Raw genomic sequence first — 113,515 nt, 5'->3', positions numbered from 1 at the left:
GCGAATATTATTTTTCTTCTGACTCGCTAAACGAAATAGTAATATTAAATTACTTACATAGAAATGTTTTATTCTATTGTAAAACATAATTTACCGTAATTTTTTTTCTTGCATTTACGTAAATCTCTTCATTTCATAAAGTAAAATCACGAAAAAAATCGCCATTTCACTTTATGAATCCTTCAAGAAATCCATCGAATTTCTTTATTTCATAAAAGAACATACTAAAAACTGTTAATGTTACCTATGGTTCCAAAATGGCGGCTCGTCTCTGATTCCAGCAAATAGAAGAAAGGAAACAGTGGGGACGCACGTTCTAACCTAACCTATTCTAATAAATTACCATAATTATTACCAACAAAATTATAAGAATAGGTTAGGTTAGAACGTGCGCTCCCACTGTTTCCTTTCTTCTATTTGCTGGAATTAGAGACGAGCCGCCATTTTGGAACCATAGGTAACATTAACTCTAAAAACATACATTTTTTAATTGTTTAAAAAATTTAAATTAATATTATAAAATATTCTGTTAACAAAATTATTATTATTATTATTTTCATTTTCATAAAGTTTTTTTTTAATATTAAACACGAATATTTAATAATGTCAACTCTGTGAAATCGTATTTATTTTCCAGTTGAATTATATTTTTTCGTTTTAATCTAACAATTACGTTAATCTTTTACGATTTTATCTTAAAGCTTTTACGATAAAAATCTATTTCCAGTAGAAAAATGAAATAACGAGAAAACCATCAAACTCCCATTTTTCATTTTAAAGGTTACGCCGAATTGTTTGACCGTAACTACAGTCACACGATCCACTTTCCAGTCGAAATGCACGCAATTTCCATCCAATTTGATACAAGAATATAACAATAAATTATATTATGGCAGCCAATCCATATTAATAGCAACAGCAATGATAATAATAATAATAATAAATGCTATATTTTGCTATATAATACTATACATACTATATAGAAGTAAAAAGACAATTGGACAATTTTAAATTTAACTGCTTCGGGACTCATCTCACTTCTCGATTCTAAGTTTTCAGAGTAAACGTCTTTATTATTATTATTGTTTAATATTATAATGTAATTAGAAATATTTAGTTTGTGTCATTTAATTACATTTCTCGTCATAGTTTCTTTTTTTAATTTTTTCCGTTCCATTAACATTAAAAGGGTCCCTTTTTTTAGCAGGTTCGACTAGGCCCACAATGAAGGAGCCGGGTGATGAGAGACGGGCTTACCTGGCTTCTGGAACACATACCCCCTCTTTGCGCCTCTAAATAGAATAACACTACTCTATTAGAAATTATTCATATAAATGTAAACATTTTTAAAGTAAATATATTATTTTTAATTAAAATTTCAATTAAAATAAACAGAAAATTCTCTAATGTTTAGCTGCGTGTCATAATACAATAGTAAAGAAATTTGATAACGTTGCGCCATCTGTGGATCAAGATATTAATTATTGTAGCTTAAATTAAATATACATTTATTTTTAAAATATTTGTTCAATCATTTTATAAAATATAATAAATTTATACGAGGAAAAATACTCGATTTTAAATTAATTTGATTTGTTTTTAATTTATTCACACGTTAATGTTTTTATTAATGTAATAAAGATAATAGTTATCATTCACTTCGTAAAGTTGATTTAGCATAAAATTTTTTAACATTATAATTGATAATCCTTGCACAAAATGTTAATAATTATTAATTAGTAATACTGTAATAATTACAACAGTTATTTAAAAATAAGAATGCCAGTAAAGTTTACGAAAGAGGGCCCTCACTGGTCTTCTTTTTTATTTTATAGGCTTTTATTGGCTCAAGCCTCAAAAACATTTATTACAAGTTATTCGTTTCAATTTAATTTTCTGTACGTTAAAAAAAGCTTTAATTTATTCAAATATTACTATTTAAAAATACAAACATTTTAACTGCTGCTTGGTTTTTTTTAAAATTAATATAATGGGCCTCAATAAGGTAAGTGGCTCCTCTTGACCTCTAGAGGCTCTAATTGTAATATTGTAGCACGTTATAAGTATGTGAGATGCACTCTAGAATTCTCGAAAAACTTTTTATTCTGAATCATTTATGTTACCAGTTAAAAAATTTACCAAAAAAACCTACAGAATAAAGTTGTTTATCTATATTATTAAATTTTGTGTAAACGTTTTAACCCAAAATGTACTATTTTTCACATAAAAAAATACCTTTTAAAGTTATAATATTTATTCCAAAACAGTTTTTCAACGAGAAAACCCTTAAGCTCTTGATGTTTTTTTCCCTTTGACCGACTTTTTCTTTGCCATTCATTTCGATACCTTTAACGAGATTCTCTCATCCCACTTAACTTTAATAACAGTCTTCAATTAAAACTAATTACTCTGTAATTAACTAGATAATTCGGTTGATAAAACTATCCGCAGAGTCTAATTTTTAATACAATAATCGTGTTATTTTAAATTAATAAAAATTGTATTTAAATATATATATATATATATATATATTAAAAAAAGTCATTTTGACATTTTCATTATCAAGAAGAATACAAAATGCCAGGAGCGTTATTTTTCTTTTAAAATCCTAATTTTCAATATCAAAATTCCACTTAAACCTGTTTTAAGTAAAGGAAAATAATTGTTTTTTCCCCTTAAATAATCAATTAATCATACAATAGAATTCTTGTTAGAACTACCGAATATCCTCAATTTTATTATATAATTTCTTTCTGAAATTTAACCCGTGAAAAAATTGGAAATAATAACAATAATAATAATATTTAAAAAAAACAGTATTTATCTACCCGGTATTTAAAAACCAGATTGTGTAACAATGAATTAGAGCAAAGCCTGGAAGAATATATTTCGACTTTTCTTTTTATGCTTATCAAAAATTTTAGTTTTTGATAAAATATCAGAAATTATTTGTAAACTTCCATAATAAATTTATACATAAAAAGTTTGATAAAACATTACTACGAACAGATAAAATTTCCTTTTATAAAATTAGTCATGATCTAAATAGAGAAAATATAACTGACCTATGCTGATAGATATTGATATACACGTTTTTTTTATTGAAAATTTGAATAATAAGTTTAAAGAAATATAAAATGACTCATTTATAGAGTAAAGTTTGATTTTTTTTCTTTTTTTTTTTTTAAAGAAAAACAAAATATTAAAGCAGCGAGGTAAAGCGATAACTTATCTTCTTTGTTTGATAATCGGAGGGGGGTTAGAAAAAGAAGTTATTTTCATCTTCCTTGTTCAAAATGGTACAGATTCCAAATCACCCTGTGGCATTTTGCTTATAAAGAAATCTATTCAATTGGTTCCTTGTTAATTTTTTTCTACTTTTAGATAATATAAAAGTTATTTATTCATAGAAAAAGTAGGACTCTCTGAAATTATCACAATGAAAACAAGTAACCTTTATGATTGAATGATGCTATTCTTTCATTTTAAATTAGGAGAAAATTTATCTTCTAAAAAAAAAGATAATATATATATATATATATATATATATATGCATGTATTTACAGAATTAGAAAATGTAAATACTTGTTTATTTATTATTTTAATGAGAGTAGAGACTATCTCAAGGTCTAGGATATATTTAGATATGCAAAAATAAAGACACAGTAAAGGTAAGAATAGCGAGACTCTGCAGGTATAAGAAATATTGATTTTTACAGAATTAGGACGCAAATATATACTTTATAATAATAATAATAATAACTATTTTTATCACATTTTTGTATTCCTTTATCGTTTATATATTTGCGATTGCAGTAAGCACGGTTTATATCTTATCTAAACACCGCGCGGATTTATTTAACCGCGATAACAAATGACAATTTAAGAAACTTTTAAGAAAAAATTATTAACCGTAGGTTAATAAATATTCATTTCGAGATCTTTGTAAGAATATGTAAAAGAACTAGAGTCGAAAAATACATAAATTATAAAAGAATAAACTCGCTCGATTGTTTCGGCACGTCTTACGAGATCAACCTAAATGTTTTCGATAAAACATAAAATAAAACTCCAAAAAAACAAATATAAAATGGGACTTATACATTATACTTTTCATTATGTTTGCCTAAGAGAGAGATTAAAAAAACGAGGAAAACAATCTTTATCAGATTTCAGCAGTAAACGTTACCTGAAATCGTTATAATTGTGGGATATATGGATACCACGATATCCTTTCTATTGTTTTTACGAAAATCTTCTATTCAATATAATTTAATCAATCTCGTCAAGAGGGGGAAAAATCTGTTACATAATTATAAACGCCAGGTTAAGAGAATTTTCTTGCATTCAGGCATCTTCCTGTGTCCTCGTTTCGCTAGACAGTTGAGTAATTTTAATGAACTTTTAAAAGTCGAAGAAAAAAACATTGGTTTAGCTTTGTTTTATTACCGATGCATGTTTAATCTGTTGTTAATTTTTATCAGCCGTGCCTTAAACGTAGTTGTAAAACACCTACATCTATTATCTAAAAGAAATCGAGTCGTGTTTAGTCAGCAATAAATTCTTTTCATAATAAAATGAATAGAAGAGTTATGAAAACAATTGAAAATAATCATACAACACACGAATAAAATTAGTTTTACGAGTTATAAAACTGTTTTAAATAGTTTTATAGCTTGCAGTTAGGAAAGAAACGTTAAATAATAATTGCGGAAATTACTACAATAATTATTACGTTATTTATAAATTAAATAACCATTCGTATCGTATAAGATCGATGATTATTCTATTACCGAGTGGAGATTTCGTTCGAAACTACGTTTAAGAAAGAGGAAAAGTGAACAAAATCAGTAAGAACCGCCGTTATATATATAGAACGTGAGAATATCCTTTGGGGGATGGCTACGTAGACTACCAACAATACTCCATATTTACATATAGTATAGAGAGAACATCTTTTAATTCAAACCGTTTTAAAAAATTAGATCAGGCCTGGGGATGTTAAAAACTTGAAAAATATAGGTCAGCCTATGTCGTTCTCTCTTTTAAACTTTTTCGATAATAAATAATATAATAGACATTGCGGAAAAATTAAAAACACTTCATCAGATAGCGATATTAAAAATAAGAGATTAGATTTAGGTCTGAATACGTGGAACAAGTTTATAACTTTTACAGATTAAAATGCACGAAAAAAATCGATTGTAATGCAATATTATGAGAATTGTATTGAATTTTGTTATTAAAGGAACGTTATTTTATTCGTTTGTTCATTAATTTTTGTAATGTAAAGAAGTCAAACAATAAATTTTAAGAAAAGTGTATTGTAAATCTTAATTATAACAAAGAGCTGAGAATAAAAATAGAAAAATTGTTATTGTCTTGTTAACGATATTTTGTCCATTGTTTTTAATAAAATATTTAAAAAGAAAAAAAAATTGTTATCATTGTCGTGTTTATTAATTGTGTTTTTAAGCTATTTTCACTTTAAAAGTACAAATTATCAAATACAATAAACAAATCTATTGCGCCAACAACTAAAGACGCCCGCTCACAATAACAAAATTACAACGTAGCGTAACGTTACAATGACGAAAAAGTAAATAAATTATTCCGTTAATCTCGAACAATTTTGATATTATTAAACTTTTATTAAACATAAAAAGATTTATAATAACAAAATAAATAAATATCTTCGTTAAAGATTCAAACAGGAAGTAATATATTTACCTTCGGGCAATTGAACTTCACCGGAAATGACACAATTCGGTTCCGCAATTTATTTAAATAATAATAATAATAATAATAAAGCGTTAATAGGTAATGTAATGATTAATGGATTTTTTTAAAATATGGGTTTATTTAATATTAAAATATTTGGCATATAAATTTCCGTAATGTCATCCCGGACAAATAAACAAAGATGACGTCGGCTCGATAGTTTTAGTTACGTAACGTTTCGGTAATTACTTTTCTTACAATCGACTTTTGTTTCGAAAATATATTTATAAAAGTCTGCCATATTTTTTTAATTTTTTTATTTTAAATATTTTAATAATGGAAACTACTCCGTTCGAGCGAGAAAAGTTTAAAATATCTTATTAACGAGGAGAAAAAAAACACGAGGGAGATAGGAAAAAAAGAATAAATAAATAATCGAGGACGGATAATTAAACGGCGCGTAATAACGGGTGTTCGTCGTGGGACACTTTTTTAACCGTGTCACCATCACTCGACGTAACGGGACCATCCGAAACGTGACCATCGCGATAGGTCAAGTGGTTATGTCGTGTAGAAAGACATTTTCTCTTTCCTAAACGTAACGGTAAAAGTCTTGTTAGCATCGTAAACATCCCGCGATCTCGTGGGATTTCCATCTTCCCCTTCTTCACATCAATCGCGTCGCGACAATTTTTCACCTAGCGGCGGCGTAAAAGATGCGGGATTTTTCTTAAAAATCGAACTAAACGGTAATTCGATAACTATAACGATTATTTTATCTCTTAAAAATTCTTTATACGAATCTAAAAAGTGTCCTTATCAATTCTTGTTTTTATTAATATTGCGTGTGTCTTTTTAAACGTGCTAATTTTCGTAAAATAAATTAAGGATAAATAAAATGCTGTAGGCCTACAAATTTTTTAAATTAAAATTATTGTTTTGCAGAGTTCACAACGCATTGTTTGACATTAATTAATATAAACTATTGTCTTTACATTTAAAATATATATAAGAGAATTCGAAAGTATTTAATTAATCTTATCTCTTTAGATAATCTTATATTACGTTGCCTTTATTATGAATGCAAATTTAAGATTTCGAAATTTTATGCCAAAATGAATGAGGTGTGACCTTTTACCTCCCGAGTAAAGTGTTTCGATGAGGTTAAATACGAGAGAAAAGTAAGTTTACGTCTTTAAATATTTGTACTTTTTGTTAAATTGGCAAAAAATGGAAAGGTTAGTTTTTTGTTCGTATCCAAAAGCTTTTAACGGGAATAAAAATGGAGCCATTCTAGTTCACTTTTCACGTTTTGAAACTAGAAAAAGTGCCGATAAATAACTGTGTTTGGGCCAATTTTGAGATTATAAGAGAGTATTGATTATGATGATTGCAACCTTTGACCCGAGAAATGAAACTTTACCCGGATTATATTCCGCATCATAAGACAAACTAAACACTTCGACCGCTTTCCGACTCTCACTATCCAAACGGAAGTGGGACAAATGGAACAAATTTCTATTTTTTTTTTATTGTATAGCCTAAGTCATGGATCGGTATCACTGTAATCATAATTCGTTCTAAAAACCAAGACGAAAAAACTAAACCAACGGTTAAATAATGCTTCCTATGGTTCCTAGTTAATTTATTTTCCTTTTTCTGCCGTTAATAATTTGAAACGTTCTTTTTTTCCTCCCCATCCAGATAAGCTTTTGTGAAGAATTTTGAATACAAAGTGTGTTTCAATAAACGTATAAACGATCAGGAAAACTATTATGAATTTATATCGTGCAATAACAGGGTAAAACGATGTAAAGTATATCGAACACAAATGTTTCCACTCGGTAGAATTCGATGGTTGAATGCATCCCAATGAGTTAGCAAAGTTCGAATTCCAACGAGTTGCTATATTTATAACGCCTTCGTGAACATTAAAGAGAATCGACTATTAAAATTAAGAGTAGCGCATCTGCGGCATCTCATGCGTAAATTATTATTTCTATTTCCAAAATTACCATTAAGATTCATTAAAAAAACGGTTCTAAACATCTCGATCTTCTCTATAAACTCCTATTTTTCATAACGTCTAGGCGTTTATTTGCCGTGTGTTTAAATATTATTTTATAATTAAGACTTTCCCGTTCGTATATTTATTTATTTATTTTTTGTAAATATGTAATCGAGCGATCGGTTACGGCTGACGATCGTTAAATATGCATTGTAACATCTTTTTAAATAGAAGGCCAGTTATATATATATATATAAATGGATATTGGATGAAAGGATTAAGCGTAACGAACACCGTATTCTATTTTGGTACAACCCTACTTTCGTTTTGACTGACATAAGGGTCAAAATTCGCTCATCTCCAATTCTGGGTGAAATGTTATTGTCCAGGGCAGTGCCCTCCTTGTGTATATACAGAATATAGGGCTGCATTTACAGTTTTCCGTTTGTAAAAGGATATGGCACATATTTTTCTATCTTTTTTTCTTTTTTCGGAACAGAAATACCATTGTTCATTATTTATCGAATTTATTGATTGTCTGCGGTGTAGTAAATGTTTCCGACGATTATTTCGTGTAAATTATCATAAATTTCACTTCTTTTTTTGAATGAAAGTACACGAGTCTGTGTTGTAAAGGCCTATTTTGTCAAACCTGTTTTCGTCACTTTTATTCGTTAAGAGCCTTCTTTTGTAACGTCCTTATTAACGTTTAATTAAGAAAATATAATTTAAATTAAAATCCCGTTAATTGTATTGATAAATCACTAGATTAATTCAGTACGAAATACAGATTAATGGAATGCTAAACAGTATTTTAACGTTAAAATAGTTCGACTTGTTTGGTTAATTACAATGGATACACATGAATTAGTTAATTAGTTATTTATTATTTTTTTAACACAAGAGTCTATTAAGCCGAACTGCATCAGGTGTCCGTAAAAAGGTAAATAAACAAAGACAAGACACGATAATAAAATGAACGGGTTAATGACGTATAAGATACATATACATGCGAGTGTATGAGGTAAAGAGTGTACTGATCACATACAACTTCCGCAGATGTAAAAAGTAGTTTTAATTACAATAGCTTTTAATAATTAGTAGAATTTATAAGTTATTCAAATTTTATACACGAATTTTATACACAAATTTGAAGGAGAAAATGACATTTTATCAATGGGCATTCTAATAAATTTTGGGTATAAAATAATTATTATTTTATTTTATTTTCTATGCAAATTTTGCTTTTAAAATATAATAAATATGCGAGAAACTGTCCTAATGTAAACTCCAAAAATTGATCTTATTTGATTATTATTTTTCAATTTAGAAATACAGGAAATATTTAAGGAAAATAACGCGTTATCTACTTCGTATAGGATTTAAAAAAGACATTAAAATGAGTAAAAAAGTTATATTAAAAAATAATTGTTTAACTACAGTTTCCGAGAGCTGAAAATACGATTTTTCGGTTGAAATTTTTAAAGATTAACGTTGTCCATGAATAAATTCGATGCATATTACCTTGGTGTTTCTCTACGTAAATATATAAAAGAATCTATTTCAAAATAATTCTTCGGGGAGTTTTATATAAAACTAATTGTGAAATTCGCCATATCTTAAAAAATATTTTTCCGAATTACTTTATTTCACTTAATATTTAATTATAAAGGAATTAAATGTAAATTAAAGAAAATTTGACGGTAAAAGTGCTGTTTTGTAATGAACTTGCTCATTATCTAACATTCGTAATCTATAAGAACTGACAAACAGAATGGGCTCGTCTCCCGGTTGTTAAATGCCTTTGGAGGATGCTTTACATTATGACTTTGTAAAGCTTTACCGGTAATGAAGATAGTTAAGATTTTCGTCTCCCCTGGTCTATTGCAACGTTTCGAGGCATAGGGAAATGCGTGCCATTTCGAGGAAACAACAGCCATCGGCAGACTTTCCAATCGAGCGCCAGCCACGCTATTGGTGGGTCCGGTGGGAGCACGTGACATGGTCGGACAAGTCATGTGATCGACAGCTGTCTGCCAGTCTGAGCAGCGATGTGGGACAAGTCGGACCATACTTCGACCGGCGGAGTGTCCGTAATCGTCAACGGATCTTCTGTGCGATTAGAGGAAGAGACTAACGCTTCAGTGAATTGGAGCAATAATACGTTACCGTCGAACAAAAGCAGACAGTCGGAAGAAACGGTCGACGACGGGTCGCTGTTTCGAGTGATCCGAGTCTTCGGCGGTGGTTCCATGGAACGACAAAAACCCGTCAAGACCACGATTAACGTTACTTTCGGAGGACAGACGGCAACAAATGGAAAGACCGACGAGGAAAGAAGTAGCAGCGGTGCCAGTAGCGGTCCAGCTAGCGATTGCGAGGACGATTACGTTAAACCCAACGTTGTAGTCAAACCCAACGTGTGTCAATTAGTTATATCGCCCTACGGCCAAAAAGAAGAAAAGTCCCAAGACGACGTCTGCAAAGAAAAATGGCAGATGAAATTTCACATTAAAGAACTCGATTCGAACCGAAACGATGCGGAGGAAGTCGACACGAGAGCCGAAGCCATCGTTTCGGGTCAGGGGAGTGTCAGAGGATTGAAGAATCGAGTTCGAGCCAGCATCGTCTCCCTTCTAGAGCATCAGGGCAGCAAAGTAAGTAATATCTTCTGTCTAGAATTATAGAAAGAATTCCGAGCCCGGGGGAAAAGCGGTACGCGCCGTAGTGGGGAAGTAGGCCTCTTCCTCGGGCGCTACATCGCCCTTTATTCTACTCTTGCCGAGACAAGTCGAGACGTAGCTGACCCTATTTAATGTACAGGTTGCCCCGAAGTTAGGTGCAGAACTGGGAGGCTTCCTTCTTTTCCCAATGCACTTTATAATTATACGATAAGAGAAATTTCGAAACGACTAGAAAATCCATTTTCCTAAGCTTACACCGTAGGAATTACTCGCGAAATTTTGTTACATTCGCGTTAGAAAGTCGAATAAATTCCTTCAATTTTCCAACTTACATAAAAGTATTATTTGCCGGTTTGGATTGGTGTAACCAGGTCATAACAAGTTTATTGTGAAATAACTTTAAATAGCGTTTTAACAAGTGAATGAAAGGCAACGAGTTAAGCAGATTTCGTTTTCAAAAATTGAAATTTCACAGACAAACAATAGACTTAAGCCTATAATATATAGGCCTAAACACGCGAAATCTACAAGTTTACTTGCCCGAATATATGTAGATTACACAAGAAAACACTACTGTCGTAAGAATTTTTTATAGTATAATCATCGTATATATGTCGTAATTGTATGGCATAAATTATAAATTACGAGTAGTTCATATTTTATGAGGATCACGCCAATTATAAGAGGAACTCTACTTTTTTTTTTTTTTTCTATAAAAATAGAAATATGTTTTTCTAAATACAAAATAATGTGATGACACGACGGTGCCGAAGGCGAAGGTTTGGTTATCATAACCATCTTCGGGTCAACAAGTAGAAATTAGCACGATACGTAGGATTTTCCAGTTTAAGTGTAATAAAGGTTGTTTTTTCCGGAAAATATTGCCCAAGTATCTCTTAGAATAAGTTTTGTTCGAGATAATATTAATACTGCGATTGTTCTGTCTTGGTAGACCATGATGCTGCGTATTCGTCTCGGCTATTTGGGTCGTGATGATAATATAAAAAGGATGATTTATAATTTTGATAATTTTTCCGGCAATAAAACTTATACAAAATGAAAAGAATTAACAATACTAAGCTATAAATTGATTTATGAAGGAAAGATTAAGGTATTTATCTGGTTTGTATTCGCGAGGCGTTTGTTATTTTCGGGGAATTTTTCGTTTTAAGACGCGTAGGAATGATAACTTATTCGACCTTTTTTTTTTCTTTTAAAAATGCTGTCGTCCTCGGCCTTGCAAATTGTTATCCCCAACCAACGAGTCGATCTGCCCATGACATCATTAACTCACTATCCTCATCTCGCATCCACCTCCGAAAGCCATTGCAAATTGTCGGGTGGGTAGCAGCTTCGACGTGGATCGAATGATATTAAAACCCCTCGATATTCATTCCCGCTTACCAAATTTTACGGAAGAATCGCTTGGATGATTATTCGCCATTTTTCCGAAAATGGTCGCGTACCGGGAATGTACAGTTTATGATATAACCTTTGTGAAAGCGCGCTCCGTCATAAAAAGAAAAAAAAGAAAAAAAGGTCTAGAAAATAGCGATTGGTGAAGCCGAAAACGATCGCTGCTTAAGTCTACAGACCTCCTATTTACTTCCTGGTCTTCCGTCATGCATTATGCACGATTGACTTCGAGTCGATTGTGAAAGATGCATAGCTGAAGGTCCGAATTAGCCAAGTTCTTTGACTCGGTGTAATTATGACCCGCCTATATGCGGGAACCATTCGGCCTTCGGGGTTCCGAGAAATCGACAATCTGTACTTATCTATATGAATAAAGGTTGTTCATTAAGCCGCGAGTAGTCGACTTTCTTTCTTAAATCTGAGGTAACGTATTGTGTAGACCTGTTCTCAAATGGAACAAAAATGAAAATGGCGATAAAAAGAGGAGCCTCTAGTAAAGTTGCTTACGTCGAATGTTTGGATCGTAAAAGATCACCCACGTCGTTTGTTTTTTCGTTTTTTTTTTTTTTTTGATGGAATAATGAAGTTTTTATCTATGGAAAATCGCGAGTCGTAACGTTGTTAGATGATACCATTTACGATAATAAGACAGAGACTCGTATCTTCTGTGTACGAAGAAAAACAAGCTGTTGCAAATGAGGTGGAAAACCATTAATTGCAGATATTACGTACCGGAGTTCAGACATTTCCTTAACCTTTCGGTATTGCACTGTCAACGATTCATTCATTAACGTTAAGTTTAATGTATTACCATCCTGGACTTTCATCGGATGAAATATCTAAGAGGATACGTAACGTATTTGTCAAGAATGAAAAATTAAAGAACATTTTTCACTTCATGCGTTTCTAGGAAGTAATAAAAACAGCTTTTATTTAGGGTATTGCTGTCCAAATGGCTTTTGTTATATAAAAATTCACAAGTTGTACCGTCGCCATTAGCGAATAAAATGGAATTCGCTTCTTTCTAGGTGACGGCTCTAATCGCAACTTTAAAAGACTCTATGACTCATATCTTCCATAGTTATTATAATAAAAAGTAAAAATCCTGACTTAAAAAAAAAAAAAAGGATTCTCGACAATCGGGACCATCAAAAGTGCCGCAATATCTGGAACTAGTCGTTATTTTGAACTTGTTTGGAGTTAGTAAAACGTTTGCAGAACTTGATCTGCAACTCCATCAGAACTTGTTTTCCTTATACAGTACGATTCTTCTGTATTTTACAAGCTTCATCTGACAAATCTAAAATTTAAAGCGCGCATTTTTAAAGAAGCGATAGTCATCTACCTTGAAGTATATATTAACCGTATGTCAAGGTAAAAATGATGATGAATGTTATCGAATGGAGTGTTGTCGACTAGTTTTGCACCGAGGATGTTTATCTTTTAGTTAACAATTTTATTGCTAAATGCGTGAATTATTTTTTTGAATCGGGACATAAATTAGTCTCGCTTCATCTATTCTAATCGTTTTGGAATTTTTTAAATATTTTACATACGGTTAATTTTTTGGTATTAGTCACAAATTAGGTAAACGGTCGAAGAACTTATTAGTTTAGTTAAATAAATTCACAAATATTTAACGAGTAGTTTCAAAAATAACTTCCTTTAAAGTGTTTTTTTTTTAAACATATCCAGTAATTTCCTAGCAGAATCAGGCAGTCGAATATAATTGTCATTACATTTCCTTTGACTTTTCCTGTTATTCCATACCTGGAATCCTTCAACCTCTAGAAATTCGAGTTTCGTGTATAAAGAAAGTTTAATTCGATTTAGTTTATTTTAAAATAAAAACCGGTTTTAGTACAAGTCGGTAAAATTCGGTACTGGTCTTTTTCACGATAGACTTTATATTCTCATAATATATTCTACCCGAGGCCATTTATTTCCCTTTTTTTTTTCGGTGGGACTTTTCACCCTTTGTAAATATAGATAATCGTACAAGCGTCCATTAAACAGTGGGATAATTCGGAAGCTATTCCCTTAATATGCCATTATTTCCGCCAGTCTTCTCTCCTTTGACCATTCATCATTCTATTAAGCTGCTACAAGGTAATTGATTTAAATAAAATGCTCTCTTGCCAACTGGTCTCCTTTGTCATTAACCTCATTTGTTATTTCTTAATTGGTGATCGAAAATAGGGAAATTGCTTTCGTATCTCTTCCGGATTTAGTAAATGTATAACTCCTTTTTAAAATTATAATATGGAGAAAGGGACTCGAATCGAAATTAAATTTCTTTATACGTTGGCCACCGGCAAAAGTCGATATTCCTTCTTGTAAATATGAATTTTTTTTTTTTTAAATAACACGATTTAGACTTGAAAAATCGTGAACTACCCACGCAATTTGTATTATTTTTAGACGATGACGAGTAAAGAAAGAAGACAACAAATGCTAACACATAAAATGCATATATCCGAAGTGTAGATGGAAGCCGATCTCTTTAGTAAGAGACTCGACGACTCTCGAAATCAAAATCTCCAGTGTAAAACCTATTGTTCGATTGAGTGATTGGAGAAGACTAGAGACGGAAGCGAAGGCTTTTCTACGAATTGGTTTAAGTGTAGGCGACGTGCCAAATATTTACAGGGTGAGGTCTCGAATACCTGACGTAAGCACGTGATGTTGGCATAACTACTCGTATCGAGTCGCACCTAATGTCCCGGAGGACATTCCTTCGATGTAACAAAGATTTAATTGTAAACAATGCAATTAATTTAAAGTCGTTAAATTAAATATTTCCGCCGGATGTCCTAAAACACTGGAAGATACGAATGTTTTTCGACGAATAAGTAGTTTTACTGTCGAGAACGACACCTATTACATTGCAATCGGCAAGAATCTGTAAAAGACCTATTTGAGCCGGAGGCTATTCATCCGAGTTCCACTTGGCGAATTGAAGTAAGATAGTTATTGTAGCCTCCCGGTAGGGAGGGGGAAAATGACTTAGAGAAAGCTAGGCAGGTCGCCACACTTGGTGAGGTAGAAAGCAACCGAGAGGTCGTTGGATGCTTGAGATAATTGGGAAGGGCAAAGACATATTCATTCTCCGACCTTAGTAAAACGACGACGGTGGAATCGAGAGTGCAGCGATCAAGGTCGTCTTTACATATTCAAATACAACCGAGCATTCCATTTCGAGTCATTATCGAATATAATCGAGGAAGAGATCCGATTCTATCGCTTATCCGTAAACTTTATATTTAATGAATTCTGTTTAAAGTAGTGTTTCCCGTAAGGAAGGAGGCGTGATTTAAGTATCCATCTCCGAAACACGAACAACTCCCATTAGGATGTTTCTCATTGTTAGCCGAGGAAAAAATTTCATTCAAGGCCGAAATTACCACAGCTGTAGATTTAATATCGTTTCAAAACAGAATTATTCTCTTTTAGTTTGCCGACCACGTTTTGATTACGACTTTTCCGTACCTTAAGAGGTAACTAGTTCGATGACGACATAAATCATTTAATTGTCTCGAAATAATTAAAGCGGTATCTGCGTGCCGCTCTCAAACGTGTCATTGTAACATTCCGTACGTATCCTGTCCCGTATTTTTGTTTTCCTTTTATTTTTCTGCTCTGGCCACACCCGCATAATTTTACGATGGGATCTAGCACGGTTCCCTTTTCTCATTTAGACTGCTATTCTGGACATTTATGTCTTAAGTCGGGTTCTTAATAACGTTATCGTCTTGTGACTACGCCACGTCTGAATATAATCTTTAACAATACCATTAAAACAATGCGATAGTCTGAGCTCTTTCAGTCAAAAGGTCACGAACCATTGACCTTGTGTCCGATTCATTGTTCCACTTCTCAATCGATCCTTCAAACACAAACAAATCCAGAGGTCTTTGACCATTTCCGGCGATTTCACGCTATTGATTAGATTTACACGAGAGTCGCCGTCTGCAATTGTTGCTTTTCCTTGACTGGTAATCGAGTTTGCCCATTTTCAATTTGTCCTGGCTTAATATTAATTCTTCGTTTGGATACTTTCGTTGTTTCCGAAGACTTTCAGAAACAATAATAACCCGTAGTTTTAAAATTATAATGCATAAGTTGGGCGGAATGTATTTTACTTCCAAATTGGGCGCAATGGCACATCGTCATCGAGTGTGACGCACCGTAAAAATTAAAGCGACGCCCAGACTGTTTTCTTTTATTTTTTTTCTGTTTATTTATTAATGGTAAACGAGATTTTCCACATTAGCAACCGGCCCATGATTATTCTTAATAATAAAAAAAGAGGAAAGAAAATGCCAATGATCTATAGACTCTATAATTTCGTGATAAATGTGGTAGAGCTGGAGGCAAGACAGATCCAAACTCGAACATAAAAATCCAATCGGACTACAATCTGGAGTGATTTAATTAAAGGAACAAAAGATAAGGTACCACGCAATTGGAAATTAAATGATTTCTTGTAACTTCGAGTATCCTAAATCAAATGACCGTGAGAAAGTGAAAAATAATTACATGCTACACTAATGTCCCGTATCGGATACTTGTTTGCAACCAAGTGAGAATCTTTTCTCAATTTCACGCTTTTGGTGACAAAGGGCACTACTACGATCCAACTGCAATCTCCAATATATTTTCTAAGTATTAATAATATTATACAAATTCCGGAAATCGTAGAAAAACCGCCATTTTACCGGCTCCTGGCCGTCCCGTATTGTACAGTACAACTCTGGGATTTTCAAATATTAATTCATTTTTTTTTTATATGAAATAAAAATAGGTTAAGTTAGCGCCTTATCCTACGTTAATCGATTCTTTTAAGATTAAATATATTTAACAGAAGACGAAGAGGGGGAGGGGGAAACTGGTTTTCGGAGAAGTTGCTGTCATTTAACGGTTTCGGGCCGACGCCAACTCACTGGAAAAATGAGTAGAAAGCAAATAAGTAAACTTGAACCCGGTTCAGACATCTTTTCAATAAAAGTGAGATGTGGGCAGTAGGGCGTTGCCAGTCGCATTCGGGTCACGAAGCGATTTTGGTGACGTTGACTCCGGCCGTCGTCTACTATAATAGCCACCATTAATTAATGGTTAGTTTACCATCTTTAGACATTTTCTGGGTTAAACCGCATTAAAATATTTCGGAATTACAAACAATTTCCGTCGACCGTCAGAGGGAAGTACGGACAACAACGAGTATACGTGGCAGGTACTCGTTGATGTAATTACAGATAGTCGAGTCTCTAAAACACAACACCTGTACAAACAGAATGGATTTTTGACTTTGGGCAAGGTTGCCGATGATATATTTAACTGTTTATTTACCGAAATGAATTTTTTCTATCGATTCTTTCAAAGCAAGAAATCTCGACAGAGCAACAACGTCAAAATCGTACGTAAATTGTGAAATGTTTTAGTCGCTTAGCGAAAATTTATCATCGGACTTCACACCCACGTTTAATGTGGAATGTGAAGGAAATATCGATAACGATACACCTAAGTATTGATAAAAAAATTTTTGTAGTAAATGAATAGAGGAATTTAAGTTATAAGTAACATCTATATACATATATCCCTATTTGTAAATTATGCAATGGCTTACAGATGGACATTTATGCGTTGTGAAAATATAATCCTGGATTGTTTGATAACTTTTTAACTGTATGTAGATATCTGTGTAACTTTCGTATGTAGCCCACAATTGATTTTTTTTAATTGGAGAAACAGCTGCAGATCTGCTAAGGGGAGAACTTTCTACGAGGAATTTGATATTTAGATATATTTAGATATAATTACAAATATGAAAAAAGAACAGAGAACTCCACGTGCCCGACCCGTTGACCAGGTGCGAATCCGTGACTAACTAGCAGTGTTCGATGGTTTTATCCATTCGACCATTAATGAGCTATTGTCTTTTTGATTTTGTGTGAATTATCACTACATATCCAGAAAGATTATCTTTTCAACGCAATTTTTTAAATAAATTTAGTACGAATACTTTGTTTTTTTTTCTATTTTACCGCTTGTGAAACAAAGAAACACTCCATCTTGAAAATTTTCCTGCATCCCATCGTATGAGAATTTTGCGGCCAAGTATTTTCTGGCTTCTCGAAATAATAATAATAATCTATAATTTAGAACGTGTATTAAAATTTGTACATAAATACCAGCAATTAATTAAGATTTACGTGCAGCAATTATATAATTTATAACTCTGTTTTAAATGACTTTATCATTTTCTTGTATTGGATCATTTGATAGGAATGTATTAAATTGACAGAAGAAATTTATATCAAGAATTGTATGTAATTTAATGAGAGAAGAATAAATTTGGATTGTATTTCGTGCTCTTCGAAAATTGATGTTCCCGGTTGTATGGGATTGATGTTTCCAGTCCTTTGAGATCGGCGTGCCAGGACCAAATTTATAATGTTACTGTTCAAGCTTTTGTGCTATTATAATTGATGGCTTTGGGAACCGAGCAGTCATTTTTGTATTAAATGCTCCCGATATGGCTTTTCCCCCTATAAATTTAGTCATTTCTGTTTTAAATGTAATTATAATACTACATAGAGTAGACCTACTATACCAGATTGTACTGTCAAAACCGGTAGAGTAATTAAATTTCAATCCTTGTATATAGTTATGTTTATTTATTTGTTTTTGTTGTAATTACTTTTGAAATGAATTTTTATGGAAAAAAGTTAAGAAGAAAATATTAAAAACGTGCTGTTTTGTCGATTGTTTACAGAGGAATTATGACAAAGAGGAAGAAGGAAGAATAGTGTTTTACACGACAACAATGGGTATAGTGCGACAAACGTACGAACAGTGCCGACGAGTGAAAAAAATACTGGAAACTCTTTTGATTCGATTCGAAGAAAGAGACGTGTTCATGAACAGAGATTTCCAATTTGAATTAAAAGAAAGACTCGGTATCAATCACGTTCTTGTGCCTCACGTGTTTATGGAAGGAAGACTGCTCGGGGTAAGTATTCCTCCTCTTCCTGTTTCCCTACGCCATAATGTATTACCTAAACTATTAATGATGAGAAAATATCATTCTGGCACGTATACGTGGCCAAAAAAACCGGTACGTTTCGTGTGGTGGTTACTTTTTACATTTTCTTCGATTCTTTGTCGATTGGCCCTCACACGGTCCAAAGAAAACCATCTTCGACATGTCGGAATTTCTAGCTCAGGGCCACTTCGTATTCCGTTTTACATTTATAAAAAAGAGGGTTAAAATTGTGAGGCACAACGAATACAAACGACGTCCTTAATTCATGCTTAATAAATTGTAATATCGGATGTTTAATTAGCATATTTGTAAGAGTATTCGTATTTGGAATAGAATAATTTGTTTCGATCGAGTTGACGGCTTAAGGGGAGACGACCTTTAACTCGCGTATTTAGGCAATTAATAGAGCATTTCTAGCAAACCTTGAGTTTTTTCGAGTCACGACTGAATCGTATCGCTTATAAACATCATTTTCTTTAATGAAGATCATTTTAATAACCTATTTAAGTATTCATTACAATTAACTCTCCACTAAACGTTTTGAAACGCTTCACGGGAGTTTTAGAATGATCGTAAACTCGCACCATCGACATTTTTCTTTATACTTTTTAAACTAATGTAAGAATATAAACAATTGATAATTATTTTCTTTCTTTCTTCGTAATGATATAATGATATATTTTCTTCTATTATTATTTATTAATAAGTATTTTAAATTCCTAGAATTCGACTTCTCTCTCATCTCGAATCGTAATGTAAATCGGAAATCTTTCTGGATCCAGCTGTAAAAAGTGTCGTTATTTCACATTTATAATCTCAAAAACTGTGTAAAAACGGATCTACAATAAGATTTTAGTTGATTATTTCAAAATTATCTTAAATTTTTACTGTAAACCCCGTTCGTTTCCAATATTCAAATTCCGGAATTAGCGGGGGAAACGAAAATATCTAAATGTTTTGCAACAGTTTACAATGGGAACAATGAAATTCGTAGGATATACACCTTAACGAATTTCATTTACGAATAATAATTGGCAAAACTAAATAAAATAATGCTAAAATGTTCGTTTCTTCAGATTGTCATCGAAGTAGATTAAACCGAGTGAATGTTGTTAAGATCAGATTATGCTTCTGACAGTTATCTGACCTTATTTTACTATCTGATCGTTTATTGTTGACAATATCAAAGGTTCGATCATCGAATTGACGACTACAGAACCGAAAAACGGGAAGTACTCATTTCTTTCTGATGATTTCTCCACTCGAACGTCGAAAAAACCAACCAGAAATCGCTAAAATATTGTTCCTATTCATTATTTTCGAGATTAAATGCTTATTCTTATCCATTATTAATACGGATTGTCAATGGGGCGAATGCTTTGTAGCTACGATGGCCGAAATTTTACGAAATAAGTTAAAGCTTAGACGAAAAATATATAACCGAATAAAAACTAATCATTTTAATATTAAAATAATCAAGTTCTTTCTACTTAATTATACTTTTTTCCCCTCGAACTTTATTCGGGCTTATTTCGAATACGTATAGTGGTCCCTCCGGTTACGAAGGTTGTTTAACCACAACGTACGGTATAATATATGTGAGGGTGCATATAATTAAATATTAAACACCGGACGTCATTAAAAACGGATTAGAAAAATTATTAAAATGAATATTTATTGTTTGAAAATTCGCTAAAATAATTAAATTATCAAAATGATACAAAACACCTTTTTAATTTTCATTGTGTAGATTTTGCTACTCCCCATAGATAATAAAGTCTGGTGGACTTAAACCTGCGAGAGCGAGGGCCACACACGTCTTTCGAAATAATGCGAAAATATGATTAGAAAAGGGCACAGTGACTTTTTAATAAGCTACGGCGTAGGGCCTAGCACATTTAAATTTCTTTGGGAGAAGAGAAAGGCCACGTATATATATTATAGCTAAGGCCACAGATCTAAATCCGGAAACCGCGCGGGTTAACTTAAAGAGAACCCTCAAAAATTTGCTACACCAGACGTTATTATTGACAGGTCTAGATCTAAACTAACAATCGAAAAGAAAGAAAAAAAAAATTGTATGTAAATTACCGCATAATTTAGATATTATCTTTTCAAAAGTATTGAAAGTTGTTTTTCGACTTTAATTTCAGTTTCTCGACCGATTCAATAGTAATTATGAATTATTCATCCCGCCGTTCACATTTATAAATTAAATTGGATCATTGATAATTACAGTTTTTTTTTTATTTCTATTATATTATTTATATTTCATTCCTGCCATTCGGAATGTAAGAAATTAGCTATTTACTATCGATACCGCGCCTCAATTAAACAAACAATGAGGAAATGTTAAAAGGATGCGGTTCTTATCTACACGTAAGATAAGGAAATGCATTGTTGTTGAATCATACGTTTTCTTAACATTTTCAAATGGTTAATAGATATAAAATAACATAATTTGACCTAATAAAATGTATATATATATATTTTTTTTTAAAATTTTGAATAATTTATAAAGAAATCGAGTTTATATTTTACAATATAAACGCCATTTTTAACATTATACGTGTTTTTAAAAGGTAGAAGAAAAAAATAAGTAAATACAACGTGTCCTTTTCTTAATTTAAGATTTTTTGGTATTTAATACCAAAAATTTTAAAATAGGTCAATAAATTTCGAAAGTTAATTGAGAACAAATTGCAGTTAACTCGTTCAAAATAATATAATTTTTTTTTTTTGTTTTTTCTTCTGTTTCAACGGGAATTAAACAATTATAAATAGTACAGTACTTTAATTACTTATAATACCAGACTTTTTTTTGCGAAAATAAAATATTTATCGACGTCGACTCCATTAAATGTATAATTATTCGTACATACGTGTAAAAAAAACATTCGGAAAATCCGAAAGATAAACGGAAGAATTTCGTACGACTTCCATTGAACAGAACGTGTACACCATCCACTTCTATATAATTGTATTACGGGCCTCGGGGTTTGTGCTCTTTTTTTTTCTAACAAAGCACAATTAAATTGAATAGAAAAACGCAACCAAGAATGTTTATAACATATTTACCGACTAAACAGAATTTCTATAATCTATTCATTACGCATTTCATACCATTTTTTTCTGTTACATAACTGGGATAAAAACCCGACGTTACTTCATTTCTCGTTCCGGAATTTTTTTTTAATTCACATTTACACAACTCGAGTAAGTAGTTATTAATGATAATTATAACAAAATTTCAAAAGTGACCCGACTTTCTAGGCATTATCGCCTGCCTCGACCTACAAGAACGAGTTACTTACTAGGCCAAATTTTTCTACGTTATTATATTTATATTATACCGGGAACAAATTCTTTTAAATATATATGTATATATAAAGTATATTTTTATTATTATTTTATTCCAAAAAATTGCAATTTATCCCTTCCTGTTTATACTTCCGTAAGTATGGTGCACACTTATTAACGTATTTATATAAATATTAGGTCTAAAAAAAAGTACGGCAAACTCCCGATTATCCGGGCTAATGGTGGGGAGAGGTGGCACGGATAATCGGGAGTTTACTGTATTTAATTTTAAAGTATTCTTAGGAAGAAGAAAAAAAAAAAAACAAATCGGAATCGTAAACGAAATTGAAATTTGCAAAAGAATTCGGCAGTTCTGTCTAGAATTTTTAAATGCGGTTTTTAATCGGAATTCAATTTTTCTAGATTCTTTTCTCGAACGGTGTGTGGTTGGATCGACCTTACAAAATTTAAGGGGGGAAAAAAATATCAAACCAGTTAGACCAGAAAAGACGAGATATGTGCTTTGTGCTTGTCTTGAATTGGGACGCTTGTCGGAGGACGATTTGCATATTAAACTCGTTTCGATTTAAAAAAGAAAAAAAATTGGCACAAAAAAAACTTGGTTTGTGGGGAGAAAAACTATGCCAATTCTTTTAACTTTTGGATGGCAGAAATTACCGATACGTGCTCGGATTTATTTTGAATCCGGCAGAACCGAGATGGTACGAATCGTTGGAGCGGAAATTTCTACACGCAGATGTCATCCATTTGTCTATTTATAGACGACGAAAACGGAGACAATTAACACAATTCGTGACGAAACGTAAAAGCCGAATTTGACAATTTAGTCTTGAGACCATTTGACAGTTTTTTCATTACGCTCGTTCTCCCCCGAAGTGTTGGCGAATGGTGCCACTAAGCCACGATGTGGTTTTTACGACCGTATCAATTTAACAATCTTTTTTTATATATTATATATATATATATAAAAAATCATAAAATTTACTTAAATTTTTTTAAAAAACGCATATTTTTATTATATATAATTACAATTTGAAACTATATTTCGTACACCTGCCTTGCACTCTAGAGGACCTGTCGTCCTCTTCGAATCACATGATTGACCTGTTTTAGTGTTGCGACCTTGAGCGGTAATGACGTCTTCGACTCGTCGAACCAGTTCCAATATGGCGCCGGATTTTTGGAAATAAATATTTTTTCCTAATCGTCATCGGAATAAATAGACTCGAATTTTAAATCCTTAAGACACGCGCGCTTTCGTTAGGTCATTTACGTGGCATCGTATAAAGTTTTAAAGTTAAATTTATTGTCTACTATTTTAAAACCAGCCATTCAAATGTGGAGTGGAATACTTTCAAATGATTATTATTTCTTGATAACGTGCATACGAATTTATAATACAATTCACTTAAGATTCTATTTACGAAAGATATTGTTTTAAATAGTCCTTACGCCGGAGGCCCTCTTATTTCTATTCCAATGGGATTACGTGCCAAGTCACTCCCATTCCTGTGTTCTAGAATTGTAATACCAGAGGTGAATGCCCTGCTTTCTAACTTATAGTATATACTGTATATGGAAGAATATCAAACTAACATAATATCGGAATCTAAAAAATAATTGAATTAAAATAAAGAAAAACATTTTTTTTTTAAATAAAATATTTTAATTAACTTTTATTTATTTTCACAGAATGCAGATGTCCTTGAACAATTAAACGAAACAGGTGAATTGAGACAAATTTTAAGGCCTTACAAGGTACTTTGATTTCTTTATTTTTAGAACACTCGGTACTGTTAAACTCGAACATAAAAAGCTTAATTTCTTTTTAAAAATATGAATTAGAAATAATTTCTATTTTTTATTTTGAATTTTCAGAGAACAAGTTTCACTGGGACATGTACAAAATGTGGAGGATATAAATATCTGTTGTGCCCATATTGCGGAGGAAGTAAAAAGTCGTGTAATCATCGCCACCATTTCCCAACCGATCAGATATCTTTGAGATGCACGAGCTGTGACGAGAGTGGTCTCATACGTTGCGATCAGTGCATCAACGGAGAAGGATGATGATGGCATCTCGAATAAACTCTAAATAATCTATCTCGAAACATGGAAGATTACGAATGCAACTTGAAAAAAAACAATAAGAAACAAAAATATTTTCCACGTTATAAGTTACCGGCACTTTGCAATAATGTGCACCAAGAACATACGGGTTGCCATAAAGAACGATGGAAGACGACGGAAAAACCAAGTAAATACTAAGTCAAAAATCAGAAAATTGACTCCTGGTGAAACAGCGTGTAGGTACTAATGTGCAATATAATGAATGGGCTTAATCAACTTCCAATTTTCTCAAATTGAGATAAAATTGACTTGATATAGGTGCCAAGAGGCTGAAACTAATAAATTTGATTATTATTACTTCGAAGAAAGTTAGAATCCAGTGATATTTCCAACAAATTGTATTGCTGTTACTAACTATTGCTTTCAAAAGTCAATGATGTATATAGTTCTCCACATCTGTAATTATAAAATGGCTTAAGTGGTAATTGTAACTAAGTTCACTTTATTCAGGAAGTTTTGTGTTACCAAATGTTTTTCATTATTATTATTATTATTATTGAGCTTAGCAATAATTTGTAATAAAATTTTAAAAACGTTTATTTTGGCCAAACTTGAAAAATTAATTATTAAGATAGTTGTGTAGAAGTTTGTTTCAATAACTTTGATTACTTATCTACTAATAAAATTTTATTTATATAAATAAGATTGTGATTTTATTTTAATTGCAGTTAAACTTTATCACGAATTTTGATTACAAATGCGGTAATTATAAACATTTTTGTCGGCCCGTAGCAATTTGTGCACTTTTGATTTATCGGGTATTTACAAAGCCGTTAAATGACGATCTTTATTTATATTATTAACTGTAAAAAGGCATTTCTACACATATTAATCTTTATGAAAAAATTATGGTATGAAATTAGTATAATTTCAATTACAAAAACAATAAACTTATCAGAAAACAGACTAATCTATAAAAACATATGCAAAATTATATTGTAAATGATGTAAGAAATTAAATGTGATATATTTAATTAGAACATTTACACAGTTTTAAATTTACATTTTTCAAAAATAATTAATTAGTTTTACAAGAAAAAAAAATTATTATAAGCAAATAATTGTAACTATTCTGGAAATTCGATATCAAGTTTGAAATCATCTCATTGATTTTCTCTATTTCGTAATCAGATAGCTGTAAATATATGTGAAAATAATATAACTCGAAGTTTCAAAATTCAAAATAAATTTAATCCGTAGTTAAAGCATAATCTAAATTTACGAAACTTTAAATTAAAAATATTCATATAATTATTAAACAAAATTGTGAAATGTTCAATTTTCCATACTGACCAAACATTAATTTTTACGTTTATGTCAGAATTAAAGTTTATAGTCTAATTAGAAAAAGAAAGAAAAGCACAAAAACAAAGTACAAGTCAAAATATTCTAGATAATGAACAATGTTTAATAACAAATAAGATAATTCAAACAGAAGTGGAAAAACAATATCTTGTTAGGTGAATGAATCAATAGATAAACATAAGGGGACACAAAATACACATAGTAGACTAATCTTTTGTTAAATAATATTTCAAAATTAAGATGTAAATTATAAATATGAAGTATATTTCTTTAATATTCACAATAATCTCTGTACAAAGCAAATTATTGCAATCAATCACAATTTCGTTGAAAAGATGATTTTCAATAAAGAACAAGACAAACAACTACATTTAACAGAGAACAAAAAGCGAACCAGTTGATCTGGTATTTAACATTATATATATATATATACTACAGTTAACACACAACATAAATTTTCACAACCACAGTTCATCCCACTACCGTAACGGGTAATGGTTTGTCATAATAAAACACATTTTAGAGATAGTGAAGCTCGTAAACTTAATCTAAGATGCACGAGTGAATTTAGTGATTGTAACTATTAAACATACTATGTACGATATAATAAAAATTTACTTTCACATAACATGTAATTTTATACATAATCAATGTACTTCTGGACAAACAAATTTTATCATAGATATAACAAGGTTTTAGTAGTAAAATAACAAAATTTTTCTTCATTAATAAAATATGTAATATATATATATATATATTATACATACACACATTTATGCACAAGTATTTTTTTGTGTGTACATACAGGATATTTTTATTTTAAAAATGACATACGTACTTCTTAAAGAAGTTTCATCGATGTTTAAGTGATGTGCCATACTGGCATTTAAAAAGCTGCATATTGTCATTTTCCAAATATAAACTACTACAGCAATTTTTTTTTATTTAAAACTTTCAAGTAATAATTAATTTAAAAGTTAACACTTAACTGTTTTAATAATATTAACATTTTTAGAATAAATTTTAAATTAATTTATTCATAACAAACATTAAATTGGGTATATTTGCAATGAGATTTCTTATATCACACTTGTGACCAATTAATCAAGGTATTTTATACAAAAATCTTAAGAAAAATTCTTTCTAATATCCAAAGAAACTGTTACAACAACAAATTATTTAACATTTGTTCATTAATTATAACTTATACAGAACATCACACAAAATATGGCACATCCTAACTAGAAAATTATTTTCAATAGAAATTACAAATAAAATAATGGACAAAATACAAAAAAGTAGAATGAAATTATTATTGAAACAATCCCCAATTTTGACAAGAAATTATGAAAATCTGGAATGTACGAAAATGACTGGTCCAGAAATAAAGAAAAGTTTAAAGTATTTATAATCTCGTGACATTAATGTATCATACATTTAAAATCAATATATTAGCAATGCAATATTTCTAATCAACAATAACTAAGAATTGTCATACACATTATTCACAAACATTTCAGATATATTGGCTGAGATCAAAATTTGCATTATACATTTTATAAAATCATTGTTTGCAGTGCTGGGCAATCATGAGTAGATAATTATCATCTCCTATTGGAGCTTGCCTGAAAATTAAAATGTGTGTGTTATTAACTATAGACGTTTAAATCAAAATGTCAAGCATTAATATATTCCACTTACTCAGATCCGTATTTCGTTTGGCGACAAAAATTCCTGAAATATTGTTTGTGATCCTGCTCCAATCTAATAACGCACGTTTGAATTTCATTTAATGTTTCCCATAATGTTTGAGTGTCTTCTATCACAAAGCCTGCCGGGCAAAGAGAACACTGTTCTCCCGTATACACTGCTTGATTTTTACAGGCTTCTAAATAAATAAATTAATAAAAAAAAAATCAGATTTTCATTTATTTGGTATCTTATCATTTCAAATATATAACATTCAAATAAATTAAGAGTCACTGACTAAGAAAAGATCTTTTAAATTAATATGCACTTAAACCATATATTAGATTCTGAATTCTAAAGACATGGAGTAAAATATTAAAAAAAAAACACTTTCTAACTTAAGAAAATTCTAAAAACTAAATATGAAATTTAACAAAATTCCCTGTTATCTTTTTAAAGTCTAAAAGGATTAATAATTTAATTTTAAAATCATAATAATTATGTTTTGAGTTCAAAAAGAAAAAGATTAGAGGCCATACAGATCCAAAATGCATTTTGCTATTAAAAATGTAAACAAAAAGAAAAGAGGTCAATAAAAAAAATGTTTTAATCTCAACATTTGTGACTAGTTTATAAATTTGTTTGTTGTCTAGTTGTTGTTAAGAAAAAAATATGAGAACAAAGTGTCCAATAAATAAGAAATATGGAAAAGATAAGATCTATAGTTTTTTATTGAGCAAATTACAGTATACTTGCCATATAAATACCCAAATATGAATGAATGTGCAAATTTAAATCGCATACTCAAATACTGCTGCTCAGAATGAAAATTATCACAATTTTTTCTTATGTAATGAAAATTTAATTTTAATTTAGCTGTAAGAAATAAACAAAAAATTCACTAGGCAGTCAATACAAACGTGGTGTAATGAGTGAGTGAAAAAGAAACTACAGCAAGCGGGGCAAGCAACAAACTTTTTACTTTAAAGTTGAAAGACAAAAATTACTAGTTGTCAGAGACAGTTATATCTGGAAAATCCATTATCATGGATCATTTGTTTCTGTTTTTTGACATTAATCATCTTATATGAAAATTTTGTTCATTCATGTCTGCATAGCTTTAGCCTTACAGTGGTAGCCTCCATAATTTTAATATGGTTTTAATAAAAAGTTAGTTTAACTTGTATAAATATTTGTTTACAAGTACACTCTAGAATGGAACCCAAGTAAATTATAAACAGTCTTTAGAGAGAGATGTGTAGTTTTGCTTTATTTCATATTTGCATCTTCAGATTGAATACAAAATAGAATAGAACAGGTTTGAAATAAAGATGGTGAAAAACTTTAAATTATCTTTTGTATTCAATCTAAAGGCTCTGAAATGAAATAAAACCAAAGTACTTATTAAAATTAATTCATTGTTGTTGTTGTTGTTGTTAACAACAACAATAACAACAACAACAACAACAACAACAACATTTTATTTAAATTTACATATCATCAATGCTGTCTGCTTTCTTAAACTAAAGGCAGGTTTTAATTCTGATTTACATAAATCATGACTGCATTTCACATTTTTTACACATTTCAATTTATATAAAAATCTCAAGAAATTGCATTCTTAACTAAATTATTGCGTGAATAAAAGGTAATTCCGACTTTTTAGTGTGTTACCTTTTATTCATATCAATTTTAAAAAATATACGAAATTTATTATTATAAAAAATTTTACCTAATAATTTTTCCAGTGCATCCCTATGGTTGAAAAAAATGGTATGTATACGTTCTACTTCTCTGTCTGAATCTATCTGGACACAAATATCTGCCGGAACACTAGCTGTAACGGGACAACATCCAGCTGCAGTTTCACTATTTGCTTTGCAGCTATAATAATAATAATAATAATAAACATTTTTGAACTCTTAAGAAAAATTTATTAATATGTGTAAATAAAATATGTACTTAACTGAATTCCAAAAGCACTATAATAATTTTTCAATAAATATTTGAATGAAATGTTTTATTAAAATAACAACTTTCATTTCTCTGTTCTATAATTTTTATCAAATCTAACATAATTTTGTTAAGTTTAGAATATTTATACTCATCCTGTATATAAATATACAAAAAATTTCAACAGATAGATTATTATATTATAAAAGCTGTATGTAACAGTACACATCCATAATAAATTTAATCAAATTGTGATTTTTTTTTGAGTGAATTATAATCTGACACAATTTATATGAGGAAAAATGTTTAAAGTAGATACCAATAGCATGTCACATCAAGAAAGACTATAACTGAAATAGTAATTCTGGTATTTGATGTTATACAGCTTTATACTGAAACAATATGTACAGAACTACACAATAAATTTTAATTATTTTTATATCTGTCATCATCAGGCTAAAATGTTCAAAAATCCAAGTAATTTTTTAAAATACTGTTTGATTTTTAAACATTTCACCTGAAGAAGACAGAAATGAAAGCTATTAAAAGTTCTTATATAATTTTGTATATATATATAATATTGAGAGTCAGAGTTATTCTTTCAATTAAAGAAAAAACGTTGATTTGTTCTTTACCAAGTTTTCAAGTTCTCTCATTCTACAGTTGTTATTTTACATTAATTTGAACACCTTCAAATTTCATTTTGTAGCCAACACACTGGAGAATTAAATTTAATAGGTTTAGATAAATGGAAAGAAAATATTAAATGATATCAAATAAACATTGTTGACTAATAACATTAACCACTCAGCAGTGAGGGGCGTATATATGTGTCGGGCGTATATATCCACTAAACTCTTTTGGGGGTATCGCCAAAAAACACCGTGAAAAAAAATTTACACAAAAAATGAATTATGTAACAATAAAAAAAGACTTTTCTTTACTAGACATAACTGTTTACAAAATCTTTTCCCGAAACGGTAATGAGGAAAAAAAGTGTCAAAAAATACTTGAAAAATTTCCCATGTTCATTCTCCACTACCTTGGAGTAGCACCATACCTGACTATCCCACAGTTGAAAGGTTAAATATTAAAATATAACTTTTCATATATTATAAGAAAAATTATTAAAGTTTGAATATGTAATTGGAAGTATTTTTCATTGAAGATACAGAGCTGCCTGTGTGATAATGAAATTCTTTGACATTAAACATAAGTGTACCAGACAAAAAATTAGTCACCCCTGTAAGTACATATCTAATAATTAATGAGTTGCAAGAGATTTGATGATTTTCAGTCGACTGCACCACTGTTTCTATACCTGCTGGACAGTATGCTCCGACACACCAACAAATTGGACAATGTCACTTTGTATCAATGAGCACAGCTACACACGACTCCTTTTTGCCACTCAGTAATATCTATTGTACAATCTATATTGCAGACTCAATTCAACACACAGGTTGCTCTTTGTCACTTCAAGAGACAGAAATGACCCTGTAGACCACATCCATGCTATTTATCTCCAAATGGTAACCAGTAACAACCTACTGTCATTTCTATTAGAGATGACTAATTTTTTGTCTGATGTGCTTATATCAAATTATAAATTCAGCGTTAAAATTTATAAATATTAGTAACTTATTTACAAGCTTAAGTATATTTCATTTTAAAAAGTTGGAATTCAGATAGCAAACTTAATAAAAATATAAATCAATTCTTTTTTTATTACATATGAATTTGAAAAATGTGCAATAAAAATTATTTGAATACAGCAAAACAAAAAACCAAATAAAAAAATGAAATTAAAAAGAAGATGAACTAATTTTTTAGCAATAGACAAAAGTGGAAAATAACTAATATTTAGAGAAATATTTTTGTACGCTTTTAAGCTAAAGCCAATTAATAATCAGAATACCCAATTTCTAGTTTTTTTTTTTTAAATACACTTTTGACTCTGTTCTGGAAACTAAGAAAGCCTTTTTTCCAGGCTCACAATAAATATAACTGGTTGATGAGAAATGGAGCTCAACATATATCGGACACATTGGCCATGAAAAATTCCTGAAAAGGTTCACCCAGATTCAATCCTGGGCTTCACAAACTGATGCCTTTACTGTCCCAGTCATTCGATCAGCAAATTTCTAGATTAATAATCAAATAGTTTATTAATAATTAAATAAGTAGTTTTTAAATTAAACTATTATAAAATATTTATCTTAATTTGTTGAACCAATTATTGAAGAGAGAACCAAGTATAATTATATTATAACATTCAAATGCATGTAAGTGTTCTAAAATTCTTAGTTTAAAAATATATTTGTTTGTTTACAAATAAAAAGTTTTAACTGTAATTAAATTTTATGTTGAAAACTATTGTCAACTATTAAAACAATCTAAACAAACTAAGTGATAATAAATAAAAAAACTAAATATCACCACTTTTATTACAATAAAATTTTAATGAAAACAACTATTTTCATTAGAATACAGTAGAGCGTCGATAAGTGGAACGTCGGTAAGTGGAACGATTTTCAGTCGGACTGTGTCGTGCTGAATCGAATGTTTTTGATACTAAATTTACTTCTAAAGTATAATTTTCATGTTTTTTATATTCTTTAATATATTTATTTTGTTTGTACAAAATGCAGAAATAATTTTTAACGATACGATAGCCTCGATGATTATTATAAAAATTTTCGTTAGGCTTAAGATCGACGAAAATTCAACACGAAGCGACACGCAACGGAGAAAAATTCAACAGGAAGCGATACGCAACGGAGAAAAATTTGAACATCGGACAGGTTAATGTATTTTTTCGTACAAAGTCGGAAACTGGAACAGATCATTAACTGGAAGGACCCCAGTCCCCAATTGGTTCCACTTTTCGACGCTCTACTGTATTATATAATCCTGACAAAAAATGATTCCATACATACTATTTTGTTTGTTACCTGAGGGTAACTAATGTCAAGTCTACAACTTCTCACAAAATAAACGCCTTCTACTATTAACACTGTAGTGAGTAATCTCATGTAATTTAAAATAACTTTTAATGTTCAAGAATTAAAATATCTACACTATTATTGCATTCCATTAATATTAAAAATTAAGAAACAATGCAATGCAAAATTTAAAAAAAAATTTATTATATTATCTTTCTTTCATTTGTAACATCATTTTGAAATAAACTGGAATGTATCCAACATAATACAAGAAGTTAGTGACCTCCAAAAATGCAAGATATTTTCATTTTATCAAATTAAAAAAAAAAAACAAAGGATATTGTCTCAATTAATGAATGTTTATATTGTCTCAATGCCAACGTGAAAATTCTTTTATTAATATTTGATTAATGTATATATACATTAAAATTAAGTAATACATTAATTTGTTTCTTCATTTTATTTAGACTGAACTATTAAAAACACATATATAATACATCCATATTTTTATAAATTATAATTTTTAACTTTATACATTTTTTTTCTTACATGATATTATTATTATTCAGATATTTCTTTAAATTGTTTCAAGATCACTATAAAAACAACTAAAATAATTTTTCAATAAAATTTTTCTGAAATAAAATGCCAGTTTGTATATATCATCTTTTCAATAAATCTAATGAGTTTCTGTGAAGATATAGTTGTATTTATGAAGCTTCCTAAACAACTTAATATATTACATTTTTTAATTTATTTAATTGACTGGTTTAAATTCAGGAATAAATTGATCACATTAAAGTATTGCATGATGAATGCAATACTTTAACGTGATCATTTTACTCCTGAATTTAAACCAGTCAATTAAATAATTTTTGAAAAATTGAAGAACTCTATGAATAACTTATTTTCTCTCCTGAAAGCAACAGAATATTCTATTTTTTGGGAAAACAAATTCTCTAACATAAGCTGAGTCATTCAGCCTGTAAAATAACTAATGATTAATCATTAGTTATTTTACAGGCTGAATGACTCAGTTTATGTTAGAGAATTTGTTTAACATATATACATACATATATATTGTAAAAAGATTGTTTTAAACATAATACTTAACAAAAAATAATTTTATTTTTAAGAAAACTCTGCCCAAAGAGTAATAATCAATCTATTGAACTTATATACTCTACAGAAGAAATATAAGAATTTCTAATTCAAATAGACAACTGTATTGAAATTGATATCATCATCATAATCAGATAATTTTGGGCTGCAATTTCAAAAAATTGTAGACCTATACATTCCCACTGTCGTCCGTCCGTCCTTCCTTAATCTAAAGAATGGAGTTAGATAGATGATTCTAATGCTAACAGGAAAAGCAGGATGTACGGGCACAAGACACTACTAATTTGAGGTGAAGATTAAATAAATTAAAAATATGATTAAAAATTGCAACCTGGCATTGTGATGTCACAATAAAATAATTGCTCATCAGAATTAAAATAATTTGCTGTTACAGAAAATATTACTGGAAAAAACTGAATTCAACATAATGTAGCTGATAATTTAGTTTATCATAAAACTGCATTAGTCATTTCAATTGACATTCAAAATTTCAACTAGGAAATAGAGGAGCTTACTGTTAATGTCTGCTAATAATGATCAATTTCAATAGATGATAACTAAAATAGCAACAACTTCAACATTTTATAAAAGAAAGAATAATGGATTATCCTCAAAGAATGTACTATTTGAAAAATAACAATAGTGAACTAAAATACAGTAGGGTGTTGTTTTACTCATGTAAAACAACCGATATACATGAATTCATTTTCACAGATGGCAACTTACTGCTTTGCCTGTATTAATTAAAAATAAAACACTATTGAGGTTAAACATACTGTATATTACTTGATTTGAATCATATTGAATCATTTTTGAAAATTTTTTGTGATAAATAGAATTTCCATTGATCTATGTTCAAAATATGATCCTTTTCAACTCTTTTCTGAAATCTTTAAAGATATGCACTTAGAATATGAAAGGAAAAAAAATTTATATAGTCAAAATTTAATCATTCTTCAAATAACTTAATTTATAAATCTTGATATTTAAACAAAAAATCCATTAAATAAAAATTTATAAAGTATTTAACCAAAATATTAAAAGACTAACACTTATTCATTCATATTCTATTGGCTTAACAATGCTAACTTTTAATTAAATTGATTTATATTTAAAAAGATCTTTTCTAAAAAAATTTTATGTTGTTCAGTAATTAATGAAAAAAATTATAACTGGTTATATTTTCTAATTAATGTCAAGCAATAAAATAAGTTAATTTTCTCACATATATTTACATATATAAAGCAATATGAAATTTAAAAGCATTGTTTTCTTTACATAAAATTCTGTAAATCACAGATCTTTTACTTACATATTTAATTTATATTTTTTATATGTATTATTCATCTACAATAACTTAATACAACTGATAGTTCGTTTATATAAATTTCTGTTCACAAATTTCTTTCTAATACCTAACAAAGGATAAATGTTTGAAAATGTTTTGTACTTCAGAAATCCTAAAATAGTAATATTATAAAATGTTTAGTGCATGCAGAAGGTTAATGTGCTAAAATTTTCCTTCAATGACCTTGAAAAGTTATTTATAAGCAACCCATGATAGCCACTTTATTGTTACAGATATAAATCTTTCCTTTAGGAACTAATGCTCTAATATTTTTTTCACTGATGAATTTTTAAAATGCTTTATAAAATATAATTTATGTTTTATGAATGAAGTTGATTGATCATATAAATTATTTTAATGAAAAATAATTTTTATGATCAATCAACTTAATTTTCATTTAAATTTCTTCATTAGTGTAAAAAACAGATAGATATTTCAAACAAACTGTACAAAACTAAAGTTTACGGAAACAACATTTTATCTTTATCCTTATTATTTGCAAAAAAGAACAAATATAAGTAACACACCCATTTACCTGTACAACCCTTGACCTGTATAACATTGAAATAAAACCATTTGCATCAGGTTTGCTTATTAAAAGGAGAATGTTTATTGTTTGTTTTTAATCTTTAATAATTTTTACCTATGTATTATGATTATAATGCATTATTTTATTAAAAGTAATTATTAGAAAGTAGATGTTTTTTCTATAAATGCACAAATTACAAAAATACATGCGTTAATTTTAAAAGTTTTGATTTTAATAATTTTATTTTATTATTTTATATGTAGTAAAGTATCTTCAAGTAATGTTGTATTAGTTCTTTCAATCTATATTGATTGGAAGAACTAATATAGTAAATTATTTCAATTATTGATTTCCAAAGAATAAATTTTTTCAATTTCTTTAAAATTTCTTAGGAAAGTGTAAATATATTTTTTGAAGTGTATTTAGAATTTAATTTTTAGAGAAGCAAAATATATAGGGTATCTATAAAGTAAGTAAGTCCCACTTTCAGTTACTTGTAAGTCACTATGTCGGAGATATACCCAGATGCATCAGCTGTCACATGTAAGACCACACCATCTGGTTTTCTTCAGTGTAGTTACTCCTGTTATGGTTAATGTTGGCCAACAGAAGCATTGTATGTAAAACATGGCATTTTCTGCAGTTGATGAAGCTCTTTGCAATTTGACAGAAATTGATGTGCTAATCCAGATGCAATGCTCTTTTTGCACTGAACACAGAACCCATCAGGAGGTCTACTATGAAATGGGATAATCAATTTATCACAACAGATTGTTTATGTTCACAGAAGACGATCAGTCATCCAGTTTGCAACAAACATATTGAATGTGTACATGAGGCATATAAATATAACCCTAAGAAGTCATTACACAGAGCCTCTTGTGATATGGAAATGCTGCACTAGACAGTGCGGAAGATGTTAAAAAACAGTTGTAAATGCAGCCATACAAATTGCAAGTGTACCAAAAACTCACAGTCATGACAGACAATTACTTTAGCCTCACGTGTGGTTTACAGAAGGACAGGTTTATGGAGTGTCTAGTGTTCAGCAGTAAGGAAACTTTTCACAAGTGAAAAATGAATCGACACAATTGCCGAGTTTGGGGACTGAGAACTCATATGTCATAGTTTAACACCAGTGTGATTCATCCAAGTTGAATATGTTGTGCACCATTTCAGAATGTAAGATATACAATCCTTTCTTTAAGTTGGAGGATATGGTAAATGGAATATCCTATATTAACATGCTCCAGAACTAGTTAATGCTGCAAGTGAATGATGATTCTGATGATTACCTGTATCAGCAAGACAGAATACCACCCTGCCATCACCAGTTCATGTATATCTCAATCATACACTTCCAGCATATTGGATAGGAGCATGAAAAAAATGACAATATGTCATAGCATGACCTTAAGATCCCAATTTATCATTATATGATTTTTCTTGTGGAGTCACATCAAGGACAAAGTGTTCATGTCACATCTGCCATGTAACCCGAGAGAACCACAAATGAGGATTAAAGAAGCTGCAGCCACAGTGACATTTAATATGTTATGCAAAGTCTGGCAGAAGTTGAACTACTGCATCAATGTTTGTCATGTCACATACAGCATTCACATTGAGTCTCTATAATGTCAAGATTGTGAAACCTAAAAATGTGCATCAAATGAGTCATAAAACATCATCTAATGAACCACGGTACTTGCATAATTAATTTTTTAAAATGGGAGTTAATTTTATACACACACTGTATACCATTCTTTATTTCAAAAATAGTCTTATTTCAAATTTACTAATAAATTTATTTATAAATACACTTTATCCAGATAAAGAAAAAAAGAAAGAAAGAAAGAGAGAAATACTTTTTAATTAAAATCCATAAACTTATAAGTAAAATTTACAATAAGGTTACATTAAAATCATAAAAAATATTGGCTATTTTATTAACGAATAGCTAAATGATACCATCAAAAATAACTAAATTATTTGCTCAATTTTAATAATTTAAAAAATGAGTTTTAACTTATAAAATAAACATTTTATTTCAAGTGAAATTATTTCTGATGTAACTGATGAAATAAATTATTTATTTCACAGAACACCTCAGATTTTTTCCCAAGTAAATAATTACTTCAATTTTCAATAGAGAATATTTTCATTTCAAAATATTCCAATTATAAAAGTCATCAGCCTGATAGATTATATTTTACTATTATTACTGAAATAACAACATATATTTAGAGTCAAATATTGCTAATATTTATGTTTTTATCAAATGTCACATTTCTCATTCAATTCAAGAGCAGAACTCACAAGTTAAATGACTTAGCTATACAATTATATATTTATAGTAAAATATGTATGCTATTTATACTATACTGAAACTTATTAAAGAACTGTTCAATTAATTACAAAGAATATATATATATATATATATATGAAGCATGCAATGCTTTATATATATATATATATATACATACTTTGTAATTAATTGTAAATGCCATTTTCTCTAAATATGTTTTATTCAAGAATTGAATTCTAAATGTAATGCTTTCTGTTGCAAAAAATATTGTGATAATAGTGGTTTATTAAGTTAATAGTGGTATATTACAATAAAACTAACAAGCTTTAATTGATCTTATTTTTTACAGTTCCAAATTTACACTTTTATTCTAATTAAAATTAAAATATAAAAATTAATTTTATATATTTTCAGAGATATATATACTTATATTTACTATTAATATATGGACAGAATAATGGTCTGGGGATATATTTTACAGATTTATCTTGAAAAGAAATTATTTTGAGAACTATCAGCATCTAAAACTTGGACTTGCTAATCCAGAGCCCACATTTCTCTTAATCTCATTGAGAACCTTTTGGATAAATTGGACTATTAAAGTCATAAAAGGAGAGACTGACCAAAAACAAAACTGAGATAACCAGTGCTATAAAAAAATGAATGATAAAAAATATTAAAAGGACAAATGATCTTTATCAATTTTTCATATTAAGAGGAAAATCCCAAAAGTAGTCTCATATTTTTTTTTTTTTAAATACAAAGAAATGTTTATTTTTAATAATGTTCATATCATTTTAAAGCTTGAACATTTATTTATTTTTCTACATAATCGCCATTTCGGGCAATGCATTTTTATAGGTGCTGTGGCAGTTTTTGTATGCCCATGTCATACCTGCTCGCCACCACATTGTGGAACCCATCTTGCGCACACTTTCCGATATTGCAACTTTTCTGTTAAAATTCTACGAATGGTGCTTCGGGAAACCCCAAGAACCAAAATGCAGAGATCATCCACAGTGATTCACCAATCTTCACGCATGGTTTGCTCAACCTTCACAACTGTCTCATCGAAAATTGATGGTCTCCCACTTCTTTCTTCATCGTGAATATCAGTACGATCAGCTAGAAACTCCCTACACCACTTGAGGACATTTTCAACATCTATGCATCTATGCATGACTCGCCATACACTTCCGATCAATTGGCAATGAATTTCAATTGGTTTAACACGACATGGCGGCGAGCCGATATGATATGGGCATACAAAAATTGCCAGCTACAAAAATGACCAAAATGGCAATTATGTAGAAAAATAGATAAATGTTTAAGCTTTAAAATGATATGAACATTATTGAAAATAAACATTTCTTTGTATTTAAAAAAAATAGGAGACCTTACTTTTGGGATTACCCCCATACAAACACTAAAGGCTGTAATACAGATTAACAATTTTACCATTCATTACTAATTTCCAACAAATAAAAATCTCTTTGTAAATAAATTGTTTTTATAGCATATTTATAAACTACATTAAAATGAATTATTCAAACAGCATAAATATATAGATTACATTATGTACTGTATATTGATAACAACAAATATAAAACTAGTAAATGCTTCATATAATATTGCACATTAGAAATTTTATATTACAAATACAAAAATATAAAATCCTGTATTTTTAAATTTAATTTGTAGTCATGAATAATTGATTAATATAAAATTGACATTTTCACAGTTTAAACTTAAATGGCTTTTCAAATTTAAATAAAATTAGTACAGTATCCCCTCTTAATGCATTTTTGCTTAACATGGGATTTGATTAATGAACAAAATTAATTGCAGCAATCACTTTATATATGTGGCAGAAGTTTTAATTAACACAGCTTTACCAGATGTCTTTACTTAACATAGATACCGTATTTGATTAATGTGATTTTGATATACGTGGTAGCATTGAGGGATTAATTAACTGTGGTTATCAAGGAACACCTATACATTTAAAACAGATTATCTATTTTTATTTTACCTTACATATCATTACATATACATATTTAAATGTTTTAAATTTAAGTTTTGATCATCATTATGAAATATTAATTTTAACATATCTTAAAATTAAAATAATTTATATTTAAATATATAAAAAGTTTAATTTACTAAACATACCATAACCAATGTCCATTTATAAAAGCAGCTGGATGATATTCTGTCAGCCTATTTAAATTACTTTGGCAAATTTTAGTCAAGATATCTATCCATTCTTTTTCTTCAACACAATTATTAGCTTGTATATACAACACTCTTCTATTTGGCTGAATAACTTGGAACATCTATTTAATAAAAATAGATGCAAATATATGAAAATATTTAAGAAAGAAAAAAAAAAACTATATTAAGATACAAGAAATTAATTCCTGTAATATCAATATATTTATAATCATTGTTTACATAACAAATAACCAATATAAGTTCATAGCTAGCATTAAGAAAATTTAAAAAAAGTTTTTTCCTCATGAACTTAGTATGCAAATATATAGATTCTAATTATCACATGGGTCATACTCACTTTTGCAATGTAAAAAAATATGAAACACAGGCAATTTCTAATAGAAAATAGAGTTTTATAGAAATTTTTTAAGATGGGAGTTAGATGCATTTTTAAATTTTTATTTTGTAGCAATATCCTACCACTCTATTGTAATTTTTCTAGAGAGTGGAAAAATTACAAGAGCTATTCACAATAATTTAAAATACTAAAAGTAATTAACCTCATTCAATGTTAAAATAAATCTAAATACATATCAAGTGAATTAAACAATAAAAATATAAGAAAAAAAAATAGAGTAAATGAAAGAACTTCAATGAATTATTAATTTTAATAAAAAAATAAACAGTATATTAATTTAATTTTTGTTCATTATTAATGGATTTCTTTTATTAGAAATAAATACCAACAAAGAGTTTTCGAAATTCATTTCAGTCGGGTTAGTAGTCTTAAAGAAAAATCTGTCTGGCATTAATGCTAAATTTTTAATTTAAATTATAAGTTGGTAACTGAAATTCTTTATAAACATTTAAAATATAAATTAATGTATAAGCCCCATGTCTATGCGAAAAATGAATAATGATTCATACGAAAAAAATTTGGTAGGCACTGAGTAGAATTTAACATTTGTTATTAGTATACTGAATGTTGTAATTAGCTAACAACTACCAAAGTATATTTGTTTTCTAACGAAACTAAAAAGCAGAGACTAATTTAATCTCAGAAACACTTATTTTTAAACATATTATAAATTTATGTAACAGTGTTTATAGAATTTAATTTAATAAATACTGTTTCTAACAACTAATTAGGTTATGAATGTTTTTAGGAAGATGCTTATATTGCCTTAGGTAATAAATAAATAAAAATAAAATCTCTTTTCACTTACATTTTTCATTTTAAAAGATTCTTCTTGTAATCTTTCAACTCCTAAAATTTCATCTATTCTAATTCTGTACAGTGGTGTATCACCTATATGACAACAATATTAATAAAGAAGTTAAAAAAGTTATTTATTTCAAAATAAGACATTTTTTACATCAATAATTTGTGTACTTGTTATATCCAAATTTTTATTTTTAATTCATCAATTACTATTCAAATTAATCTGACTCATAACAAATATAAGAAATTGAAATTATACATGGTAGCAGGAAGATATTTTTTTTATCCTTGAAGAACATTTAATAAAAGTTTACATAAATATCTCATGTTTATTTTATTAAATATATGTAGTATATACCAGTATATTGTATATAAATTGAATCAAAAATAGCAAATTTTAAAACTGAATAAAAAAATTAACACAAATTTAATTCTTTTAAAATAGTGACACTATTAAATAATTATTTTAATATTTAAAAAAAAACCCTATCTATAAAGCTATCTACCAGAAATCTATTAACATCATCAAAAATTATAATTACAGAGCAGTGATCTGTTAGAAGCTAAAAAATTCATAACTCCATCATTATTTAAAATATGGTAAAATGCTATATATCTAGCCATTATTCAACATTTTTCAACGTGCAGGAGCAAAATGGACAGAATTTTAAGATTCATCCATCTAAGTATATGTATCTAAAAATTTATCATTTTGCAATTTTAGAAAAATTGTAATCAGTATCTAACAATTACATCAATTGACAATCAACCAGAAATGTGACGACCTATTTCATAACCAATCACATCAGAAATGTAGACAATTGTCTTTTGTTACTTAGCAACAAATGTATTTTACAGATTTTTGTATTTTCTTTAGTATCATAGTAGAAAGAAAGCAGTTTTTAAGAAAGACATTTGTCATTTTGCTTTCTAGTATTCTTGCTTCATTTTTTCTAATAGCTGCTTAAATATAATTGATGTCAGAAATGTAAAGAAATTCTGTCTGATATTTAGATCTATTTTCAATACTTTTAACTTATATGCAATAATTTTAATCTTGATTTCATCCTTAAAATAGTTATATAAAGGATTATTCATTAAGGATTAAAATAGTTATATAAATTATTTATCAAAGAATTAAAAATTTTAATACAGTTCCAAAATCCACAAATAAAACTAAATATATTAGTATTCATGCATTACTTAAAAAAATATTAACATTATTCAAAAATATTCAGAATTTTATCTGATTATATGCAAATGAAGGCATATCTCATTTGAAAAACTTTACAGAATAAAATAAACTAGAATGTTTTTATAATTGTACAATAGGAAATGTGTAATTTAATTATCAAAACCATACGATTTGGAACAGAAATTTATTTCTCATTTTCTTAAGCAAAAAATAAGCACTTTACATATAAATAATTTACAATAATGTATATATTTTTAAAAATTTATATTTAGTAATGCAAATTAAATCATTAAACATTAGAGCTCAAAAACAGTTTTTTTTAAAATAAAATCTCATTTATGCTGATGTATTTGATATATTCAAATTTGTACATTTCCAGATAAAAGAAAGAAATAAGAATATACACAGGCCATCAGTTAAACAGAGTTGATACAGAGAAGTGTATTACAATTTTTTTACAGATGTATTTTATTTATTATAAATTTCTCAGGAAAATTTAATGATCTTATGCTCTTATTTGATTACTGAAATCAAATTCTGTATTTTTATTTATATAATTTATCATATTTATTAATTGAAAATGAAATCAATTAAATTAGATTATTCAAAAATAGGTTAATAACATATTCTCTTTTTATTATATGAAACTATTTAATAGAACTTCTGCATGTAGAACAATACTTAACAACCCAATTACAAATAACAATACTTAACATTTCTAATTCAGTATAGAGGCTACACATATCTTTTTATATCATCAAATTCTTAAAAATCTTAATAAAATCATAATCCAATAATTTTAATTAAGTTTTTTTAGTATTTAGAATTTAGTGAAACAACTAATTAACAATATAAACTTTTTAAACAATAATATATTATATTTATTGATGATACATACAATATAATTGAGAAACAAAAGAGAAAAGCATATCAAAGTTATATAGCATTACACAATTTTCATTTGTTATTACATGATAACTTGCAGAGAAAAAATTTAATATTTCAAATAAAAGTTATCAAAATTTGTTACTACTTTAAAGAGAATTCACCTTCTAAACAATCCTTAATTAAAGACTTAACAATTATTAATTTGTGATCTGAAAATAAATTTTTTTCTTGAATATAATAGTAGTAATAACTTATTTTCATCACCTATCTTTCTGCAATTCAAATATCATTGAAAAATTCAGAATAAAAATATATTTAATTTAATGTTCTAAATTAAAAATTTAGAATATAGGAACCAACTAAATTAATGTAGCTTTTGAATAACTATTGCATTTTTAACTGTATAAATAATTTTAATAATTCAAAGAAATTATGTTTAATACGCTACTTTTTGCTACTGTTTTTCAATACCACTGTTAATTCAATTTATTATAATTTTATTATTTATAGACTAAATTATTTTTGATGAAGTTTATTTATATTATTAAATAAAAAAACAAAAATATATAAGTAAATTCTTTCTTTTATATTATTGACTACTTTTGTCCAAATATAGATGAATTTCTGTTGTTTAAAATAAAAAATAACTTTTTCTACTAATCCATGTTTGAATTTATTACATTTTTTACATTATTATATTTTAAAATAAAATTTTTTTAGATTATGGTGGTTATTAGCATAGCCATAAAATAAAAAAGATCAGTAAATTGAAAGTACTTGTGAATTAAAATAATTTTTCTGTCGGCTTAAAAGTTGTTGTTTTTTTTTTTTTTTAAATCATCATTCAATATCAATTTGGACTTTGCTAAATTTGGAATATATACAAATTTTCTGTATTATTCTATAACTTTACATTTTCAGTAAATTCTCAATTTATAAAAATATATGTATATATAAAAACAATGTCAACTGATTGCCTAGATAATCGAGCTATAATTCTGCTATTATTTAGGCAATCGTTTGGTGATGTTTCTATATACTTACCAGGCTATGTGTTGTTTATTATACATATGTATATATGATGTATGAATATTTCTTACTATCAACATGATGAAAATAATAGCTACGTAAACTTTTTAAATAATTTACTAACTTAAAAATTCAAAAACTTACCTTTTACTTTTGAATAAAATAATTCCTGAGTTGTTATACAAAAGTAGCGTTTTTTGAAATTCTTGATTCCAAATTTTTTTCTTCCTTGCGCACGTTTAATCATAATGCTAGGAGAAAAAACAGAATTAAAATTGCTTATTAATAACAACAACTAAATTAAATTTCAATATTTTTTCAAAATAATTTAAAATATGCAATAGAAAAGTGCACTATTTTTTTATTTGGTAAAAAAATTAAAGAATTATTATAATTTATTAGAAAATCATATGCAGTTAAATTCTAATAAGAAAAATCTTTTATTCTTTATGTATAATTCTTTTAAGATTTATTTACATATAATAAATTTTTGTATGAATAAATATATTTCTATAACAGTAAACAGGAAGTTTTTTTTCATATCTTAAAAAATTTTAAGCAATGCCAGAAAGACTATCTTCTATTAGATGTAATCATCATAAAATCTCAATTTATTTGATGCTATTAATACTGTTAAAATCATCTTAAAATAAATATTCTTGTTCTAACTATAAATTTTGTAAGAAGAAAATTTCATTGTTATCAAATACCATAACCTCATAACTTTATTTTATTCCTTTAAAACATATATAATGAATTTAAAAAAATAATAAAATATTAATCAAACTGGATTTTTTCTCAAAAGGCATCAATATTCTATAAACTCTATACATAAGTATAGTTTTGTTCCTTATGGATGGCTCAAACTTTCAATGACCATTATGATTTTTTTTTGACTCTGTCCTTTGGGCACTTAAAAGGACATTTTTTTCAGGCCCACAATGGAGCAGCTAGATTGTTGAGAGATGGATTCCGACATATTTGGGACATCCTTAAAAAATTTCTGGATCCCAAATCCCCACAATAATAATTTGATGCCTGCCTCAGCCATCCAGCCAGCCATTATGATTGCAAAGTGATACCAGTCTGAAAAATCCATTAAAATTTGCTAATATCCACATCAATCCCAGATTACTTATGACAGGAAGGGAAAAATTTCAAAATAACAATAATAGAATTCCTATATCACTATTATTTAGATATTATAAACATTTTACAAATTAGATTAAAAATATAATACTTATAAAATAAGTTATATACAATTTATGACAAAATTATATATATTATCTTACATAAATTATAAAAACATTATAGAGAGCAGCAGAATGATATATTTCTACAAATATTATTGCAACTTGATGATTCGTTATGCATTATTTTCTATGTATTAAGACAAATTAAAAATATAATTTTCTGCAACAAAAAAATATACAATCATATTACATCAAATAAAAATTTAACTGTGGTTATGGCCACTTTATCCTCAGACTATGAAATATAATTATTATTTATTACAGTACATGATATGGCAGATGCCATCCTATTCATAAGCACATTGACAAAACAATATAATATAAGAATTTATTGTACAGTAAACCCCTGCTAACTCTTGCAAAATTTTTGACAATAAAAAAATTACAATTAGTGTTTTTGATAAGTTATTAAAGGCTGCATGTTACTGTATACTGTACGTCATAAAATTTTTGAGCTCATTTCCTGTAATAACAAATTCAGCAGTATATTTATCTTATTAAAGTACAGTAAAACTTATACATAAAGCTGAATGTAATAAATTACTGTACTATGTACCCACCTTCTCATTTTCCACAACCAAGAAAATACCCCACTAAATCATAACTTTCACCCTCTATGGGGTTCAAGTTAGCAGGAGTTTACTGTTTATTAGTTGAAATAACTAAAACAGGACAATTAAAGCAAAAAATTTATTAAACATGGTATATTTCCATTCTGTGTAATAAATTTTGAAGTAAATAAAATAATTCTAAAAAATTATTGTTATATTACAAAATATTTTAGCTGTATTTGTCAACAAGTTATATATAAATTATTTTATTTATTAATTAAAATTAATTTTGATATCAACTGAATTAGCTAATTATAATTCTATTATATGTATTATTATTATTATTATTATTATTATTAAATAACAAAACTTTCCCCAATACTATAAATGATTCCTATGTAAGTTCAATAAAAATAAATTTTTTACTATATTAAAAATTAATGCTTACCATATCTAATTTCCTTTGAAAGCTTGGAAAACACATTATAGTTAAAATAATTTTGAGTTTAAATTAATTATAATATTTTATTACTAATTTAGCTAATTTTAGATTTAAATAAAATCTAAAAATACTAAAATGCTGTTAATTAATTACAATATTTAATACAGAGGGGTTCTAGAGTCCATGTGCAGTATTATAATTTAATAACTATAAATATACAAATGTTGAAACTTAGGTTCTTAAACATTATGTCAAACTTTTATAATTCTTTTTTATGTAAACAGGTCATTTAATTTAAATATTGGATAGTGTATTTAAAATTTAAACTGAAAAAACACATTTATCATACTAGAGGTATTTATAACACATTAATTTTTGTCTGTAAATTCTACTGTACTTCAAAATGTTTTAGGGAATCTAGTATGTTATGAAATTATATTGAAATCAATATTAAATTAAGTATATATAAATTTTCAAATCTCATCAAAAATTGGCTGAATTTATTAAAATATAATAATAAAACTTACCCTTCTTTCAATATAATTGGGGTATCATATGGGCGAGGATAGCAACCCCTTGATGATGATGATATTAATTCTAAAAACTGTCAAAATTAAGTTCTAATGTAAAATATTTAGATTTGAATTTATTATATAAAGGCAAAGATAATAAATCTTAATTTCTTTAGAAATTTATTAATTTAATATTTTATTTAAAAAACATTCATTCATCTTCAAATTATGATGATATACTTATCCAAATATTAATGCCAAAATATTAACTTGAAAGTTAAGATTTAACATTATTTTGGTAACAGCAACTAAATTTTAATGATTATTACAGATAAATTTTAAAAGAATAACATTTAATATATTGAAGTAATGTTTTTGAACATTATAAAATATTTATAAATTTGTTTTTCAATTTATAATTTTTATTTATTCTCTATCAGTGCTAATTCTTTTGCAGTTTTTTTATGTTAATTTTAAACTGAATCTAATTAAGCAAGAAATGTTTAAGAATGTTCTCGTAAGAGAGGATTTAATTTCCTATAGAGTTTTTAATTTATGTAATACCATAAATTTCTATAAATAACTTACATCTGTTTAATGAAATTATATAAACAGAATGAAATTTTGTTTAATAAAATTTAAAAAATAAATAAATTATTAACTTTTAATGATTTTTCATATTTAGTGTTGCTAAGTAATACTAAAAAATATTGTAATGTTGGTGTATTATTCTGTTTTATATACAGTCCTTCCAACAATAATAGAACATACAGTGATTGCCTTGAAACTCTTTATTATTTTCAGGTAACTTTGACAAAATTTTCTAGTATATTTGATAGCAAAATATCAACAATTATTGCATATCGAATATACTATAAAATGTCATCAAAGTTACATGAAAATAATAGTGTTTCTAGGCAATCACTGTATGTTCTATTATTGTTGAAAGGACCGTACTTAAAAATTTTTTCATAAAAAATGTACTTTTTAAGACATTTTAAAATTATAATATTCAACCAGATCTTTCTCAATAACAAGTTATTTTTGTTTTTTGTTTAAAAATATTAGTTTTTTTGTTTTTAAAAGTATGAAAAAGGGGTTAATGTTACCTTAGGCATTGAGATGGCGGTGCTTCCGCTAATCTCGACAGCATGCGTGTTTAGAAATGAATTATAGATGGCACTTATCATACTGACAGTTTCATATGCAAAATTTCGTCAGAAATTTCCATTCGGAAAATTTGAGGAATAATGCGAATTTTGAGTTTGGTTATGGTGTAGACAGACGGTGCATGTTGTTATCTTTTCGAATGGTGTTGGTGTTTTTTTAAATATTGTACAATTTTCTTTTTTTTTTTTTAAAGTTAACGAGTAGGAAAATTTGGTCAATGGTTTTTACTATTTATCTGTCATCCGGAAAAATGTCAGAAGACGAAGTTATTTGGCAATTATCAGCATTCCACGCCGTTCTAGTTTTTCAGTAAATGGCTCTTGACTGTTCGTGCTCCTGACGGATCTCCCGGAGGTTAGTGATTCATCCTTTACTGTTCATTACCTAAGTGATGTTATATAGTAATTTCGAGGCTGCGCGACGAGGTGGGTGAGCACCACCGAGGAGTCACTGCCTCTCGCAGCTGAAGCGGCAAGCAAAGCGAGCCGTGAGGCTGCAGTTTCCCCCTAGGCGTAAACTTATACTTAAATTCCAGGCAAATCTTGTTTGAACAACTGATGTATTCAATCTCGTAATTCACTACGTCCAGTTATCGAGGATTTTCAGGTATTTTAGTGACTTATTTATTTTTTGCCTCCAGTCCAAAAGTAGGAAACAAAATGAACAGCATGGGAAAAAGTAAGTAGAAAATTTACGTTTTAATAATGTTTTAGTTTAAATAATTTTTTAAATATAGGCATGTTTCGGTTATTGTCGACCTTGATACCTAGGGTAACATTAACTGAAAAAGGCAATAAAAAAAAAGCTATGTGTATGTTGTCTGAGTGAAAAAAATCTCTAACAAATCATCAACTGTTTAAAAAGTTATAAAACTTACCACTCGAACTGCTTCTATATGTTGGTCAGTAATAAAATCTCTATATAAATTAACCATGTAATCTTCTTTAAATATTTGTTGAGGCTAAAAAAGTAAATAATTCACTTGAATAAATATGGATTAAAATTTTAAAAATTTATGTCTTAATCTGATTATTACATTTAAAATTTTTAAATAAAAACAATACTCACTGATTTTGAACTAACAAGATTACCTAGGCTTTGAATTGTTTTAGAGATTAATGTTAATGTCCTATTTGTTTGAGCATCCTAAGAATATCAAAAAATAAATCAATGCATAAAATTAATTTTGAAATATAGTTTCATTATAAATTACTTACAACTGGTTCCGTCACTAAGTCAAATAATTTTGGTCCTAAAATTGCAGGTGCAAAAAACCGCAAGAAAACAAACCCTGAGATGACAGAATATCTAACTTCCCTACTACTAGAAAAATATTGTGTGGCTGAATCTTTCAAAACAGAAAAAACTTCACACATTATAGGAGGACAAACCAATGCAGAACTTGTAATAGCACAAAAAGTTTTTTCAACATATTCTTTTAGATTTAACTATAAAAGAATAAATATAAAAGTCAATTAGAATCTAATAAAATATAATTTAATATATAAATATAATTTTAAAATATTTTCTGTAAGTATTTACATATTAATGTCAATAATAATGTTTAAATTTAACAAAATATTTAATTATTCATAACAGTTCATATTCAGTTAATAATAATAAGAAACTGACTGATTCAGTTTATTATTATTATGTAAATATCAGTTAGTCACACTTTACACTGTAATCTGCCACCAATCAGAATTAATGTATGTTCCCCAATAAAAGAATCATTTATATAATTATTAAACTGATTTATATTATTACTAAATGGTTAGGAAGTCAAGAATAAAATATTTATTAATAAAAGATTAAACACCTAAAAGAAGCATAAGAGATTGCATCATGTATATTAATTTCAAACAAGGTAAGAACAAAATGTATTCAGATAAAATATTTATGTATCTTAAATTATAGCAATTTTAAATTAATCTAGGATTAAAATCAGACAAACAATTTAATATTTTATTCTTCTTTATATGAAACTATGTCAATTTTCTTATTTGATTATTTCTCACAATGAAGTGTAATATAAATAATGTAAGGCTTTCTTTACATATTTTATTACAATATTTTATTCTAAAACTTCATCTAAAAGTATACAAAAATAAATTTCTTAACATTAACAACTGTTTCAGTTTGTAATTATCCAATAAATGCTAAAGTTCTATTTCATCCAAATTGCTTCTCTGAGCAAAATTTTCAAAACCCTTCAAAAACTATTACTTTCAGGTATATCCATGCTCAAGTGTCAATTAGTGAAATAAAGATAAGTTAAAAGTTAAAATCTATGACCAATATTCTAGTGTGAAATTTAAAAAAAAAAAAAACTAAGAAAAACAAAAGAATATTTTCTTGACTACTTTCATAGTCACATAGATAGAAAAGTTAACATATGTTTGTGCTGTCCCCTCTACTGGCTCAGGAAGCTCCAATTACAGAGAAAATGATACTCAAGATATGTTGAACAAGAATTTCTTTAATTTTTTTATACAAAGTCTAAATAATATGTTAACAAAGATAGGACTGTGCTGGCTACATGATCAATCGCATCCTTGTCCACTTGGAAGATCCAAAAGTGATATTGCCAGCTCTTTATCCATTCTTTTATCTTCTCTTTTTGGTCAGTGTTGCCACTCCTATCAGCCACATGTTAATATACAAATATTTATTACACAAAACATTTTGAAGGGATCCAAACAAATATGAGGAGGAAAAGTAGTAATAAAAGCAAATAACAACAAATTTATTTTAGTTTATTTATTGTTATTTACTCTTATTACTGTTTTGAGACCTAAACAAAATTCCTTACTATTTTTAGAACTAAAATAGAATCAGAATCTCCTAATCATATTAAACTTAATACTATTTACTAATCAGGTCATATAAATAATACTCCCATTTCTTTTTCCTTTTCAGATTATTATTAACTGAAAAATTATATCAGCCAATAATAAACTATTAAAAAATAAAGTAAGTTAAAAGATGATTACTCATATCCACAAATCTAAAACTTTTCTTCTTGTATTTATATTTATCAAAATTATATATTTCTTGCTTACTAATTATCCTTAGATTTTCTACAATTCTTAGCATGGAATTAAGATTTTTGCCTCAAATTATTGTGTCATAATTTCATTATATTTTGATCACATAAATAAAGGTTTAGATTGAAAAGATTATGACAGATATATACTCTGAAAGTTTATATATTAAACAAAAAAAACCTTTATGCTTCCTGTTATTTATCTACAAACTTAACAATTTAAAGCTTGTAACATCTTAGAATGCTTTATTATTATAGCCTAAAATAAAATACAGTAGAGAGTCGTTAATCCAAACCCCGGTAATCCGAATCGCCGGTTATCTGAACGATTCAGTCGGACTGTGTCGTACTGAATCGAACATTTTTGATACTAGATTTACTTCTAAAGTATAATTTTCATGTTTTTATATTCTTCAATATATTTATTTTGTTTGTACAAAATAAAGAAATAATTTTTAACGATACAATAGCCTCGATTATTATTATAAAAATTTTCGTTGGGCTTAAAATTGACGAAAATTCAACACAAAGCGACACGCAACAAAGAAAAATTCAACACGAAGCGACACGCAATGGAGAAAAATTTGAACATCAGACAGGTTAATATATTTTTTCGTACATATTTTTTCGTCGGTTATCTGAACAAATCACTAATCCGAACAACCCCAGTCCCCAACTGATTCGGATTAATGACTCTCTACTGTAATTTTATTCTTATTATATCTTGATATTTAGTTGAAATGCTTTTCTTTTAATACAAATGTAATTTAATTTTAAAAAATAATCATTATATGATAAAACGTGAATAATCTAGCAATACAAGATTATAAGATTTAAACTAACATATTATTGTAATATTATGTAATATATACCATATTGGTTTCAAGAGATTCACCTTCCTTTAATTTAGATGGATCAATCTCACATGGTTTATGTTCAGCAAAAATCTAAAAATGAAAAAACAAAAACAAAAAAAATCGGAAAAATTAATTATCATAAAATTGAAACATCTTAATTACTGAAATTAGTACTAAGCAAGTACATTTGCTGAATTTTTTAAAAATATAAATACATTTATAACTTTATTTTAAGTTAAAATAGTTTATTACTTACTGTATCGATTGAACTTCTTAATGTTTCATGTAAGTAATGCATTCCAGCTAATTTCATGAATTCATCCATACACTTTGACATTAAAGTATTCCCTCTAAATATTGTATTTTGATCTCTAAATTATATAAATCAAAAAAGTGTTATTATATACAACGAATATATTTTAAAAATGCATAAGATAGTATATGAACACAGCATACATTGTAACAATTTGAAAAATTATTACGTAAAAAAAAATTCACATTTTGTGGAAAATTATATAATTAAATGGCTAAAACTAAAAGCCACAAAATACTCTAATTTAAGATTTATATTACAAATATGATAGTTAAATAAATAGATAATGTAAAGTGCTTCTACATTATTCACAAAAATTTTAAATTTTGATTTTATATATATTGAAATGTATAGGTTATGAATTAAAGTTCTTTAAAAATATAACTTTTAAATTTTATATCTTTGAAAACTTAAAGCATATTGTTTAACTATAAAAATTAATGAAGTACCATACATATGTCTTATTTAAAAATTGTCAAAATGATTCTCAAACTTTATATTTAAATTTGCATCTTTCATTTTTTTTAAATGTATAATTTAATTTAATTTTCAAAATAAATAATAATAAAATCTTACGTGACTTTGGATATTTCCCATTCTGCAAGTGCTTTAAGGAATGAAACTATTTTTCTGTGATGTAAAAATACTTTAACAAGTGGTTGTGCAGCTTCCACTTTATTTGTGACAATTTCACCCAAAATATAAGCAGCACTAGAAGTAATTGGCTATAAAAATAATATATTTAAAAAAAAATGTTTATTTTTACAGATAATTTATATATTATAAATTTTAAGTTACCTCAACACTTGGAGATTTCAATAATAAATTCCTTAAAGGATCGTAAAACTGACTAGAAAATACATGGTCTGATGTATAATAAAGCTTTAATCGTAATGAACCAAGATCAACTTTATGAGGTTTTGAATCATCTCTTGGTTGCAGGAAATACCTATTAATTTTAAATAAAACATTATGATACTTTTATTTATAATATATTAATTTATCAAATAATTAAATTAATTTAATTTACAAAATATGAAAAATTAATTTATGTAAAGTTAGATTATGAAAAATTAGTCTCTATAACATAGCAACAGGGACATTAATAATATCAATCTTTAATAACCACAAACTAAAGACTGTATATGTTATCCCAACTTTAATGAAATAAATATTTCATATAGGCCTACTTGTTTTATTTGTTAATCTTAAGTCTGTATTAATTGTTTTTTATCTAGATATATTTCTGTGGGTCATGGAAAGCTAAAAAGTACGCATTATATTTTAATCTTGTATTACCATATATGTGAAGTAAAAATTATTAAGCTAATAAAATCATGCAAATAGTTTTGCTTAATATGCAAAACTAATTATACTACATCAATTAATTTAATTTAACCAAACAACAAATACTATATGATGGACTATACGATTACTATAAGAAAAATGCATAATTTAAAAAGCTAGGTACAGTAAAATGCCACGTAACAAACTTTCGTATAATAAAATTATCAATATAATAAATTTATTTTCAATTATACCAATTTGCTATGCACCTCAATGTAAGAATGTTTTAGTTTAAGGAATATCACTGTAATGAAAATTTCAGTTTAATGTAATAAAAATTCAATCTTTTACAATCAAAAGTGATCACTAATAAAATCTGCAAATATATAAATTAGTCATATTTCATTGTAAATGGATGCTGTTTATCTAACAACAAAATTTTAGTAACAATTGTCAATTCAGTTTCTAGCATCATTACTGTGTAATTATTCAAAATAATAAAATTGACTTCAAATACATGAAGATAAAGTTGAGATTACCATTGCAGATGCAGTCAATATGATAAAAAGCCTGTTTCATTTTCTGATAAAATGAAAAAGTTATGGAAAACAGTATATTGGAATGCTGTGACAAAGCCCACAAATTTATGGAAAAGGTTTTGATTACACAATGTACCAGTACAATCAAAACTTAAAAACTTCTTTCAGCAATAAACAGCTATTCTAAACGGACGTATTTGATTATTAGTGCTGTCACTATTTTGTGCATCAGCCACTTGTCAAACAGTGCTGATAAACTTTTTCATTACACACAAAGCTAGCCAGATAGCCAAGGCAATAAAGACCAGAATGCCACTCTGAAGAAATCAGGTTTGAGTTAGGATTTTTCAAGAATAGTTCGATCTGAATATGTCAGACTCATGTATCACTCCACTTAAGGACTAGTCAAACCCAAACCCACAATGGGCATATTAAAAATGTTCTCTTAGTGTCCACATGATGGGGAAAAAAAAAAAAAATTACAGGCATAAATTGTTAACCAAGTAAAATTTCACACTTTTTAGAACATTTATAAAAAACTCATTAAAAATTCCTTGTCCTCAAAGTATAAGAAACTTCATTTTTTAAAAATAATCTTTTAGACATTCTGACATTTTGACTATATTTCAGTGTAATGAAATTTCAGTATAACAAATGCATTTGTTGATCTCCATAATTTCATTATACCAACATTTTACTTAATTTTTATAATAATTTAAAATTTTCTATTTTGAATGCTAAAAATATTGTAAATTCAACTTTACTGAAATTCTTTTTAGTGAGCAAATCATAAGTTTCAGTATACCTTAAAATTCAATGAAATCTAGCAAGAAAAACTATGTATATGGAATAACTTTCAATTATATTTAAATAAACTTACCATGCATTACGATCAGAAACACAATTTAAGTCTAACAATTGTATTTTTACTTCACCAAGAAATACACTCCCAAAAACTCCATTTGAATCATGCATTAATGCAATCCTAAAATTCAAAAAGTATTACTTTTAAAACATTATTTCAGAAATGATTAAATTTTAAAACTTTTATTAAATTAATTTAAATTAAAAATTACATTGTTAGGTAAATTTTAATTGTTAATTAATTCATAAAACTTTTAATCAGATAAAAAATAAATTTCCAATGAAATTAATTAGTTTTATTGAAGAATGCAATAAGACTAATATCATTCATCAATATTAAAGTATAAATACATTCATCAATATTAAAGTATAAGAAGTTAATTTTTAAAAATCTTTTATTGTCAAACATTTAATTAAATTTTTATATAAATTAGAAAAAAGTACTTTTATAGCATAATGTATAAAATGTTTGTTTTTGATACTCTGTAAAAAACCCTTTATTTCATAAAGGCTTTTTTTAGTGTCTGTTGATAATTTTATAAATGTTATGACTGCAGGTAGGCTGCAATGGAATGATTTAATAGTAAGAGAAGAGTCATGAAGTATATAGGCTGGATATCACCCATAAAAAAAATGTAAGAATGATGAATATGTAAATGAGTTTATAGAAAAAAGCAACTACATTGATCAATTAACATGAAATTGTATTTTTTACACCTTACAATGAACTCAATCTAAAAATTTAGTTGTAAAAATTTCAATATATTCTTGAATAGAACATATCAAAATCAGTTCATATAAAAAATTAAAAAATAATGGTACATAGTCATGTATCAAAACTGGAAAACAGAATATCATCATCATTATATAAATAAAGCAACAAATATTTTTCCAGTTATAAAATCTATTGTATATTTGATTGAAAATACTTATTTATTTGTAAAGCTTTTACAAATGTAGACATTATCAATACAGCATCAAATGCCACTCATACATCCTAAAAGATTAAAAAGATCCTTTTGCCTTATCAAAAAACTATTCCAATTAAATTGAAGTAGTTTAAACTTTATAACACAAATTATAAAATATAAGAAAACATTGATTATTAATTTATGTTATTGTTACTAAAAAAGTTTTTGAAAATATTTTGATAATAATTAATTCTTATATAAATTAATGAAAATATCTAATTCTTAATATATGCTAAATTAATATCAAAAATATAAAAAAGCTGGCAAGGATTCTTGCATGACTTTCCCACCACTCATAATTTACAGTTAAAGTCATGCATGGCACCATTTGATGGAGGTCATATGACACATGATTCCCTCCATCCCTTTTGACTCCTCCCTCCCCACCCCTTTTGACTGTTATAGGAAATAGATAACTTTTGGTAGATATCTACCAAAATTTAATACAGTCAAACCTGTTTTTATGCAGTCTTTTTTTTGCGCGATTTTTTATTTGTGTGAATTTTTTATGCAATTTTTTATTTGCACGGTTTTTTTGTGCGATTTTCTATTTGTGCGGTATAGTTGGCAATTAGTCTCGTGCGTTTTGTCATGTCTCATGTTGACTTACTATAGCTAAATAAACTTATTATAGCATAAATGAACTTATTATAGTAATATTATTGCATGAATATGCAAAAAATGAAATAATTTATTTTTTAAATCAACAAAACACCACCTGGACAAAAATATGTAAAACAGATAGACAAGACGATGCAGTCAAGTGCTGACATCTGTTGTCAATAAATTTTACGTGTGTTTTAATTACATTAATTAAACCTTCAAAGTGCTTTCACATTCCTGGACCATTAAGATAAGATTCATTTCAAAGCGTAAATTGAAGGTAAATGTACTGTATTATTTTTTCTATTTAGATATAAAATTTTAGGATTTTTATTTTATGTTTAGATATAATCCCTGAAAATGAATAAGGGCAAAAACAAAGCGAAGAGGAAGGTAATTTCCTTAGAAACTAAGACTACGATTTTAAAATGGGTTATTTTCTATGTGAGACTTTTTTTATGCGGTCCCTATTCACCACATAAAAAAAAATATTTTTTTTTAATTGTGCTGCGAAAACTATTTTTTATAGCCACTCGTGAAGTTTCGTGCAATTTTTTTTAATGTGTTTTTTTATGCAGTCCCTATCCACCACATAAAAACAGGTTTGACTGTAGTATCAATCCCATATACAGAAAAAAACCTGCAAAGTTCCAAAATCTTGATCCATTCAATCCTGTGATTTTATGCAAAATTGTGTCAATACACACAAATACATAAACACAAAATTTTGTTAGGGATTTTTTTTCACATGTTTGAGCTCCTAGTATCAAAATGTCAATAAAGGCAAAACACACTAGGAAGTCAAAATTTGATCGATCACCATACTTTCTCTAAGTTATATTCTATAACAGCCAGGAAAGTAAAAAAGAAAATTATTTTAACATTACCTTATTTCAGCATTGTTTGCATCATCATCATGGAATCTATTCCTGTCATGATTCTGTCCTTTAATTGGTAACTGAAAAATGTATTAAATTTTGTATTAATACAAATAATAAATAATAATTATTTATATATGTTAATATTCTCTTTAGATACTATTTAAAATTTAAAATTTCTAAAATAAAAAATTTACTTTATGAATCTAATCATAAAATATTTTAATTCATTTTGTAAATTTTTATTCAAATTTTGTATTATTTTCAAAATATAATACTCTCATAAAAATTTATCTCAAATTTAATTTGTAATAACATTTAAAAACTTTATTTGTATTATATTAGATATATGCTAAAATATTAAACTAAATTAACGATTTTGATACATAAGATGCTTTTTATTGACATTTTAGTGAATTATATTATATAATTAATAATTACTTGCTTTTTATTTTTTCTTTGAATTTTTAAAATCTGTTATAACTTAATTTTCATTTTGTGCTAATTATAAAATTCTTGATACTAATTTCATTGAAATGGTTTTAAAACAGAATTGCATAAAAATAATAAGAAGAAAATGATATAAAAAGTTTCAAAGACTAAGATAATTGAAAAATACTGTTTTATTCACTAATATTATTTGTTAAAACTTAAAATAAAGCACCTTGTTATAGAAATCGAATTACTGATCATACAATATATGAAATAATATGCTATTTTGAAGCTGCAATAAATTATTGATGATAAAATCTCTTCAATATGTTATTTTTCAGGAAAAATTTGTATCATACAAGTTCCTGAAAGTAAGGTATTAATGTGATAAATATTGTGACATAATATAAATTAGCTGTTCTAATATCATATTGTAAACAATTCTCTTTCCTAATTTGTGATTTGCTTAATGATTATAAAGTATTTGATCTACATATGGCTACATTATTGTTTATAGTTCAAGTTCTAAATTATTAAACACAAAAAATTTATATAAAAAATTAAAAAATAATGGTACAGTCATGTATCAAAACTGGAAAACAGAATATCATCATTATATAAATAAAACAACAAATATTTTTTCAGTTATAAAATCAGTTTGTGTTTATGTGCAATAAACCAAATGCAACAGTAAATTTTAATGATTTTTACAAATTTAAGTCACAAAAAGTTTACAAGAGCTTAATTACTCTTTTGTCATAAATACATATCATCATCTATAATTTGAATGAATTGTGTACTAAAACAGACTAATAGCATTATAATTTATACATTGATGTAAAATTAATATACACCTGGAAAGACTCAACATACTTTCATGTTACATTAGTGTTCAGGTTAAAATCTGTTCCAAGCTTTTTTTTTCAAATATTTCTGAATTTAATTACATTATTCTAATATCATTTTATGGTATCTTTAACAATTAGGTTATAAGTCTAATTATAATGTCAAATTATCTGAATAATCAAATTCAACTTTAGTGTTCAATTTGAAATTAAAAAGCTGTATTTTAAATCATTACTATTTAACAGAAAAATAAAAACTCGCAAATTATTAAAATGGTTTGTGTTTAACTTATCAAATAATGATCAAAAACAGTTCTCATGTAAATGATCAGTAAAATTGGATTTATAAAGTTTACACACACACACACACACTAAAAATACATTAAATTAATATTAAAATTATTTATTTGATTATTTGACATATCAAACATTAAACTAATTAAATACATAAATACCAAAGTATAATACTAACCTCAAATACAAATATCTCTTCAAATTGAGGACATATAGTTTTTTTTCTTACTTTTGTCTTCTTTGTTTCTTGATGATTTCCATAACAAAGAGTGACTACAGCATAAGGATCACAAGCTCCATTGATAATTGTAAGATCATTACATTCAATCACTCTACAAATGAAAAATATCATTAAGATGTATTTTATTAAATTATACATATTAAGTTACTATAATTTATTATCTAATATTTAATATTTAGCAATTATATCTCAGGTTCATCTTAAACAGATATAAAAATATGTTTGATCACAAGATAATATGTTTTCAATTTTCAAAGTTCTACTGGTATGAATAAAGTTGTCTGACAAAAATCTAAATTTTGGAAATACTGTATTCACAAAAAAAAAAAAAAAAAATAAATTAAATTAAATGAAATTTAGTATTTTTAGCTACTGAAAATATTCTTAATGTTATGTATGTATGTATGTTTGTATATGTGTGTGTGTGTATATATAAGGTTTAATGCAGGACATGTTATGTATACATAAAAGTTGTGCAATATCCTCTCACATCTTCCAAAGAAAAATAAAAAAAGTTTTAATGCAAATGAATGTAAACAATTTAGAAAAAAATAAACTATACATTCATTTCCAAGAATAAAAACAACTGCTGTTACTTACAGAATTATGTCATTCAAACTTTAAACAAATGAAAAATAATAATGTATTTGAAGAATTCACTAAGGGGAAATTGTCTTAAATTGCTATCAAAGACTCAAGGAATGCACAACTAATCATCCACACAAATTTTTGCACATGCAAAAAATATGAAAGAAGTTGATTCTAAAGAATTTCCCAAAATGGATGAAATTTTTACATTTAAATAGCAAATAAAAATTAACAGAATCATTTATCTCTTTACCAAAATAAAAATTTATAAACCACAAAATAAACCATAAGATATTATGGATAGTCTACATTTGAATTTAAAATTATCTATTATTGTCTATATTGACAATAAATTTATAGCATTTTCATTTAAAATATTTTTTAATATTCTAAAAGTGGGTTATACCTACTTATAATTTTTATAGTTAAGTTATTACTTTAATAAAATAACAACAAATTACTTTATAAACTGTATAAAGTTATTATAATGATTTCATAACAACATATACAAACAACCCAATAATTAAAATATACAATACCGGGATAAAAGATTAAGTTGGCTATGAGCTGTGGATGCTAAAGCTGTCCCTGAGTGACCAGTATAATGATATTTAAATTAATTAATTAATTGGTCTGGAAGTGAAGACAAGATAAAGGTCTGTATAGCATAACTGGCAATGCATCTGCATGGTAAGCAGGAGTTTGGGTCTGTGTTCCACTCTGGGAAATATTTTCTTCCGAAATATTCTAAATTAAATTTAATATGAGATGACAACTTAACTGCCTACCTCTAGCCAAATTTCTTAATTTCTTAACACTTAATTAGCCTTAAAGAATCCCACAGTTCATTTGTAATTTCATAATATAAAACTGTTTCATAACTGTATAAAACCAATCTGATGGTAACTACCTTCTTTCAATTTTTTATTCATAAAAAAATTAAGATTTAACATAAATCTCAATCAAAACAATAGTTTAAAGTATCTGAAGAATAAAACCACTCTCTCTAAAATTAAATAAATTCCTCAAACTAAATATAAAAATAAAATAATTAAATTCATTTTTATTTCTGACAATAATTTAAATTAATATCTAAAGCATATAATGTATTATAACAACATTTCATTCTAGAAATACTGTTGACACTGAATTACTGTTAAATTATGGACAATTTAAAATTCTGCAATAATTTTTAAACCATCAATTACAAAAACACATTCAGCTTAAATTTATTTTTTTCTATATAATCAGTCAAACTTCAATATAGCACCACTGTCAAAGACTGCCAATAAATATTTGTAAATAATCTTCCTCATAAATATTACATAGAAAATGTTTTATTATCTCTGTATTACTGAATGTAGGATTTTGCATTGCATCTCTCAAACATCAAACTTGTATGCAAACCTCATTATTTTATATAATTCTTATTGTTCAAATCTTTCAGTTAAGTGTCACATTCAATTTAGTGTTAAGTTTCAAAAGCAAAGAAATGATATTGTATATATATTGTCAAACCTTGATATATGAGGGTGGATTGAAAGTTTCCAGAATGACAATGAAAACAAAATAAACAAAATGATTTTCAAGTTTATTGTGAAATCATTAAATTTCCATGCTTTATTTTTCAACATAAACTCCTTAAATCTTAATACTCTTGATCCAACATTTCTCCAGCTTTTCAATTCTCTCCTGGAAGTGATTTTCTCCAAGGCCCCCAAATAACTGTTTACAGCCTCAATCATCTCTTCATTGGACCAAAATCTCTTTCCAGCTAGGAATGTTTTGAGTTTCAGGAACAGGTACAAGACTAAGGAAGTTAAATCTGGCAAATATAGGGGATGCAAAAAAATTTCGAACTTAATTGCCATCAGTTTTTGCTAAACAATTGCACTTAAATGAGCAGGCACATTGTCATGATAAAACAGAAATTTTTCTCTCATATCCAGGCACTTTTTCTGGATTGTTGCTTTGAGCTTATCCAAAAGTGTTACACAGTATTGGCCAATTACAGTTTTTCCTTTTTCAAGCGAGTCAATTAACAAAATTTCTTTAGTGTCCCAAAAATTGATGCCATAACCTTGCCTTCTTTGGAATCTGCTCACTCTCCAAACCACTGTTTTGATTGAATTTTTGTTTATGACGTGTAATTGTGAATCCAGGTCTCATCCATTGTTACAAATTGTCACTTGAAATCTGTTGGGTTTCTCTTAAACAACTCCAAACCCTTGGCAGAAATTCAAGCTCAAATGCATTTTTGTTCCAGACTGAGCAAATGTGGTGCTGATCTTGCCGACTTCTTTAAATCCAATTCATTAACTTGTGGGCATCTTCTATAAATGAATAGTTTAATACCATGTCATGGATTTTATCCATAATTTCTGTAGTGGTAGCAGTTTTTGAACATCCTGAACATGGTTCATCACATGTGTGTATGTGCAGCCATGCTTGAATTCAGAAATCCAAAAACTTATTGTGGAAAATGAAGGTGATGAATTGCCAAGAATATTGTCCAACTTGGATTTCATTTCCATTGCAGTTTTTCCTTCCAAATGGAAAGCTTTGATAACAACTCAAATTTCATTTTTCTCAATGTTCTGTACCGACAGGCACACAGGGTATCTAACTTCAATGCTTGTAAAAACCTAACTATTGGCCAGATCAATGTGAAATTTGAAGTCAATACATACAAAAGATTTGCTGATGAAGCATAAGAAAAATGTTTCCAAACAAAACACTCCCTAGTGGTGATTCCAAAAAATTTTCAATCTGCCCTCATACAGTACATCAAATTATTCTTCAAGAATATTATAATAGTTACACACCCAGTCACAAATTAAAAATATAACTTCAAAAATTAAATTAATGCATGAGAAATACAAATATGTAGCTATGAACTATTCTGTAACAAAAAATAAACTTTAAAATAAATACCTAACAGTAAGACGTTGCATGTAAGTTCCACTTCCAGAAGATTTTGGAAAAAAATCTGATTTTATTTCTATATGAGCTTTACCCTAAAAAATGAAAAATTAAAAAAAAAAAAAATGTAATATATAAAAATATATTTTTCATTTGTAAATTATTTAAAAATACAAATAACAACTTAATTATAACAAAGTATATGCTAATAATAATATATGCCAATACTTTAGAATCTGAAATTCTTTAATGTTTTCCTAACAGAACAATTGTATTTTTTATTCTTATAATATAAACTTTAATATCTTTTTGAAAAGAAAAAAATGATAAAAGTATGAAGAACAAGTGATACAATTTTAATATATATATATAAATAAATCAATATTTATATCAATTGATTTATATGTTTCAATACAATTTTATTAATTGTTTTAATCAAATTCTTAAGAATTTGTTGATTATTCTATAAATTTAATATCATATAATTTATAAAAGTATTGAATATTATTTTTTATAATAATAATAATTATTGTCATCATTATCTGCGTAGCATGATGTTATTGATGACAAAAAAAAAAAAAATTCATAAACTAGTGAGGTTGTGGCCAAAGTCTTCACCTCTAAAATGTGAATGTCGAGCGCCACCATCTTGCGAGCAACGCTTGACATTCGACATTCACGTTTTAGAGATGAAAACTTTGGCCACAACCTTGCTACTGTTTACTCTTAAAAACATAGTGTCACCTTAAAAATATCTTACAATCTGTTGTGTAAATCTACATCATTGTAATTTGTTTTTCTAAAAAAACTTCATTAACAGTAATCTAGCAGCTACTGTATCTTTTTTTTTTTTCTATTTTGTAAACTAATGATATTTCTATATATAAATAACATTAAAAATTTGAAATGTTTTTTTTTTTTTTCGAGTCATCATAAATGATGATAAACTTTAAAAACTAATTGCATTTCCTTGATTCCAAAATTCATATTTTTTAAAATCCATTTTTACTTGTCCAAAATAACAATCATTAAGTGATTGTGGTATACTATGCACCAATAATAAATGTTTTTGGTTTTACTATTTAACACTCAAATCAATTTGGATGAGCTTTGCTGATAACAAGTGCTTAATTTAAACTCCTTTTCAACATTTAAAATAACTTCAAGACAACATTATGAACCAGCATTAAAATGAATAGCTGTTGTATATACAAGAAAACAGAAATAATGCATATTACATATTTCATAGTGTTTGCAAAAAAGTAGAAAACCTAATTTGTTGTTAATTAATAAAAGTAAAATTCACTATTTAAAACTTTCTCTCTGTGCATAACAATCTTGAAAGTTAATTTCAAATTATAGTCTATCTTAAAACTGATAGCATCTTATAATAAAAGAAATAAGCTATTTATATTCTTTATATTCAAATTAAAAAAAACCCACTAATCTCAATTAAAAGCAAACATATTTACTGCACATTTTTCATTTTTTTTTTGTATTATAGAAAGCAATTATGTATACATACATAATTGCATACAAACTTTTCCAGAGAAACAATTCCTGTTGATAGGAATTGCTGCTATTGTTTTACTTTGACTTTGTGTATATTTTTTTTTCAAAAAATGCTGCAAATTTCATTCAAGTTTTTACTTTTCTTTCTACAGTTTTTACTGTAACTGACCAATTTAAATTTTTTATACATATAAAATAGATTTGAAAATTTGTTAAATTTAAAATCTATGCAAATTTCTTCTCTATTATATCATTAAAATTTCTATCTACATTAAACCTACCTGAACTTCAGAATTTGCATCAACAGGTAAGATTGGAAACCAATGATCTTTTCCATGATATTTATGTAATTCTTCTCTTTTAATAGCTACTTTTCCCAAAACTTTATCTTTGTTTACTGCCCTTTCACGATCATAGACATACAAAGAAAGATTCCGAAATTTTCTTGGCACTTCAAACTGAAATTCCTCTCCGAAAAATGGGCTAAAATGAATAGTTATTAATATTAATTAATACCCTAGTTTAAATAAATTTTAAAAATAAAATAATGATTTATGTCAACCAGAGGAAGACCCTCGCATTCCCTAGATAGTTGGCATGTGAGGAACCAACTGAAGGCTCAAACTTATGTCCATTCCTCACCTCTGTGAGACAACCTGGTAGTAGATAGTCAATTAAACCTAGCTATCAAAGCAAACAACGATGGGCTGCTGTTATGAAGTTAACAGACCATAATGTTTCTCTTTATCAGTTAAAACTTTTAAGCATGATGGATCAAATCAACAAAGTCATACCAGCTGGGACATTGTCCAAGCCAGCAAGGTCCCCATTGTGTTGGTCAGAGAACCAGGACACACAGTGCTAAATGTACTACTGGAACACCAATCAGGGTTGGTACCATCAATGTTAGAAGTCTGAATGGAAAGGAAGTATAGCTAACCAAAGAGATAAAAAATATATAATGTACAAATGGCAGGTATTACTGAAACTAACAAAATTAAAGTTGGAGAGATAAGCCTAAACAATAAATATAAGCTAATTTATTCTGGGAATGATGCTCAATGCAAGGAGGATGTAGACATAGCATTTACATCTGCTATGGGCAGAGCCGGATTTAACAATCAGAGGCCTGTGGGCACAAGTACAGTGGGGTCCCCCCTTTAAGAGTAGGCAAATTTGATGATTTAGAAAATTTACACAAAATATGGTACTTTCAACTACATCTCAACTAGGAAGTTGTAAATTTCATTTAAAAATAAGGTTATTGTAAACATACATATATTTTATTGTGTAAAACTAATTATTTTAATTTAATTGAAAAATACCTATGTAAAATTTTTTCCCCGAAATTTTCTGATATGTTTCATAGGTTTTTCCCAGGTTTGGTTTTCTCTGCCTGTGGCCCTCATGATTAGGCCACACTAGGCTGTTGTATGTAAACATAGTTTTGTGGGGAGCCCTGGGCACCGGCCCCAAATGCCCTTATGTAAATCTGGCCCTGGCTATGGGAGATAATCTTATAGAATGGGAAGCACTCTCTAGCAGAGTCATTTGGCAAAATTTAAAATAGGAAATTGGATAATGAGATTCATCTGTGCCCATGGACATACTGAAGGCTCAAAGAACAAAGACATAGAAGAATTTTATGATGTTCTGGTATCAGCAATAGAGACAAATACTAATGAAAAGATAGTTCTAGCAGGAGATCTTAATAGTAGAGTGGAAAACTACATCTATGGCAACATTTTAGGTAAGTTTGGCGAAAAAGAAACACCCAACAGCAATGGCAAAAGAATGCCAGAGTTTTGTGATTGTCACTCACTAGTGCTTACTAATACAATATTCCAACACAAAGAGGGTCCAGAAGGTTTATTATTAAATAAATTTATTCCAGAAGGTTCTAGATTTATTTAATAATTTATTTAAATTATAATTATTAATTTAGTTAAGAGATGGCACCTAACATCTATCTCTAATGTCAAATTACTTTATATCAATCATTTAATTAGCCAGTTTTTAGCCTGATATTTAAGGCAATCATTGGTTATTTCACAAAGAGAGTCATAAAAATTCACATGGAGAGAACACACTAGAAATCTGAAATACATAATTGACTATATTATTGTAGACAAAGACATTATACAAGAGTCTATAGAGATTTCAAAGTTGATAGTGATTATCATCTTGTACTGAGCAAATTAAAAATAGTTATCAATATTAGGAGTAGGAGTTGCAAAAACGTGCTGAAACAGATTATATATATATATATAAGAAAAATTATTAATCTTCCAAATGCCATTAAATATATAAATATGGTTAATATCACAACTAATAACATCATCATTACTGAAATAGATTTGGAGGAAAAATAGCAAAAATTCAAGGAAATGTTAGTAGAATCAAGAGAAGAAAGCAGCTTATTTCTAGCAAATAAGGCCACAAACAACAATTACAAAGTTAAATATACAATAGCCAAACTATGTGTAAAGACTACTAAACAAAGATGGGAAGATTTCAGAACAGAAATAGAAAACAAGTATAAAGAGGGTGCAAAATGTTCTGGAAATTAGCAAAGAATCTCAGAACTAGTGGGAAAATTATAGCTAGAGAAATAAAAAATGATAAAGATAAAATTATTACAGAAGAAAAAGATATTCTAAAGATATAGAGCAAATATTTATTTTCTGTTCAGGTAAGTTGTCATTTTGTCAAAAGACCATTTTAGACAGGTTTTACTGCAGTCCAGATTTTTTTTTTTGTGATATATTTTTATTTTAACTCTTATCAAATAAATATTTAAATAAATTTTAAGAAGTACTAAACCATACCTAAGTGTTTTTTCTATTGTGCTTGTACGAAATATTTCTTCTTGATCAAGACTAATGGTGCAAAAAGTATCTCTTAAACCAATTGAGCCATGACTCCTAGGAGGCAGATTTTTTGCTTCACCTGCAAAAATCAAATGTTATAAGGATTTTTAATTGGTTAATCATAAATTATCCCTTTTAAATTGCATTATATCAAGTTAATAAAATTTCTTTTAAAAAAGTAAATTTTATTTATTAATCTTATTTTTGAAATAAGTTTTATAAATTACTACATTATGAAAATGTTATGTAAAATATTGCTGAACACATTTTTAGAGTTGAAGTTTCTGCAATGCAATGAAAAAACATCAAAAATTACATTAAAAAATTTTTTTTATATTTGTTTCTTCTCTCTTTTAATTTGACAACAACTTATATTTTCTTTAATATCAGATTTAGTTTCTTTTTGTCAATTTCATTCTACTAAATACACAATTCTCTTTTTCTTTTCATAATACAAGGTATTCCTGAAGTAACCATTTATTTTGCTGAAATAGATTAAATTTGAAGAAAATGTCTTAGTAATTGATTCTATGTATATTTTTTTTTTATACAAAAATGTAAAGATTAAATTTATATTTAAATTGTTTTTAACTTTCTAATCAACTTTATTTTTAGACCCCATATTTATGATAAATATTCAACGTGTTATGATCTCAAAATAATAAAATGTAATGACAATAGTGAGATTTGTAAGATCTGTAAAATTACAAGAGAAACAGTTCAGAATATAATCTCTAAAATGTTTATAAATATATTCTACAATGAATTAACCAATCATTAATTAAATTGAGCAGTATATTTTCATTCTGATCTAACAGTGGCATTTTGTAAAGAAGTGTACATATAAATATGTCATTAAGACATCTCTTTCAAATTTAGCAACTTTGGAACACTCTGTATTTACAAATTATACAGGATGACCCAGACCACTCATAAACCCCCCTTTTAAAATGAATGGAAGCTAGTTTCATTAAAAATCCTATATATATAGTGTACAAGCATTTGCTTTGAAAAATAAGTTTCTAAAATATATAATAGGTAATAAAGAAGCATCACAGATTATTTACTGATTACAAATTTCTATTTTAAATAATACTAAAAATAAAGAATAATATATAGATAAAATACTGAATTAAATAAAACAATGAACAAATAATAGACATTATCAAAATATTTTAGTTAAAAGTTATAGAAAAATAAATTTGGAATAAAAGAATTAAGAATAAATATTCTCTCTCTTAAATGATACTGAATTGATAAATTATTTAATTAGATTTTTTTAAAGAGAATTTTTTAATTCTTTATTTTTAATATCATTTTATTTGTTATTCAATATGATTAAAATTTCAATATTTTTGAAGCATTATACTTGATTTTAGATTTTTTTGAACCATTAAAAATGACAAATACATTGTACATCAAAATTTTGTTATTGATAATTGCTATTTTAAATAAAATTTGATACAAAATGAAATTAAGTTATTTATAAAAATATAAAACTATATCTGAAGACTTAAAATCAGAAATTTCTTTACAGCAAGAGATTATTTATTATTTGTTGGGCTGCAATTTGAAAAAATTGTAGACCTATAAATTCCTATCATTGTCTATCCATCTGTCTGTTCTTCCTTAATCTTGAGAACAATGTTAGATATATGAAAGTTGAGACCAGATATGTAAAGCTTAAGGGAAGGAAGCCTCAATTAACTGTATACAAACTTACAGTTTGCACTGAAAGTCACATTATTTCAATTCAGAAGTTTCTCCTGAAAGGAGTTAGATAGATGATCGGCACAACTCTATTGCAACAGGTAAAATATGATGTACAGGGGCAATCACTACTAATCTGATGCGAAGAGCATTTTATTTTAAATTAAGTAAATTAAAAATATGATTAAAAATTGCAGCCTGGCATTGTGACAATGTCACAATAAATAATAATATTATATTTTAACAACTTTAAACCAGTTTCATTATAATTCATAACTAATAAAACAGCAAATAATGAAAATGATTTAGAAATTATTTTATCATTAATTTAATTTATAAAACAGAATTTTACAAAATATGTTATATATATATATATATATATATATATATATAACATATTTTGTGAAATTCAATGTTGCAATATATTTTAATTTAACTTCCACTATTTACAAACATATATATATATATTTCAATGAAAATACAGATATGTTTGTAAATAGTGGAAGTTAAATTAAAATATATTGTAACATTACTGACATTCAAAATTTGCAATTTTTTTTCCTGTACATACAACTGAAAATACAGACTAATATTTTATAAATGAAGAATATATAAGAAATCTTAAAAAACAAAAAATAATGTACACTGAAAGTTACATTAGAAAATTACCACAATTTCATGTAAATAAATGATGTATAGTGTTCATTAGTGTGTATCTACAAAACACTGCTAGAACAAAAATAAAACTTTCATGCAATATGAACTACCATAATGACAGTTTACTGGTATATTTTCCTTATTTCTTTCATTTTGTGTTACTAGTTTATTGTAGACATAATTATAAAATAAGTAAAATGGAACAAATAATATTTGAGACAAAAACCACCTAAATTGAATTAGGTATCAAAAATACAAAACAGCTACCAAATAACAAAATGTTTGTTTTTGTGGTTTGTTTCATTTCTGTTTTATTTATAAATTAAATATATACTATACTATACTACTACTACTACTGCTAATAATAATAATAACTCTCCCGTGGTCACCACCTGGTTGTGATGGGAGAGCCCAGTAATTTTACTGATCCATAGGGCAATGCAGGCTGGAAAACAAGCTCCTGGTAGGGACACCCATGCCAGTAAGGTCTATGGGGAGAAATAAAGCTAAGAGTGACCACACCCACACTCTGTGGTGATATTTATTATGGTAATAACTAGATCAAAGTGTGATACCGGCTCGGACGTCGCCCGGGTTAACAAGGTCCGCGTTCGTGGGTTAGGCAGAGGCTCACGTTCGAAAAATAGGCCACAGTCTCCCTTGGTTACCAGTGGCGAAAGCAGCACCAGCCCAAGCATGGCTACTGCAATGCCCTCAACAGATGTGAGGAACCAACCCAGCCTTGGTGTTTCTGTGGCAATGCATCCACAGACCACAAAGGCTGGAAAACCATGCCAACAGATGAAATGGACAGTAGAAATGAACGAGTTTATCATCCGTACTTACTGCACCATCACAAAACTCGAAACAAACATGACAGCATACAGACAACAACTACACCATAGATTCACACAACAGTATCCTCATCTCACTGTCACTGAACAAAGGGTTGTTGATCAAAAAAGAACAATTATACACAACAACCTTCAACAACCTTATTTTACAAACAACACTTGAACTTATCAAACAACAGGTTGCTGATCAAATACATCAACAGACAGAAACATTTAACATTAATGAAGATCACGTAACCTGTCAGGATAATCCAGCAACAAGCATTGATAATAACACACATACAACAATTACCACTGATGATACTACAGACAACTCTTGACTAGAAATCAAAAGAGTGGTCAGGCAGGTTCTTGGCTAAAAATTAAAACCATTCAGTCATATCACATGCACCTTCTGTTTTCACATACAACAAGGTATATTGGTATGCACAATTTAATTCTATCCAGTTTTACTTAAATTAATTGATTTTATTCACTTTCAAAAAATTTTAGCACAATATTAAACAATACAAATGCCAATTATCTTAGTAACAGTCAATGAGGTCATTAAACTGTATTTGCATGTTGTACTGATTGTATGTGAACTGTATTTTCTTTAAGATGCAGTAGACAACAACAAAACTATTGTAATGATATTGTACATTTTATATTAAATATTACTGAATAAGGTCAGAACACTTAAAGTAAACTAAGTACCTACTGAAATAAACTGTTAAAAATACTCATTGTGCACTAAAATTTTATAGTAAAAATCACTAAATTGCACAACTGCAGTAGAACACAGATGCATTATCACTAAACCAAAGAAAACTATGCACTGGTCACTCCTCCATTACTTCTTATGTCCTTACTTCCCATTTTTCCTAATGCAACTTTTTCATAAATATATTTTAAATAAATTTACAATACTGGGATTACCAGTATTTAGTCTGGGTATTACAGATCATCATTTGTAGCAGGAATTTGGACAGGAAGTTTGACTATTGATGTATGCAGCAATAAGCTATGAAAACTTGAATTATGCATTATTTACCTTTCACTAATGTACATAAAATAAAACTGAAATTTAACAAAAATGGTATGTTAAAACATTTACTGATGCATTATTGTAAAAACTATGAAAACAGAAATTTAAGTGAATTAAAAATATAACTGAAAATTATTATTAAAAAAAAAATAAGATTCAAATGCACATAAAAGCACCCTCTCTCCATTCTTCCTGACTATCCTCCTGGCCTGATCCTATATGATTTAGCCAACATACAAAAGACTGTTAAAAGGGTCTTTCTATTCTCCATGAGAGAAAAGCTGCTGGATGAACCATTCAGTTACAGCTGCTCAAACTTCGACTGGAATCTGTGACCATGTGAAAATTTGATATGGAAGTCACAAGATGACATATTGGATTGTAACATGGATCCTGTAGAACTTTCCATCCAAAGCAATCACTTTTTATGCAGAGAATATACACAAACTTATACCATGTTGAGATGTGTCTGAAAGCAGGAGGCAATTTCCTATAGCAGATAACATAACTTTTGCAACTGTGCTGTGTATACTGTAATTTTCCTTTAGTGACTAGTATTATGTATCATATGATATATGATCCAGTCTAGATTTCATTTAAATTACCCTTTAATTGAAATTATTGATTTCTTTTAAAAAATGGCCGAGGAATTTACACGTTAAAAAATATGTTAAAATAAATATTACAAAATATTTACATTTATTAGCAAAAATTAAAATATTCAAATAATTTGTACTTAAAAAATAATAGCTATTACATCTAACTGACTTAATTACTTAAATATTATTATAAGGCAATGTTTCTAGGACAATAGAAGCTTTCCCTTTTGACACTAAAAACAATACCCATTAAAATATAAACAACAGTTAAGAAGTCTACTATATATAATTTTGAGCTCAAATAAGTAATAGGAAATAATTCAAATACAGACTAAATACTTTTGGACCTCTTTGGTCCATTTTCAGTGTCTTTGTGAACATACAAATACATAAAATTTTGTACCAAATTCCAGAAACAAAACTTTGTTTCTAAAAATAATTCAATTTTTTCAAACAGTTATTTGTATTTCTCAAAATAAAATAATTGTATTTCACTTCAAAATTTGTTTTCATCACATGAATAAACTGTCAAGGTAACTTCCTCTGAATTTGACAGGAAATTATTGAGGAAGGATGACATGACAGGATGCAGACAAAATAATGAGAGCAGTAGTTATGAAGTTACATTACCTGGAATTCAGTTTTTAACAGATACTTTATTCCAAATCATGCATTTGATTTTGTATAAATTAAATTATTAGTTTGTTTCTAAAAGAATCCTTTAGTAGACATAAAACACAAATATATATGATATTATATATATATACATATACATAGCTTAAAAGATCATAGTTAAACAATGAAAAATATTTTATATAATTTTCATATAGATAAACACACTGACTATTTGTAATAAGCCTGATCATTATAAAAAAGAATGTTTATCATTTTTATCAAAAAATAATTTCTTCATACTTCAAGTGTCACAATTATCAATTTACATTTGCAATATAATAAATTATATAAAATCAAAATAAGTTATATAATAAAAGTTATGAATGCAATTACTTTGAAATACTCATTCTGTGCATATAAGAAAAATAACTCATTTTATAATTACATATAAACCAAGTGGGCTTAGTTTACATGTAATTATAATATATAGTATTATAATAAACAAATAATACTGCCAGATTTTAATTAAGCTATAATATAATTATAAATGTATTATAAAATATTTTAAATTTATTTAGTTAGTATGAAAAAGAACAAAAGTTATTTAAAATAAGAAAAAACAAACTGCTTTTCTGGAGTTCACCTTTATTTACAAATTATTCTCAACACTCAGGCAACAAAGTCCGCACGCAAGAAATGTACAGAAAAATTTGTCATCTCCTGGCATTTATAAATAGTTAGCTGTATTATAGCCCAATTAAAATCCAGCAGTATTGTTCTTTATAACTCATTTTACTAAATATTCTTTACTTGTCTTTAATTTTATAAAAAAAGTTTTAGATTTAAATTAAAATAAATACTTTACTATTACAATTATTCATTCATTACTTTGATTCCTTAATAAATTTTTAAGAAAAGTAATAAATAGCAACTTATTTTCAAAAAGTCAGTTAATTTTTTTGTTAAAACACCACTTATTGGGCTGGGATGGTGAAATAAATATTTATTACACTCTAAAGCAGGGTTGTCCAACCTTTTTTCCTAATGGGCCAAATTAGAAATTTATGTATATTCAGCATGCCACAAAGGTATATCTTATATAAATATATATATTTTTAAAAAGTTCAAAATGTGAATATCAAATTTTAATAAGAAATAAATATAATTACAAAAAAAACCTGTATTATTTATTGACAGTACAAAAAGAAATTATACTCATACAAAATAAAAATAAATTCAACGCGATTTTTAACATTGCCTTCCTTTTATAATATTGTCAATATCTGCTTTTATGGTATTAGTCTTAATTGTAAGAATGTTAGTTAAATGGAAATCACTCCACTTATTTCTTTCAGCAGTTTTGATGGTTTTCATGCACGAAAAGAATTGTTCACAACAGTATGTACTACCCCACATGCATAACAGTTTTCTAGTTAAAACAATTTTCTAGCACCAATTATGTCATTACAACATCAAAGTGTATCCAGTGAAACAAGAATAATTTTTACAGCATACTTTACCAAAATAAATGAAAATGTACCTAAAAAATTTAGGTTGTAGTGGAACGCACAAAAATATTAAGTGAGCCGATGGTTGGACATCTCTGCTCTAAAGCCTTAAATTATTTTCCAGTAACATATAATTCAAAACAGTTTTTTTGACTAACATTTTTGATTTTATACTTTTTAATTTTATATATTTATCATTGCTTTTTTCTATTTTGTATATCCTGAGAATCCCTTTCATTTAGAAATTATTTAAAATTTTTCAAAAAACATCACTATTCAATTTAAGCATTCCATTAACAAATATAGAATCAAGACCTGAAGAAGATTTCCAATTAAAGATCGAAAATGTTAGTCAAAAAACTGTTTCAAATTATCTGTTACTGGAAAATAGTTTAAGGCTTTAGAGTGAAATATTAATTTCTTAGTTGTTTATTATTTTTCTGAAAAAAAATTACAGTTAAATCTGATAAACGTATAAGCTACTTGTATGACCTTAATGGCCACATTCAAACCAAGGATCAAGAGTTTGATTCTTCATTGTGAATATGGACATAAGACACATATTAGATAAACAAAGTTTGTATTATGTATCCAAATTATGAGAAAAATCTTTAATAATTTTGTTAAACTTATACTGCTGAACTTTTGATATAAAAAAGGAGAAACTCACATTAACCAATTAACCAGAGTGCATATGATTTGCAAATGTTTTGTTAGCCCCTTCTGGGCTCTTCCTTTGGCTTCTTTTTTTGTTCCAAACAAGCTGGCAGTTAACATTCAAAATATATCAAATGGTATTAGATTTGGAATACCACATGTGCATGCATTCTAAGATGTTTAAATAATATTGAACAAAACAATGAGTTCGAATGCACATGCATTCCACTTTAAATAGGATTTCAAATTAAATATTATTGTCTAGTAGGACATGCCATGCCATCGAAAGGCACATCTTAAAATTAATGCAGGTGGTTCTGCATCCAGCCTTAAAAATTTCAATAGCCTCCAACCATTTGAGGTGTTCCGGGTGCAGAGTGGTAAGGAACAAAAAAAGAAGTCTGAGAAAGAGCCCAGAAGAGACTGCAAAAACGTTTGCAAATATCGATCATATGCACTTCGGTTAATTGGTTAATGTAAGTCACTCCTTTTTTATATATTCATCCTGGTTGTGTTGTGCAGTTAAGAACTTTTGATATTTTAAACGTATAGAATCATCATTAAAAAATGCCAGGATGAATTCACATTTAGAAAAAATATATTTCTTGCTAGATTATACATACAAATGAGTCCAAATCCTTCTGTCCTTTCACATGCTTGTAGAGGCAATAACAAATCTACAAGCGTGTGAAAGGACAGGATTTGGACTCATTTGTATGTATAGTCTAGCAAAAAATATATTTTTTCTAAATATAGAATCATCATCATTGGTTTATGATGAATATATTATGATATATTCGTCATAAACTATCTCAAAACTAGCAATTTACAGGAATATCCCATTAGTACAGCAAGTTAGGTTCCAGATCACCTCTATAAAGCAAATATCATCTTAAAGTAAATTGCAGCTTTTTTTTTCATTTGTCAGTGAACATAAAAGTCTAAGGACATATTTGCTGTATCAATTATTTAGTGCACAATAGCACTAGGTCTAGATAATAATAAAAAAGTAAAACTAATAAATAAAAATATTCTGATACCCCCCCTTCAGATCAAGACAATTGCCAAAAACACAAATATATGGTAACTGGAAAACACTGTATAGTATTGGACCAAATATTCATTTTCCAGAAATCCAGAATTACCAAATAACTGGCTACTTTTGAAAGTGTTGTTCTGAAATTAGTAGGTTGTAATTTCATATAGTTGTAGTTCACCACGCAACCATTTCGTTTTCATCTCTGTGGCACTCATTATTTACTTTCCATTATTTATTTTATATTTTAAGTATAGCAGAATCTCATTTTAATGGACTGTGGAATATAGGATTTCTCAGAATAATGGATTTTTTTCCCAGGTCCTGCCAAATCAATGTAATTTTACCTCCTTTTAGCAGATTCACAACTCAGAACAACAGATTTTTTACAGCCCCATATTGTAACTTTGTGTTTTTTCAATGTTTAGTTAATATTTGGGTGTTTCTGGGAATTTATAAAGTTTGATAATGCACATGTTACATCTGGATATGTGCAATTGAAGAATTGTACAGAGTCAGCAGGCTGATATGATTGAGGAGGTCCCATCTAGTGAATATTCTGATGCTGGTCCAAGTGTAATGCTGAAATTTAGTGAGGCATCAAGTCTTCAAGTTGTGAAGACCTTCTTGATAAGTTTCAACATAAACAAACAGGCTGTACTTAACATCGCTAATATCAAGCAGTTGTTGTACTCAATAGGCAGAAAAGTGACAACAAAACAAACCAAGATCGGCAAGTTTCTTAACAAATCACAAAGTCAAGTGAAGTGCTAATGAGCATACATAATTTGCCTCTTTGTGCTTACAGTATATAAAGTTTTCGTCAAGTTTGTTGTACACACATATGGCATAATATATGATCTTGTATTATATGTTACTGGAATTATACTGGAAAATACTGGTATTATATGTTACTGGAAAATACTGGTATTATATGTTACTAGAAAATACTGGAAATTATATGTTACTGGAAAATACATAAAATTGTAACATACATGCTTCTATAGAATAAAGAATAGAGATCTCGAGAGACTGAATGATTTCAAGTACTGGTATTTCTTGTACATAGGAGGTTTGAAATTGGAAATCTTTTTGAATAATAAATATTTTCTTGGGTATGTGGAAAATCTGTTGTTTACAATATAATAGATTCTCAGAACAATGGATGATTTTTGGTGGCCCAAGATCCATTATAATAAGATTCTACTGTATATATTAGCATGTCCAGAAAACTGAACATCTAGAAATCCAGACCATTTTTGGTCTTTTGCTTGCCAGATACTTGGTTCAGTACTGTATTAACAAAGTGCTCTAAAGAAAAATATGCCTGTATTTAGAACTATCTCATATTTTTATTAATTTCTATTTCATTAAAAAATATATTAAACATAGTTAGAAATTTTTTTTTCTAAATTTTGTCATATTAGCTATTGCTTTTTATATTATTGGGTTACAATTTGAAAAATTTGTAGACCTATAAATTCCCAATGTTGCTGTCAGACCATCTTTCCTTAATCTTAAGAATGGAGTTAGATAGATAAAAGACAAGAGCAGATATGGAAACCATAGGAGAAGGAGGCACTGATTAACTATATAAGAACTTCTGATGCAAACCAGAAGTCATGTTATTTCAATTCAAAAATTTCTCCTGAAATATTAGATAGATGACTGGCACAACTGTGCAGGGGCAAGCCATTGCTAATTTGAGGTGGAGAGCATATATTTTAAGCATGATATATCTTATGTATGTTACTAATTTGAGGTGGAGTGCATAAATTTAAAATATGATTAAAATTGTGACAATGTCACAATAAATAATTTCTCATTATTATAACCTTCATTTTCTATTGCTAGCTTCCTATTTTCATTTACCCAAATAGCAACTGAATTCATAGCTTAGTATCATTTAACTTATATCATCATTTTGACCCAAAAAAAAAAAAAAAAAAAGGTAACAATGATTACAGTAATTTGTGAATCATAATTAAGAATTAGTCTGCATAATATAAAAAAAGCATGCTATAATAAAATTAAACAAAATAATAAAAATTAACAGAATTTTGTTAATAATAAAAACTTAAATAATCTTAAATATTTAAGATATATAATCATTTGCTGTTGAAACACTTCACTGTAAAATTTTAATAGTTAATTTAAAACAATACAAAAATATTCTCAAAATACACAATGCAAATACAAAAATATGCAATATGAATTAAGTTTCAGTATTCAGTATTCAGTAAAGAATTAAGTTACTTTAATACTTTTATTAAAACCATTAAATATTTTTGACTGATGTACTATAAGGTACGAGGGTTGTTCAGCAAGTCCTTAGAAAAAGATACCTAAAATAATTTGTTTTTCTAAATTTTTTTATTTATTTTTCAACATAATCTCCTTTAAGCTCTATACACGTTTCCAAGCGTTTCTCCAAATTTTTAAGCCATCTAAAAAGTAAGATTTCGGAAGGTCCTCAAAATAGGCATCTGTTTGGGCGATGACCACCTTGTTCGATGTAAACTGTTGTCCGCCGAGCCATTTTTTAAGTTTGGAAATAAAAAAAAATGGGTTAAATCCTGTGAATACAGTGGATGTTGTAATAATTTGAGCTTTAATTCCATGATTTTGGCCAACGAAACTGCACAGGTGTGCACTGTGCATTGTCTTGATGGAAGATGATCTTTTTCTTTTTCAAATGAGGGCATTTTTCCTTGATTTCTTTGCTCAACTGGTGCAATAACAATGCATAATACTCTCCAGTTATTATTTTTCCTTTTTCCAAGTAATCGATGTCGATGATTCCGTGTGTATCCCAAAAAACAGTGGCCATCACTTTCCTGGCTGATTTCACAGTCTTCACCTTCTTCAGAGTCCTTTTGTTTTCAAAAACCACTGTTTTGACTGTTCCTTTGTCTCTGGAGTATAGTAGTGTATCCATGTTTCGTTCACAGTTATGTATCGATGCAGAAACTCGCCAGGATTGCAACAAAAAAGTGCCAAAATAGCCTCAGAGTCGATCACACGATTACGTTTATTCTCTGCTGAGAGCAAACGTGGTACCCATCTTGCCTAGATTTTTTTCACACCCAATTTTTTGTGCAAAATTGGAAACACTGTACCTTGCAATATGCCAGTGGCCTCAACTATTTCACGCACTTTGATTTGTCGATCACTCAAAACCATATCGTGGATTTTGTCAATCATTTTGAGAGTAATCACTTCCACTGGACATCCTGAATGACGTTCATCTTTTGTGGATGTACGGCCACATTTAAACTCATTTACCCAATTGTAAACAGTTGTAAACACAGGAGCAGATGTGTCATGAACTTCATCCAACTCAGCTTTGATCTCTTTCAGCATTAAGCCTTTTAAATATAAGTGTTTAATCACTGCTCAAAACTCACTTTTTTCCATTTTTATAAATAAACAAAAGTCTCTTGCTTCAATTGACAATAAAAATGAAACCATGTGATGGATATGACTGAGACACTCACAGCCGTCTAGTGAGTCGTGATGCTTACTAAAAACAAGCCATTTTCGATGCTATGAGCACCATCTATTGGATTTTCTAAGGACTTATTGAACGACCTTCATATATAGAACATGTAGTTAATCTAAGCTAGTGATTCCCAAACTTTTTTGAACCACCACATGCTTGTTTCCATAAACTTATGTGCGACTTCCCTAATCTGTTTTCCCTTGTGTGAGAAAGGCTTGGAAATATTCTTAGAAAAGTTTTTCTACTAACCTCATTTTGCATCTTTACTGTATATTGTTCTTCACATCTGGAAACCATTAAATGCAATGTTTCTTCTCACTCATTTTAACAGAAGAAAGAGAAAGGTTGCAGGTGACCCAAACCCTCACCTATGGTTACTATTCAGTCAGGACCCTGCTTCCAGTACCCCTGCCATCCCTTTGCTTCTTTTTGCCCCAAGAGATAGTAGTGTCCACTTTGGAAACCACTGAACTAAACTCTTTTCAAACTTTTGACTGATGTACTGTATGGTACAAGGGTTGTTCAATAAGTCCTTAGAAAAAGATACCTAAAATAATTTTCTAAATTCTACATAAAATTCAATTTTATGCAAGGTTTAACACAGTATAAGCAATAAACTTACATAATTTTTATTCATTTAAAATTGTGAAGAAAAAATATTAATAGTTAGTTAATTTTAGTGAAATATCTACTTTACCGATTCACAAAACATATTTACAATTTGACAAAATCCACAAATCTTGATGCCATCATTTTAATATTAAGTTCATTTTAAGATATCTGAATGATCCAATGATAATTTGAATGAGAAGGATAAGGAATAATTGAAAAATTTATAGAGGTTAATAGTGATCAAGTTGGTGTTAAACAGAACTATGAAAGCAAAGTTATGAATTGATAAATTTCCTAGATTATTAGTAACTATACTTAACAAGCCCACCAGTGGCTGAGCGGTTCTGTCGCTAAACACTGGGAGTTCGGTCATGGATTTGTGCTGCGCTCGAACAGGCTGGCCATGTGGAGTTTTCCGGGTTTTCTCCACATTTGTAACACCTGAATAGGGGCCAGTTTCCCTTACAAGACCTCCCGGAAAGCATTTCCCCTTGCATAACATCACGCACCAGAGAAGGCAATGGGAAACCACTCAGGTTGTAACTTCCCCCAGGATACACCTTGGCACCTTAACTAACCACTTATTAACCTGTGCCAGGTGCTTGTCAATGTCAGGATTTCTGATATGGCATGCAGAGAGAGAGAGAGAGAGAGAGAATCTCTACAAAGTACAAAATGTTTATAACACCAAATTTTTTTAAAACTTCTTTCAGTTTCTTATATATTCATAGAAATTCATCTGATATAATCCCATATAAGTGGACAGCTTTCAGAGCATCAATTAAGAGAGTTCGCATACATTCATAATCATATTGATTGGAATGATGAGCTGGTCCCAAGCTTTAAAATTTCTTTAAACCTTGATTTTCCTAGAAAAGTTCTCTATGGCATAATTAGAGTATAATTTAAGAGTTATGCAAGATAAAACCTGGTTTCTGAACTCAATTCTGTAGACAAGTATTATAATAAGCAGGAATGTTCTTTTATTTTAAAATCCCCAATTAAAAATAAGTCAACTCAATTAACTATAAGACTTCCATTAGTAGTGGATTCTGATGGAAATTTGCAATTGGATAAGAATATTATGTCAAAAAAAGCTGAAATATATATAGTGATGTTATTATAACAAGATAGAAAATTATTTTGTATTGAACCCATATTTAGATCTGTTAGTAAGAAAATCAAGAACTTTTATCATTATTAAATAACCCAGCCATAGAATTCAGTTTAATTTCATTAATCTAATTTATTAGGATAACAGTAAAGCAGTATTATAAGACAAATTGGTTTTAATCATTAAAGATAGTTCTAGCTTTCCTTTCAGGTTCCTTGAACAATTACATATACAAATTATAAAGGAAAAGTTTTGCTAATCATTCTAAAACACTTATGGGTATTCTCTAGATCAGACCTAGGCAAAAAGGACCATAAGACACTCTTTTGATGTGACTGTGCTGAAACATCAGTTTTTGTAAATGCTACATAAAATTCAATTTTATGCATGGTTTAACATAGCATAAGCAATAAACTTACATAATTTTAATTCATTTAAAATTGTGAAGCAAAAATATTAATAGTTACTTAATTTTAGTGAAAATTTTGGGGATATAATTTTTTGATCAGTTTTTCATTAATATATGAGAAAATATTAGATGCTGCACCTTAATTAAATTTATTAACTACAATTGGGAATTCAAACATATTGCCAAGTCTACTAATTTACAAAGGAAAGGTGAATACCAGTACTATGGATAACTAATCTTTAAATTTATCACTTGTAGTTTCATGATTTTTCTTTACTAGACATGTGGATTTATTGTGAATTACTTATAATGTAAATACATTTAAGAATCTCAGTATTATGCAGGCAAAAAAAAAAAAAAAAATCACAGAGATCCACATTGACTCCAGCAAATTTGCAATGTGCAACTCAGACTTTACTCTTTTCTAAAATGTCACACTATGTCTCCTTTTATAAGAAAAAAACCACTGGGTACTTGAATATTTTTATCTAAAATTTCTCTATAAAAAAAGTCATACTAAAATTGATGGTGAGAATCAAAAAATGGATGTGAATTTACCTTGTAAAAAATTTCGAGTACATAAAGAAACACACTGTGTCTTAACAGATAAAAGAATTCCACTTTTATTAGTTAATTATGAAAAAGTGATTTAAATTTAATTATTTTCAAGGAAAAATTAAATACAATAAAATGCAAAAAATAACAATTTGATGAATGATGTAATAAATTGAACTGTAAAATAGTTTCTCCTACTCCAGCTACAATGGGAATAGTTAATTTCCTACTGATGGTTCACTAAACTGAAGTATATAGTAGAATGTTAAAATATGAAATTTGGAAAAAATCAATCACCTTGAACCGATGGGTGCAATAGTGTCCCAAGAACCAGTGACTAATAAGCTGAAACAATCCTATTAATTACATTTTTCAGTTTTTTCTTCCTCATTTAGTTTGTTGCAGTTAGATTCTGATCTTGGTTTTACTTTTTTCATTGTTTTTCTATTGACTGTTTTAAGATCAAATTGTGTTATTAAAGCTGTAATAAATAATCATAAATAACTCAAAACTAATAGAACAGTGAAAAAATTAATTAGTCAAATTAACCAAAAAAACAATTGACATACAAAAAAAAAACATTTGAGATGTAAAAAATACTGCAACAAGTAAAAATTATGACACCCAAAATGAGTCAAATTTTTTCTTGAAAGCGTCTCTTTGGTAAAGATATGGCATTGCTTCGAAGTGCTAAACTTAAGTGTTTACTTTCCAGGTACTATTCCATGACTAACTATAAGTGTTCAGTGGTTTTATCCATTCAGCCAATGGTAGACTTAAAATTAATAAAAGCTATCACCTGAAAGTATAGAGCATGTCACATGAGATATGCATAACATTTTGCTATGAAGTATCCCTCATGCATTAATATTATTTTGAAATCTATATTTATTGAAGTGTCCATTTTCTAGAAAATTTATTTAGATACTAATTCATTAAAAAGTATTTTTCTTAAACACCAGCCAAATGCCGAAATTCTATCAGGCTAATTTAAGGCTAATTACTAAATAAATTACGTATTAATTTATTTAGTAATAGTTCTATTATTAATGTTAATACGAGATGGCGCCTAACGCCTCCCTCTAAAGTCAAATTGCTTACGTAATTTATTTAGTAATTAGCCTTAAACTAGCCCGATAGAATTTCGGCATTTGTTGGTGTTTAGCTTTAATATATCAGGTTTAGAGATGATGTTTATAAGTATTTTTCTTACTTCACATTTTACCAATAGTAAACTTCAAGGTTGGAGTCATTGGAGTCAAAAGAATTTTACCAACTCTGACTCCATTCAAAAACACCTGACTCTACAACACCGGTCTCAACCATGGTTTAAAACCCTTTAAAATCTTAATTTACAAAAAACCACATTGTAAAAATGATACTTTTTATACATTTAGGTTTGTTTAGACAATGATTAATAACTGATGATTTTTAGACCAACTTCCTAGACCTGTACGGTATCAATTCTAGATTGCCATTTTCTCTCTGAGTCTAGTTTCAGATAGATGACAACTATGAAAAGAAATAATAATTCAAGATCATAACCATTTAAAATTACATTGCAATGAGGAGTTTCAAATTTAATATAGGCATTTAAATCTAATACCATACATATTTTGGATTCAATTAGATACAAAATTAAACACTTGGGCACAAAAGATCATCTATTAACTAAGGAACATCAGTTGATAATTACTTAGTTTATTTTAATTTCATTTTAATTCATCAAGAATTTTTCTTGAGAAAATCTTTAAAATAATTTTTTTTTTAAAGTAATGCTAATTTTACTGTTTCTAATTTTTATTGCAGAATAACCAGAGATTACCTCTGAGACACAAATGTAAAACAGATTCAGACTGCTTTATTTTTTAATCAAAGCTGATCATGTGCTGATGATTAAACTAATTGAACAGTAAATAAATTAGCAAAGGAAAGGCCACCCAAATAGAATATACAGGAAAATAAAAGAGAACCTTTAATTATAAAATATCAACAATGAAAATGATCCAAACCTTCACTAGATAAATCATGATTTTTTACAATTCAGAGCAAGGGTAAGCCAAAATATGACATAAGCATAAACTGACTTTTTTATTTCGTATGTACAAAAATATAACAAAAGTAAGATGAAGAAAATAGTCAAATAGGATTTGTTAAACTGAAAATAACAATATTTAAATTTTCTATTTGATAAAATATAAACTATAATATGTTTCTGATTTACAAACAAATTACCATAATCCAAACAGTAAACTTGTGGACTTTTACAACAAAAAATAATAAAAATCAAATACAGAATTTATAGCCATAATTTTACCATGTTACATGTTAATTTTAAATAAATAAATATTATTAACAACTATAAAAAGTTATTACAACAGATATTTTTTTTTGTTTGTTTGTTTCTCTCTATCTTATTCTATTGAAAAGGATTTAACAATTCACACTTTATTTAAAATATATTTACATATCCAGATAATAAACTAATTTATCATTATCACACTTTAATGGCATTGAAAATAATTTTTATATTAGAATTTGTAATGATAAAATTTACATATCACTATCATTTTTGAACTCTAATGTTTTTATCAAATTTTCATTATTTTTTAATGATATAATGTTATCTGTTTTTATTTATCACCAAATTGCAAATTCTTGCTTTACTTATCAATAATGAAATTCAAATATCATCTCACAAAATGACATAGCAATCTAACCAGCTTTCTTTTATAAAGACAATCCATTTGGTTTTTGAAAAAACTTCTATCTCCTCTATCTCTAGAAAAAAACTTCTATCTCTTTTATACATATAACTTCTGATTTAAAAGCTAGCTCTTAAAAATTCTATAACCTGATTTAAGAACTATATAAAAGTAAACTTGTAAAAAAAGTTTAAAAATAAATAAATTTGAATTTGCAAAATTGGTAAAATTTCTAATTCAATAAATTAAAGAAAAAAAGCAAACAATACATTTACATATTTAATAAAACTTTTTTAAGCATAAAAGTTTCTTGTAAATTGGTTCTAAGTCTGCTTAGAATAGTTAGATATTTTTATTTTTATAAAAAAGAAAAAAAATTATATATAAATTTAAAATATTCTAATATGGAGATGTCTTGAGATGTCTAACATAGGAATTAGATTTTTCTCATGTGGATACCACTGTACTAATACCTTTCTTATTTAATAGTATTTACTAATAATATTACACATTGTTTTTTAATTATTTAATTTATTTATTAAACTAAATGGAAAATAACTACTTTTAATGTAAATATGAAGTAAATTACCATTTTTTTCATACATTATTAGAAGTATTTTGCTTTATCAACAATTTGGAGTTACTTTTCATGTTTTTTATTCATTAAACTTTAAACTAATATGTAAAATTTTTTGATTGCATTGATTATTGTTAAAATTCTATTATAAATAAATAAATATAAAAGTCTCCCATACCATTTCAGTTACATATATACTGTATCTTGCAGTCAGTCCTCAACTTTTGAACTCATTCTTCCATATATAATACTTTAATACTCCAAAATCACTTTTCATATACCAAATTTGAACTTTCATACATTTTCAGCCAAGAAATAAAAATTTAAAGATATCATACAGCAATGCTCTCTGCCAATTTTGATTTGGTAACAATAAATTAATTTGTGAAAATTAACTTTTATTTTTTGTTTAATCTATAGCTTTAATAGAGTTATAAATTAATATTATACAAATAATTATATAGTTTTATATAATTTTATGCATTATAACTAAAAGACAAAGGTGCAAAATTATGATCAGATAAAGGGTAAAAAAGGTTCTGAAAATGTATGAAAGGTGCAAAAAAAAAAAAAAAAAGTCTGACTCACATCAAATACTTGTAGCCATGTACTGCAAAAAATTCCAAATCTAGCTCTTTGCTGTTGAGCAATTATTGAGCCTGCTTTATAGCTGCTGTGTCCATTGAATCTAGGGCACATATGAAGCATTTGATTTTGTCAGTTTTCACATAAGAAAACTACACATCTTATCAAGTACCCTACCTGATTATGACAGGTAGAGCCAAGTGACTTCTTGGTACAAACTACAACTGGGGGCTTTTACTACTACTTCAGAGCAGCAATGCAGTCATTTACCCTCTGATATCTTCACAAACACAGTGTAGTCCATGTGCAATATATGCCATAAGTTGAGGTTAGAGTGCATGGCCTTTAGTTATTGGACAGCCAAAAGCATATAGCATGCTTAATCGTTCACCACAAGCCTGAGTTTTTCACATTGTATGTTCCCTGGCCACAGATTCATGCATGAATCATTGAATGACTGCATTACTGTGCAGGCATTTGTCTTCTCAAGTTGGAACATCTTAAAAGGCATGGGTTTCACCCATTCACCAGATAATGGGTGAAGTTTCATCTAATACAAATCCTACTTCATTCTTGCCAACCATCTCTTTTATTTTTTTGAAAAAATTCTCATAAATTGGCTTTGTGTAATTTTTTTCTAAGGGTGCTCTCATTCAGTTTTGCATCTCATTTTCAGACCTTTGCATGTAGTTCTCAAGGAATAATTTGAATGCAGGATTGTTTACCTAATGGACTGAAATTCCTAATTGGATTAATGCAATGGCAAGATCTGCACCTAACTCACTCGATGACCATGCTTTTCAGATCCTAAAGTAAAAGCATGTATCAAAGTAGTTTGCTTATGTTTTGACTTGCGAAATTCAACATTCTTCGCATGCTTGCTGTACCAGATGTGCTGGTTTATTCTGTCTCATTGATGCTTCTCATCAATTGCAATATTTACATCATAGACAGCACATCAAAAGATTAAGACCATCAGTTTCAATGAATTGCATCTTAAATTCTTCTCAAAGTACATACAACTTTCCCTTCTTAACCTTTGACAAGTTTTTATTGTGAACAATGGGTTCAGGTTTGGACTGGTACAACCAATACAACCAACTCTACATGGTAACTATCCATCAGAAAGTTCAAGACCATAATGAAATTGCTCTTTTTTCTGAGCTAAAAAAAAACAATTTTTTAATTCTACTGCTCCTGTTGGTAGAAAGATTGCCAGGCATAAGATAATTGTCCTTCTTCCTTGAAATTAATGCAATGACCTCTCTTTTGTGATTTGTATATCTCGAGAGCTTCCAATGTCCTGATATGGTCGTTATGTTTAGGTTGTATAATGGAAGCTTTGTCCAGATAGGCTTGAACGTCATTGTCCATGGCATACCTGGCTAGGATAGTGTTATATTTTCTTTTATCAATATCATATTTGTGTTGTGCAAGCTTTACTTTGAGTGATCTCGTAGTGGTGCCAATGTATTCAAGATCACTTTCAAATCTATTGTTCTCCCTCAATGGAATCCTATATACTCCTGGTACCCTAAGCCTGTCAGTGTTGTCTTTTCCATTTCAGAGGATGTTATATATACTGGGGACGCGTCTATATGTTAATCTACCCCCTTTGTGTTGGGCAATCTCTTTATATAAGCTTCTCATGTTGTAGATAATCTAGAACAATGTGGCGTGTGTTGTGAGTGTTCTCACTTTGTGATATATTGGTATTGGGTGTAGAACGAGTACCCTTGTTGGAACAGGCATTGGCTAAATTACAAATAAGACGTTTTTCGTAACCATGTTTTTTAGCTATGTTCTCTAGACGTTCAAGCTCTTTTAACGTGTCGTCGTAATTCATGCAGTGGGTAAAAGGATGTTTGGTTAGGGTATGAAACACAGCTATTTTGTAGACATATGGATCGTAGGAGTTCGCAGGTATAAACAATGGAAAGTGTGACGGTTTGTAATAAATATTCGTATGGATAACTCCATTATTAACATTGATATTAAGATCTAAAAAGTGTGACCTTGAATTACTGACTTGGTCTAATTTTATGGAAAGTCCATATAGGTTGTTATTCATTTGTTCTATGAAGCTTTCTATATTAGGTTTTGCTTTTCACATTATAAAAATATTGTCGATGTACCTTCTGTATAGGATAATGTTAGGAAGGAATGAAGGTAAGACTGTTTTTTAATAGTCTAATGACCATCTCACAAAGATCCCCGATAGGAGACTGCCCATTGGTACACCTATTTTCTGTATATACATTTTGTAATCATATTGAAAAAAGGAGGAGTAGCATAACATATGTGTTAGTTCTAGAATATGTTTGTGATGTGCTGGTTCTTTGTCTATACTTAACAAAAAAGTGCACAAAAACATGGTTGTAAGTGAATGGAGGGGTATAAAGAAATAAAGTAAATGTGTTGTTATATACACATTTTGCGTCACTTGGAGCTGCCGCAATAAGCTGTTCAGAATTACTAAGAGAAGCCGTATGCTTTCAAATGCTCTTTGAGTAAATCATATACCCGGTTTTCCAAAAGCCTAGTAGGTGATTTGCATTTATCAACAATAGGTCTTATGATGTTCCCTGGCTTGTGGGTCTTTACAAATGTGAATAGTTTAGGGGTATCAGGAGGAGTCATTGCAGCCCTGTCCATCTTTAGTTTTTTGGCGCACATTGTATGTCTAAAATTAATTAACGACCCGTCTATGCAATCTGTCAACGTAATTATCTTGAATCTGTTCACAGCAGATATCCCTGATATAATGGTTTAAAAGGGCTTTATACCTCTCTTCTTTTAACAATACCATTGATCTACTTTTATCAGCTTTTAGCACAACGATATGATTGTTAGTTGTTGGCCATCCATTTTTTGCTTTCTCATAGAAGTTTTCATGTGTTTTCTTCCTGGCATTTCTCTTTAGAGATTTTAAAAAAGTTATTTTTTAAAAAAATTTAAAATATTCTTGTTTATACATTTTTTCGAATGATCTTAAAAACATTCCATTTCTGCTTTCTGTTTTGAAAACATTCTAACCTGAAGACTGTATTTGGTAAATTTCATGCTTGTGCATACAAATACGAAATCTAGCTATTAAAATATTGACAATACTGTGATTTTGTATTATTCTGCAGATCCCTTGTACTTGATAATGAAATAATAAATGAATACATTCAAAAATACAGATATCATGAAAAACTACACATGAAAATAAAATGCTTTTCAAAGAATGTGTTTAATACTATTGCTTTAACTTTTTATAGCTGAGTTTTGGCATTTTGAAAACAGGTGCACATTAAATTCAATGTCACATCAGAATCAAGAAAATATGCTATATGAATAAAAACTATAGGCTAATCCAATCTCTTCAGATAAATGCCTTAAAAGCATCATGAGAAACTTCTAAGCAAACATGAGTGTCTTGAAGTCTTTTGCCAGATAACTTTTCATTTACTCTAAGGCCAAGAACATACATGCATAAAATTGTATGGCAGAAAACTGGATCAGAAATCAGCTTTCAGTTCAGTTTCTGTTTTACGCTTTTATGCCAGAACACACATACGTAAAAATTCTGGCCGAATAGGAAACACCACTGCCACTAACAGTGCTAATTTTATTAATTTTTTCCTCTCATAATATCTATCCCTTTGTACCTTCCATTTTTTCTCCGCTTCCTCTGCTATAATATAGAAAATTTAAATTAATACTTGTATTCTGAATTTAAATAAAGAATGTGTGATCTAAATACTAGGCCTATATATCAATTCTATTAGACCTACCTGTTATTTGAAATTTTGCACCTACAGCCATCCATAAACATTGTTTAAATACAGTGTCTTTATACATGACACTGGTGTGGTCGAACGGATTCAATAAACCCCTCTATTTAGTTTATTTTTCATTTTTTCAAGACCCTCACAATTATAGGGTTAACACTCATTGCCACCATTGTTAGAATAAAAACCATGTGTCTACTTTGATGTCACAGAAAAGACTTCTCTTTATTGGAGGAATTTTGGCATAAAAATTCTACAGCATAAAAAGTAGAGACATGCTCTACTCTTTTCAGTTCTGTTTCAGCCAAAATTTACGCTTTCTGTTTTACACTAGATTTTACGCAAAATTTTATGCATGTGTGTTCCTGGCTTAACTCTTTTTTTTTTTTACTTATAAATTTAATGGATACTACTTATTAAAGATTGTTATTGTTTTTATATAATTGTATCAAGTCAGCAAAAAATAAAGCATAAACGAAATAACATTTCAGTGATGTACACCACATTTAATATAGCTTGATTATTTGTCTATAACAAATAGTAAATGCCCATGATTAACACCATTCTGTATTCCATACCACAGAAGCAGATAAAAGAAATTTCCTTTCTCAGTCTTGATACTTAAAATATACTTTTAGATACACTAGATGAATACTTGTTTTTCAAAGAGGATTAATCTACAGATTACTCAACCAATGTTTTAGTTTGCTATTATTTCTTACACACATCAGGATAGCAATTCTTGATCAAAAATGAAAGTCATATGTATATATAAAGATTTATCAAGTTTAATAACATACAATTATACAGGTATAACTGCTCGATTTTAGCAATTTGATAAAAGAACAAAAAAAAGAAAAACAAAAAAAAAAAGAGAGAGAGAGAGAGAGAGAGAGAGATAACAACAAACAAAAGATCCACCAAAATTGCTCAAGTTCACTTAGACCTCAATCATAAACTCTGATTGAGATGTAATCAGCATCATAAAATGCTATAATCAAGAGAGTTCCTTGTTGCTCATAAAGATGATAAAAAAATAATTGACAACTCCCAGTGAATACAGTATTATACACATTACTTGATATATTTTTGATGTTATTTTGATGATAGGTTAATTTTTTCTTCAGTAATTTTATATTAATAATAATATTTCTTAACACAATTTTTATTATAATGTACCATTGCTGAATTACAAACATGAATTAAATTTGAAAAGTTGTTCTGGAATGTATGCTCAAAAAAAAAAAAAAAAACTATTAATAAAGGCACTTGCATTAATGAGTTTATTTTTAGCATTGTTTTGTCTTAAGACTTTACATGACTCTAACTACTTAAGGATTATTACTCATTATTTTCAGCAAATCTCAAATTGTGTTAATTAGTACATAGAACTTCTAAATATAACATTTATATTAGTTTTTAATAAGCATTTATCTTTCAGTTTTCTTTTAATTTATAAATTACTTTCATTTCATTTCACTAGAATACATACTCAAGCATTTCAAATTTTTGTTACAAATCCTCTGAAAAATAATCTTCCATTTGTAATTTGATATATGGAACTTTCTGTAGCAGGAGTCTTTTTTCTATATTAATATATTTCTTCTTTACTATCAATATTCTTCATGTTTGTATTTTTTATATTTATTTATTTATATATTTATTATTATTATTATTATGTTATTTGCTAATTTAAATATGAAAAAAAAAACATATGTGGTTTTAATACATAGTTTTAACATGATAGTTTTCATTAACAATAAAACTGTTAATATTTTAGTAAAGTTAGAAATAAAAGTAATTTTAAACCATCTTATTCTATTAAATTGAAAAAGCTTAAAAAGGCAAAAATACTTTTCATAAATACAAGTATTAATTTTGTTACTGTATATAGTAACTTTTTAAAAACTGTTTTAAAATTAGTTCATTTTCTTGAATTATAATGTTATAATAAATTATTATTATTGTAACTTATAATTATTAATAACTGAATTATTTTCTAATAACTGGAAACAATGAAAATTTATATTGATTATCAAACAAATATTTTCAAATGTTTCATCTTATTTTTCAAAAAATATTTTATAGTTAAAATTAACCACATCGACGATCCATAAATTAATTTATTTTCAAAAACATGAAATAAGAATCAGGCAGACTTTTATTTATAACCTAATAGGTCACTATTTCAATCATAAGGATTCAAAGCACTTCCCTAATACTTTGAATCTATTATTTATAAATCTTTACATATGATTTTTAAGTTATAATTTGTATACATTCAATACATAGGATAGGTTCTCAATGTAAGCCAATAAAATATAGATCTGTTTTAATTAAAATCTTAAATTATTCTTCGAATAATTACATTATGCGAAATTATACGTAATAACCAAACGAATCATTTAAATTTATAAATCACATATTATCAAAGAACGATTAAAAACTGATAAGAAATCATTCATTTTATTTCAAAGAATTACTGATAAACAACATTTGATTCAAAGTAACATGTTATTCTAAGTAAAAATATTTAGAAATTTCTTATAAATAATTAAAAATTTATCATCTGAACATGCTAATTTGTTTTAATTATGTAAAAATTCACATAAATCAATTTAAAAAGTAATAGTAATAATAAGAGAATTCATTAAGAAGACTCAAAATATATTCATCTAGTGGTTATTTGTGTATAGTAAATTATATTTAAGGTCAGAACGAAGGTCACCAACTCACGAATTTAGGTGATTTTATTCATATCAATGAGTAATCTTTTTCACAATGATGAGATAGCTGCATGTAATCTGTCTTTTAAAGTTTAATGATATGAACATGTTTCTGATTGCATACATAAGTTAATATTTTTATATAAAGTTTTATACGGATTTAAAACCACAAGATCTCATAAGAATGTAATGAAAGTATGTAAAAGAGGAAGATAAATCATTCTTCTAGGAAATTTAAATCATATACATTAATATCATCATCGATTTCTTCTCGTATTTGTAACGTGAAGAAAATGATTAAAAAAAATAATAAAAACTTTGTTTAGGTTTTTTCTATTTATTATTATTTTGAAATATTTTGCCTGTTTGCATTCATTCATGACGCATAAACAACATCGGAAGTGGCTTAAAATGGATTCACGAAAGCCATTATTTCCATTTTTATACGTTTAAAAAATTACACGTTAATTTTCTATTTATAACTGAATGGAAATGAATCGAATAAAACTTAATTAACTCACCGATTTTAATCTTTAAACGCTCTTCTACCCGCACACTACCCAAGTCGACAGCCATCTTGTTCCATACTTCGCACGTTCTCGGCGAGTAACGTGATAACCCGAGATCACGATTCAGTGAATGGATTTTATCAAATTACGATTACAGTGTTTAGAATGAAACATGTTTGTAATTTTTTTTTTTTAATATATTTATTTATTTATTTAAAAATCCATTCAATATTATTATAAATTAATAATTTCTATGTATAATTTAAAGGATTTAAAATACAACAAAATTAAAATTATATACAATAATAATAATAATCTGAAAAATTATATATATATATATATATATATATATATATATATATTTTTAATAATAGTGATTTTATAATTCGTAAAAATATATTTTATTTTTTAAAAAATATTAATTTCCTTTTTTCTATTCAATTTTTTAAAAAAATAATTGCTACACAGATTAATGCATAGACATTGGAAATTGATAATTAGAATAATCTTATCTTGTGCAGAAGCTGATAAAAATTACTGTATAAAGCTTTGAATAAAATATTAAGAAATTTTTTAAAAATTCAGGAAGAAAATTAAAGATAACCTTTAACCCCAATAACATTTAATTTAAAAATTATGCGAAAATTTCTTTTGAAGTAAATACTATATTCAAATATATAAATTATAAACTAATTAAGTTCAATGATATAAAATAAAATAATGCATTTTAACTAAACACGTATAAAATATAAATAATAATTCGGTTTATTATTCTCTTCTGATACTAACTTTATTTTGTATTTATCAACCGAACCACCTGTAATTCGCGGAAGTATTGCGGTAGATCACGAAAAATTTATTTAAAAATTGGAAATTTATATTTGATCAATTTAAAAGGCGCTTCCCTCCTTCTCTTTTTTCTAATATACCTAAAATGTTATAGACACAAGAAATAAACACAAGAAATTTAATTGTAGTGGAGATAGGCCTCTAAAAAAAGTACGCGTTTAATTAATATTTACGGCAATATTATAAAATGTCGAGAAATATCGAATTAAAATATGCTAAATAGTTAGTTCAGGCGTTAAAACTTTTTCAGAGAAAATAGAAGCAAACATATTTATACAGAAAACAGAAATTATAGATTAATAGAGAAGGATTCCTGTTCCGGATAGTTATGCTTAATTCTATTGACGTTACTACACGGAACGCTGATTATACAATTGTCCAAGGACGTAGCATCTCAGGCGTGAAACATTAAATACTTCATCCTAGCGATATATTTCTAAAATTTATGCGTTTAGTAATAAAATAGAGAAGTTCGAAGTGTAAAGTTATCATAAATTGAAAAAAACATAATAAATAATAAAATTTGTATCAGTTTATTTGAAAACTTAATTATTCGTCTATCTAATATTACAACTACTACAATAGCTAGCTTTAATTAATTACATATATATATTTTTTAAATTTTTTTCACCCTATGGACACTAAGAGAATCTTTTTTTTAGCAATTTTAATTTTTATTTTAATTTAGCATTGTGTTCAGCTAGGCCCACAATGGAGCGGCTGGATGGTGAGGTATGACACATCTGAACAGACCATCCCCAAAAAATTCCTGGGGTTTTTCGACCTGCTGAATATTATATGAATTTAAACAATAAAAAAATAAAATGTAAACTGTTCCGGATAGGTTAAATTATTTTCTGAATTTGTTCCGGTTTTGATTCTTGAAATTACAGTAGAGTCATTCTACTTGAGACAGATTTTTCGCTAAGATCACCCACTTTATTCAATACACGCAACATGTACAGTACAATATATTCTGTTGCGTACAAACACATTTAAATTTTTAAAAAATACATTAACTAAAAACATTCATAATTTTAACGGAAAGTGTTATATGTAGATGACATAAGACTTTAAAATATTGATAATTCATCTAAATAAATTAGTCTGTTTATCTTATATATTGGCTACTTTAAAATAAAATAATATTATTTAAAAGAATCATGCTTTGTAAAAATATATATGATCGCGTGTTATCAGTTTGAGTGCATGATATTTAAAAAATTACAATATGATATAATTACAATGATTCACAACTATTATTGAATTTTGCCTGTTTTCCTAATCATAATTATCATTTGAATGAAAACAATATTTAAAAGAAAATGTGTCGACAAGCAATTTGTTTAGCTATATTACAAATACAAAATTACAAATATTAAAAAAATACATTAACTAAAACATTCATAATTTTAAGAAAAAGTGTTATATGTAGATAAAATAAGACTTTAACAATTTGTTTAGCCCCTTAAAACAATAAAAATGTGATAATGAAACAACATGGACTATCATGTTATGCCTGAACTCCATGTTATTCAAAACATAAACTGATGACGAAAAATGAAGAATTACGTGATTTTATTTTAATTTCTATTTCGGATAAACTCCATACTATATGAAAACCAACTAAAATAATTACTATATTCAAAATAGGAACGCTTGTTTAAGTTTCTTCGTTTCTGTTCATTGCAAGTAACTTTTTAATTCAACATTTGTTTTTCCGCTATTTTTCTTAAATGTTGAAACTGTTGAAACGACTTTCAATTTGTTGATGTCACTACGAAAAGTTGTGCTATTAATTAATTGACTAAAGCACTCCCGTTTGTCGATAATACGAAATACAACTAGAAAAATGCGAAATGGAAAAATACTTAAGGAAATGGCTGCCACGGGGCATGCATATAAAGAAAGTATGGGAACTGCTGCTCTGAATCAATGTAGTGAAGTCGGTTCGTTAATTTTTATGTAACCTACGCAATTTCTTCTAATAAACATAAGTTATTCAAGTGCAACGAACATAAAAATGTCTTCCGATTGTGGGTCTCAAAAACTGCCTGGCCCCTGGATTGAGGGGAAAAATTGTTACGGCCTTGCTTTTTACAATTTTGATCAATAATATAACTACGTAACTTATATTTGAAACAAAATTTCATAGATATTTTTGTAATTTTCTATAATGCACACGATTTTCCACGAATTCACCACTCACACTAACATTTTCTCGCAAATTTATTACTATCTTCCAATTACAATCTCTTTATGCTTTCTATTGGACAATATGTGTACCACGACGTGTGTTGCAGAACGACATTCGATCACACTACTATTTCCAAACCTTAATCACGGTGTGACGTATTTTCCGAAAACTTTCGAACTCCGAACAGTCCGACGACGACAATTTTTTTTCGTTTTCGGTAACATTCTGAAACAAAATTACGCTTTTGCCTTTGACCGGTGCATTTCCTACAAATTTTTAACAGAAAAGACGTAAAATTATCGTTACGCTATTCCTTACGACGTTACGAACTGTAAACATGATTGAAATGTCACGCGCAGATAATCCCTGGTATCTGAATTATACGAAATTAAAAGCTTATTAAATATTTGTGGTAATGACTTAAATGGTTTATCGTAGAAATTTCGAGGTAATAAGTGACGCGCGTGATGCGACGTAATACTCAACGAACAATACTTTACAATTGTTCTTTTTCATATTGTTTTTAGATGATTTCTATTATTGTTTCTTTTCAGAGACTTTTCAGCTGAATTCCGTTTCGGAAGGTCTCACGGAAGTAAGTAATCCTTTGTTTTTGTTTATATAATTAATATTGAGTATAAATTCTAATAGAACATCGACCCGAAACATATTCGGGTCGATGTTTCGGGTCAAGTTTAGATAATTATACAAATTATTGCTGAATTAGCGAGATTGATTTATATACAGATTTTTGTTATATTCGAGCTTATTTTCGTTCAAATTCTGATAATAACTCTCAAATTATTAAAATGAAAATGCGGTAAATGTGCAATAGTTTGAACAGGAATCAGTTCAATAAATAATCTTAGTTCTTTTAATATATTTTATGTACATTATAATTTTCTACGCAAAGTACTTTAATTCCAAGATTTCTAAGCTATATTTCGTGTTTGATTAACAATACGAAGTACAAAAAACAAAAGAAAGCGTCTTCTGTAACAATGAATAAGCAATGTTTTATTCAGTTAAATCTAATTTCAGTGCCGAAATCGAATAAAACAGTTAAACAACACTATCGCCAGGGTCAGTGTCATCAAATGATTTATAATATAAGCAGAATCAATTAGGTAAGTTCTCATCTTTCCTCTTATTAAACTTTTTTCAAATTTTTACAAAAATATTACTTTCAGGTATCGACGTTCAAATTAAAATTTAACTTGAACAATTTTCTTCCCGACGCCAGACAGTAAAATCACGATAAGTAGCATGATTTTTACACCTTCTTTTAATTTAATATCATAATATTTAATTTAATGATTTCAATAAGTAATAACCGGGTTCTTTCTAATTCTAATTGATATATAAGCTGGAATTTTAGTAATTTTTAATATTCTAATTTCATATAACATTCACTCGATATACTTTTTAACAACTATATTAATACATAACATATATCTTAAATATTTGGCGCTATGATTACATGAAACATTTGACCGATACACAAGCTTATTTCTCTTTTAAAAATAGTCTCATAATAGGTAGATAACATGTATCTTAAATATTTGGCGCTATGATTACATGAAACATTTGACCGATACACAAGCTTATTTCTCTTTTAAAATATTCTCATAATAGGTAGATAACATGTATCTTAAATATTTGGCGCTATGATTACATGAAACATTTGACCGATACACAAGCTTATTTCTCTTTTAAAAATATTCTCATAATAGGTAGATAACATGTATCTTAAATATTTGGCGCTATGATTACATGAAACATTTGACCGATACACAAGCTTATTTCTCTTTTAAAAATAGTCTCATAATAGTAGTTAACATCGTATCTTAAATATTTGGCGCTAATATTTTTCGTTCTAATTTATTTCTCTGTATAAAAACAGTTTCACTACACAAAAATAGGTTGCAAAAGGCTTAAGCAACGCGTCTTTGTTACAATATAATAAGTTTTTAGTATATGTTTTATATGCAATTTTTATAATTTGTGGTTATTTATATTTTGAACATAATTTTTTATTCGTTGCTATATTTATTTGTAAATGAAAAATCTGTATTTAAACTTCATGTCCTTCAATAGGAAAGTTTGAGGAAAATGGCATAAAAATTAAATTTTCGTAGTGTATTTTAGTTTACCGAATGAATTGAATAGCAACGAATGTCCAGTTTTATTCCTCGATTGTTATTCTGTCGAGCAATCGGGGTCAGTTTCTGGAAATCAAAAAACTACCACAAAATGGGTGTCGCCTTGACGTGGCTTTGTGGCTTAACGTGTGAAAATTTTCTCGAAGTTCTAAAGAAAATTTTTACCACAGACTAAGAACACCCGACAGAAATTTGAAGTGTTTTTAAGTACAATTTTTTCAAACAGTTTTTTTGTCAATTACGCTAAAACACAAAGCAATAAATGTGTTGAATCTATTGCTTTATTTAGGTAAAAACAGAAACATAAAATGTATTGTATTAATTTGAGAAAGATCATGGTGGTATGATTAAGTAAACATTTTCCATTAAGTGGTGAGTAACTAAGGCTGCTCGGAATGCTGATGTCAAACTTCACAGCAGAAATTTATACGAATAAACGTTGCGTTGAAGTACTTCTTAATCTAATGAAATTAAATGAATAGTGACGCATGAATATGTATTCTGCTCGTGTGATAATTTGGGTAACGTAGATATTCATGTTTTAACAGTAACCAGTAGTATTGACAGGTGTAATTGAATTCACGTGGACGTTGATCCACACCAAATTTCTCGAATTTCCAGCATTATGTTGAATACCGTATATAATGAATGCACTATATATCTAAAAATAAAAAATATGGAAAAGTTAAGAAAACAAATTACAGAATCGACAACACTTCGTAAATTGCCAAATTTTTATGGTCAACCCATTATTTTTTTTTATTGCTTCATTTCATACAAAGAAAATATTTATGTCTAAACTATCAACAAAGAATTTTGATGGTTTCTATAATATTTTGAGCGATGTTAATTTTTAATATCAGGTGATCGAATTCTGCCTACCACACGACTGAATCACATAAAAAAATTAAAAATAAAATTTATGTTTAAAAATCTAACAAAGCCAACTGTTAAATCTTTAAGACAACATTCTTATAAGTAAAACGAAATGAAACGTTTGTTAATTAGTCGAGTTATAACCCAGAAAAAAGCATTTATCAATAGAGTCATAAAACAATTAACGTTTATTGTCTCTCGCAGTAGGGGTAACGAGAGGTCTATTAACAAATCTTTTTGCAGTAGCATTAAATTTCTACTAACTTCACGTGAATGAGTCATGTTTCTTCCCTATTTACGAACAAACCAGATGACGATCAGTGAAACGTGAGATAATTTACAGCCGAGTTGAAATATGCTACGTTTATTAATTGCATTTTTTCCATCAAATTACGTAAAAATAAATATTATAAAGGGAATTTTGTCAATACATAAGTACTTTATACTACTAGATAGAAAACAAAGCGCAGAATTTAACGTAGAAATTGTAGTTTTTTTATGCGATTGATAAAATTGAATAATTTTATAATAAGAACAGGATTCTGAGAGACCTTTGCGACTCAGGCAAGGGAAAATGTTGCGATTCACAAAGAATAATTAGCAACCGTTTTGAACAATGTTAATTTGTGAGAAGCAAAGTTGATTAGTATTAAAGTGCTCCACATTCATTTTAATCAATTCAAGAATGTTAACTTAAGTAATGAACGATAAGAAAATTTTACAAATTAAATTCACATTTCAATTGATTTTTGTTATGTAAAACAAATAGAAGCATTCAATTAAACGAAATTTATAAAAATTAATACACGTTTAATTATAAATTGAAATATGCACTTAACAATATGAAATCACAATAAATTTTACAATTATCAAGACAACACAAAATTCTAGTTATTTGTATGTTTGTAACTATAATATGTTCAAAAGAGAACCCATTTCGCAACTAACATGATAAACGCTTCGTTATGAAGTACAGTAGAGCATCGATTATCCGACCCCCGATTAACCGACCGCGTTCTAGTCGGCAAATTCAAATGTCCGCTAGTGATATGGCGCTACAATATTTGGTTATGTCTTGGCTACTTTAATATTATTTTTGTTAAATTTTGCATGTTTTAGCTGGCAGCACTGGCTCGACCACGAAAGGGAGGCTAGTATTTAAACCAGGCCTAATACACTATACTAATAATGTATTTTTTCATACTTTTCGGTTATCCGACCAACCCCAGTCCCCAATTAAGTCGGATAATCGATGCTCTACTGTATTAACAAGTAGTTCGGAAGAATTTTTCACTGAATATACTGTACTGTACATACAGTACATACTATTTCTCATAATTTACAAAAAAATATTTATTAATTTTATGCGCGTTAATAATTTTTTACTGATTATTTTTTCACGACACGGCTTAAATATTTTAAATAAAAATGGCTCGCTAACCATTTTTGGTCAACAAACCATGTTTATTTTTGTTAACCAGTATTGGAGAATCTAAAAGAGGAACATTTCAGTATTAAGTGTCATCCTTTTCGAACAGTTGCCAGAGTTTATGGGACCCCGAAATACGAGTATTAAAATTATCAAAATTTGTAACTGTTTATTGAAATGTTTTATCGAAGAGTTATTTTTGAATTTTCACATAATGGTTTGTTCTATTTGAAAATGCCAAAAACAAAGGTTATTACATCGAATTTTAAACTGCAGTTACTTCCAAAGTATCGGGTAGGTTGCCCACGCCAGAAACGAAACTAAAGAAAAACTTTTCAAATTTGAAACACGTGAGAAGATTACCTTGCGACACACTAGATGGCAGTATGACGTGCATTGCCAAAATGATGGATATGCAGCAGAAGGCATTTACGATGACTTTGTCTTCCAGCAGGGTGGGGCTCCATCTCATTAGCATACTGAGATGCGTCGATACCTGAACGTAGAACCCACCTGCAAAGTTTACGCAAATCAGCAATGATGGTACTCTTCTGTCATCAGAGAACGAGATTGGTATAAAAATGGATTGCTGGATGATTGTACACACAATTGTAGGGAATTGCAAGTGAAGGTATGGACGAAAAACGTGATTTAACAGACTTTGAACATGGAATGATTATGGGTGCTAGAAGTAGCGGAGCGAGTATCAGCAAAACTGCTTCGGTTGTCGCCCCTACAAGTGATGTTATGGTCTGGGGTGTCATCACATACGATCACCATTAGTAGAAATTTACGCGACCATGACAGCCCAACGGTATGTTAACGACACTGCAGCAACATGTGTTGCCTTTTATGGTGAGACTGCCAAGAACCAAGGAGCTTTTGTTCATGTGTACAAAGAGTGTACTACCAATAGAAAAAGCGGGTCTAACGTATGGCAAGTGGTTGTCTTTGGCTGCTGGATGCTTGAGCTGAAAGAAGAGTTGCCAGGCTTAATCAGTGTAACAGAAGTGCAGCAGTACGTCAGATTACAATTGATCTTACAAGTCAGTCAGGAAATATTTCCGATGACCTCTGAACGAACTGTTCGCCGTACATTACATCATCTTGGATATGAAAGCCGAAGGCCTGTTCGAGTGCCTTTTTTGTCTGCAGCTAACAAGATCAAATGACTCCAATTCGTACATGATCACAAAGATTGGACAGTAAATGACTTGAAAAGGGTAATGCGGTCCGATAGTTTTTAACTTCACCACGCAGAGTGCGAGGCAGAGTGCGAATATGGAGAAAACAGCATGATTGTATGGTCTCTATGTGCATTGCCACAACACTTCAAGCTGATGGAAGCAATGTTGTAGTTTAGGGATGTTCTCCTGACATTGTTTGGGTTTTCTGCTTCGTGTGGAACAACATCTGAATACACAAAGGCATTTAAATATTGTCATTGCCAAATACATCCAGTTATGTTAATAGCCTATTCCATTGGAGATGGATACTTCCAGCAGAACAATGCTTCATGCTATAAAGCTCAGATTCTTCGAAGATGGTTTAAAGAGCATGACGGAGACTTCACCTTGCTTAGTTCGCCTCCACAATCACTGGATCTCAATCAAATTGAACATTTGTGGGAAGAGGTAGAAAGGGGCATCAGGCAGCTGGATCCAGAACAATCCATTCTTAATAAAAAGAAAGTACTGTAAAACTCAAAGTCCAAAGTTTCATTTCTTAGAATTTAGTGAATTCTTTTTCTTTTAACTTTTTTTTACTTTATCAATTTATTAATATATAGAAATAAACAAAGCAAGCTTAAATAATAAATATATAACTTATTTATAACGTTATTTAATAAGATAATTGAGTTTACTAACTATTCAGAGTATTCGAATATTTGAATTCGAGAAAAGTGATATTCGCATATCTATAATTTATATAAATAAATTAATATTAAAAATCACTTAATGCATGCCTATACTGTTTATTTTAGTTGAATCAATTTAGTTTTTTTTTTGTTCAAACGCCCTCGTGGGAAATTCTAGAAAAGGTCGAAATTAAAAGGATGTTCAGTCTTCCGCCGCCGGAAAGCATTTCCTTTCTCTCCGGATCCAAACTCTTAGTCACGGAGATCGAATCATCAGCGATTCACCATCTATCGCGATTGGTGATCGAAGGTAACGTGACCTGTAGTATATAAGGGTGGAAAAGGCTGATAACGGGGTCGCTGAAGGTCCGAATAAGACGCACGTCCCGTCTGATCCGAATCGAGAATCGAGGGCCGAAACCCGAGGACTCCGAAGCCCGCCGACGACGAGCCGCCACGACCGATCCTCCTGCCAACTTCAACGACCGGAGAACGACCGATCCTCCTGCTTATCCATACGATTACTCCAACCGATACATCCTAGGAAGAGGTATGACCCCGAAACTTGTAAACTCTCGCTCTCTCCCGAGGTTAGGAACCGGACGCGTTAGAGTAGAGCTATTCTCTGTATTCAGTTTGTCTGTTTAAATAAATCGTTAATTGTTTTCATCATGGTTCCGTTTATTTGAATATCGCTTTAAACTTATCGACGAATTCACACGCTTCCTCCACTCGACCAATACGTACCCAATCCCGACAAGTCGGGATATCATTAAATTTTAGCCATCCGCGACAGTGGGGTGGGTCTTGCCGACCTGTTCGCCGAAAAAAAGGAGGTACGACTCCGTCCTACCTCCCGGCGTTCCCACACTTCTATTGTTGATGGAAGTGTTAAGCCTTAATCCAGTCTCTCTCCCGTGGAGAGGAATTTCGAAAAACCCTTCTTAGTGTGCATTCTCGTGACGTACCCTAACTGTGTACCAAATTTCAAGTTTCTACTCCTAACCGTTTGGGCTCTGCGCTGATTTTTATTATTACCAACTCGTCTCCGTAATGTATTTAGAAGCCTTAAAATTGTCCCTCTTCCCCTTGGGGAGGAATTTCGAAAAATCCCTTCTTAGTGTGCGTCGTCGTGACGTACCCTAACTGTGTACCAAATTTCAACTTTCAACTGCTTACCGTTTGGGCTCTGCGCTGATTATTATTATTATCAACTCGTCTCGATTATATATATAGATTATAATCTTCAATTGTATCGATTTTATTGATAAATACAAAATTGATGCAGTTAGCAAAACCTGAAAAATTATTTGTAATTTTGCTATTATTTTATTCGTTTTAAACGAATGTACTTCATTTCTTCATTTTTGATCTATTAGCTTTTTGAATTTTATAGATGCTGGGCTTTTTGTTAGCTATGCTCACAAAAAGGGTGGCCGAGTGAGGAGGACGGGACAGACGAGCCAAGAAAAGGTTTTTGGGTTATTCACTCGGATTTAATTCCGTAAACTCCATAGTAGTAGAATGATGCCTTAACCGCCTCGGTCATCCGGCCTTCGATTTCCTTCTTTTATGCATAACTGAACTTCAAATAATAAAGTAAATTATATAAATAATTTACTTTGAATAAATCATAAGCATATTATTCTGTTTTTGATATATTTTTTTGAAGGTAAATGAGGGCGAGATGGTGAATAGCGAACTCGTGTAATTACTGTATAAACTAAATAGTAGTGCTTCGTACTAAAATATATTGTGGTAGTCGAAAGCCGTACTTACTATGTGTGCTGTTTAAGCTCAATTGCTGTAAAAATAAGCGGAAAAAATCAAATGCTTTTATTTATGATTTGTAGAATGTTTTACTATGCTTATGTTTACCGTAGCCTCGAAAATCTTACATTAATTAAGATTAGAAGACAACTTTTTCTTGTATATAATACTGTAGAAGCTTGAACAATGAGTCTAACCCAGTGTTTCCCAACCTTTTTTGTGCTATGCCCCACCTAAGCCTTTCTAAAATTCTTATGCCCCCCCAACATATATGTTGAACTCTTTTGGAAGGTCTCTCGTTGTCGTGTTCGTTGAAGTTTTTTCTTGCACTTAATTGCCGCACTGTTTTATCGTAACCACGATAAAACCCATCCTTTCATCAGTCTTTTGCACTTTCCAGTCATTGCCAAACGCGACCTGGAACACCACAACTCACGTCTGCCCACCTCGAGGTCTGGGCAAAGAATGTTCTTTCTCCTCTTTCACCGGCCTCAGGGCCTCGTTCATCTCTTTGTTCTCAGTGGTTCCCAGAATTGTTAATCCCACCCCAAGGGAAAAGGGTTATAAAGGAAAGTTCTAGAAGGAAAGGGAAACAAAGAAAATTAAAACTAACTTAAATCAATATTTACAATAAATATAGCATACAGCGGCTATACGGTTAACTTAAACTCTGGACGAGTTTCGAATTGCCCTCCTTAAGAATCAAATTGCCCCCTTGTGGGGCGTGCGCCCCACGTTGGGAAACACTGGTCTAACCTGTATCGGTCAGAAATAACAGAGTAGACTCTGGTAGAGGTCTTATCAATATACTGTTTATCAACCTCTAAGAGTGAGATGGCGAATTAGCAAAAAATTATATTTTATTTTTGCGAATCTGTTTTTCGGAAGAACACTGTGATTTTGCTCGTTATTATGTTGTTCGGTATGATAATAAACCACCAGTTCGGTCAGTTTTTCAAATAAAATTTATTTTTTACAATCACAGCTTATTTCCCATCATCTCGCCCTCATTCACCCTATATAATAGTTTACTTTATTTTATTCTTTATTTAAGAATTAAATTTTAATTAAGATGAATTGCTTTTTTAAATTTTAATAGTACTAGGTACATTTATTCTAATTTAATAAATATATATAGAAATAGCACGAGTAACTTTTTTTTACTGTAAAATGTAATTTTTTAATTCTTAAGGTTGATTGTAACCTTTTTGGTTATGCACGTCATCTCCAGCATAAGGCGTTAAAAACTGTTTTGGTTATATCTACGTACGTTTCAGAGAATTTTTGGAAAAAGATTTTTCCGTAAAAAAAGTGTGAAATCTTTAACGCCTTATGCTGGAGATGGCGTACATAACCAAAAGAAAAAAGGTTACAATCAACCTTAAGAAAATAAAATTGTTTTAAAATAATCATCTAATTTTCACGAAAATTTAGAAAAGTCACCGATTTTGCTTCATTACATTGTATTATATAAATGTAGTTTAATGTGAAATAATGATTAAACTGTTTAAATGATGACAACAAAGACTCATTGAATGTGATTTATTTTAAAATAATCTAACAAAATTTTATTTAATAAATTATTAAATGGGGATAATTATATTAAAAATCTGATTACATTATTTCTTCTATTTGTAAGTAAATTATAAATTGAAATGTAGAAAAATCACTATATAAAAATAACGAATATAAAAAGCACAATAGTAATACGATATGTGTTTATGATTAATTTTATATATTTATCATTATTTTAAATTAAATTGCCCACAAAAGAAAATGAAACTTTGTTTTAAAGAAAGAAAAATAATTAATAGCAAAATTACTAATAGTAACTAAAAACTTTAAATGGTAACTTTAATTTTAACAGCTATATTATTCCTACATTTGTTGTAAAAGCTGGCATGGACTGTTGCACGACTTCTACGGCACTTATAATTCACAAAGTTAAAAACTATTTGAGAAAATCTGTTATGAAATTTCACTTTAAAATATTTATTTTGAAATATTAACTGTAATAAAAAATCAAGATGTTATTTTTCGGGGTGGGGGTAAGTTTAAAATAATTATAAATGATAATAACGAGTAAAATTTTCATTAAATTTTGATCACACTCGAGGTAAGACTCCACCCCTTTGATTTATAATCATCAAAGTGTAAAGACATTGTGACATTCTTAGGGGATAAGTTAATTTAATTAATTAGTAATAACTTACAATTAACCTAAAGCCATCCCTTGACACAGTGACAGTCTTCACCAGATCGTGCCGGTAAGCGGGGCATAGAGATCCCTTTTCTACCTCGGTTCTCATAATATCAATTCCTCACACAGCCAGAAAAATAAGTTAATACTTACCTATTAAACCTCCTCATGATTTAGATTACAAATATTAGATAATATTCATTTTATTCGATGAATATTTTATCTTATGTATTATTTTAAAATATAATTTAGTTATTTGAATATTAATTTATTACTAATGTATTTAAAAACTATTTTAAAGAATTTAAATAACTAATATTAATTTTAATCCTTTCCTTATTACCATCATAATATAATTTACAAAAATAAATATAAAAATTTGTAAAAATGTTTTTACATTAGAAAATCAAGACAATACGAACAAAGTTCAAGTCTTTTCAACATTGAAATATAAAAATGTTTCTGTTTATTACATGTAAAGATTGAAAACATCGACTGATAATATTTGACATATCGAATGATAACATCTTTGACAAAATAAAAACAATAGTCCTATAAATTTTGTTATTTCACAATTGAAATAAAGCTTTTTAAAATAATGTTTAGAATTATGAAATATTTTCTATTTAAACGAATTATTTCCAAAAACATTCCTGTAAACCTTACAGGTACAGAAACTGCAGTCAAGCAAGCGTAGATCAATCATTTTCAAATTATTATAGTTTTATCTGACACGTAACACAATAAAGTTCGAAACCTTTATTCAATCACTACCTTTTACATTCGTAATTATTTCGCTACGAAAAGTCGTGATTCGGGGACGTTAAGTAATCGTTCTGTCATCAAAAGCTGTAATAGTGGTGTCAAGAATTTTCATTATATACAGTTTTGGTATCGGTGCCAATATCATTTTTAATAAAACAATATTTCGGTTTTCAAACTCATACTTGGCGGTGCATTACAGATTTATTTTATTACTAATCATTCCAAAGTTTATTTCATTATAACAGTTTGAAGGAATTATTATCACATTATACACTTTAATTAAAGGAACAGTGATCTGTAAAAAAACGTATCGAATCGTATCGGGTTTGACACCAAATAGGCCTACTAAGGAGATAGCAAAAGAGATTCTATGATTCTATATACATCGCACTCGACTCTATTTGGTTATTGCTGTACTCTTGGAAAGTTCAGAGATGTCGGTATTAATATGAAAATACAATCTCCGTAAGAATACTTTTAATTCCATAGTTATTTTATCATAATTTATAGAATTAATATACAAGAATACGTTTTGTGTCATAATAAGCGCAAATCCAATGATTGCTATGCAGAATTTGTATGTGATCGATACCGAATCTGACAGGAAAAATAATTGCAAGATTTGCGATATAATTTGGTGGTTACATCGAATAATAAGTACAATTTTGTAGAATATGGGCAAAACGAGTATATATTTTGAAAAAGAAAATGTCACCACCGAAACTTTTCAATAATATTCACAAAAATAATTTAATTGAAAATTTACCAATGTTTTTACATTAATAAGAAATCTTTTAATCCTTGCCGTGTCCGTTGTTAGTGGAAAACGATCCTTCTCAAAATTAAAATAGATTTAAAATAATTTACGGAGGAAAGGTTGACGTAACTATCTGTATTATCGGTTGAAGAGAAACTTCCCACGATATTAGAAATTGATTTACATAACGTTTCGGTTTTTAATACATTCTTTAACGTTTCATTTAAGTATTTATGTGAGAATAGTTTTCGTTTTTTGTTTGTAATAAATAATCGCACATAAAATATTACAAAAAACTTTATTGGGCTTCAATTTGAAAAAATTGTAGACTTATAAATTCCCGTTGTCGTCTGTCGTCCGTCCGTTTGTCTTTCTTTCTTTAATCTCGAAAAGAGAATTAGAAGGATGAAAATCGAAACCAGATATGTAAAACGTAGGGACAGGAGACCCCGATTAACTATATAGAAGCTTCCGTTCTAAACCAGAAGTCACGTGAATTCAATTTTAAAAAATGTCCTTGAATGGAGTTACATAGGTAACCGGCATGACACTGTTGTTATCGGAAAAAGTATGATGTACAGAGCAAAACAATACAAATTTGAGATGGAGAACATATATTTTTAATTTATTTAATTTAAAATATAATTAAAAATTGCAGCTTGGCATTGCGACCATATTACAATAAATAATTGCTCGTTTTATTTCAATTACCACATACCTATAAAAATATGTTATTGCCTCTCCTCTGCCCTTACCTTACCAACATTTATGCAATTTTATCTTGGCTCGCCTCAGGCGACAATTTTTGGCGCTCCAGCCCTGTTACTGTATGTAAATACACTACCTATTTGTAACTACTGTATGTAATTACACTACATATTTTGTTTTTTTAGTCATACAATAGTCAAATATTCTTTCATTTTACATTTTAACAGTCTGCCGGTATCACCAATACAGTATATGAATAACTTTTCTGTTTATCACATTTAAATTTATATTACATCCGCTTGTCTATTGTTTAGATCTTGTCTATTTTGGTAACATGTTTCTTATTTTTGATCAAATTATTTAATCAAAGAAGACACAGTCTGTCCAAAATGTTTTTGAAACCCGCTTTATTTCATATCACGTGTTCCAGAACACCCTTTGACGACCAGACCTTTCCTTTGAGGCTACTAGGCCGTAAGGTAAAAGTCGTTCCTTTAAAAAAACACATAAAAAACATCCAATTAAAATAGTAAAATTAAAAATCAGACTGGCGGGTCTTATAGACATCTTCAGGTTCTATCCTATCCAGTAAGGGACTTCCACACCTCTATATTCACGTGAGAAGCGCTATTTAATGTAGATTTCGGCGATAGCCTTCTGGTGACGAATTAACGTATAAATTCTTTTAATTCTCGAGATTCGTCTTTAGGCAATTTTTATTTAATCAAAGAAGACAGTCTATCCAAAATATCTTTGAAACCCGCTTTATTTCATTTCACGTGTTCCAGAACTTTATTTCATATCTGTGTCTTCTTTGATTAAATAAAAATTGCCTAAAGACGAAACTCAAGAACAAATTATTTAACTTAAATTTTATCTCCGGGGATTAATAACGAATTATATTCTTCAACATTAATTCGGATTTTTCGAAAAGTTTTTCAACTACGGTAAAGTTATATACTTATTATTTCGCTTTTTATTTACCATATTATAAACATTAAATATTCTTTCCTACCATTTTATTTATAATCTACTCGTAACTTATTTTCTTTTCTAATTATCTTTGTATCTAGATAATTTAAACAATTATTCGATTCTATTTCTTTTTTGAGTCGAAAAATAAATTGTTTATTTAAAGCGTCAGCTCTCACCTTATTCCGCCGGATCAAGGTTTAAGTCAGAGATGATTCGAGTTTTCAGGGAAATCAACCCAGATATGTTAGGCTCCAGTCCTCACCGTTCAGCCGACTCCATTACGGGCCTTTTTGAATTTGCGATGGGTAAAAAATAGAATTTTATTTCATATCTGTGTCTTCTTTGATTAAATAAAAATTGCCTAAAGACTTGCTCTTAGTGGCGCACTCAGGATTTAGTCTTGAGAGAGCAGAGTTCAACAGATAAAAAATTTTTTAATGAGAATTCAATAAAATTCTTACTTTCGCTGATTCATTAGTAGGATAGAAACAGAAGACACGACCAAATATAAATAAAAAATAAATTTTAATTAAGAAAAGATACTTAGAAAATTTTCTAATGTTTGTTTTCCTTTTTTCTTTGAAGGGTGTCAGGCCTGCACAGTTAACCGAACAGTTAATCAAATGGTTTTTCGTTTCTACTTCGGAGGCCTGCACAGTTAACCGAAACTGTAGTTTTCCCCCAGACACTATCAAGGCCGCCACACACGTTCAGGAAATCCTTTGAGGAATAACTGTGCAGGCCTGAAGTTGAGGAATTCCTGAACGTGTGTGGGGGAAAACTACAGTTTCGGCGGCCTGCACAGTCCACCGGAGTAGAAACGAAAAACCATTTGATTTTCCTGCACAGTTTTGGACTGCGCAGGCCAACTGAACGTGTGTGCAGTCGTGTCGTTTAGTTGTGAGGGCGCTGAGTAGTGAGAACAATGTCTCGTGAATGTTTGGAAGAATTATTTTTTATAACCTTTTTAACTTTTATTATTTATAACCTAAAAAATTAATTTTTTAGGTTATAAATAATAAAGGTTAAAAAGTTAAAAGTTAAAATTATTTTCAGATCAAAATTTTCTCGAGTAAATTAAAATTATAAATAATTTTAATATTTAGACAACTTCTCAATTCATTTCCTCAGTTTTTATATTTAGAAAACTTTTCAGTTCACTTCTTTAGTTTTCATAAAACATCTTGATACTCTTTAATATCATTTTCTTTTACATTTAAAAAAAAATATTGTTTTAATACCTATACCTGTTTAATACCTGTTTTAATGTTGTATTAAAACATGACAACTTAAAATAATATTTTAACAATAAGATAAAGTTTAATAAATTATTTTTAATTATTAAATTATAAAATTAATTTGCGATAATAATTTTTAAAATTTGTACTAATATCGGATGTGGTTGAGAATTATTTATATTTGCTTTTTTTTTTTTTTTGTTCTAATATCGGAATAAATTAAAACACGACAATTTGAAATAATATTTGACAATAAGACAAAGTAAAATAGGGAAATAGTTTAATATAATAATTATTTAAATTATATTTGTTACTTATTTATTAAATATCTATACAACGTATTGATTTTGAAAATATCTATTTTTTGTTCAATTAAGAATTGTTCGTAAGATAGAATATTGCAAAAAGAACACTGCTTTTTAAAATCTCTGTGGTAATAACAATTCTTTTTAATATTATCTGATCTCGGACAGCCAAGAAGTTCGATGTCTAAATAACTGTAGCTCCAGTTTTTAAAAAGACTTTTTTCCCCTGTCTATTCACCTTTAAATAAAAATAATTCTTTATACGTTGAGAAATAATTTAATAAGTTTTGTAAATTACTATGTTCGACCCATTCAGTTATATCCGATGGTTTCTCGTCTATAAAATTTAACCCATGAATTTTTTTGGTAGTAAAATCGATTTGCCATTGATCTTTCGCTGGTAATTGATGCTTTTTAACAGAATCTATAGCCCAAGATTTCTCTTGAAAATCAATTTTGTGATCTGAAATAATGCCATTAAAATATTATTCGTATGAAAAATTAATTTTGTGATTACTGCTACCCAAACCACTACTACTACTACTCTTTACACATAGACTTCTACGCACATGTTTTTCCCCGAGAGTTTTAATACAATTTGTTGCCAATAAACATCCAAGAACAGCCAGTACGTCGTCATCAGATGCCATGGCCGACTGACTAACTGAAAGATTTTCCTCCTCGTGCGTGGGCGACAGGAAATTCTGAATTTCCTCAAGGCCAGGCCTGCACAGTTTTTCCTCAAAGGATTTCCTGAACCTTCGCCTTCGCCCTTTGACTTCACTTTGCTCCTAAACTGTAACGAGAAGAGACATCTTTTTATTTCATTTAGTTAACCTTTCGATTCGACAGCCGTGCCGATCTTGGATTTATATTATATCTCGACACTATTGTAAATATCGCGTAGCGATCCAAATTAGGTAAATCAGGTTTCTCAGTTAATCTTTACCGACAGAACAAAAGACACAGAACACGTGGTCGAGGTCAACGGACAAGGTAGGTCGCAACCCAGTATTATTTGTGCAAAATAAAAAAAATAATTTCGGACGATACAATAGCCACGATTATTTTTCTTCAAAAACGGGAAATTTTCATTAGGCATCGACAAAAATTCAACCCGGGCCGACACGCAATGGAAAGAAATTTCTCCATTGGATAGGTTAATTTCACCGAAAATGCATCGTGGACGACCTCGTGGTCGTGGCCTGCGAAGTTTGAACGATCGCGCTCAAAACCAGCGATATCAAAGAAGATTGGAGAATGAGAACGAAATCCGCCTTGAGCGTCAAAGTGATCCCGCTTAGTAGTGAGTCTCCGAGACATAGCATTTCCATTGTTGATGGAAGTGTTAAGTCTTAATCCTGTCCCTATCCCCCGTGGGGAGAAATTTCGAAAAATCCCTTCTTAGTGTGCGTTCTCGTGACTTAGCCTAACTGTGTACAAATTTCAACTTTTAACTTCTAACCGTTTGGGCTCTGCACTGATTATTATTATTATCAACTCGTCTCGATTATATACATAGATTAATTAGTTAATTAATGTGTACTATTATTTATAAAGATTTTATGTGAACAAATTTAAAAATATAAAAATTTAATGAATTCGAATAAACAATTTATTTTAAGAACTTTATTTTTTTAACTATTAACAATCTTTTTATTATTATTATCATCATTAATCAACGTCATAATATTCATTTTTATATTAATTTTAATTTTCACAAAAGGACGCAAAAACTTTGACAGATCGACTGGCTACTACACGTGTAAACAGAAACGTCATACAAAACAAGAGAGCGAAACCACCAGACTGCCTTTCTCCCATGGTAAAAAATGTGTATAGCGTGAATCTGCTAGCGTTATTATTCTATCACGTCACACGGGATGGCATTGGTACAACGAGCGTTCTTAATAGAAACCGCCAAATTGAAGCCAAATTCAAAACCACCACACAACGAGATCAAAAAATAAAAATAAGCATATTACGTAAGACGAGATCTATTACCCCCTACCCCTGAGTAAGAAATCGTAAGAAATCCTTGACCCCCACCCACCCCAAAATACCTTACATAATTTATGGACGGCCCCTTACTCTCAAAGTCAGGACTTATTGGAACGAAGAAAAACACTAGGCAGATTCCTTTTTTTTTCTTATTTATTTTCCCAATGCATTTTGAACCACTTTGTTTCAGTGGGTACAAAAGCAAGATTTTCTGATAAGAAATTTAGGCTATAGGTTTGATGTTATGTAAACCATAATTTATAGTGATGTAACGAATATTCGGTTACTACCCAGTATTCGGCCTATTCGGCCTATTTTTCGCTATTCGGCCGAATACCGAATACCTAAAAACAGGAGTAAGAAATAACAAAAACACAGTAAATTAATCATTTTCGAAACTTTTATTAATGCTAAACATTAAATTATAATTATTAAAGTTAATAAGAAATAGCGTCTAACTTTAGTAAATTATTTCGTAATTAAAATAATATTATAGCCTTTATCTAGCCCTATATCTTATGGCATTGATGGCATGTAGGTTAGAACGTATCGGGCATTAGTGTTATTGTTTAGTTAATTATGTTATATTCGTATTCTTGTATATTTTAATATTTTTTACGATATTTTAAAATG

General features: G+C 28.5%; 2 protein-coding genes across 2 annotated transcripts; one reads left to right on the top strand and one right to left on the bottom strand.

Moving 5' to 3' along the window:
* Positions 1–9,762: 9,762 nt before the first annotated feature.
* LOC136976259 (glutaredoxin domain-containing cysteine-rich protein CG12206-like) lies at positions 9,763–24,968 on the top strand. The gene is made up of 4 exons (XM_067271482.1): positions 9,763–10,386; positions 18,605–18,841; positions 23,888–23,953; positions 24,074–24,968. Exons 1-4 carry the CDS (start codon positions 9,781–9,783, stop codon positions 24,263–24,265), a joined length of 1,101 nt encoding a protein of 366 aa, XP_067127583.1. The 5' UTR covers positions 9,763–9,780; the 3' UTR covers positions 24,266–24,968.
* Positions 24,969–25,877: 909 nt separating this feature from the next.
* On the bottom strand, positions 25,878–92,958 carry RasGAP1 (Ras GTPase activating protein 1). The gene is made up of 21 exons (XM_067271481.1): positions 92,805–92,958; positions 67,018–67,138; positions 64,471–64,672; positions 62,690–62,772; positions 59,105–59,258; positions 57,365–57,435; positions 54,920–55,024; positions 53,012–53,162; positions 52,790–52,938; positions 52,157–52,271; positions 51,916–51,990; positions 49,215–49,445; positions 49,066–49,143; positions 48,875–48,958; positions 46,843–46,919; positions 44,214–44,320; positions 40,962–41,044; positions 39,694–39,857; positions 29,052–29,203; positions 27,332–27,518; positions 25,878–27,255 (listed from the first exon to the last, which is right to left on the bottom strand). Exons 1-21 carry the CDS (start codon positions 92,857–92,859, stop codon positions 27,195–27,197), a joined length of 2,505 nt encoding a protein of 834 aa, XP_067127582.1. The 5' UTR covers positions 92,860–92,958; the 3' UTR covers positions 25,878–27,194.
* Positions 92,959–113,515: the final 20,557 nt, after the last annotated feature.

This window comes from Centruroides vittatus, unplaced genomic scaffold, assembly GCF_030686945.1.
Source record: "Centruroides vittatus isolate TY-2023 unplaced genomic scaffold, ASM3068694v2 contig_4, whole genome shotgun sequence".
NCBI classification, from domain to species: Eukaryota; Metazoa; Arthropoda; class Arachnida; order Scorpiones; family Buthidae; genus Centruroides; species Centruroides vittatus.
The sequence above is the reverse complement of the archived record's forward strand: the minus strand, read 5'-3'. Positions and strand labels throughout refer to the sequence as shown.

Excerpts from the sequence above, each read along its gene's own strand:
- LOC136976259 (XM_067271482.1), top strand. The coding sequence starts at position 9,781 with ATGTGGGACAAGTCGGACCATACTTCGACCGGCGGAGTGTCCGTAATC. Across the intron at positions 18,842-23,887 it reads TGGAAGGAAGACTGCTCGGG|AATGCAGATGTCCTTGAACA; the intron begins GTAAGTATTCCT and ends TTATTTTCACAG. Across the intron at positions 23,954-24,073 it reads AAATTTTAAGGCCTTACAAG|AGAACAAGTTTCACTGGGAC; the intron begins GTACTTTGATTT and ends TTGAATTTTCAG.
- RasGAP1 (XM_067271481.1), bottom strand. The coding sequence starts at position 92,859 with ATGGCTGTCGACTTGGGTAGTGTGCGGGTAGAAGAGCGTTTAAAGATT. Across the intron at positions 27,519-29,051 it reads TGCACTGGAAAAATTATTAG|AAGCCTGTAAAAATCAAGCA; the intron begins GTAAAATTTTTT and ends TTATTTATTTAG. Across the intron at positions 27,256-27,331 it reads CAAACGAAATACGGATCTGA|GCAAGCTCCAATAGGAGATG; the intron begins GTAAGTGGAATA and ends TTTAATTTTCAG.